The sequence below is a fragment of the Chiroxiphia lanceolata genome, chromosome 4 (genome assembly GCF_009829145.1).
Source record: "Chiroxiphia lanceolata isolate bChiLan1 chromosome 4, bChiLan1.pri, whole genome shotgun sequence".
Lineage (NCBI taxonomy): Eukaryota > Metazoa > Chordata > Aves > Passeriformes > Pipridae > Chiroxiphia > Chiroxiphia lanceolata.
In genome coordinates, this window is record NC_045640.1 from 37,108,208 (window position 1) to 37,236,501 (window position 128,294).

The 128,294-nt window shown below is 36.1% G+C and overlaps 3 protein-coding genes across 11 annotated transcripts; 1 reads left to right on the forward strand and 2 right to left on the reverse strand.

Annotated features, from left to right (window-relative positions):
- Window positions 1–14,840: 14,840 nt before the first annotated feature.
- Window positions 14,841–22,529, reverse strand: SPCS3 (signal peptidase complex subunit 3). Its single transcript, XM_032685315.1, has 5 exons — window positions 22,294–22,529; window positions 19,651–19,724; window positions 16,928–17,004; window positions 15,664–15,779; window positions 14,841–15,293 (listed from the first exon to the last, which is right to left on the reverse strand). Exons 1-5 carry the CDS (start codon window positions 22,434–22,436, stop codon window positions 15,161–15,163), a joined length of 543 nt encoding a protein of 180 aa, XP_032541206.1. The 5' UTR covers window positions 22,437–22,529; the 3' UTR covers window positions 14,841–15,160.
- ASB5 (ankyrin repeat and SOCS box containing 5) lies at window positions 22,138–62,936 on the forward strand. 7 transcript variants are annotated; one of them, XM_032685309.1, is made up of 9 exons: window positions 22,289–22,368; window positions 28,201–28,255; window positions 52,481–52,548; window positions 55,743–55,822; window positions 56,943–57,050; window positions 58,331–58,481; window positions 58,609–58,743; window positions 60,814–61,005; window positions 62,335–62,936. In XM_032685309.1, exons 2-9 carry the CDS (start codon window positions 28,242–28,244, stop codon window positions 62,460–62,462), a joined length of 876 nt encoding a protein of 291 aa, XP_032541200.1. In that variant the 5' UTR covers window positions 22,289–22,368; window positions 28,201–28,241; the 3' UTR covers window positions 62,463–62,936. The 7 variants fall into 7 exon arrangements, with proteins under 7 accessions (XP_032541202.1, XP_032541200.1, XP_032541204.1 ...); XM_032685311.1 differs by lacking the exon at window positions 28,201–28,255 and having other exon boundaries at window positions 22,138–22,368; XM_032685313.1 differs by lacking the exon at window positions 52,481–52,548 and having other exon boundaries at window positions 22,295–22,368.
- Window positions 62,937–65,991: 3,055 nt separating this feature from the next.
- WDR17 (WD repeat domain 17) lies at window positions 65,992–121,632 on the reverse strand. Of its 3 annotated transcripts, XM_032685877.1 has the most exons (31): window positions 121,557–121,632; window positions 120,127–120,219; window positions 105,440–105,568; window positions 104,253–104,436; window positions 102,285–102,515; window positions 99,216–99,467; window positions 98,344–98,466; window positions 97,816–98,003; window positions 96,398–96,566; window positions 94,282–94,373; window positions 91,198–91,280; window positions 90,208–90,294; window positions 89,447–89,611; window positions 87,750–87,952; window positions 87,466–87,615; window positions 87,218–87,348; window positions 85,265–85,390; window positions 82,909–83,064; window positions 82,563–82,627; window positions 82,051–82,183; window positions 80,683–80,774; window positions 79,470–79,569; window positions 78,233–78,372; window positions 75,968–75,988; window positions 74,889–75,000; window positions 74,025–74,166; window positions 73,840–73,942; window positions 72,851–72,952; window positions 70,491–70,586; window positions 70,129–70,312; window positions 65,992–68,456 (listed from the first exon to the last, which is right to left on the reverse strand). In XM_032685877.1, the coding sequence occupies exons 3-31, from the start codon at window positions 105,560–105,562 to the stop codon at window positions 68,337–68,339; spliced, it is 3,873 nt and encodes a 1,290-aa protein (XP_032541768.1). In that variant the 5' UTR covers window positions 105,563–105,568; window positions 120,127–120,219; window positions 121,557–121,632; the 3' UTR covers window positions 65,992–68,336. The 3 variants fall into 3 exon arrangements, with proteins under 3 accessions (XP_032541768.1, XP_032541769.1, XP_032541767.1); XM_032685878.1 differs by lacking the exon at window positions 120,127–120,219 and having other exon boundaries at window positions 121,557–121,601; XM_032685876.1 differs by lacking the exons at window positions 120,127–120,219; window positions 121,557–121,632 and adding an exon at window positions 107,487–111,185.
- Between the last annotated feature and the right edge of the window lie 6,662 nt (window positions 121,633–128,294).

Below are 128,294 nucleotides of genomic sequence, written 5' to 3' on the forward strand. Positions count from 1 at the left end.
GGCTGTTGTACAACCTTTACAAAACTTCACTAATCCATTGAATTTAGTTTAGGTGTTTGATTAGAGAGCTTGGCGTACAGGACTAACTGTCAGGGGCAAGCAGGGCAAGAAAGAGACATCTCAATGATTAAAGCAAAGGCTAAAAACCCCAAAAGAACACTGATATGCAGAAATGAAAAGTTCAGAGAAGTCAGCCATAGAACTACTTTCTGAAAAATTATCTTGTTTAAGCGATCCACTGCACCACCTAATAAATATCATGGTATGTTTATATATTTAGATAAGATTTCTCTGTGAATTTGCATATATTGCCTTTCATATTTCACTTCATCTGTGCACGGTTTGAGATTGTGTTTTTATTAAATTGCTCACTCTAATACATCTCAAGATCTTGAAAAGATTTTCAGAAGACAACCACTTAAATATCTGGTAACTTGGTAACATTAATATACTCATTAAAAAAAAAAAAGCTTGGTATGTTTACTATAAAAATAAGTTAGAACACATTTAGAAACAACTCTTCCAGATGACAGTTTAAAGAGTTGCCAGATGTAGTTAAAGAGCACTAATAAATTAACATGAAAATGACTGTATATGGCCCAGTATGTTTTCCGTTTAGTGGATTAACAGACAACTTTAGCCTATTAGTGTTCTCTGTACCATATACACATCAAATCAGGACTAAAAATACAATTTCTGTAATTTTTACTTCAGTTCCCAGATAACCAAGACTCCTTTAACATGAAAGCTACAAGTATTCATGAGAACATAAGTCTTCTAAGGGGTCATGTAACAGAAGCCATATGCAGAGACACATACCAGCAGCAGATAAAAGTCTTACTACACTGAACTCAATTTCCCCAACATTTGGTTCTGTTCAATTTTCCAACACAGCAGAACCACTATTCATGTTTCTCACACGGTAAAATCATGTATGTATGGTATGTGACTTAGTTTGATCCCAGGTATAGTCACAAAAAGGAGCATTGGGGGTACTCCTGTGGGGCTGTACACACTAGCTAGGAAAAAGACATTTATGGAAGGACTTGGAGGGAGAGGGAGTTGTTTGGAAACCATCACTCATGGCAAATGTGTAAAGGGCTTAAAAATTAAACCATAAAATATTCATCACCTTCTATGGCTTATCACATCGCTATCCATATTCTTCTTTTGGTCACTGTGTTCCTGTTTTAGTGCTAGTTTTCACAACATTGTTACACTGAATTTCATACTTTAAAGACCTATGCCTCTGTAGTATTAAAACTTATCAGTATTTTGTCTTATTAAAGTTTTTGAAGTATTACACATATTCTGCTAAGCCCTTCAATAAGACAGCCCCAAAAAATACCAGAGAAAGAAGTCAGCTTTTGGCAGAATTCAGCTCTTGTAAGTCTTGAAAGAAAGGGTAGTCTCTGAAGACAATGGATCGGGCAAGCAATTTTTAGCATGCCATTAAACCAAAAAAAAGTTAAGATCAAGAGTGCAAACAGATTGGGTTGTCTCTCTGAAAACAATGCTTTGCATGCCATAGCGTTATTTCAATATAATTTTGACCTGGCTAGAACACTACTTTGAGTTTTCTTTAGCAGACCTTCTTTGAAAGGTGGGAATTTCTAAAACACAGACTTCAGTTGTGAGTCATTACTATTGTTTCCTTTAAATTTCCTCACCAGCTCCTCCTGCATCACTTCCCTTTTTCTCATGAATGAACAGCAATGGAAACATATCCATTGGTAAGAAAGACGGAGAAAACTATTATGACAGATTTTCAAATGTCCTGACAACAAAAAGTTAACATTTAATTCTAGTTGCTGGCTTTCAGGGTTGTAGGTAGGAATTAAAAAATTTGTTTCCTCATTTAATATGAACTTATTTAAACTTTGTAGCCATGCAATCCCTTAAGAGCAAATAAAATGCATCTGTCTTGTGCAACTTTGTTTTATGGTCCATTACAGTAAAAAGCAAAGGGAATGTGATTTTAATCTTAAAATAATATGTCATTTCTGTAAAGGCAATGCATCATCAAAGCTTCATTTCCCCATACCGTCTCTGTATTTCAGCATAAGAGAAAAAAAAAAAGAAAAAGTCTTACATACCAAAAAATTTTACCTCCTTTCAAGATTAATGGGCACTAGTCTGTACGTACATTAAGAGGTCACTCGACCCCATCTGTTGTGCAATAACCAGGCACACTGGGATAAGCGAAGGAGACTGGAAAACTTAGTTTTCCCTTTATAATTCATTGCAGGCAATCTTTGTGTTGTGGGCCCTTTGCTTGCTATGCCTGTGGAACTCCCTTTGATACCAGCGGAATTTCTGAGAATGACATGTGTGCGGTACTGTCACATCAGGCTCTGCCAAGTGCTGCTTTCCTGCAACATGTTCCCTCAGTTATGGGGCCTTTCCTAATATTGGGACTGGAGATTAAAAAACAAACGTCCATCAAGCAAACAATAAAACCCCTCATGAAAATGAGGGGGATAGTCTACTTTCACTAAACATGTTCAAGCTTTAACAAGTTGTAGCCTAGACTAAGAGTTACCCAGCTACAGGAGGACAGCAGAAGGCGAGCACTTTCCAGCTGCCCTTTCATGAAGGAGCGCCATGATTCTGACTAAATAGTGTGATTTCTGTTTCACCCTTAGGTACCGATAGTCATCAAAAACAAATATTGTCAACACCTCTCTCCTTTCAAGATTATAAATATATGGTTTTTGGGGAATAGCCTTGTGACATGATTGACTAGCTTCTTGTTTGCTACACTTTCATCCATGAAAACTGCTTCAGAAAACTGCTTTCTCTCAACATTAAAAATTTTCTTGTACAATTACACAACAGTCTCCCTCCGCCCCATGCCATGTGTAACATTGCCATCTAGTGACACACTGCTAGCATGTTTTCTGCTGATAAACTATTCTCAATTACTTTTTCCCTAATGAAATCTAGCTCAGTGTATTAGCTTAGTGTTAATAAAAGATTATTCAAACCATTAATGTAGTTCAAATAATAAAATTTCATTATTTGATTGATTTCAGAATATTTCTCACTGTGTGTTTGCATTTCCATGACTAGCTCTTCAGAAGTCTGGTTGGTACCTTTAAATACTGCAAATAGAAGAGACCTTTATATTAGTAGGAAGTGGAAGTCAGTATTTTCTCTTTCGGAAAGAGATCATGCAGGATGATTTACATAATTGCAAAACTTGTTGGTAGTTCTCTGAATAGTCATATACATTTTTGCTAGTTTGACATTTAAAATTGAACCTTCGGCTGACATGTCTTACATGCCATTTCTTTATCAATACCAGGTACTTTCAAAACAATAAACATAAGAACTGAGAGTCTAAGTTAAGCCAGACTTAAGCCAAAAATGAACGGGCTTATGCTGAAGATCAGAAACCTACACCCACTGTTGGGTTACAGCCTTCTCTCAAGCAGAAGTTCATCCCAGCAGGTAAGGTGAACAAGGGTGCCACAGCCTCACCTCAAAGTGTCACTGTAAACCTCCTGAAACAGGACTGAGCAACAGAAGCTACTCCAGCACCATTTTGCTAAAGCAATAAAAGCTCTACAGAGACACAGTCAAACCCCAAACTGATGATAACCTTGGCATGATTCCTCTCGTCAGCTTTACAAGCCCTGTGGTGTGCCCCCCAGTGCTCCCAGCCGTGGGGAGATTGCCTCTGGCACTGCCTCTGACCACTCTCATGACGGGTTTATAGCTAAAAAGCCAAAAGAGGAGCCAAAAAGAGGAGATTTCCAAATGACCTGTGATAGTTTACACAAAGAATTGGTTGACAGGGTTAACATTAACTGCCTCTTAGTGTATTATACAATCCAAAAAATCTTTGAAATATTGCTACTCTCCAGAGGTTATTTTGCACATGTTGGCAGGGTGGGATGCCCTGAGTTGTTTTAGGCTTTGGACCTAATCACTGAAGGCAACCATTTAATTGGACTTCTTGCAGCTCAGAGATGAATGAATAAGGTCCAAATGAAAGAAATGGAAACCTAAGCACTGGCAAGAAAGTAGTGCTGACCAGCACAAGCTGATAAGTCCAGTGATAAGCAGATCCTAACTGATTCTCTATGCCTGACCAAAGGAGTAATTATATGCTATTCATTCACAGAAAAACTGTTGGATCAGTAAGCTCTTTAAACTTTCTTGGTGCAACAGAGGGACCAACTCTTGACCCAGGACATGAAAGGGAGAAGAAATGTGTGAGATTTTCCTCTAAGTCTCTTTCCTTTATACAAAGTCAGCCTCTTTCATATCTTATCTGGGCACTTTCAATTTGGGGCACTTTCAAAGTGGTTTATGAACACTATTGATTCCTATTTATATAGATCTAGTCTTTGTCTTTCCATTTTGTTTTTGATCAAAAATGCTTTTCCAGTGCTTGTGCATGAGAGAAAACCCCACGACATTCTGGAACACCACAAAAAAAGCTCAGTAGATGTAGTCTTCCTTTTTTTCTTTCACAAATATATATATATATATAATATTTTCTTATGGAAGTTATTTTGGTCCTTTTTATTTATTTATTGGCTAAAGTTGGGAAGGAAGAGGATAAAAACAGTTATTGTTTCTAATACAGTGGGAACTGCTAAGGAAGCAGTTCTCATTTCATGCTCAGTCTTTTCTGTTTTTTTTAACCAAGGCTGCTGACTTGTCTCTTGTCTCCTTGGGAAGCAGCTGTTCCCACTTAGCAGGAGTAGATGCTCAGAACACAGACGTTTACCTTAAAGAATGGGTCAACGCGGTTATCTGTATAAAAATACCACCCCACTTCAAAGGGCAGCTATTCCTGCTCCACTGTCCAAATATTTACAAAAAATATTTTTATTTTGTTTCCTACAGGAAACATTTAACAGGTAGTTAATAAATGCACTGAAAATTGCCTTAAATATATTCACTACAACAGTGGAGCTTCAGAAAGAAGATGATGTTGGCCAGTCTTGCCATTCCCTACAGCAACTCTACCCATACTATTAAAAGTTGAAAAATTTTATTTATATTCTCAATAAATTAGGTTTCAAAGTGTTTGTGAGACAACCAACTCCTATATATTTTAAAACTCCGTATGATACTTTTGTCATCTGCAGCTTCGTGTTTGGTCCACGAAAGATCTGTAGAGGAGCCAAGAATAATATCCCAGAGTCTCAAGTCTGTCACAGACTTTAACTGCAAGGATTCTCTCATTTGCAACAGAAGACTGGTCAAGTCCCAGGGATAAACTAAACAGCACTATCTTAAATGTCACCAGACATTTGCTGTATAGAGAAGACAAATGCAAGGATGTCATTTGTGCACACATATACATAACTAATTTTTTTACCATATTATATATGGCATTCACAAATATGTCAAATATGAAAAAAAAAAAAAGATTATGTCACAGTAGGATTAAGCCCATGATTGTCTAATTCAAAACATCCTGAAAAGTCACTTTTTAAATTAAAATCTAACAAGTCTAATAGTTAACAAGCGGCTATAACAATAGCATTATATATCTAAATTTAAAATCAAAGCTTCTTATAAATCCTCCTGTGAAAATGGACACTTTTCAAGCTCAGTTCTTTTGTGAAGTGAATGCCTGACATCTGCTGGTAAATATACAAACCACATATTGTTGAAATAAACTGTCTTTTATTTTTAGACTAAGGAAGATTCTTTAGAATATAAAATTTATTCAGATAAATTAAAAGTAGATTATATAGATAAAAGAATTAAAATTATTACAATCATGATGTAACGAGGTTTCAAAACCAAACTGCAACAATATTGCTTTTACTTGTTAGATTCAAGACACTGAGTGTCTTAAAATTTCCTACAAAGTTTTCCTGCAGGAGTAGTTAAAGCAGTACTCAAAAAACCAATTTTTCCCCAACATGATGTTTGTGCACATTTTTTTAAATAAACTAGCAGAAACAATTCTAGTGCTATCGCCCCATCATTTTGTTTAGATTGAACATTTTTCAGACAGCCATTTCTACACTATTCTGTAATATTTCAAGCATGCTACCAGAAAACATAACTCCTAGTTGAAACAACAGGAATGCCCTTTAAAATACTGACTTACGTAAGTCCCATCTGTGACAAAGGCTACACAACAGCGTTTTTATTTAAGAAAGACTTCTTCAGAGCCAGGAAAGACATAGGAGAAAACAAAGGATATTGCTGCAGAAAAAGCTGCAAAGGGAACTGCCCCAGAACTGATAAACTGAAGGCTTTCAGTTTGTCATCCTTCCATGTGTTGCACTGCTCTTTTTCAAAAATCTGAGGAACTTTGAGTATGAATTGAGTTTTACAATATCCAAGTAGCTGTGATTTTACAATACAACTGTGTAACACCATGTCTTGGTAAAACACAAGCCAGAAAATAACTCTGTGCACGAAAGGGTGAGCATATCAGTATTAAAATAATCTTGCTGGATCACAACTAGAAAACAGGAAGAAAGGAAAATACATAGGAAAATGGGAAACTCTAAAATATTTTATGAATTCTTTAATATGGAGGTAGCAAAAAAAATGTTTTCTTGGACAAAGTTTAGAGGGGAAAAATGCTCAAAACTTCAGAAGTTAGAGACCTTTACTGGAAGCCTATGTGGATATCAAATACCAGAACTCCTTCTTCAGCCACAGAAACTGATCCTTCATTCCAAACAAAAAAAAAAAAAAAAAATTATTTGACAAGACTTTCTCTTGCAAAAACCAGTAAAAGCTATTGCTTCCATCCATTCTTCTTTTCTCATTTTCCCTCTGTACCAACAAAAACAAATATAATTAAAATCTGATAGAATATCTCTTGAATGCCTATATCATAACATGTAATTCTGGTGTGCAATGTAAAAAGTATAGTTTGCTACAATACCACCAAAAAGAGAGCTAAAAGAATTACTGTGAATCTAATGGAAAATGCATATCCGCTTTCTTAATGTAAAATATCTGAAATTTTCTTTGTCAGAAGGAAAACAATAAACAAATGTTAAGAGAAAGGAAAAAAGACAAAAATAAATTAAAATCAGAGTAGGTAAAAAAATTCACTTGTTGGCTCCAGGAAAATAAGTAATTTACACCTCCCATAGCTCCTCAGGAGCAAGTGTGAACTGGTGTTGCACCCAGTAGAACTAGGCAGACAAGTCTCAGTGTTTAATGCTGGTTCCCTGACACATAGGCAGCACTGAAATAAAATTGCTGGCGTTTCCTGGTGCTGACCAGTTCTTGAAGGACTACACTGAACTGTAGATACACACATATACCACACATATTTACTGGGTCTTCCTGAAAGGAATGTATACGTCTGTTATGTATGCCTACATAACAGGCTGTTATGCAGAATGCAAATGGAAGTTCCCAATTTGTTTTCTTGAATATTAAAAATTAGGAATTTTATAGTAGTTGAAAAAATTCTCTTCCTGGAGTAGGGAGACCATTAAAAAAGAAACATGATTAATGAACTCATGACATTACTATTATGCCAAGTATCCAGGAAAAAAACAGACACCTTATCTGAAGACATCCACTGGCTTTGATGAATATTGATGGGTTCCTACATGAAATTATCTGACTTTGAAGAGTGGCCTACTGTCCATTCTGAGGAAATCAGCATCTGCTTTTCAAATTTCTGATGAAGAACTTACAGAAATGGGAGATAAGGAAAAATAACAGTCACCAAGTCAAAGACCATACTTATATGCTCTTATATCACAAAACGATATTATATTAATATCTTTTTGGAAGATTTAAATAATTGCAAAGACAAATCCCATCCATTTAAAGAAAATGAAAAATGTTAAATCTGAAAACCCTTTTACCCTAAAGACTGCAGGCACAGTATAGCTTAATATTATTCTGAAATAGCATGCTAGAGAGTTGCTTTGCCAGTGTCTCTACTTAATTGTTATGCTTTTGTAAACAATAAAAAAGCAAGAAAGCATTGCAAAACCTCTGGTTGAGATGGAAAAAAACATTAAACCCCACAATATATATCCTCTATCTGTGTCAAAGATGTTACTTTGAATTCAAAAGCTAAGTGCCAGCACACTCTTGAAGCAGCACAGAATTCTGCTTTTAGGCTTTCCAAACGATTATAAGACACACTTCACTTTCTTGCAACATTTTTACATCCCGTCATGGAGCTGTTCTCCAAATATAGAATTATTATAAACTTTATCACACAGTCAAAGGTTTAAGTTACTGTCCAAATATGAGAATATATTTTTCCTTTTCTTTTTTTCCCCCTTCTCTATTTGACAGAAATATGGCTACTCTAGATACCAAAGCATCAAAGAACCATTGACTACTCTCTGCTTTTTCTAAGATGCAGCACTACTTCACTTGGAGCTGTTCAGAATTTTTATTTCATCCATCTTCTTGAATTTCTAGGAATTATAAGCAATGCAGTTCTTAAACCCAAGAGTGAAAATCCACATCTACAAGAAGTATAAAATATTTATTGACCTTATTAATGTGAATTTTTCCCTGTACAGTACCACTGTTTTCAGAGACAAATTGTGTGTAACATATTCTCCAACCACTTCCAGCTTGAAAGGAAAAATTTCCCTTTTAATATAACTATTGGCAAAAAGCACTTGAACATCATTAAAAAGCAGTATCTGTAAGACTTCCTACTCAGCCCAGGACTATTACAGCATCAATTTGTTCAGTTGAAATACAGTTTCAGATCTATACTTAACCTTATGCAGATACAATTGCTCATGTTCTTATACTGCACGGATTTATGCAATAGGATACCTACAGGGAACAAGACTGAATTAAATACAAGAAGCTTGCATTAACTGTGAAGAATATAAATATTACATAATCTTACTGATTGTTAAATCAAAATTTTACCATGAAGAATCACAAAGACTATAAAAACAGCCACAGTCCTCTTTAAGTTCTTCATTTAATCAGTTGTTCAATACCTTACTACTTAGGTTTCTAATAAAGATTAACTAGATTGTGTGATGGGAAATTTGAAGTAAATATTCAATTACAAGGACTACATAAACAAATTTATTTTTGTTATCTGATATTACATTCTGCTTTTTGCATGTACACAATTAAAAGAAATCTAAATAGCAATAAATCCAAGAATATAAGTGATCATCCCTTCTCTCCTAGTTACCTCAAAACACAAAATAAAAATACTTTGGTTAGAGATTTAGTTTAACTTTTCTTACTGTCTAGAGCTATTGCTACCAGCTCAGTGCCCCTAAGACTGTATTTGGTAAATAACACCTTGTCCCTAAACCATACTATAGTGTAAGAGTAGTGTATAGCATGAGAGCCAGGAAACAGTAAAAGAAAAAAAAACCCAAACCACTCCATCTCTAAATCATGAAGTCCAACCCACCTTCTAGTCCGATATTGAAAATCTTAAGCTACTAGCTGTGTATAATCTTTTGGATTGTTTTACACCTGTCTTCAAGTATTTTCCCCTTTATGGATCTATCCTCCACAGCTCATTAATAGCACAGAAGACAGTGTCAAAGGCTTTACTTCAATCAAAATATCTTGATACAGTGTTCACTGTTTCTACAAATGCTCCTTTGACTAATTCTTCAAAGCTGTTTTACTCTTAAATGCCTTTGGAAAGGCAAGTGCTAAGGAGATATTCCTTTTAGGAGTAACACTTGACAATACAGACAGGTAACAGTGAGGTCAAGTTCACTGTTCATGTGGATCAAAGCTTGTGAAATGAGACAGTCCTTACAGTGAGCTCAGATAATATATCTGATGAGACAGACATAAAGTAAAATAAAAGTAGACAGACATAGATAAAAGAAAACAAAATTAAAACAAAAAACCCAAACAAACAAACACCCCTCCCCAAATCCTAGAAATACTTAGCAGCCACAGACAATTTCAACACTGTTGCTTGCCAATCACAGAATATTTTGAGTTGGAAGGGACCTACAAGGTTCATCAAGTTAAGCTAGTTTTACCTCAATCTTCAATTACTACTTTAGACAAAAAAGAATTCTTTTTCTGCCTCTCATAACTACACCTACAAACATTCTTACAGGCAAGTGTTTTCCACACTTAAACCAAAAAATCATTTCTGAACTGGTCCCCCATAGCCACTCCCAACCCTCTTTTTCTCATCATAGCTCCTACCACCACACTCTCAAACCTCACCTGTGTACCAAATCCAACCCATTTCCTTCAGCACGAGCACTCAGGACCATAAGAGCCTCTTGGAAAACAAAAACCGAACCTCCCTAAAGCAAGAAGAAACACCAAGAAAGGAGGTAGACTATACAAATAGCACTGTACCTGTTGTTCCTGTTGCAATACAGAAGCAAAACCTTGCATGTGGCATCCAAAGACAAGTTCTGCAAAAGGAGTCCCCAATTAGGAGTTTTCAATTATCCCTCTTTCCTACCGATCACCTGTGCAGTCAGCTGGTAGAACCTGTGGTTGGTTTATCACATGCCACACAGGCAACTCTAGTTCCCTGGGGGTAGTATTTTAAGAAGGTCACTTTGCAAAAGCATTTCCAGTATTCTTAAAAATGTCAGCATCTTTCTGGAAATAAATATGTATTTTTCCCATAAAGCACTTGGAAATCTTTGTATTACAGCTGCAAAACACATGACAACTGCTGTTAACAAAATTAGGGGTATAATATAAACATGCCTTCAAATTACAAAAATCCTTGCTCATTGTCATAGCCCTCTAGCACTAGAAATATGTACATTCTCTCTAATTAATTTCTGCCAGTTTTATCATTTTAAAGGAGTGCCAGCTATTTGTTCAGAATTTATGTGAGCACCACTAACGAGCAAAAGGGAATACAGCTGGGAAGTAGAGGAGAGTTCCAGGTGACTTTGGTGTCTGTGATTAGCCCCAAGTTGGTTTTTCACTTATTATATTTTCTCAGTAGTTTATGCATAGAGGATTTAGAATTATTAGACCATAAATGTCTGAAAAAAGCAGTTGTGTTGAAGTTTGGAGTAAAGAGGAAGGGGGGGGCTAGTGAGGGGGAGAAAAGAGAAGGAAATAGAGTGGGTGCGGAGAGGGAGAGAAAAATTCTGACCATGAGATGATGAGATGGCCATTCTGGACATGCATATGGTTAGGGGCATGGCTGACAGAATTGGGTAGTTCAGCCTGGAGAAGAGAAGGCTCCAGGGAGACCTAATTGAGGCATTTCAGCACTTGAAGGGGGCCTATAAGACAGAAGAGATGTTAGCAAGGCTTGTTGCAATAGGACAAGGGATAATGGTTTTAAACCGGAGAAGGGTTGATTTAGATTGAATACAAGGAAGATACTTTTTTACTATGAGGGTGGTGAAACAATGAAACAGGCTGCCCAGACAGGTGTTAGATGCTGGATGGGGCTCTGAGCAGCCTGATCTAGTCGAAGATGTCTCTACTTATTGCAGAGGGGCGGGACTAGATGACCTTTAAAGGCCCTTTCCCCCTCAAACTATGATTATTACTGTGATACAGTCTTAAGGAAAACAAAAACTTTAACAGAATACTTACTTCATCTTTACCCATGCCCCAACTTCAATAATGTTATCTTCAACCCCTTATCTTCAATAACATGCCAACTCAAAAAAATGGTCCCAGGGAACCGGTGGAGGGCACCAGAATTTGATACAGTAGCAATTTGGCTTGTTCAAGCTAACAATATAAAAGATAAAAATATGCCTGATGTGACTACTGTAATATGAACCTTTACCAATGTGGGTAGAATGGGACTCTTCAGGCTAAAGGCTATTGGCTTGTTTGTTGGAATGAAGTTTAAAATGTTTTAAAAACAGTTTTTAACTGTTTTAATGAAAAAAAACCTCCCTCCCAAAATAAAAGAAGCCAAATAAAGCAGAAGAACTTTTCTATGTATTTTCTGATACAAGTTTGGACTAAGACTGTTCTCCAGTACCTGAATTTTCCATTTAAATAGTTTTCATTTTACAGAACTGTTCCTGCAAAATCTATCATCTTGAAAAAGTTTTCAGAAGAGTAACATTTTCAACATTTGGAAGTCTATTTGAATCTGGATGGTAAGCAATATATTAGTTAGCTTTAATTTCATTGTTCAGAAGAAACATTAAAAGAATAAATAACTAATAGAACTAATGTATTTTCTCAATGTCTTTCTATTTTCAATATCTACTGTGCCAATCCATTAATAAGGCTGTCTGTGCAGGGGAACAGAGCTCTAAATACAGATTTTTAAAAGCCATTTTCCTTTCCTGCATAGGGCTTTCAGTGTTGTGCTGCATGATTTTGATGGCAAACTACTTTAAGAATTTTCATTTTTCAGTCCTTACACAAGAACTGTCTCCAGAATCTCAATAAAAAATTGCAATCTGAAATGCATTATAAGTGTTTTCAGTTCATACTTCCACAAAAGGATTTCAAGCCTGTTCCCATTATGTAAATTACTTGCCAGGGAATACCCCGTTTGTACACATCACTACATAAACCACCAATATTTAGTTAGCAACACATCAGAGAGAACAATCAGCTGCCAGCAATAACACTACTTCTTTTTATAAGACATATAAGAACAGACAAGAGTAAGTAAGTGCCATTTGTTTCCATAAAAGCCTGTTCTTTCTATAAACGGTTTGCTAATTGTCACAACAAAACACAGTAGCTTTTAGTTTTTGAAAACCTTTTCACTTTTTTATAGAGAACATCTGAGGAATTTGCCTCCTTACACCCTGAACCAAGGAGAGAGGAAATAAGCCTGTCCTGCTTGGTGGCTCAGAAGTGAAGAGCAAGCTATTACAGCATCATTAAGTGCTCACCTATGCTGGCCTTTCCCTCAGCATAAGCCCAAGTTCTTCTCTCTGAGAACCTGAACTTCGTGATGGTTTCTTCTTCATCCCTCTAAAACGCTCACCTCTAACGTAATTTCTTTTCACTGGAAAAGGCCAGTAAAGCTTCAAGCATCCCGTTTGAAAGCTACAGTTTTAGTGTTTTAAAATGTTGGTCTGCTGGGAGGAATATACCACTTTGGATGAAAGAAGATAAATTTCTCCCTGATGGTTTTCTGACAGCACATCTCCCTGATGTTTCCTTGTCTTTGCAGTTAAAGCTTCTCTTAAGAGACAACCATCATATTTATTGGAAGAGTATTGCCGAAGGAATGCAGAGAACAGGTTGAATGCCAAGCCACAAGAAATGTTTCAGTAAACATTTCAAAAATATAATTTATGAATAAACCAACAACGTGTTCGGCAATTAACAAAACAACTCCACAACTTTGCCCAATTATTTCTAAAAATATTTTGTTTTCCTTCTGTATGACAGTTTTAAGTTCTCTATAACAGTCTTTAGAGCAATATAGACATCTGATATCAAAACACAAAAAAAGTAGTATGTATTTCAATGTGCTGATTATGCTAATCTGTGGAAAACAGCACAAGTTCAGGGAACTGAAATTCATGTAAATATGCTGCATACAAATGAAAAATTGTCCTAAAATACTCCTGTGAAAATAATGTTTTAGTTTTCGCACTTAGACAAAATTTTGTTTGTAAAGACAAAGGACTTTTTGGAAATTTTTTCAACACCTCTTTGATACACCAACTTGATGAATGTACCAAACAGTCACTTAGGGATAATTCACAAATATTAAAGATGCCTTTTGAAAAGCAAGTTAGTTCCCTCAAAATCCATCTGCTCTTAGGTGAATTCAAAACAAAGGGGGAGGTTCTGTTCCAGTCTTTTGCATCTCTTCTTTTGCAAGGTTTGTCACATTGCAATTCTCATCATTTTTTCTATTTTTTTTTTTCTGATTTACAGTATTAAAAACCTCAGTTGCAATTTCAGACTTAGTTTCCTCTTTTTCAAAGTTCCCAGCACATTTAGAACATTCCATGTCTGTCAATAACTTCTGTCATACTTTGTTTGAAGATATATGTGTACATTAAGAACTATGCCAGGAAGGTGATTGCAGTGTGTGCTCCTTCTGGCTATACAATGATCTAAACCCACTAGTTGATCAGCATAGATCATCATTATTGCCAAGAGGTAACTCTGATACCCTGTTCCTTCTGTCCTCCCAACTGTGAGTATTCACAGCTGTAGCTGAGTGAAGGAGGACACAGAGTAGGATGTGAAGCCACAGAGATGCCACTTTTACAGCAGAGGTGCTGACTGAAACTGCTACACACTGCTTCCTACTTTTCCTGGCTGATGCAAATCAGGAAGACTTGTAGGTAGATTCATGTAATTCATGTAGATTACTCAAGCTGGTAAATCTGTCTCAATTACTGGGGAAACCTTCTATTTTGTAAATATTTTCCCACACTGTTTTGGACAACAACTGTCCCATTTCTTACTGTGGAAGGTCCCCTCTAATACTAGTTGTCTCAACTCCTTCTGAAACAAGCATGTTCATTCTTTCTGCTGAGCAGATCTCAACAAAAATCAAGAGATTTGTTGGTAGACAGCCTTTCTTTACCTAAAGCTTTTCTTACTGACTTATCCTTATGTCTTATGCTGAAAGTCTTAAGACTCATGCTGAATAGATTTCTTTTTATTCTTCCAGTTTGCTGCATTATAAGCAGTTATTAAAATGATCTATAATACAGAACTGTATGGGCTACATTGGTGACACTGAAAACAAGATCTACAGGCTGACTGACAGATAATGAATTGTCAGTTTTCCATGTAGCTGTTGGCAGTCCTAGAAAGGACCAAGCTTACCCTACTGTAACAGGCTAAGCATGCATTTAGCAAAATGCTGTAAAACAGGATAGCTGTTTCCTTCAGGCACTCCCAGAAACTAGCTCCAGAAGGTGTATTTGAGTTCTACAAATAATAAATAACTATCACAGTACTTAAAAAAAGCCCAAACACAGGAAGACTATCTTCTGGTTTAAAAATATTTATTTTAAAGAAAAAGAGCTCTATACCCAGATGGCCAGGAAAAAAAATAAAAAATCCTCAGTTCTGCCCCCCAAAACCATTACTCTGCAATTTACCTTTCCCGTAAGTTTCAGCTTCAATGTTTTATTTAAAAAAAAAAGAAACCTGAACTTTAATTTCCTTTTTCTATGATGTTAGACCTGAGGAAATTAAGTTCCTTTCACTGAAAAGTTGCATGGGATGTGAGAAGAAACCGCAATAAAATGTATTCACAATATACAAGTATAAAAATATCTTGCGTATGATTCAGTACTATAATTTAATAACTTTTTGTTGTTTCATAGGTATCTGGGAAAGGTACAGACACATGTCCTGATCCTGTTACAAGAGGTAGGATGCCAGCATTTGGTACAACATTCCAGGAAAGAGTCAAAGTGATGTTCCTGTTTCCCCTGCAAAAGCAACAAAGACTATCAGCACAAATACTCAACCAATTTAATGAACAGTTACTAATATTAAATACATTGGGATACAGACTGTTTTTCTGGTCCACTAACAGTAAGCTTTTTATTTTTATGTAGTTACTTCATGAAGTAATACCTACTTTTTTTTTTTTTTTTTTACTTAACTCCTTTGGAGTTCTGCATCACAGAAACAATTCCAATAATAGTGGAAGCAGAAACCCAGAAGATTCAACAGGCTGACAGTGTCAGACAGAATATAGGTACCTTATGACATCAATAAACATGCACATAAAACACAAGGTATGAGAGTAAATCAAGATACCATGAATAAGTGCAATAAAAAAAAGGATTTACTTACTTGAGACCATTTCCATCATCAAAGAAAAAGTACTTCGACTTCATGTCTTTTAGGGACAGCCTTGGGTTATCTCCTCTCAACATGATTTTGTCCCAGAGGACCACTTGATTTAGAGCCTAAAAATACAATTATAATTAAGTCAGTAAGGTACCTTACAGGATCGCATTCAGACACTGGAATTTCACAGCATTATTTATCTGAAAACCCTCAAGTACATGCTTGCAATTCATAACTAATTCAACAAAATAATGCCTTACAGAAGGGGAATCTAGTACTGCTACACAGTGAAGAGTGGAACAGAATAAATGAAAACAACAAGGAACACCTTAATAAAACACAAGAAAGCCATCTTAAAAAGTCATAAGCTTTGGAAGACTTACAAAGCATGACGGGTTTTCCTTTTGAATTGCAAAGGTAAATCACTTTTAAAGCAATATTTATAAATAAAGGACTTAAATTGAGCTATCATCACTGCCTAGGTATTGACATTTTTCCAACTTTAAAGGAAATCTCAACTTGAATTGCAAGCATAACCCCCCCTCAAAAAAAAAGGAAAAAAAGTGGTGAGATAGTTTTGTGCAGCAAGCTAAGAACCCCCTCAAGCTTTCGCTATATCCTTGCAACATGACCACAGTAGCTTTAAATCGAATTCAGTGGCACCATGGTGTTTCATTAAAGTAATTTTTCCATAGGCTGTTCCATACAGCTCCTATTAGATCAGTGAAGAGCGTCTTCAGCTACCCAAAGTAACAACATCAGTAGCAACTTAAAGGATGCAGCAAGGCCAATTATTTTAAGGAGTATGACAAGATATGACATGAATTACAGGGCTACAGTAACTGGTATTGGCAAACACTTCTGTGATCTATGAACAAAAGACCCACCACACCAGGCCAGACCAAAGGCACTATATTTTGTTTTTAACTGAAGTCATCTGCAGAGTGTTAGGAAAAAGTAAAATGGACAGAGAAAATAAGTGAAAAAACTCATTTACAGTACACTATTGCAAGTGTATTGCAACACGAAGCATGTGCTACTTTTCTCCCATTCTACTAGTAACATATCAAGTCAGGTTTCGTGAAGGTGAACCTCCTACCCTGCAGTTAAACTGTCAGGAAAATAACAGTCACGAAGGCCAGTAAAAACAGCCCAAGCTAGTAGGAAATGCTGGTGCCTTAATTCTCCCCAGCAGAACTACAGAAAGTTTAAAAATAGCTATAGTACTAAAATGGGTAATTGCCTCAACCTTCTTTTCGATACTTACATTGTTTTTCGTTGAATATTCTGCAGACAAATATAGAAACAATTGTTTAACATTCCAGTCAAATATACTCTGCAGATGTATGCAAGTTAAGAAAAATACCATACTGTACTTACATAACCTTGTTTTACTTTTATTAGATCTAAACAGACTATGATAACTACAGAGAGTTCTTACCTTTCAATATATCTCATCTTATTCATAAATCAGAGCACTGCCATATATTTTAATTTTATTAAAGTGACAGGTTTTTAGTTGGTTTTTTTTACTATTTATGAAATCTAACAACTATTTTTCCTCCAATGATTTAAGAGTTCTATATTTGACACTGTAGTTAGTAACCAGAATCCTCGGCTAGACAATTATAAAACCTTAAACATAAAAGGTACGACAGAATTCTTCAGTAAATATCCTCAAGGCAATTATTTATACTATCAGAGAACTCTAGTATCCAATTGTGGATCAAAATACAATAACATTAAACAATATAATAATAAACAATACAAAATTGGCAGAGTGTAGGGTATTCAAAGAGCCTCTAATACTCACACTGGAGAAGTTAGAAGCTGGAAAGTATTTACTATTGGAAAGGACACAAGAAATTATAAAACTTTATTACCTACTGACAACAAAGAAAGCTCATTAGACTGGAACAAAACTCTGCTCAGATTTTTGATCAACAGTAAAGAACTGATGACTGCCATTTGAGACTGTCAGTATAATAATGCTGGGATTCTAAATACTTGTCTGCTTATTTAACAATAAAATGCACCATGTGTGACTACTAAGGAAAATCCTTTTAACTCTCAATAAAGATTAGCTGTAAATTTTCTCAGTCCTCTTTAGTATTCTATTTGCCATTTTCTCAAGAATAGATTCCCTAACTAGCCTCAAAATCTGTTGTATCATCTTCCACTCATTCATCTCAAGACTAAATCACATTTTTAAGCTACTAATTCAAAAGGCAAGAAAGGAAAGAATCAATTATTTAACTGCTGTCACTGCAAGAACAGGTAGAGGTATTCTACTTGAACATTTTTTGTCATCTAGCTGAAAATAACAAACAAGATTCTGAAGATCTCCTTCACAGTAGGATTTCGTACCACTTGCAAAAGTCAGCAACAACTTAAGTAAGCTTAAAGGAGTTCGTGAAAACTGTATCCTTCCCTTTCCTTTGCCTAATTTATTTTTCTAACTGCCACTTTATTTAATTTTTCCCAGGACTAACAACTTGTTTCCAGTAGTTTAGAGAGCCCATGTACCTGTATTTCTTTAAAAATTTTGACTAAAAAAACCCTACCAGATAGTTGCATTTTATAGCTCTAAACATTGCAAGGTTTATTTATGCCAGGCATGAAAGATTAAGTCAGACTCTTTATCAAAAAAAAAATAAAATTACTGCTACTATTAGAAACCATTAAACCATGCAATCTTTATGCTCACATATTGCAGACTAATCCTTGTATGAGAATATTTCTTTTAGAGGTCCTGTCCTGCCTTGCTCTGCTTCCACCTATGTACACTGCACACAAATCCATGCATCTATTTTAGAATTTCAGACTCTGATTTTAATATGTATAAGCATTTCATAGGTAAAACTCAGACTCAGGAGCTTACCTCTCCTGCTTCCATCTGATAAAAGAAAAATAATCCTCTTATTGCTGTGCAAGACAGACCTGCAAAAATCTGATTTAGTCTGTCCAGCATTCATTATCAATGTTTTATTTTGTGTGGTTTGCTTACAAAACATAGCGTTCTTCAGAACAGGGAAAACGAAACACAAAGGTAATCAATGTCTTGCCTAACAGTGACAAAAAACAGTAGACAGGGAAAAATCCGAGCAATCTCAGCCCAGCTGCAAAGCAAGGCTTAGTGTAATCACCTGAGGTAAAGCATGCTGCCTCATATTTGGTACTGACTTCTGCAGGAAAACACAGATTTTTCTCAAGAGCCTAAATTCTAAGGATAATTCCCTTCTAGTGTCCTAAAAACTTACTCAACACAAATGAAAAAAAAACAGAAATACCCACAACACAATTCTCCTTCCCCAGTAAAACCCAGGCTAAAAGGGAAGCAAAGAAATACAAAAAAACCCTGCAAAACTGTAATAGCAATTGAGAAAGAGGACAAAAAATAATGTGATAAATTTTGTAGTACATCATATGCTTCCCAATGAATTTCATACTATTAAATGCTAAATATTAGAGCATATAACACCTAAGTAAGTAAAGGATTACAATGTTTTGTTTATTTTTAGAAGAAGATAGGTACTTCTATGCAGCTAGAACTTTGAAAGCCTCATGACAAAATGAGTTTGAAAGGTGCATCAGTTTCTAGATTTGGTATGACAATCACAATAATATGCTATATAAACTCTATCATTAATTAATTCACTCCTCAAACTACCAATATAAAGTTCACTCAACAGTAATACTGTCCAGATGTTAAAATGCACTTGCCATTATTAGATACAGTGCACTTCACTATTTTAAAAGCAGGCATTAAAAAGAGAAAACAACTTGTCATCTACTAGAGACCAAGCAGCTATTTTATTTCACTGCCATAGCTAGGCAGAATACTACTTTTTCCTGCTTTAAATTTTTATTTTAAGACAAATTGCTAGTTTCCCCAAGTCCCGAACATTTGAAGACTATAAGGTAACAAAAACAGACATCAAAGTGTTCTTATTTCAAAAGCTGGAAAAACATTTTTTCCATTAAGGATATCTGCAGTAATGTCAAATGTGACAAATCCCAGATCACTTCTTTCTCTAGGTCCAGTGAAATCTTCTACATTTTTTCTAAGACAAAACAAAACACAAGATTAATCTTTCTCATTATTTGTCTTTTACACATTACATAAATTATGACTGTTATCAGATATTTCCCTCATCCATTTTCTGTATTTTATTTTAAATACTTTTGGCTAAAACATAACCAACACAACAAACTATCACCTATCTTCCAGAAATTAAGGTGTCCCAGTTTTGAATGACAGGCCTTGCCAGCATACTGGTCTAAGACATACATGTAGCCTACAGACCTTTTCCTCTTAACAAAAATCTGTACCTCTCTGTATCTAAACCGGACTACATTTCATTTTAGTAAGTATGTGTTAGCCATGCCCAAATATATAAATCTGATTGGAACACTGTCAGAATAGCTGTCTCCTGGTAAGCATTTTCAATATTATTTCTCAACGTTCCACAAAAGAAAAAAAAGCCTCTAGTGCTCAGTCTTGTACAAGACACTCCAACCATTCCGATAAATGAGTTTAGGTGGGTAGTTCATACAAGTTTTGAGATTTACCCCTGTACAGTATAAGTAGCAACATAAAAAAATGCTTATTTTCCTCTACATTATGGAAAATCGTATCATTTTGGAAGGCTTCATTAAAAAGCCACATTTGGAACAATATCTGACATTGCCATACTAAACCGCAATAGACAAAGAAACTGGAAAAAAAAAGAAACAGACACACAGCAGATATTTCCATATGTCCTCATAAAGCTTATCAATTTACCCAACTTACCCTCTACAAAGAGGAATACCATAAGCAATCAGCTTGACAATCAGCTACAAATCTTAATTCCTAATGTAACAAATTTTTTACAAATTATGAACTTCATAGTTACATTTATTCCAGTTTGGAAATTAAGTCAATTAAAATATAATTTTCTTAAAAAACTAAGTTTGGTAATCTTAAAAAAAAAAACCAAAAAACTGTTTACCAGCGGACAAAATACTTTTGGGGACACTAGTTAAGAAAAACACCACCAAAAATTCCTGATTTAAGTCTTGCTATGAATTTTCATCCCTTTGCAAAAAGCAGTATCTTTTGAAGTAGTAAACCTTATCAAGCACTTGACTTCACTTCTTAAGCACTGCCAATCTTGTGCAGTAGCAGGCCCTAAGGCTGGGGTCTGCAGAATGCAGAAATTCAAGACAAGCAATTGAGGTGTAACATCTCTCAGTAATACCAGATCTGTGCCTCACAGATGGCACTAGCAATATAAATTTCATCCAAATTAGGCATTAGCATGCTAACTCATGTACATTGAGCTCACCATAAAACTCAAAAATATGCTTTTTATGCCAGTTTTATGTTGTTTGCAATCCTCAGTCTAGTATAAATATGAAGTTTCTTTTCCTGGGGTAAACCACTCTGAAGGGTGATGGCAGTCCCCACACTCTATCTGCATTCATCTGCCCTCTCAAATCCTGCTGCTAGCCATCCAGTGGTGCCACTTACCTTCGAGTGGCTCCAAAGCTCCACAGAATCATCACAGAATCATTGAATGGCCTGGGTTGGGAGGGACCTTTAAGATCACCTAGTTCCAACCTCCCTGTCGTGGACAGGAACACTTTTCACTGGACCAGGTTGCCCAGAGCTTCATCCAACCTGGCCTTAAACACTTTCAGGGATGGGTTGCTTTAGCTCGCTAATCTGGGCCCAAACCAATCAAACAAAAAAATATTAGCTGAGTTAAAGCAGCTCACTGAAGTGTCCTACGAGCCTGATTGCCCCCTGGAGCTCTGGTAAAGGGCCATGTGGCCAGAAGCAGGACCAAAGACCTCCACTCTTTGGTGGCAGTAGCAGCTGCTCAACTGCGTGTGAAAACCATTGCCTTCCATATCATACATCCTTAACTTGGCGGAAGTGTCCTAGGACAAAGCTTCCCTTCCGAAAAAAAAAAAACCACAACAAAAAACCACCAAAATTGAAAAATAAAGGTTCCCCAGCACAAGTTTGCATCAGAACATTTTGTCTGTGGGCAACACACTTTTGATGTGGTATTATGTGTCCTATATCTGGTGCCTCTCGCAGAAGAGAAGCCATCCCAGTCAGTCTACTTGTCACAGACAAGAAAGGACGACAGGCTATCAACAGGGAAATCTGAGGGAACTACAGATTAGAAGGAAAAGGCACTACTACCGGATGACCACAGGATAATTTGTATGCTCATCTGGGTCCCTGCCTCCCCAAAGCTGCCGGCAGCAGTTCTCGACTCGGCCGTGAGCCGCCGCTCCGTTCCGAGCAGGGGCCGGTTGCGGGCCCGCGAGCCCGGCAGCGGTCGGTACCGCGCGGGGCCGGTCCCTGAGCGCCGGTCCCTCAGGGCTGCCCGGAGCGAACCGCCCCGGCCCCGCCGTCGTGGGGCTCCCCCATTGGCCGGGCGGGAGCGCGCAGGAGGCCGAGCCCGGGGCGGCCGCGCCGGGGGCCAGGGACAGCTGCCCCCGCCGGGCATCAGGGTTCCCTCACCCGCCCCGGCCGTGCCCCGGCGGCCCCCGAATCCCTCCCCTCCCCGGCGGGCAGCAGGCGCCGCCACCGCCCTCCTCCGCCGCTCCCGCTCCTCTCCCGCCCGCGCTCACAGCGTGACCCGGGAGACGGCGATGCTGACGGGCACGCTGCGCTCCTTGAAAGCGGTGGTGATGAAGCAGCCGAAGGTGAGCGCCGCCATCACGCTCAGGGAGAAGGCGAAGAGCGAGTTGGCCCGGGACAGCACCGTGTTCATGTTCCCGCTCGGCCCGGCCGGGACTGCGACCGCGGATCGAGGGGGGCGGGCGCGCGGACGCGGCAGGAAACGGCGGCGGCGGTAGGGAACGGGCGCGCGACCGCCAGCGGGGGGGCGTGGCTTCGTGCCGGCTGGGTGGGCTCCGGGAGACGCTAGGGCCCCCCCCGCCAGTGCCCGCCCCTGCGCATGCGCCAGCCCCCGCCCGCTTCTGCCAGGCGTTGGGCGGTGCCCGGCGTCGGGCCCGGCACCGACATGGTGGCGGTGCGGGGGCTCAGGGCTAGCCTCCGTGTCCGCGCCTCAGGGCCGGGTCGGACCTTCTCTGCTACCGCTCGCACTGGGGAGTCCGCAGAGAGAAAGGTTCTGTGGCCTTTGGCTGTGGCGTGCCAAACCTGACTGACTTTCACAGCACTCCTCGTACGGCACTTCTGCTTACGTCTGGTGTACGGAAGAGAAAAACACATGGAGACTGGACGTGCCCGCTCGGTTGCGTCCCGTTTAGCTGTCGGTGGTTTATTTTCCCTGTGTGCCCTGCGTGGCCGTGGGAGGTGTCCGGTGTGGCGGGCCCGGGGCGAAGGCACAGCCGTGTGCCCTGGGAGCGGCCCTGGGGGAGCTGCCTGCAGCTCTCACCATTAACTGCGGCAGTATATACGTTCTTGTCCTAGTTTCTTGGTAACTTTGAGGAAATGAAGGGTTGTTGCGTACTGGAGCATTTTCTTTTCTGAACTGTTAGTCACCTGTTGTGTTTCCAAGGCATTGGTTTTTAGAGTCAGGTTGGTATTTGTTCCTCTGGTGGATTTTTTCGTTTGTGTAATAAAATGTAAATAACATTAGAGGTGAAGGCTTGTGTTTTCACTTGAAGTCTATATCTTACTTTCACTGGTACTGTGATTTGCCAGTCCCTACCTTGTTTCTTGTAGGATGTTCCTATTCATTTCCACATTGTTACACACATTCTCAGTATTGCCTAGAAACCTAATTTAGTAGCTGCGCAGGTTACTGGAATATTTTTCTTTACCAGATGGCTCGATGATCCCAGATCATTTTCAGGGTGAGGCAGTCTTTTACCTTACTCCGCTGATTTGGTTGAAATTCCACTTCAAATTGGTGCTATCAAAGCTTAATTTATGTAGTGAGGTGATTTCTAACTCCTCTCCAAGGCCCCTACTTGGTGCCCGTTCCTGCTTCCTGGGCCTGCAACATTATGAATGTGAGAACCAAGGGGAGTGAGAGCTTCTACAATGGTTTGAGTTGAGGGTTTTTTGGTGTTCCCACCCCATACTTTACTGTATTAAGTAACCAGGCCCGATTAAAGCAGATTTCTCAGGGCTGACAACAGGTGTCAGCAGTGGTTTAGTTATATTTAACTTCCTCTTCCCAGTCCTAAGGTTTCAGAGTTGCAAATGCGGGAGGAGGAACAGGAGTTCAGACGCAGGGGTCTGAAAGGGTGGAAGGCCTCATGGTGACTGAAGGGATAGGAAGAAGGTGGCGACTGTCAGGCCATTCTGAAATACCTATGTTCTGTCATGATGCTGCTATTTCTTTTCCTCCCAGTAGCCAAGAGTCAGGTTTGGGATTCAGGGAAGAAAAGTCAGGGAATAGAAAAGGAAAAAGATCATACTCATGCTTTTAGTTTCCACCCAGACCAAGTACCTGTAACATGTCTGTTTAGCATTATTATTAAGTGTAGGATGTTAAAGTACTTGTGGGGACATTCCTTGCTTTTGGGACCACGTGTTCCACTATGCAGTTGGTTTCTGTGTGTCCCTGCATTTGCCCCACTGAAATCAGTTTCAGGCCCGAAGAGGGGAGGCTCTTTAGGAGTGTCCTGCTGGTAAACTCCTTACCAGTTTGCATTTGGTAATTCTCAGCCTCCTCAGTGTTCCATAAAAATTCCAGCAGCACAGAGAGCTTCTTGTTTAAAGTTTTTTGTTGGCTTATTATTTTATGCTCTTCCAAACATTAATAATCGTGATGATTTATGTACTAGAACATATTGTTATTGAAACCTTAGGTAACTCTTTCTGAAAAGTGGGTGCTTTTCCCCAAAATATATGAAGATTTAGAAGCGTCAAGGAAGCTTTTACCGCTAACAGGGGAACCTAAAGTTTCAGAAGTTGTAAAATGTCTGCTGCAATCAAAAAGATAATTCAACTGTGAACATTATTTTTTTTCTTGTCTCTACAAACAAAAGGCTTAATTGCCTTTGTTCTTGCTTTTAGTTCTTATAGTTGCTGTTTAGAGTTTTTCATATTAAGCAACTGTTTGTTTAATAAAAGAAGTAGCTGTTGGGGAGAACTTAAGTAACTAAGGTAGAACTTAGAGGAGTTAATTTTTGAAATTTCCAAAGCAGTAGTCAAGTACCAAAATCAAAAGGTTTATCCGAAGTCATGTGTTCTTAAGGCAATGAATATGGCTGTTGCTTGTGTAGGTTTGGATTTATTTTAGTAGAACCTTTCAATAAATGTCACTTAAAAGCACATTATGCAGGGGAAGACAGATGGTGTAGTTTATTCAAGGATTGATCTGTTACTGTTTCAGAATAAAGAAACCTTCTATAGCTTTTTAATGACTGAAATTTTGAAAAATCAAAATAGGAGAAAAATTTTGAAACAGAGAAGGCAGTTGTGAAGGAAGAAGAGAAGATAATTATTCGCAATAGCTGTTTGCTTGTACATTCCCAACTGTTCTGTGAAAAAATATAAAACTGGTATTTTGTAAAGAATAGTGACATAATATTAATGTTGAAAGTCACTGTCAGCTAAATAAGTTATGCTACTCTGAATGGATCAAATACTATAATTATGAAAACAAATTTATAGAATCTTGGGGAGGCAGAAGGGTTTGGGAGACCATTTCCAAGATGCAGTGGTATACATTACACCCTAGCAGTGTACTCATGCCAGACCAGCAGTGAACCTCAGGCATGGCAGTGCTCAGGCTGGTTCTTATTTCAAGAAATTTCATATTTTTCATTACAAACTCATTGAACAAAATCCAGAGATAGGATTGGGAGCAGGTCTGAAATGCAGAATTCTTCCTTCTTCTATCCTTCCCCAGAATTATCCTACTTTGGAATTGTGTTTTTATGCACTGTTTGATCTGTTAAACATGTTCTTTTTTTATAATGTTGGCATTTCAACAGGATTGATCCCTGTCAGCAGCTGATGATTAGTAGTCTTCTGAGGGAGAGTAGCTTGCACTCTTTGGTTGATACATTTCTACTCAGATGTTCAAGTTACAGTGTGATTCCTTTAATCATCTATAAACAAAATGTCAAGTGTTGACACTGACCATCAACAGAGATTACTATGAGTCCTTTGTTTTCCCACTGAAGTCATATTGGTTCTAATATGGTACACACAGATGGGAGTGTGGGGGTGGCTGACAGTTTAGGGTGTCTGGTTTGTGAATTTCAAGTGAAGGGGAGATATTAACTTCAGCCCAGGTGGCAGCGCCTTTAGTCTTCTTGGGACTTAAGTCTCTGACTAATTTTGCAGGTCAAAGTTTAGGTGCCTGTAGCATCTTTGGCACCTAGATAGTTAGATGAAGACTGTATAGATAACTTTTCTGATCTAGAGATGTGTATCTGATTTTTTACCAAAAATGTCTAAATACTTTCTTGAATTTGTCTTCTATTAATTATTGAAATATTAATTCTTTAAGAGACAATAGCTACACACAGCCTCTTAGGCAACTCTGGGTAGGACGATAAAGATTAAAATAAACATGACCACAAGGAGCTTGGGGAACTTTTGTCTCTTGCAACAGGCTCCTTTCAGTTGGCACCTCTTCTGGGTGGGGCATTTTTACAGCTGGTGTGAGAAGGCTGTGGCTAAGAGAAGTAGGCTTTTTAAACCGCGTTGAAGGGTTTTTGTTTCTAACCTTCTTCTCATCTCCATTTTTTTGCTTTGGATCTACAGAGTATGGAGAATAAAAAGATAAGCAAGAAGAAATTTTCACTTGCCTTCATAGTATTATTGTGAGTCCTTCAGCAAGAAAATCTCAGGGTAAATTTCTGATTTCAGAATGAACTTTATACTTTAGAACACTCTTGACTTCAAAATCAATATGTTTTGGAGCCTGACAGTTAATTTTTGGCTCCTGGGAGGTTTGCCCATTCTATGGCATATGAAGCCATGTTAGGTAAATACATTACTGATTCAGCCTAACCTTTCACATTTCATTGTCCTTTGTATTCTGTGGCAAGAAACTGGGTGCTACTGATCCACCTCACCCTGGCTTTACCTCATTCACTCAGCCAGTTACGAGTTCTTCATCACGAAGTATTTTTATGTCTCTTGTAAAAGCACCAAGCAGAGACTGTCATGCCTCAGCTTGAGGAAAAGGGTGCTTTATGGGCTCTGTCACAATGATGTCATTTAGCTGATACCAGTTTTAGTGGATAGAAAAAACCTTTGTTATGAACACTAGTCATGGGAGTCAGTGTATAGTGACATATGCTTGCAGAATATACTCTTAACTCCATCCCTACCAAGTCATGATATTGACTGTGTAATTTCCTTTTATTAAGAATGTTCTTAGGCACAAAAATATACTTAACATAGAAAGGAGACAAATTAAACAACTCTTAGTCTAGATGAAAACCTAGAAAGTTTGAAAAAGGCAGTATAAAGTTAAACAGATTATTTCAATCTTTTTAAAAATAAAAATAATTTTTTTAAGAAAAAAATTAATTAAAGAAAAGTTTAAAGACAGCCTATAATCTGGAATAAAATTAACAATTTTGAAAGGAATTCAAATTGATGACAAAATGTTCACAACTCAGATTTTTTTTTTGAGCAAACTTTTCAGTTTAGAATAATTGACAATTGTTTGAACTTGATGATATAATTTACGGGTCTTACACATAAATAAATAAAACATTACTATGGATCCAAAATAGTTTCATAAGACCAGGTAGTATCAATTCAAACAGCTGAAGAGGTCTAAGTTTCAAAGTGACAGAGAGGTATTAGTTACAGGTGCAAATCTGGTGTTTTGAAAACTGTCAGTTAAAACAGAAAATTTCTGTCATGTTCATTTCTCATGTACAAACTGTCTATGTGATGAAACCCAAATTTGGACATCATGGCTCTTCTGGGATTTGAAAGCACATTTATTTATATACTTATTTGTTTAGAAACAGCTATTTAATAAGAACCTGTGACATTTTTGCAGTTCATTAAAGAAAAAGTACCTGTAAAAACTGCAAAAATACCAGGTTCAGTCACATGAATCCAGATTACAAGGTGGTTGCACTGCTTACTAGAGAATAATAAAGTTAGTTCTGTCAAGCTAGTTGAAATACCAAAAGCACAGCCTCTGTGGTACCACAATCCTAAGGAAGAGGTCGAGTTAATTTCTGAAGAGGGAATCTGTGTTCTATAGACATGTGGTTGGCAATGAAAGAAATTGTTTAGAGCCAAGAAAGGAACTATATAAAGGGAAAGAGAAGTAAAATGAGAAGACTCTTGCAAGTTTCACTGATACAGCTGTATCAGTACATAAGGTCATCAAAAGTTACTCCTAAGTATCCTTAGGAAGAGGCAGCATCTATGTGCATTTTGACATTACTCTCCCCTCACAGTTTGCTACAACTTTTTCCACGGGATTATTTTCTCTGTACCAGAATGATTTGTAGGGGGTGTGAAGGTTTTTTTCAGTGTAAAGTCCATCAGGTTAGTTTAAACTCATCAACAGTTTAAATTGCCAGGTTTTGAACTGAAGAGTGTACCAATAGACATTCCTTTCTGTTGATTTCCAGGAAGAAGAGTGAGGGGCAGGAACCTCTAGCTGAGGAATGGAATGGGCAGCTGGAGGTGGTAACTTTTTTAACTCCTGGGGGGCAAGTTTTGCTAGAGTTTGTCTGTCAGCAGGCTGTGTGCCTGCTGTCTGACACGTTTCTGGGGTTAGTAATGTCTCTAAGTGCACACATGACTTATTTTGGAATCATCTGTAATACCCTTAATAGTTGAGTTATGTTAGGTATCCAAAGAGGACTGCAACAAATACTGTAGGACAAACTTACTATGTTTCTAGCAGAACTTGGATTGAATTTACTTGTAAGCAGATTGGTTATACCTGCTTCTCTTCTGTGTAGAACTTTACTGTCAGTGATTAGATGGACTGGTGAAGCAGATCAAGACTGCTTATATGATAGTGTCTGATAGCAGGGACTGTTTGATACTGGAGTTGTTGAAGGGGCATCTATCACCATTACAAGAAGCAACTATCCAGTGGGTGTATAACAAAGTGATACAGATTTAAATCCTTATATATTTTTACCAAGAACTGAGGAAGGTAGAAAACTGGATTTTCATAATTGCTTAAATATCTGAGTTACTTCTCATACTTTTAAATCCATGTCATATAGAGAATGTGTAGAGATACTGATTGATTTTTAATCCTTGGCCAGTAATTCCATTCTCTGGACATACAGATATGCAAGTCTGTATAGTAGAACTACTTTCTAAGACAGGAGTACTATTTTCAACAAAAATACAAAACACCTCAAAAATGCAAAAAACCTCAGTTTAAATTCATTAAGAGTTAGCAGTAGAATAAGCAATCTTTTCATTATGTTAGAAATGAAAGGTTTCATCATTCATCACCAGAATAACTTGATTTGTATAGAACCTAAACTGTATCAGAGCACTGATTTTAATACATACACTGGAGGAAAAAAGTACAACCGTAACCATCCAAAGATATAAATTTGAACTTTCTAGAGCAGTTTGACAACTGATGGAAATAATATGCTACACCAAAATACAGAGAGAAACTATATGTAACTAAACTTTTATAAGGTAGATTTTTGTGCATTAAAGCTTTTTAAAGGAACTATATGTTTTATAGTCTTATGAGAGAAGACAAATGGTGTCTAAATACATAGCTGTTTAGTAGAATGGGTGTCAAAAGTCAGAGTGTGACTACTAAGAAGAGAAGGCTGACATGTTTTAAGATACTCTTCTTTTTTTCTGTTATACCACTAAAGATGTCATTGCATTTTGAAACAGACCTTCGGTTAAAGTCTTTGGTTGGGTGATCAGGAGACTAACGTGAATTATGAGAACTGCAGAAATCCGAATGAAAAATAACTTTGGATATCAGTTATAACTTCACGCTGCATGGTTTGTGTAGATCCTGGATAGACATGGCATTCGGGAAGAAAAGATGTAAAAAGGAGATGTAGGCCTTTCATTTGTTTGGTTACAGCGTTATGTTTGCTTCAATTGACAACACAACTCTCAGGTTTTTGTGCTGTTTGTCATGGTGCTCAAGCAAAGTGTCTGTAGAATTACTAAGGATAACAGTGGGATGTAGTAAAAAAGCAGTTCTTATGTGAGCCAAGTTTGGTCTTTTCTGGACCAAAGTTTGTGTTCTCTACCTTTTCATCTTTTCATTCCTCCAAAACAGTAGCACGAAGTCTGTACTTTGGTCACCTCTTCTCTTCATATTTTATGAAGAGTAGTGTTTGGGTTGTGCTAATGGGTTTGAGTTCCTGTTTGGAAAAGGACTCATCAGCTGTTTGATGTCTTCCTATCACTCCAGCTTCTGAATTTCTTGTAGCTATCAGGTAAATATGATTTGTTGGGGTTTTTTCCTGTGCCTAAGCATAAATGCATAATATACTTAATTTATGAATGAGCACATAATTCTTTTCAGTGAATTATTGAAATGAATGTTAAATATTTTTTATTATTGTTTGATGGTATGTCTGCCTGTTGTCTTAGCTTCAATGTTAAGGTAACATTTTGGATAAAGAGGAAATACATTTTAGAATACTTCCTCTGAGCCTAGATTTAGTCAGTTCAAATGCTTTCAATAGAAAATAGTGGAAAAAATTACTTAACATAGATGAAGACAGAATTGACATGAACAACATTCAGTAACTTCAGAGGAGTCAAGAAAAATTTTTAGGATTAGCATCCCATACACCTATTATAATACAAATCAGTGGGCCACTAAGCAGGTAATTTTTCATTCTGAAATAGGCATTTCCTTTTCAGTAACTCATGCTTCTCAGCATTTTTTAGTCCTTCATCTAAAAGTAAATATGTTTTCCAAAATTAAAGACACAGCATATACTGTAAGGAAATAATATTTCTAAGGGTTTTACAGTCTTTAGTATTAAAAAAATGCCTTCAAAGAATAGATAGTCTATCAGTTGTGTTATTTTTCTTGTGTATCTTGCCTTACTGAAAATTAAGCACACTGGTCTGCTAAAGCATAGAGAAAAAATTGCCAGACTAAAATAGAGAGTTTATGAATGTGGTTATGTAATTAATCATAGAAGGTAGTGCATCCTTTTTTTCTAAAAATTATTGGTTGAGGATAAATGGTGTGCTAGATTTTGTACAGTTTGAATTAGCATAAACAGGTACCACTGCTGAATACTTTCTTTCTGCACTTGGCCACTACACACCAAGGCGTTAAAGGGCAGGCTACTTGGTCTGAGCTCTGGAGTTTGAAATGAACCGCTTTTAAAGTCATTATAAATGGCAGTATTGCTACCTTGATTATATTCATTATGTTCTTTAGAAATGATAACTGACCAAGCTGCATTAAAAAGGAATTTTAAGACCACAAATTCCAGCATTTGAAGTTTATTAAGTGGTTTTAAAATTTAAATATTTAATTGCCAGAAATGGAGAAGCATAGCAGAGAAATTACTACGTTGTTCTTGTTTTATTTGCTGGGAATGTGCTAGTCTGTCAGGTTAGGGGTATCCTTTCTATCACAGTATTACTATGTTATCCTTTCTATCACAGTATTACTATGTTCTTAAACAAAAAAAATAATCCAAATATTGTTTATCTGTAGTGTAGGTTGTTGTTGCAGTCTGAAATTCCGATCCCAACAGAAAAGGCACTGCTAGGATTAAACAGGAAACCTTGGGCCACAGAGACTGGGGAAAAAACCACCATCTAAAAGACCAGACAAGATCCATTGTCCTGATCTCCCGCAGCAGGATGTAGAGAGACTTTGCATGATGCTATCAGTTATTCCATTGTTTTCTCCCTCCCTGTGTAAATCCTTCTTTTGGGTAAAGCTGATCCCCCTTCCCCAATGTAACCCTGCTTACTGGAAATATCAAACCTTATCCCTCAAAATGTAAATACTGTATCCAAGAAATGTAAATCCATTTTTCCCCTTATGTCACCCCTGTTACTGGAAATGCTAATAGATTGTGGAATCCCCTGTTTGGAATAACCCTGCCTCCTCATTAGCATGTAAGCCCCCAAGACCCTTAAATAGCACTCGTGTGTTCAATAAATGATTCCAGTTTTTGCCTCTATATCTGAGATTGTGATAGCTTTATTAGACCATTACAGGTTGTTGCTATGATAAAACACTAAATGCTAAAATATTTTACCTGCTATCCCTTTTGTAGACCTTAAGTGAATGAACATTCAATATTTCATTTTATTTAGATTTTTTATCTGATTTTTGTATTAAAATAAAAATTATTAGATACCTAGTTAGTTTAAGTATTCTTTTCATCAGGATATCTGAGTGTTTTGTTGACAGCAATGAAGTCATCTTCAGAATACTACCCATTTTATAAGTGAAAAACTGAGACAGAGAAATTTCATTCCCAAAAGTCAAAACTATATGGGAAATTTCAACATCCAGATTAAGCCATTGCTCTTTTCAAACTCTTTGATATTTTTATAATGTTGTATATTTGTTACATATTGGTGGTGCGTTTCCATTTGGAAGTTTTTATTGTTCTACAGTGCTTCAAGACCCAACTCCAGTCACTTCATGTTGCTGTGCAATAGAAAATTCTTCATGGCATCACACTGCCTGTCAGATCCTTTATTTATTTACCTATGCTTCTACTTTATGATTTCTATTGCAGCAGCTGTAGCTTTCTGTTCCTGGCTTTCCCAGTCTGCATGGGCTTGCTCTCAGCTATTTTGTATTCAGGTCTCAGTATTCACATTGCTGGTTCTTCCAAAATGCCGTGTGGGCGTTAACATCTGAACAGTTGCTCAGTTTTCATGACTGGGTGCCTCACAGCACAGTTTGCCAGCAAGCTGTAATGGTAATTTCTGTAGCACTTTAGTAGCCTGAAATTCAAATAGACTTGGTTCTCCTGTGCAGTTGAGAGAGTTTCCAGTTAAGCTGGCACATAAGAGTTATAGAGCTCTAAAAAAAAAGGAAATATTATGAGAGTAATTTTGCCAGGTTCTCATAACTATGCGTGAACTGAAATTCTCAAAACTCAGGACTTCTTTCATCTTCATGTAGTTTATCACTGAGGAAGGGAATTTTTGAAAGGACAGAAGACGAGCCTTGATACAGAATAATCCTCCTGGTCAATTTTCATGTTGTTCCTAAAAGCAGTTTTACAGATCTGTGAGATTATTTGAAGCATCACTTATGAAATATTAAATGCATACACAGCCTTATTTTTGAAGATTTTTTAAAACTTATTTTTGTTGAACCTTTACAGAAAAATTCAACCTGAAGGAAACTTCCTAAAACCTGAGAAGTTTATTTTCAGTGATTTATCTGCTGTTGTTATAAGAAGCAGGAAACAGTATTATAGGGGGAAGATGAACTCTGAACACTCCTGTTAACTCCAACTATTATTTATAGTAATTATTATTTGGATTTTTGCCCCTACAAAGAAAGACTATTTTGTTAGTTAACAAAACATGGGAGAATTCCAGATGGGAAAGCACAGGTACTAGATGGCACAATATGAAGTCAAGAAAAAAGTCACGTAAAACACCGTAAGGAAGAAAAAGGCTTACTATAACATAATGGGGTTTATGTTTTTTTCTTATTCTGCATGGTAAATTTTTAAAACAGGTACTTAAAATGGCTGGTGAATTCTGTGGACTGATCAAGTTAAGCATAATAATACCAGTAAAAATATGGAAGAAGTAAGAAATTCCAATACTGCGTGTGTTACTAGGGAAAATACCATTTCTATTAATGATTGAAACGGAAATTGGCAGTGGTAGCTCAGAACATAATGCCTTTTATCCTTGTGGAAAACATGACACCTCAATTCAGTGTCAGATAACAACGTGCCAAATATAAACAAGGATTTTCATTTGGCATTTTAAGTACTCATTCCCGCTTCTAATAATGGTATGAGAAAAACAGTTTCTTTTCTGGCTGGATGAGAAAATGCCTATAAATGAAATTTAGTAAAAAATTGCATATATAAACTGCTTTTTAATTGCCTTTTCTAGTTATGATTGACTTTTAAGTAGATTAATTTTTTTTCAAAGAAAAATATTGAATGCGTATTTCTCTCAAAGTAACCACAATTCAGTTCCTGTCTGTTATAAATCTTGATATTTATTTCTGAGCACATTTCCTTTTATCATTGTCTTTTCTTTATTCATATAGGGTTTTTTTAATGTATTTGCCAGAAAACATTATAGTTTCTTACTCTAATAAATTACTCCTAGAGTTATATGATGTAGTGTCTCATTTTTTCCACTTTTCTTTCAAGAATACGAATTTGTATTATATCCTTAATATCTGCTATGCTGTTCGTTGAAGTCAGGGGGATCTGTGGATGCAGTGACATTTGGATCATATTCTTTGTTCCTGATGGACAGTTGCCAACATTCTAAAATATTTTTTTCTGACCACCAAACAAGAGAATCCCGGATAGAATAGAAAGATTTAGGATTACTATGGGTAGAGTATTTTAAGCTATAATTCAAGACGCTGTTTCTTTTATTTAAAAGAAAATATAAAAATTTAGAACAGGACCCTTTCTTGTGCTGCCAGGATTCTTTACTTTAGGATTATAGTTCACTTAGGCATCTAGTTCTGATATTCAGCTCCTCGGTTTGTATCATGTTGCAGCTCAGCAATTAACTCAGCAACTACTCACACTAATGGAACAACTTGTGCATGAGTGCTGATGACTGTGAATAATAACTTTATAGTATATAAGCAAATGAATTCTTAAAAAATCTGAGGAATCTAGATTCCCCTCTCTAAAACTGGCCAAGAAATAAAATCTGTCATGTCATAGGTTTAAAATAATATGATGCAGCACAATGAAATGTGTATCATAAATATTAGACATTTTCCATGTTGTGTATTTACCACTGCATTTTAATTAATTTAATTTTAGATGCTCCAAGGTGTTATACATAAAAATATCTAGATGTTTGATTCATATCATCTGCTCTGAATACTGTTTTTTGTATAAACTAAAATCTATGTGTACTGGATGCTTTCATTCAGCCTGAGCAAAATAGTAAGAAACTGTCAAAGCCAGAAGATATTAATGTGTATTTCAAGTATTTACTGATGTGGTTCTAGTTTTATAAGAAAAAAATGTTAGTGTAACATAAAATGGAAGTATCACAAAAAAGCAATTGTACTTAAGCAGCAGGAGAACATATTTTAGCAAAAAACTGATTACCTGGTTTAGTACCTGAAGTCGCAGGTTTTAAAAATAATACTTTTGAAGATGTATTTTGAAATGTATTAATAGGGTAAATAAATGAATAAGAAATGCAGAATTTGGAATGCAATAGACCTTTTAAGTGGAATAAGTACATCCAGGATCTTGGTACCTGCTATCCCGCTTGAATATCACCAGGCTAGCAGTAGCGGTAGTGAACTCAATACTATGTACAGTATAAATAATCGTCATATTTTGAGCAGCAGGCATCATGACCAGCTGATATTTTCTTTCCTCGGGACCAGTTGTTCCCAGGAGTGCATGGCTGGAGCCATATGATCTTATCAACACATTTGAGAGCCTGACCCAAACACTGAGAGAGATTTTGCTGCAGCAATGACTGTCATAGAAGAAAGTCGCCCTTTTGCACAGCAGTTATCCAATGTCTACTTTACTATACTTTCACTTTTTTGTTTTAAACTTTTTGTGAAGATCAGCCTTGCTATACTTAGCCATTTCTACATTGTGAAAGGAAACCGTAAGGAAGCAGCAAGGATAGCTGCTGAATTTTATGGAGTTCCTCAAGGACAAGGTATATTTGTACTTACTATCTTATCACTACTGTTTGGGAATTCTGTTGTTACTTAGGGGTTTTTTTTCAGGTAATTACTTATCTGCTAGCCTCATTTTATATTCAGTTTGTCATATATATGTATGAGTGGGGTTTTTTCTGTAGTTCTTGCTATGTTTTGTAGAACAAAAATTATATTGTTAGATTATTTAAGCTTTTTTTTATATATATATTTTTAGAGTAATATTAAGTTCAGAGCAAAACTGAAGTATCACAGCCAATGTCCTGTTAGGAGAGAGGCCTATACTTAAGATGGCTGTATATAAATAAGATTGCCAAATACTTCCCAATCTAAGACTATTTTCCCAATTGCTCCTCAGGTTCCCCAGCTTACCATGCGTGGTTGAAATTTTCCATGATTAGCATATGATTATTTTGCACCCCTTTAGTGAAACTAGTCCAAATATTTCTGAGAATTATTTCTTGATTAAGATAAAATTTTCTTACAGTAATTTATTTGAGAAAATATGGTCCTTCTATACTTTGACTAAGTTAGTGTCTTGGCACATATCAGGAAGCCTAGTAACTCTTCAGTAGGGTCAGGTTTTGGGCATCTGTATGGGAACCCTTCAAATTTTTCTGGGTTGAAAGCTCTTGTGAAAATTCCTTCTTCTGTTTGCTCAAGCAGAACTTTAGCAGTGCTGGGCACTACTGTTGCCCCAAGCTCATCTGTAATGAGCCATTTTCATTCAGTTCTTTTAGTGGGTCACAGAACACTCTCTCTTCTGAATTGTGGAATCCTGGTGCATGACTGAGCACTGGTTTTGCTCAGCTTGGGATCCCTGCTACCTTGCTCATTTTTATTGCTGTTCCTTGTATTCTGGGATGACATCGAGTTTGAGTTAGGCAATGGAACAGGAAGACTTGTCTTGCCTCTTAACCACCTTTACCACTCATCTCTAGGTATCATGAACATGAAGAAACAGCCCGAGTTAAATGTAAAAGAGAAGCTATAGAAATGAGCCAGAAACAGTTTCAAACCTGGTGTTTTCAGTCTTTGATGTTGGGACTAAAGCTAGGCATTTTGTGGGTGTGTTAAGATTTGCAAACCAGACAGAGAGGCTTAAATCCTTAAGCAGGAATTAGCTTACTTTGCAGAAGATTTACTCAATAGGGATTTATATCATGTTTCTGCACAAGCTCTGAAACCCAGGGGTTTTATATCTGAGTATGTTAAAAACACCAGTTGAACTATTATGCACGTGTATTTGTGTGTGTATATGTGCAGATATATGTGTGTGGGAGGGGGTGTGTGTATATGTATAAATTCACTACAGTAAGATGGGAAGAACCCAGGCAGAAATACTTGCAGAGGATGGCCTCACTTGAAATCAAGATTTTTTGCCAGAAACTGCTGGGTAGCTCTAAGGCAGCTCATTATGGGAAGACTGACACAGAAGCTGGGTAAGGAAGGAAAAAGACTTGGGAAAAACTAGAGGGAAAAGAATAACATGCATCAGATTGGAGAGTAAAATGGTCTCTACAATGTTACCTGTTGCTGAACCCAGGAGTCTGTAATTTGTTTGTCAAATGTCCAATCTATTATCCCTAAATAAATGTATTAATAAGCATTATAGTAGCTGGTTCATGCAAAAGATGAAAATCTATCACTCAGGTTACTGTTTTGGTTAGGTAGCAGAGGTTTATATTCATTTAAAGGCTCAAAAATCCCAGAGTTTCTGGTTTTCTGTTTGGTTCATTAAAAGAAAATAATTAATGCAACTATTTTGTGCTTAAACTCTACTTTTTAAAGTTTGGCACCTATGTGTCTTCATTTTTCACTGCCCAGCTTGCAGTATTTGATTCTGGATTTGTCACAGTTTGAAGCACATGTTCAGCTAATGTTACATAGTCTGCTGTTCATCCATTTGTTGTCATTAGCAGGGCCAGTCCTTGCTCTTTGGGATGCAAATAAGTCTCCTCAAATTACTGTTATATCTTGTCTTTTCTATACTTTTGTTCTATGCTATTGTCTCAACTCACACCTTGTTGTGGGATTTGGTTTGTTGGTGTTTGTGAAATACAGAGATACCTCAGTAGAGTTTATACAATACCATGTAAAAAATATCCTGTTAAAAGTAATATCTGAAGGATGTACAGTAAGTAATGTTAAGATACAGCTTGAAATATTGCATGATAAAATTAAATACTGAATATCCTTCTAATTAGTGACCCCATTTTGTGTTTTTTCTTAAGCAGCAGAGAAGCCTTGGCAGAAAAAAAAACCCAAATCCCACCAAAATAGAAAATTAGCCCATAATCTATCATTAGCTAATTGAAGTTTATAGTGTTTCAATAAGTAACTCAAATTAGAGGAAATGTTACTTTTCATTTTCTATTTATAACCTGATTATATACTCTCAAAATTCTGTTAGTGCTGGTATTTTCAGTTTGCCTGTAATAGTAAAAAATTACTTTTTGCTACTATAATGCTTGTCTAGGACAGGGTCTATAATTTTAAAAACAAAAAGAGCCTCTGGAAATAATATATTACTAGGCACAGGTGTTATTTCATACTTGCTAGATCGAGCTCTTAAGTTAAAATAAACCTTTCTTTTATGAAGCCTGTATTATGAGGGCGTTTTAGCTACTGAGCAGTAGGTTTTGGTGGAACTCCTTTCACCAAACTGATGGTATATGGATTGTTTCAGGTTTTGAGGCCCAGAGATCACACATTTCCTGCCTGATTTGTTTTGTGGCTTGTTCTTTATTAAATACAAGGAGGCAGCTTTATGTGTGTCATCTGCCTACTGTGGTCTTGTTGCTACATATTAGTAGTGAAACAGGTCATACTTTGGTCTTTAATGTTTCAGGAATATTTTCTGTCTAGTTTTGATAGTCAACAAACTATTCTAATTGAATCTATTCTTTGGATCTCACGTGTATGTGAACAACTGGTTAGTGCCATATTAGTTAATTAAAAGTTATTATATTGTTTATGGGGCATTGAAATATAGGATGCTAGATCAGTGTTCAGTATCAGCTAAGGCCAAAAAGTGCATATAAAAGCTCTACTAATTGTAAGTAACATTAATTTGTTTATGGAAATGATGTCTGAGTAAAATTTTTCTCGTGTACAGCTGAAAGGTACCTTTAGAGGTAAATTGGATGCTCTAGGATCAAATATACATGAGTTATGTGGAAGATGTTTGACTTATTTGTTTTTAAAATGCTTACTAATAGTGATTTCTGCAGTGTCCTTATGGAACCAGTTGCAGTTTTTACTGTTCTCCTCACTGGACTACTTCCTACTTCCCCCAAGACCTACTTAAATCTTTATTCCTGCAAACTAAATGCTTAAAATGTATTTGTTTTTCTCCATGTATGAGAAGTAATCAATTTAGAGACTACTATCATGCATCTTCCTACTTTTACCTTTTTTGTCTTTTCTAGAATAAAGGATTTAACCTAGTCTGTCCTCCTAAGTCTTTTTTTCTAAGTCCTGGAGTTACTGCAGTTGCTCTCCTTTGGAGTTGTGCCAGTTCATATACAGTTCATGGACATCTTTACTGATGTCTAGTTCCTCGTGTTAAACAGAGTGCTCCAGCTGAGATTTTATTAGCATAACCAGGGGAACTATTAGTTGTATAGAAGTGGAACAGTTATGTCACGTGCCATGTATATGATACCCTATGTAATACCTCCTGGAATGATGCTGCCCCCTCGTCAATAAAGTATTATGGGTAGAATCTGTAGCCTATAAACCATATGTTGCAACAGAGTTGCTTTACTGTGCATTTGCTTTTTCCTCTCTAAGAATAATACTTTGTACTGGTCTTCAGCTAACTTCATGCTCTCTTGGTATCAGACAGTTTCTCCATTTTACTTGTCTGTTTTGAATTGTTTCCCTCTGAGCAGTTGCAGCATTTACAGTTTAGTGTCATCTACTGATTGGATAAAAATAAATACAGTATTCTGATATTCACAATATTAAAAGCCTGAATAGCACCAAATGCAGGACAGAACTGTGCAGTCTTTTATATTTGCTTAAAGTAAATTAAAGACTCATGTCCAATAAGCTATCAAAATTGAATGCTTTTTTTTTTTTTTCAGTGAAGTTAGTGGTATTACTACCATAAAAGAATTAAATGAAAAAGGGATCTATTCTATTATAAAGGTCCCTTTCGCAGGGTTATTTTTAACTGTGGCACTAATTTTGTAAACACTCATATACACTTGCCCCATTGATTTGAAAGGGACTGATTAGTTGTTTAGAGCAAAGTGCTTTGCAATCTAGGACTAGAGCTGTGTTGTAAATAGGTTATGGTGCCTAGTGTTTCTTTTTTTTATTGTGTTGAACTAAACATTTATATATTCGTTGCATTAAAAATTTTGCAAAAGTAAACATTTTATTAATTACTTTCTTAATGGAAAAAATCATAGCAGATGTATGTTTGTTCCATTTTAAAATTCTATGCCCTACAAACATATACAAAAATAAACTAACTTGCAAATTAACTTTGGGTATTTAGCTCCTCAGCAGGCTATCTGCCATGATACTGATCTGCACAGTAGCGTTTCTTCTCTCACAGTATTTCCAGACCTGTGAAGAGTTAATAACTCAGCCTTTTGTACAGTTGTTGCTGGATACAAACTGGAGGATCAAAAGTGACTTTTAGACTCTTCCTACTGTACCAACTAGCTGGTCGTATACTGAAAGTACTCTGTGTATATGAGCACTGGGTTGGAGCTTCAGATGAGTTTTATAGTTCAGTTGATTTAGGATGAGGTAGTAGTGCTATGGTGTGAAGTGATTTCGAAGTGTGTGTATCAAATCTAAAGAACTAATTCATTGTCAGGTGTTTTGAGTCTGTAAGATATAAACTCTGCTGACAAATACTGGTAAGATCTTGGTTTGTATGGAGGAGTCCATACTTTGTTACTACAGATAACTTTATAAAATGAGACATAGTTCCCATTCATAGACTTTTTTATAAGACAAAAAGTGTCTCTTTTATCAAAATTAAACCTGTAAGTCAGTAACTGTCAAAATGTGTTTAGCTAGAAGCAGAAGGTGATAAAGAGGAACTTTTTTATGAAAAAAATCATTTTACAGAGGTTAACATAGCTTAAACAACAAAACAACTTGTCATGTCCATGTACAGATACTTGGGGTCTGCACAAGCTAAGTAGTTCTGACAATGTATAATTTTTATTTAATATCCTATTTTTAATTATATCAGCTCTCCACAAAAAAGTCTACTCTTGAATGAACATAGCAAGTTCTAAACTACCCATCTTTGTTATATCTGCCTTGGCCAGGCATGGTAGGAAAGCTCAGTACGCTAGTTATTCCTAGTTATGCTAAATTAAGACATCCACAGGGTTGTGGTATTTCAGAACTGAGTCCCCATCTTCTTTCAGGATCATGAGACTCCTAAATACTATAGAGCTTTTTGTTTCCTTCTCTTGTACACTGAGCGCTTCTTGGATGGACACAAGAAACTGATCCATTAAATACAGCTCATTAATAGGAAATAATGCTGTGTTTCACTGTTAGAGATCCACTATTTGGAAAGCTTGATTATGTTTTGAACTGTAGTGAATGATTACAGCAATTTTTGTGTTTATTTTATTCTAACAAGTTGCAATTGATAATGTCACTCAGCAACAGTTGTTAGGTAGGGAAGATAGGCATGAGGCATTTTCTCAACTTGCATTCCACAGAGATCACAGTTCTATTAATAAAAGCCATATAAGACCTCTACTAGCTTCCTGGATACAATAGAGATTCATTTAGCAATGATTGGAATATTGTATGGCATACCTATTCACCATACCATTTGGTGTAAGGCACCACATTTAGCATTTGTTTTTCTTATACAGCACATAAGCTAATGGTGTAAAAACGCTTAAGGTAGCATGAATATTCTTTTTGAAAGTTTAGATGGAAGGGGTTTTTTTGATGGAGCTCATCACCTTCTCTTGTATGCTAAATAACTTTGCCCAGTATGACAAATGACTGCCAAAGACGAGTCATACTTCAAAATAAATCTAGTAAGACACTTGCTTAGAGTGAAGTAAATGACGCCACATATCAGCAAAATACCAGAACCATTCTTTTCTGAAGAACATAATCTACCTTAAAGAGGTTTTGCTGAGAGTTACATGATGCAGCTAGACTGGCACGGCCAGAACTGTGATATATTTGCAGCAACAAAAAGCAAGCACATCTGTTGGCAAGCATTTTACACTTACATTCAATTTTTACATTTTTTACATCTCTCACCTTAAAGAAGATTTCTGAGGCTACAGAAACTTTTAGTGAATATATATGCCTGTTTGCATGCATGCCTCCCTGAAAGAAATGGATAACTTGTCATGTGGGTTCTTTTGTGGGTTTTTTTACTCTTGTATATATGTCAGGACCTACTCAAGGTCCACAAGCTGTATTTTAGGGTCGATTTCATTCAGGTGTGACTCCTTAAAATGTAATTTTTCTGAAGATGGACCTTAACTTGTCACCAACCTAGGTTCTATTGGCTTGCTTGATGTGTACACTCAACTCATATGGAAATCCCCTTCATCAATTGATTTCTTTATTTTTCTGGATGAAATGAATAATAAGCTCATTAATTCAAATAAGTACAAAGTGAAACATTATGAACTCTGATGTAGCCTAAAACCTGGGGTTTTAAAGGTGAATAGCAATAAGACAAAGGTAATCCTGGAGCAATCTGTCTGCAAGGCTCTAGAAAATAACTGGTGTTAAAGAAAAGCTGTAGAAAACTGCAGTACAAGACATACCATCTGCAGTGGTCTTTTTTGCGGCGGCGGAGCATAAGGCGATAGGGGAAGACCAAAATAGCATAACTCCCTGAAGGTGATGTTCCTTCAACCAGAGCCTTCTTATGGCCAGGGTTCTGCTATTCACATTCCTCTCTTGTAGGGGATGTTCTCAAACATTTGCAATGCAGGCAAGAAGTGAGTGAACTTCTGCCAGGGTTAGATGATAATGGCTTGGAGGGGAATTGCATTGCATGCCTAAGTACTGAGCTCTGTTCATGACTGCAGCAATGCTGGCAGGGTGGTCATAAATCCATTGCGGCATGCTGCATCTGTTGCATTAGTGGATGATTCTCTTTGCCATGTCTAGAGTCTTTCTGGCAATAGATATGGTCTCTGTGGCTGTTGGTTCACCGTAATAACCTGAAAATTCACTCTGGAATGCCCTGTACCACTCCCATGGTCACTACTGGTTTCATGCCTGTGTCTTTCTTCTCTGTCAATATCTGAAACCCAGGCCCACTTGGTGACTGATTTGCCCGGGTTCAACCACGTGATTGCTGTGATTTGGTTTAGTTTACATATTAGCAAATATTCTATCTTACCCCTGCCTGTCTGCATGAAGAGTCTGGCAGGTACACATTGCGAATCCATAAGCCAATAAATGTATCATTGTTCTGTATTTGAATTCCAGGAGGCCTCAGACAAAGCCTTTATAATATCAAAAGTTTAAATCTTTTTTCAGTCTTCAGTTGTGATTTCCAGCATCCAAGGATATGAGGTGTAAAAACTGTAGAAATCTCAGGGGAAGAGGTAGGAAAATTACTAGCCATCCATGCTTATTGCTACCTTAATAATAATAATTTAGATTTCCAGCTAAGAGACAGTGATGATATTGTATTAAGAGCATGTAGTAGACTATTTTAGTGCTTATAGTGGCATAAAGAAATGTCATTTTATGCATAAGCAACTAATGACCATTAAAGTATTATCTATATATCTGTTATGACATAGCTATGCTGTATTTGTCAAGATGTGGAGAACACAGGACTGGTTGGTGACACCAGAATAATGCCTAAGCTTCTGGTTGACTGCTAATGACATACCAACACTGTACTTACCATGAAATATGGCTTGATGCAAGAATCTGTTTAAAAAAAAAAAAAAGTTGTTCCAGTCGTTTCCCCGTTCTGCTGTTAGAGCTTTATCACTGTACTTTTGTGGTGCATTTAAATTCTTTGGCATTGAGCCAGCACTGCAGAGTGTAACAGTGGCGAGTTGTGGCCTTGTAGGATGCTGTTTCCGTCAGTAACTACAGTTCTGTAATTCTTTCTAAAAAATGTTTCATCTTGGCTTCTCCTACAGGGAGGAATGTCCAAGCTCCCTTCTGGTTCATTTCTGGCAATGTCAAATGGCAGGCCTCTCTTGGGGTGCTGGCACTGCGCCGCAGGGAGCCAGTCTGTCATTTCCCCTTCATGGTCGTAGTCTGTGGATCACATCAGCAGGAAGAGTCAGTTTCTAGTCCTGTTCCAGAATTTAGTGTGGCACGTTCCATGCAGTCACTGTGACCCCATAATAATCCTGGTCATAAAAATAGAGTGAACCTGAAAGTACAGAACAATTGGGAAGCAAGGTGGCTCATCAGCTGGCTAGCTTGAGAGAGTCACATAAAACACTGATTTGTGACATTTGAAAATAGTGCATTTCTGTCCAATTTTTCCTAAAATAGATTGGACTATCTATCTATAGGATAGATATTATCTATAACTCTATAGGAGTTTGGACTATATTGCATTGGGCTATTGCATGTGTTGAAAGGTGTGGGAGGTTTTGGATATTGTTGGTTTTATTAACACATTTCTTATGTGTTACCACAATTGCATCTTTATAGTCTTGAAAATAGAATGAGCTCCCTGCTGAAAGGGAGGAACAAAAATTTCTTTTCCACTTTCATTCCCACCTGTTAAGAACTGCTGCCCCTTTAAACTCAAAGCTACTTGCTGACATGGAAATGTTGAAACTCTACTGATGTTTCTTTTCATAAAAATCTGGATTAAAAAGATTTTGAAGGTTTTCTTTAACAGTTCTTCCCTGTGTTGTAAAAGTCAAACAGAACTAACTGTTAGTGAAATGTAACATAGTGGCTTATTTAAAGCCTGTATGCTAAATTTGGTTATAATTCCAAACTCATCAGTAAAATCGTCCAGTTTCCTTACTCTTAGGCTGTAGTGTCTGCATCTTCCCCTGGCTACGTTTTTGCAGGTAGCTGCATTGTTTCCATGAGTAACTGTAATCTAAATACTGTCCCTAATTGGTTGTTTGCCAGCTCAGGTAAAATAATGGTCAACTGTATTTTTTACATGCTTGGACATCTACTTAGACTTCTGTTATTGGTTTTTTGGCAGATTTTGAAAGTGTTTGAATGTCTTCTGTAGAGAAAAATCTAAAGAACAGAATCTGAGGAGTAGGCCCAGGTGGTTTCAAATGTTGATAGTTTTATTACCTTATGAAGTTGAGGGATACTGATTTTTATTTTGTAGCTAATGTAGTCCAGTGCATGGATGGTTGACTTGAGGAAGATCACATAGTAATTCCATGTCAGAAGTGAAATTGCAAACTCTGCAGTCTTACTGCATAGGTTTAACTGTATGTTCATCCACTCTTTATATTAATATCTCAAGTATATTTTTAATACAATTCCAGTTGATTTCTGATGCTGTTATAGCTTCTAACTTGTATTTATGAACTGTTTTAATAGGACTTTTTAATGATTATTGCCTGGAGGATGAATGGTTGTTTCTAGCAGAATTTAGTGAAAAGTTCTAGCGTCCTGAACTGGATAACTGAGTAACTTTGCCTACTTCAAAGCATGAAAATACATTGCATTTTGATGTCCTCCAAAGTATTCAAAGTAACTTACTGAGTGGCAAAGTTCTATGGAATACAGATATTCTTCCTATAACCCATGCTTTGAAGGTAGAAGATTTTGGGGGTGGTCTAACTCTATTGGTTCCTATGCAGTTTTCTGGACAAGAGTGATCAGGTGATGCTGACCCCCTTTGGGGTTTTCCTCTTTGAAGCCATGGCAGCTGTCTGTGTACCTGCTGGTTTCCTTGCTCCTGCAAGCCACACCTCTGAGACTAGTAAGAGAGAACGGAGGCTGGGATATCTGTGGAAGCAAGTTGTATGAACGACTTCCAGGTTCGTGCCACTCCTGTAGAAGGACCCAGCTTCATTCTCAGCTGACAGCATTACCCAAAAACTCCTACCAAAAAAATGTAGGTTTTGTCTTCCCAGACCACTGTCAATCCCTGCTCTGCAGTTCCAGATGCTTTGCTTAATTCTGATCCTCACCACCTTCTTCTGAAAGCCCTGGGATTCCATTCCAAATGTAAAACTGTGATGAGCTTCAGAGCCTGTCAAGTACAGAAATTGTCAGTGCTTATTTCTCACCTGGAGAATAATGCTGATATCTTCCTGCTCAGACATATGTGCACATCTTTAGTAAGCTTTCCTGTTAATTCCTCTTCCAGTATTCATTTCCTTGAAGAAAGCATCACAAAGTAACAAGTAATTCTAGTATTTGAAGTGATATAATGTGCCATCTATAATGAGCGCTTTCTTGAAAACTCTGTCCAAGACTTAGTTGCAGGGTCTGATTGCTGGATACGCTGAAGTGTTTATTTAAGTCTGTGCGATAATCTGGTTCATTCAGGTAAATAAAACTTGAGGAAAACAGGTGTCTGAAAGCTGTATAACATTTGTGAGAGTGCAGTTGTGTTCTCTCTTGTGTGAATAGCAGTAGCCCACCTGCTTCTGTTCTGTAAAGAGTGCAGCACTATTCCAAGTAAGGCAGTTCTCATATGCTGTAATTTCAAGGTGAAATTTGCAGCTGAGCTGCTCCTTCTTCCCCTCGCCCTATCTAACTATAACCTTGCCTCTGATTTCCTCTTAAAGAAAACCAAGAGGGATATAGAAAATTTCATTAAATACCTGTGTATTATTTCAACATTTTAGGGATTGAGTTTTGTCAAGTACCTGAAAAGAGTAGTTTCACTAATTCAGTAATGCTGATTTGCTTTTAAAAAAATTTAAAAGTGGCTAGTTTTTATATCTGTAGAAGAGGGTAGTGATTAAATACTAGAAGGAACTGGCAGCAAGATAAAGGCAATGTTTTAACATGTTATTAGCAAAGAGAAATCACTGTCCTCTTTAATCATGCTGGAATTTTGTCATGGATTTGTTCTCTCTGCAGATTTCTGTTCTACAGTATCACTGTGATACATAGTCATGGACAAAAAAGTTCTAGTACTATTTGGGGTATTTTGTTATTATTAAAAAAATATTGACTTGTGGTTCTTGTGAGAGGACGACAGCCTTACTTTCATAATGGGATCAGAATTTCAAAATAACCATTTTTTTTGTAATCAAAGCATGCTTTTATTCAGGGTGTAGTTTCCAGTTGTTATTTGTAGAATAATTTGTTCCCAATTTAAAATAACAACAAACAAGCCACAAAAAACCAGCAGTGCTTCATAGTTTCATGGTTTCTCCTGAATTCCAAAATCCTCTCTTAACTGCACATTACATATAAGTAAAGCCTGATGCAGTAATAATTCTTGTTTCTATTCTTAAAAGAATTTCCATTCTGTTAAAATAGATTTGGTTTTATGTTTTAGGTTGCTTGGTATTCAAGCAGCAAAGCATTTGAATATTTAAGCTTTATGGATCTGTTTCTTTTTTGTGTTAAATGATAAAAAAATTAACACCTTCTTTCCATTTAAATCATGTAAATAGTTAAGACTCGTGCTGTAGCTAAGCTGATTCTTTCTCTGTTTTAAAAATAGAAAATGCTAGAGCAGTCCTTCCCTTCCCCCACTCTGTAGTCACTAGTCCAAGCTAGTAAATGTTACTGAATGGATTTCAGTGTTGTAGCCATTCTACAGTAAGTACAGCAAGATCCTCTGTGGAAAAGCGAAAGGAGGAAAAAAGGTAGTAGAAATTCATTTGTGGATGTTCGTCAGACCAGAGTACCTGCACCAATGACAGACAAGCTGTCCTCGAGAAACAAATCATGACAACAAACTCTGCTGTTCAGAGGATACAGAATCTCCCCAAAAGACGCCTAGAAAGTATAGGGGAGTGTCCTGCCAAACGGAAAGCTAGCTGGGGTATTCTGACCAGCCAAGGTTAGTATAGCAGCCATTTCAGAAACCGTGTACTGAAATATGCTAAGCTGACCCAATTTATGATGTTCTAGCTATAAACTGGGGGGTTTTTTTGTTTTTTTTCTTAGCTGTAATGTAAATGCATGCTTATGCTAGTGGCACTTTATTGTCTTGCATGGGTTAACAGAAGGGTGTTGAAGCTATTTTTGTTCTTTCTGCTCTCTTATCAGCTGATCAAAAATACCGTTTCTTGTTTATCTGCCCTATTTGTTTTATGCAAGAGTTTAAGGCTTGACTTACCCTGACTTTTGCTGTCCTGTCACAAGGTAACTGGATACTGAAGGTTAATTGTTTACAAGAGGGAACCGGGGAATGAAAGGAGGGGGAGGAGTAAACTTTACATATAACTTCACATGGAAAGAGTTTATAGGTAGCTGAAACAGGAGGCAATAGAGGAACTACATGTGACAGAATTATTGTCCTCTACTAAGATACTAAAGACAAAGATATAATTGTAAGGCTTTGAATAGAGAAGTACTGAGAAGGTATTTAAGTTGCTTATCACTGACAGTTTCAGGAATGAGGAACAAACTCCATTATGATAGAAGTGTTTAGGACTCCCATTACCTGTACCATGATTTCCTAATTTTTTCATAATACAAGTATGTAAAAGGGAGCATTGAGTAATTGTGAGAGTCTAAGAGGAATTTTTTTAAGAGAGTGGTCATGATACTGTTTAAGATTGATGACGTTATAAGGCGTAGAGTGAAACAAAAAAAGAAATTAAGGAAATCAAACTTGAAATTCGTGATAATATAAGATTAAAAACTGGAGATATTAAAATAGCCAAGAAAGAAGCAGACAGGAAAGAGTGATTTCATATGCATGAAGGAATTATGAATTTATTATGTAGAATACAGCTATATGTTAAAGGACTCAGAGTTATTCTTAAAATACCTTTGCTGATTTCCAGTACTTACGGTTTTAGAATTAAGCAATATTCAAGAATTTAAGCCCCAGTTTTCTTGTCTTCTAAGTAACCATTCGACTGCAATGATACTATAAGGTTGAATTTATTCATCAGTTTTAATATCCAGAGCATCTTTTGCCCTCATGTTGTTCACTGTTTGAATTAAGATTTCCTGACCTACAGAAATTTTTATTTATGGATATTTTAGCTAGTTAGGTCAGTAGTTCCCAAAAAGCTAGGACATTCACCCTCAGCTGAAAGGAAATTTCATAACAGTGTATTGTTAGTGTTAGCACTAGCTGCTCCTTGATATGGTTTATGTTTAGGCTCTCTTGCTATTCTTATAAAGAATTAGATACAATTAGTCTAGTTTTGAAATTCTGAGAATCACAGTAAAATATGGAAAGTAAAATTTTCTGAAGAATTCACCTTAACACGGTCCAGGTACTTACAGCCTCTTTGCAATTGCCAAACTGGATATATATATTTATCGTTGGACATCTTGAAGTACTGAGAGGCTTCTGTTGTGGTTGAGACTTCTGGTTGTTGCAGTTCACTTGAATAACAAGTATGTCTTTTATCAAATCTGAAGGATGCTTCTTTCCTCCCTTACTATTCTCATCCATGGAAGTATCCAAACCTGACTTTACTCTGCAGGCACCCTTGCAGAACAAAGGAGGAGAAAGTCATACTTCAGTGCAGTCTGTAAGTAAATATGCAGATTGGAAAATGGACCAAAAGTTTTGTGAGGAGTGGAATATATCATTATGAGATTTGATAGAAGGGTGAAAGGGTAGTCAGACTAGAAAAAGGTCTTCAGCCTACTGGTTTGAGGGACCACAACCAGGCTATTTTACCAAAATCTCCTGGATGTGACAAAAATCAACACACTAGGCTCAGCTTTGCTGCACAGTTGTGTACTGCTTTTAAGGCTTGGGATTGGGCCCTGTGCTGCATTCTCAGGCAGACTGGGAAGATACTGAGAAATCTCAGCACATCTTGGGGAAAATTGCCTGTAGTCTGGCTTAAGGCTGAGGCTGCAACTGACAAGAAAAATTATTCCAGACATAAATCCTCCAAAGTCTGCACTCAGCTCGGAATGTCTGTATGCCTTTCCTGTCACCTTTTAGCTGGGGAGGGAACTGAAAAGCCCTTACTTTGTTTCCTTTGTTTCCTTGACTTGTCCAAGGAAAAAATAACAGCTGAAAAATATTACCAGCTGCTCCACATATTCAGATCAAATCTGATGTGATTGAACAAGTTACTGAATTTGGAAGTTGATGTGATTTTACACCTTGGTACTCTAGCTAAGAAACACAGACTTTGCAAAGTCTAGAAAAATATTCAGACAGTCCTTCAAGAAGATGGAAAAAAGAAACTGTGCATGAGCAATGGAGAGGGTAGCTGTGCTTTCATGTGACAGAAGAAGGAGCCTGACAACTTCTTCCCATGTGTGCAAGACCCAGCACAGAACCAGCAGCAACTGCTGCTGCTGTTGCCATTGTCTTCATGTACCATAATGTTGCTTCTGTTGGGAACCAAGCGAGCTGTGTTTGGATATTGCTGTTGTGGTTTTTTAGGCTTTTTATAGAGTTCAGTGGCTCATATTTCTGCTGAAAAGCTAAACTGCAGTGCCAAGGCACTCAAAATGTTCCCTGTGCCACACTAATTTGACCCTCTAATGCATTATAACCCAGTATTTGACAGCACAGTCACATGCTGTGCTCTTCAACAAAGCCCCTGCCTCCTTTGATGTGCAAGATGAATGGTGTTCTGAGAATGCATTAGGTTTACAGTCAGAAAAAAATACACCCAATGTTTTCCTGTACGTTGCAAAGGTTAGAAAGCTTGTAGTGGATGGTAGGGGAAAAGGGTTAACATTTTAATGTCCCTAAAAGCAAATTCTATTCTTGTCTTAGCTGTGGCACCTATGTGTTTTAAGACCAGTCACCTAACCTAAAAGTTTCTTGGCTCATCATGTTTATTATCTAAGGCTGAAATTTCAGAAGCTCAAAGCTCTCACAACCATAATTAAACCGTGCTTTCAGTGTACCCTCAAATGCTTAACTACTCAGAATAAAAATAAGCTATTAGATTGGTTTTACAATTTAAGCATTAAAACTCTGTCTTTTGGTTCCTTAGTTATAAATTAATAGGAATGGATGATGTTCTGAAGATAGATTCAGCAGGGGGCTTGAAGTATTCATTTGTTATTGGGAGGATACCATGAAAACAGGAATATAAAATTAGCAATGTTATACTTAGTTTATAGTTTGGATAGCATGTCTTAAAGAGCGAGAGATCCTGCTAGATATGGAGATACAAAAAAATTGTGAATATTAACTCGTTCATTGAATCCAACACTGGAATGGCAAAACTATAGTGTGGTCATGTAGTGCAGGTGCATCATAGAGAGACTTGTGTGGGAAAATAAATTTGCTTTGTATAGTTTTCAAGAATAGGAAATTTTTGGCATTTGCATTTGAAATGAAATCCCCGAATTATGAAAGTCTACTTTATGATAAACACTGGAAAGTATACTGGTTTGAACCAATCAAGTTTTCATTGTGTATATGCATATTTAATTTCTTAACTTTTAAATGCTTGATTTAAGGTTCTTTTCAATAGTTTTCAAGATCAATATCAGTTAAGTAGTTGACACTCTTTATCCTATGAGGGCTTTAAAAAAATGGATAGTTTTATAGTGCCACAGTAAAAATCTGTTAGAACTTAATTACATATACAAAATATCAGGCACTTTTCACAACTGAAGTGACTCAGTTGATTTTGGGACTATAATGTTGCAGAGTTTTTCTCCTGTAGTTACTGATGTTGTCTGTTGCAACAGTTGCCACAAACTGAAGGACTCAGAACACATCTTAAGAAATAAAAGGTAACAGTGCTTATCTTAATAAATAGCATTTGTTGGTTTTGCAGAAATAAATATTAGCTACAACACTTTCCAAATACTCTGTTTCTCATCTCCCAGTAATGAGCTGTGTCAGGCTTCTGTTTTTGGTTCTTCTTTGATGATACTGCTTCTTCTGAGGACTGGGACACAATCTATGTAGCCTTAGAGCAGTAATTTTCTTAAGTGCTGAACTCTGGTGTAAATATTCTCCCAATGAAGTCACTGAGAAGACTTTCATTCATTACAGTTCTTCTTTTGAAAGTCCAACTTTTAATGTACCTTTTGTAGTGACTCAGGCTGTTTTGTATTGTTTTGTTTGTGAAGACGAAACAAATTTTTAGAAATAAACACAGCAGGATGGCATGACTGAAGGTAATGACTCTTGTGAAAATATTTTTAGTTAGTATTTTACTACTATGATTACAACTGCGGGAATGACTTATTAATAATTGTAGGCAGTATAAAGGAGTGAATTTTGTAGGAATATGTGAGAAAGAGAACATTAATGACTTAGAAATGGATCAAAGTCAGAATTGCAAATCCCCATTTTTGAGCATTTTCACTGAGAATTATGTATTCACTGCTGAGAATAGCTGTCAACACCCCAATTTAATAAGCAAAGAATATTTTAGAAGATATTTAAGGAAATAGTGAACTACTAAAAGAAAACCCTGGTTCAGTATACAGATCAAACAGCATTTGAAACATGTTCAGAATATTATTTCAGATCATTCTTTTATATTATGCATATTATTCAAATTATTTCTTTTCTAGATATGAGTAATGAGTAAAATAACACACATACATTTGGCAGTGCTTCCCTTAAAAATCTGTGTACTAACACTGATTTTTGAGGATATAAAACTGTCTCTTTACATGAGGTTTAGAAAGGGGGAGTTTTTTCTGCAGTTTATTCATATCAACTGAGTTTCTCTTTTGTTGAAATTCCAGTTATCTGTCTTTGAAGGCAAATGCACTGATACTGGCACTTTGAGAAGTTGTTATGATAAAAAAAGAAATGTAAAAAATTAACAAAAACAGCCACAGTCCTTTAACATAAGAAAAGAAATGGGCAACTTGTACACGCTCATATCTTTGAACTATGTTTACTGAAGGGTGAAAGTTCATATTACAGGCAGCTGCTGATCTCCTTCCAAACATAGCTGGAGTGTATTAAGAATGGCCCAACTAGCAAGAGCAGATATTTTTTATTATTATTTTACTTGTTTTTTTTTTTTATTTTCCAGATTGAAAGAAATGAGTAGGATTTATAATTGCAATTGGCTGGAAGTGCCATGGGGAGATGGAGATTTAGGTATTGTATAATGATTTGTAATTTTTTTTTAACTTCACTTGTTAATACAGTGAATATATTTAATCTTTCTTGTTAATGGTTACAAAGCAATAATGCTTTGTAATAATTTGGCCTCCTGGTAAACTATACATCAGAGAACTTGGAACTAATGTGGCTTAGAGATCCTTTGTATTCATCATCTGTCAGAGACAACATCAGTAGGGAACTAATGCATTAACAATTTTGGAATAGCCTGTGTTTGCTAATACTGTTGTTACAGACACCAATGAATGGAAAAGTGTCCTTGTTTATATTCTTGCTAAGCTTTCTAAGTGAGAGACATAGTAAGTTTGTAGATTAGCAGAAGGCAGCAATCTAGGCAAAGAATTTAAGACACCTTTGATGTTTATTTGTGATATTTATTCTTGCCCCTGTGGTATTTAATAATTAATTACTGTGTATACCAACCAATCAGTTGGAATGTAAATTTTTTTTCCAAACTTGGTTGGCACAAAATATTTCTGCTTATAGATTTTATTTGCAGAAGAGATGATACAAGCATTTTGTATTTAATGGACTTACCATTAAATACATCTGGCTGACAGATATCTCTACATGAAGATAGTTTTATAAGGTAGGTCTGTGTGCCAAACAGAGGTTACAACGGGATCTGGCATAATTTTATTCTCAAATGTCATTGGAGTAATTAACAGACTTCTTCTGATCAATCCAAGAATGAAGGAAGTGAAGGAAAGAAAGGTGAAAAATTATTGTTTTCAGATCCTACCTGCATCTTTGTTCTATTTATACGTGGCTATATAAATGTCTGAAGTGTGATTGTATTTAATGGACAGAAAAACTCCATGACGCAATTTTATAAGATGTTTTTCTATATAATTAGTTACGGGGTTTTTTCCCTCATTGAGTAGTATAAACTGTCAAGAGAGAGACATGTTCTCGTATATAGAGACAGGGAGACAAAATACCAAAAGCAACCTCTAAATATAGATTTAAATCTTATTTTTTTTTTGGAGTAATTCTTCACAGCTGCCAGCAGGAGAACTTAGTGGATCTAATTCATTTGAATTAGAACAAGTTGAGTGCTCATTCAAGTACTACTGCAGAAGAAGGAAAACATTGATCAAAATACTCATTGTGATTACACACATCAGTGTATTCTACTACAGTAGAATAAATCTATCTGAGCTTATTGGGATGACAGAGAAAATACTTCTATTTTGTCAAAATTGGTTCACTTTAATATTTCTGAACTCTGTTTTTTGTGGTATAATAACCCTTAAAATCCCAATCACTTTATGTGTGGGGTTCTTAGCTGTTATTCTAACAATAAGAATTTCAAAACATTACATTAAATAAACCTGAAGTAGAAAGTACAGGGAACAATGTGTGTGCATGTGTATGTATGTGCACACACATATAGTAAGAGCTTAGTGCAAATAATTCTGACAGAGTATTGGAAACTGGATCTTGCCAGTGGTCCATCTACTCTGGCAGATCAAAGAGCACAAGGAGCTTCACACATACAGGATACTCTGACATAACAGAAATCTCCCTGCATTTTTAAAATCAGGTTTATAAAGCCTTAGTCTCATATTTTTTAATTTCTGGGATCAGCTTTATGTACTTTTATGATAAATACTCAGCTGTGCTTTTGTTTTGCTAAGTTTTTGATCTCAATAGCGTTCAGTAGTGCTGAGTTACAAAGAGCAGTTCTCTAAGATGCAGCCTTATATCTCTGTAAGTTTTAGTTTTATTCCCTAACACCTCTAGGAAAATTGAGGTTTTATCTACATTTTCCTATTGTGCACTATTTCACCTGTTTTTAACTATCCCTTAATTTCTTTTCAGGTTGAGCAGCTCTAATCTTTTTAGTCATTCTTCATGTGATTTCAAGGGGTTGTTTATAGTAACCAAAAGTGTACTTTCTGAAAGAGGCTGGTGAACAGAAGGGGACCAATAGGAAACAGAAATAGGGTCTATTTCTGGTGTGTAGTTGTCTTTAGAGTTTGGACTGATAATTGCCAGTGACGGAGCAACAGCCTTCTCATTTAAGGTTAATTGCCTTGTCACTAAAATGCAGTAACTGGCTCTGTAGGCAGTTCCTGTCCATTGCAAGGGACAAAGTCAAAGACTTTTATGCATTGAAGATTCATCTGCCCGTGTTACCAGTTCATCATATTTAGTTAATTCTCTCTATGTTTCTTCAGGGATTTTGGAGGGCTTGATGTAACTCACACAAGTGATTGTATTACTATTTTACAGTTTTAGTGATTTTCTTCTTACGGGAAAAAATATCGGTAATTCATAATACATTTTAAAGATGGTTCTTCCTTGCACAGTCTCTCAAAACTCGATTTGCAAAATTCATTAAATGAATCGGTATCAGCTATACCTGCAAACCTGAATGGCTAGAAGGAACCTGTTCAGTATCCAATCTTCTAGAGGAAAGGGCAGGTCCTTCACCAAGAGCTGCCGGATGACTCTAGAACCTAGGCTGGGAGTTACGGGGGGTATGTGTGTGAAGACTGGGTTGTTGTTGTGTTCCTGTTTTGTTTGTCTCCTTTCTTTTTTGAGGGTGATAAATAAATTAAAATAAATGCCAAACTTTTACAGTAAGCATATCTAATTGTTTTTAGGCCTAATAGCTTATGGAATGAGAACTTAGACTTAATATCATATTTCTACTATAGTAATTTTTTTAGTGTGGTCCTCACTGTATTTCTCTACTTGCAATAGTGTAGTAGCTGCAAATTCATCTCATCATACACAGGGATTTCCACATTGATTTTCATATACATCAGCTTCTTCATGACTTCTTCAGGCAGGTTTATGTCTGGTTTAAGTTCAAATAAAGCTTATATACCAGCTACAAAAATAAGTTATATTACTTGTATTAAAAATAAACAATGCAAAAACAGAAGTGGAAAATATAGTAATTGATGAATTTCTTAAGTCAGATTAATGAAATCAATATCTCAATATTTTATTATCTGTACCTCATAATCATTTATTAGAAACGTTTACAGTAAATAATAGAGCAGGTTTTATTGTTTAGAAACTGATAATTTGAAATATAGTCACTAAAGAGGAAAAATTGATGTCATAGGACAATTGACAATTTTCTTCCTTGCTCTATGCATTCCAAACCCTTTGTAATTCACGTGGTTTATTCAATAAATGTTGTTCTTATATAGGTTCTTGGGCAGATCGCTCACCTCTGCATGAGGCAGCCAGTCAAGGACGTCTTCTTTCTCTAAAGACTTTATTGTCACAGGTAAAGGCTGTGTTCTTACAGTTATTTATTTTTAATGTTACTTAATTTCTCAGCATAGATTATTAATGCAAATTTAGTATGGTTTTTTTTTGCTTTTTTTCACTTGAATTTTTCAGAGCAATACACACGTAGGAATTTTTCATATTAAAATATATAAGTTAGTATTTAAAATATTTCCTCTGTATGTTTTAAACTCTCCCCCCCCAAAAAAAAAATATGAAAATTGTGTCTAAATGTTTGTCAGTCTTCCCCTCTTGCATGGTATAAATCATTGTAGTTCCACTGCTTTAAACTCCTTTGAATAAATAGAGCTAGTCAGGAAGATACTAGGTAATGAGAAGAATCACTGAAAGATTCTGGGTTTTGCATAGTTGTCATTTAAGAAAAATAATATTTTGTTAATAGTGACGGGAGAGACTCAAACTGCTAAATTTCAATATTACAGTACTGTCCTATCAGCTATTTTAATACTCCATAATTATACTATAGATCCCTATTAGTTCATAATTATACTATAGATCCCTATTAGTTGTAGTTCAAACAACATCAACTGCAGAAAACTTCAAGGGCTTGATGATTTTATCAATCCAGTGAATGTTTTCCTTGCTAAAATTCATGGCTTTGGATATTTCAACACTTAAGTCAGAGGATCATAGAGTCACTGTAGAGTTTAGACTCAGGTCCTTGCTGTGTTTCAAAGATCACCAAGAGTGGAGATGCACCAACCTCTGTGAACCCCTGTTCCGGGTTTCACTGTTAAATTTTTTCCATACAAATAATTGGAATTTAGCACGTTCCAAATTGGGTCTGCTGTCTTTTGTCCTATCACTGTACATCTCAACAGTCTGTTTCAATCTTCTTTATACCCTCTATATCCTATGCCTATTTCTGATTAAAAAAAAAAAAAAAGAAAAAAAAAGAAGAGTTGAGAACTTACTTTTATTCTGTTATACACTGATTGATGAAAGATTCTTTCTATGCTCATTGAGGATTTACTTATTGCAAGTTGAGTTTTAAGCCTATTTAGAATATTTTAAACTATTCATTTGAACAGTAGTGTGAGGGACTGACTCTTAATAGCTTTTGTATGATCTTTAAATGTCATTCACATCTATTTTAGGGGTACAATGTAGACACACTAACAATTGACCAAGTAACTCCACTTCATGAAGCCTGCCTGGGAGATCATGTAGGATGCGCAAGAATCCTCCTTGAAGCAGGAGCAAATGTAAGGCTTTGTTTTTTGGGTTTTTTTTTTAGCATGAAGTCCAATGCTAACCTTGGTTTAACTGAGAAGGATATATTCCTTGATTTTTATTTTTGATTGGTATTTCCCTCTACTCACCCTATTGGTTGTGTTCATCTCATTTATCTACAATAAGCTGCCATCTGAATGCTAGCAAAGGACAGTGATGGGCAGACACTGAGACAGGGTAATGAATTGGAGAGCATCTGATAGCAGTATTCATCAAGTGTTTCTAAAATATGGAATGCATTTCTCTCCTCCACTGGGTTCCTTTTTGCTTTGAGTGGCTTTCAGGAGACTGTTCTTTTAATCATCAGAATGTCTGTTGTCACACTACACCTTTGTGCACTTAAAATTCTTTGGTCTGAGTACAAAAAAGCACTGCCTCTTTTCTGTACTGACATAGACTGTCAGTATCTTTTATCCCAAAACAAAAATGGGACTTTATAGATCACTTTCACTAGAATTCCTGCTGACATCAGAGTTCAAATGCATACCTTCCCAAGTCTCTGATCTTTGTAATTCAAATATTTACTGTCCTTACAAATTCAGGTTTGAAAATCATGTAGAATATGTCTATGTTATAACAGGAAAAAAAAAAAAAAAGATACATAGATGTTTCCAAAAACAATGCCTCTCCACTTTACCTAGCACAAGGATTCTAAAGATAGAAAACTAGAGACACTATAGAAACAACTACAGGAAAAAATTTCATTTTCACACCTGATTTATTTTTAGTACTTTTAATTGGTTTGGTGGGTTTGGGGGTGTATGAAAGACGATAGGCCAGAGTCCTGGAAGGAGCCCTCTCCTAATACCTGTGCTCCTTCCTTTAGTATTATTAGCCCTCACAAAGTTGCCTAGTTTATCTCACATTTAATATGGACTTGCCAGAGCTGCGGAGAGAAGGTCCCTGTTAACCTGTTACTACTAAAGTGTAGATTTTCTGTATCAGTGAAACAAGCTCAGTGCAATGACTTTTGAAAATTATTTACTCCCCAGATATCAATGTGTGCTCTTTAGCATTCCAGATGTATTTTAGTTTACTCAACATAATTTAACAAGAATATTAGTAAACTAATTTCAAATGAAGAGTGTGGTATGAGGAAGACAGTAGGACAGGGACTGGTCAATTGAGCTATTATTCTAACTAGTATCTTTTCTTGTGTGTGTATGTGTTTTAATGCAATTTCTAACTATTTCCTGTTTCAAAATCTACCTTTCTTTCAATTCTGTTCTTAAATAGATTATATGTATTCTAGGTAAATGCTACAACAATTGATGGAGTGACACCTTTATTTAATGCCTGTTCGAGAGGCAGTGCAGCATGTGCTGAACTCCTGTTACAGTATGGTGCCAAAGCTCAGTGGGAGTCCTGTCTGCCTTCACCAACTCATGAAGCAGCCAGCAGAGGTAAGAAATTACCTGCTGAATAAACATGGGGCAGTTGACCAATATCTCAGGGTTAAGAAATGTGTGAGGTTTTGTCTGAGACAGCTTACTGAAGTTGAGCAAACTCTGTCGTGCTTTGTACTGACAGGTCACAGTGAATGTCTGGAGGTACTGATATCCTGGGGTATAGATGTTGACCAAGACCTTCCTCATTTAGGAACACCTCTGTATGTAGCTTGCGTTTCACAGCAGATCCATTGCATTCGAAAGCTTCTTTATGCAGGTATGTAATGATTTAAATAAAAATATTGCTAGTCTGTAAAATCAGCATACTCTACTCACCTTTAAAGTTAGCTCTGCTGAGTCACTGGAACTAGAACACTTGCTTGCAGGGCTCTACTTCAAATGTTATGCTGTGATGCGTGTTTTCTTACAATAAATTACTGTGTCTTTCTTTTTTTTGATATAGTGAGTGTATGACCAAAAAAGGAAGCAAGACAAGTAAGAATGGATGTTCAAAATTTTTAGCACCTACTACAGATTTGTAGCTATTCATTTTCTGTAGGAAAGACAAGGATAAAAATTCAGCTTTGAGAAAGGAATTCTATGTAGCTATCATTGAGATTTCAACAGAACTATTTTAGCAATGTAGTCCCACTTTCTTTCATTCTTCAGAATATTCTGTTTGATCTTTTCACAAGGCAGAGAGGCCGAGTAGCAGAGGGAAGAGGTAAAAGGTAACTGATCCTAAATTTCACAAATTTCAAAATAACAAATTTCCTAAATTTCATTATTTATTTAATCAACTGGAAAGAGATGTTGGAGGCTCGCTCTGTTTTAGTACAAGCCCAGAGACACAGTGGGCATAGCTACAGGATCATTTGGTGTGCTTCAGGTAATGACATACAGGGCTTTCATGTCCTGTAGCACAATGAAAGAAAATATATATATAAGAATAATTCAGCCTTGCTATCATTGCACCAGAATTGTTCTTCTAGCTGATTGCATGTTATATTTAGAACTTAAACAGCTAAATTGTTTCTCATTGATTCAGTCTCTTTAGATGATTAATTATCCTATGTCATGATTTCTCATATTTAAGAACAGCAAAAGTATAATTAGCATATTTGGGGATTCAAATACTACTATACATAAAAAAAAGCAATAGAACGGCTTATTCTACATATGTTGGCTCCCTGGAATAGAAAAGGATATGTAAACTGAGAATATAAGTAACTACTTGAGTAAGTCTGAATTTTTTCATATTTTATTGGTTTGTAAGAATGTATTAGAAGTTGGAAAGCAAATAGACAATGAAATAAGCAAGAAAATGGTACTGCAGAAGTATTCTCAAATTGTTACTATTGAGAACAGTGAGTTGTTCAGACTTCAAATCTAATTGCTAGGCCTGTGACATTAATAAATTATTTTACTCAAAAGGGAATTTAAAAGGCAAAAAGTGTTGGTTCAGGGAGTAAAGCTGGTACACAAGCTTCTTTTTGGTCTCACAAGATCAGCAAATCTCTCTTAAGAAGTCTGGGTTTTTATTCTACTAGAATAATCTAGAAAACTGTTGGGGCAAACTCATTTTTAGGGGGTCTATCAGCTTGCCTGTAAGGGAAATTCTTTCATACTGGCTGGTTTGGTTTAACTCTTATATGGATTTTTTTTCTTGAATATGAATGAATTACTGCAAATTAATTTAATCAATTTTAATTTAAAATAAGTTAACAAATCTTTCTGAATACAAAAGTGTAATAATTAGAATTCCACGATTGGGAGAATTAATAGTACAGGGTTTTTTTCCCTATTAGATTTCTTGACTGTGTATCCTACCTTAATTTAAATTAAGTCATTTATAGATAAATCCTAAGGTTGGATGGGATAGGGAGTCTATTACAAACCCTTTGCCAGCTTCAACACATGAAAAACTATAAAGCGTCCTTTTTGAGTTGGTGTACCTATAAAAATATACATACAAAACCTCAGTTTAGTGATTTTTTTGAAATATTCAAATAAGGAAAGTATATTTTTATGCAGTGTAAATTTTTGTAAATGTGTACAAAAAGTACTTTTTTATAATTAGGGCAACAGTGATGCTCATGTGACCTGATTTGATTTTTCTTTTTATCTGGTTGTACTTAGGTAATAAACCATAGGATAAAAAACCCTGTATTGATATGGTTAGCTGTAGTTCTATGCAATGGAATTAATAAAGTGGCTAAATGCACTGTGGCATTCTAGGACATTCTAGGACAGTGGGGTTTTTTGTTTATTTTGTAGCTCCATTTTTACTCAATGGCAATTTTAATTAATCACTTCTGACATCTCTTTATGTGAATCTACCCACCAGGTGCCAATGTGCAGAAAGGAAAGCATTTGCAGACTCCACTCCACGCTGCTGCCCAGCATTCTAGTACAGAGATCGTAAACTTACTCCTTGAATTTGGGGCAGACATAAATGCCAAAAATTCAGATTTTGAGAGGCCTGTTGATTTAGCTGCTCCTAGCAGTTTAGTGGAGAGACTGCTGCTCTTCCATGAAGGTAAGTTTTATGTGTGTGTTTTTGCAACTGTAACTTGTATTATTAAAAAAAAAAACCTAAACCCACCCAAAAAAACCCCAACTCAACAACCCAAACAACCCATGTTATAGATGTTACATTGTGCTTTATTAAATTAATATATTAGCATTCAGGTAATCTCCTTTGTAACTATAAAAATACTCAGGAATATTTAGTCTCAGGCTAGATAGAGCCCATTGACCAAGCAGCATCAAAATTTATACAAGCTGAATAAGTATCATCTTATATTTTTTGGGTGTTTACACATGTTGACATTTAAAGCTACATTTTTATTGGCCGTTACAGACCTTGTTAAAAAGAAACCGAGTATTTAAATTTCAGATTAAAAATATATTTCATTTTGGTCAGCTGTCACAATATCTTTAAAAATGTATTTTTAAGTGCATATAAAGGACTTTATTTTTATTGTGGGCAAAAAGTATAAAAAATTTCATTTTCTAAATTTTCTTTATGAAATTATAAGAACCTGAGAAATAGGAGTTGACACTCAAGAGTCCCTCAAAACTCTTAAAGGTCTGTTGCCTTGGAGAGAGAATATTCCTAAGGGAACTGGATTTGTTCAGACTGACCTATGTATAATGTAAAAATAAGTTACAAGAGAAAGAAACTATTTCAATAACTGTAAGCATCTCTTTAGAGGGGAACTTAAGGAAACAACTCTGTAGTCTGAATGCTGTTAACAAAACCCCTCTAAAACCTTTAGGTTTTCACAAATTTACCAAGACTAGTAGTATTTTTGAAAGTCACAGCAAAGATGTCAAAAAAAATTACTTGGCAAGAAACAAATATGGGTTTATTGTCCAGAGAAACAGCAATGTTCATTTTGAGGGAGTGGGGGGCAGAGGGATAGAGGCATTATGATGAGCTAGTAAGATCACTGAACATGAACCAGGGACTTGGGGTATTTTGGCTGCTTATTCTTGATGCAGTGATGCATCAGGAGTGCAGCTTGTAGTACCGTAGCAGGTATGTCATCTGTTCTGTGAATTTAAAAAACCAGCAACCTTGCAGTTTTTAAAATTATTTTCTGGGAGCAGGCTTTTAATTTAAAACCACTGACCTTACCTTGCTTTTTTCAGTATTACCCTAGCTCTGAACAAGGTTTTAGCAGCCCCAGCCTTTATCTTTGAGGGCAGAAAGGCAATGAAGGAAAAGAAATGAAGAAAAAGGTCAAATTTGCAAAATGCGAACATTTTTTTAAAGAAATCCCATTATTGTGCAAGACTGCTGTAAAACAAAGTGCTGGCTTTTATTGTTGTGCAGTTAAACTCCTGCCTTTATCGTTTGCAGCCACACCATCCTCTCTGTGTCAGCTCTGCCGACTACGTATCCGAAATTACATAGGAAGAGCTAGACTGCATCTTGTTCCACAGCTCCAGTTGCCAACAATACTGAAGAATTTCTTACAGTACAGATAACATAGTAATTAAGTGTTAGAAACTTAAATAGCAAGTACTTTTTCTTCTCTCTGTTTATTGTACATTTTATCTAAAGAACTGCTGGGCGGAAAAAGAGCCTTTTGCATATTGCTTAAAAAAATTGTATCTTTGACATCTGGTGTTGGTAATGTAATAGTAACTGGGAGCTATTCAGCAACTAGTACCATGGTGCTAATAAAGCTGAATTGAATAAGTGTGCTGATACTCTGGGATGTGATTATATAGCTTTACCTTAATACTCAATAGCTTTAGTGCTGTTAATTTTGTGTTTATATTTTTAAAATCTCTTTGACACACCTGAACCACAAAGAGTTTCCTCATTATTATCTGTTAAGTTTGTCCATTTGGAGTCAGTATTGTATGTGTTTTTAAATTTCTGTTGTTCATGTATCTAAAAATACTTGGTGATAGGTGCGCTATATACATTGATAAAAATAAAACGATTGGATGTCATTTTTTCTTTTTCTTTATATAGACGATTAATTAATCAAAAACTTCCTTTATTCTTCCTCACTGCCTGTGCTGTGAAATGGAATTAAGCTGCTGTGAACATGATCTCTGTTTTTTATAGAATCTCTGTTTATTGATACAATTCATAGCTTTAAGAATTCCAGAGGAATATTTCTCAAAAGCCTTAATGCTGAGGTACTTTTGATCTCCTCTTGTAAAACAAAATCATATGGGCTCTTTCCTTATCTTTTCATAACAATGCTGTATCATTGGCATATAAAATAATTATTTGCCTCAGGGAAAGGCATACTTTAACGTGCAGTATTTCTATGAGGTTTCTGAAGGCATATTGTGGAAATGTGGATAATGAATCTAAAGTTCAGGAGGTGGATTCGAGGTTCCAGAAATACATCAGTTCTCCGTATCAGGAGGGTTATCACTCTTGAAAGGACATTATTTCTCTTGCTGTCTGGTTTCTAAACAATTACCCAGCTCCAAAAATCATACTGCAAAATCCCAGAATGCTCTAGCAGGCATTTCTGTGAGCAGGTTGAAATTTTATTGTTCAACTCCAGCCAGAGAAGGAATGCTGACACCCGCAAGAGACATTAGAAAACCCCAAAGATTTCTGCCTTGCTCATGCCCTTGCATTTTGGTGATTGCCTGTCTTGTCAAAAAATGTGATCTGACTACACTGAAATGCAGTGCTCCTCCTCTCAGTCTTCTCATGTGGTGTTCCTTTGAGAACAAATTACGCTCTCAGTGACTTATACTCAATTCCTGTAAACCAAAGCATAAGACACCTGGTAATTTGCCACTTGCCCTTGGTGATTCACCCTATTCCATTCCTTTTCAGTGACTCCTTTCAGTATTTATGTTCCTACTGGAAAGATACTAAATGAGGAACTAACTATAGAGGAATCTTTCACAAAGAGGAATACTTAGTCAGTTGCTAAATTATATCCACTCTAATGAAAAATGCAGCTGTCCAGCACTTGCCCTTGTTAAATAATCCTAATTTTCTTCTGTTCCCTGCAAAAACTCTAGTTAGGGGTCTCTTCTGAAGTCCCTGTAAAGGAAAGTCAAATGCAAGTAACAGGAGCTGCTTAGGAGTCTATAACATCCAGACTTATGGAGTGAATTGGGTGGTTTTGGTTTCCATCAAAACCTAGCAATTTGTGTTTTTATGTACAATACCAGTACTGTGTGTTACTTCAACAAACAAGCCAACTTCAAACTGCCCAGCCAACCATGGCACTGCTGAACTTCTCTATGTAGAATGAGATAATTTAGATCCTCCCCTTCAGGCGGCCACAGTGCTTTTCAAGTTTGACTCAGATAAAGTGTCAAAAAAAGCTCTCATGTTCTATAAGATCAGTTTTGAGCAAGTGTGGCTACTCTGCAAAACACCTGTTCACAGGATAATGTGAGAAGTTTTGCTGAGAGTTACGTAAGAGTTGAAGCTATCTCATTGCAAATAGTTGTGTTTGTGCTCTTGAGGCATTTGCAATATCTATTCCCACCAATCCTTGCCACTATCCAAAGAGCAAATAAAGACCGTTTCTGGAGTTTACAGGTATTTGGTACTGCTTTTCCTGTAATTCTACAGAAGGGTAGACTAGTCAGAAGAAACTGGCTTATGATAATATTATGACTTGGATCTTGGACAAGATGCATTTCTCAACATAAACTTTTATCTTTTGCTACCAAATAATTATGTGAAAATGCGAGTCATTTTGGCAAGATAAACCAAGTGGGATGGGACAGTGCTTCTGTTACTATGTAACAGAGACAAACAAAAATAGGAAATGGATGTTGTTGCCCTGGCAGGACTATGCACTCGAACAGGTCTCAGGCAGATCAGAGCCTGCTAATGCCACATACCAAAAATACACAGCAATGAAATACCTGACGTTAGTATTTGGTAAAATCTCTTCCAAAAATGATCCTTTGTTTAGTCAGAAATGAAAGGAAGCAGGTTTCTTACTGTTTTCATGCTGTGAGGGACCTATTCTTAGTATGAAATAAATGCTAAGTAATGTAATAAAATATTAGGAATCAGGAGCTGAAGCAAAAAAAAAAAAAGAAAAAAATTACCCATATCAGAGCACTGTTTAAGACCACTACAGCACATCCAAGTTTGGAAGAAGCATTCTTTACAGGTTGGAAGAGCTCTTATTATATGAATTTTTAGACCACTAAAACAGTATCACCGGACATTTTAATTAAAAAAAAAAAAAAATAGCATAATATGCCAATTCTGGAAAGCAATCCAACAGTGAAATCCTACAGGCATACTCAAAAAGCACTCCTGAGACAAAAGAGGCTGTGAAAGCACAGGGAAGGGGGGGCTGCAGGGGCTGCTCAGCACGGTCCGGCCCAGCCCAGGCCTCGCTGCGGCCGTGCCTGGGCCGGCACGGCAGCCCCACACAGGGTATAACAACCTGTAAGTAAAAGCCACAAAACACAACGGCTGTATGCAAAATTTTCAAAAAATCAGAAAGTGTACTTCATCTCATCATATGCTGACTTATGTGCAAATGCATACTGGTCCTCAGCACTGCTGTTGTGAATCTGCTCCCTGCTCCATGTCTTTTGTAATTTTTATCTGGAGCAAAGATGATCCTAGATTTCATTTCCTTCCTACATAAACATGTAACTTCAAGTTTTTAAGAAAACCTAATGCCTATTCTGAAAAAGGTTTCTAGACTCTCTGTTTTCTGTGTTAAGAATGGAGTTTCTTTCATTAGTGTAATCTTAATTTGTAATTTGTAATTGTAATTATTTTACCCAATAAAGAAGTCCAACAACATGGATTTAAAGCGTCACATCTCATATGTCAGACTGCAGCTGCCAGTGAAGCTGTCTGTGAAGCTTATAAACATGTCAGTAATGTTGGACAGATTCTTTCAATATAACAATGGATTTGGTTTGGGGGAATAAAGTGATGTTAAATTTAACTGAGATTTAATACTCATTGGAAAGCACTAGCTGTATAGCTTGATACATTTCTTCATTCAAATGGAAATAAGACTTTCACAGAAGAGTCAAACAATAATTTGAAGACAAAGTATTCTTTAATATTAAGGGAGAAATATCTGTATTTGACTTGCTGTGCCAGACAATGAAGTCACATATTAGCAAACAATCTGAAATTAATTATGAAAATGATGAATTCATAGTTTCACAGTTGCAACCACAGCTGTAGCAGTAGACACAATTACAACCTTTTCTGCATATTCCCCTCACTCAACACATGGGGTACAAACAACTACAAGGAAAATGCAACCTCATGTTATTCACAATGACTGTTTCCTGATTTACCCCAAATATAAAAAACGCCCTCTGACTTAATTCTTATATTTTAGCAATGAAAGAATTCCTAACCCTCACATTCTAAAGAGGGAGTAGATTTGCCCAAGATTCCATGTTAAGGCACAATTTATGTGCAACACATTGATGTAGTTATACTACACATTGTAAGTTATTTAAACTGTGAAATATTGGTAAAAGTCCTTATGATACAGCAAAAGATTTTAAATACAGTAGAACGGCAGTTGAGTCAATCCTTCAGATTCCAGTCACCAGTCATGGGGCTGCATGTTCTTACCATTGCTCTACACCTCTGCTTTAACGACTTTTATATATCAGGTTATACAATTTATGTGCTAAAAGACAGCTAGTCTTTCATTTGACAGAAGCAGATATCAGATACTGACTGATGGAAAATTATTTCAAAAACTACAAATTTCGACTTCTGAAACCCAATTCTTCTTTGCCAAGCTCCACGGAGTTAAAAAAAGGAAAATCATTTTCCAAAGAATACCTGCAGATAGTAAAACATTCTATTCCAGCATCCAAGTACATACAAAAATGGGGGGTTTTAGGCTACAAAACAGCTAAGCCTTGCCTCCCCCTTCCAATTTATTCTTACACCAGAAACCCTGTAATAATACTCTAGAACACTGCCAGAATGAAATTTTACCTTTTCAAAGAGGGGGAAAAACAACCTTGTATTTTTTTATTTCTAGTCTCCCTCCCACGTTTCCAGCATGGTGGCATTGTTATTTCTAGTTAAATGAGGGCATGGCTTACCTCTGTATTGAGAATTGTCTACAGGGTCTGATAAATAGAGACCTGCTATTATTACCAGTTTTACAACAGTTTCTATTGAAATAATTCTGCCAATTTTTAATTGCAATTTCTTTACATTTCATGTAATTATCAGGATTTTAAATAAATTTTAAAATTTATTTTAAAGCAGCAGCAAAAAATGTAACATCAGATAAAGCAGATTTCTGCTTAAGTGCCAGCAATTAAACTAATAAAGAATATTGTAACCAAGGTATCTTTTCTACAGGTAATTCTAAGAGTTATTAATAATAAATAAGTATAATATTTTCCTTATAATTAAATTCCATACTATACACAGCTTTAAAGTTTAAATATTCTTAAGTGTTCTATTGCCATAACTAGTTTTTTCCATTTGAGCACAGATTTAGTAAATAAAAATATATATGCACAGGTATTTACTTCTGGTTTGTCATACTATATGCATGTTTATAACTAATACAAAATGTAAAAAGAAAACAAATATTTTAAATATATATATCACAGTTAAATAATGGCAATAAATTTGCTGTTTGTTCCTTACAAACCCTTTGTTAAAAAAAACCAAACAGTTTTATAAATACATTTTAGCTTCCAGTGAAAATATAAGGGGGACAGTTGCCAAAAATGATCCTATTAGAAAATAGAATTTTGTAATGTAAATATTCAAAACTCTCTAAACAAAACATAAGTAAACTGCTATTTGTACTGCTAATAAGCACAATAACAAATGGATGAAAAAAATAATCTACTTTTTAAATTTTACTTTTACTATAGAACCCTGTGTGTAAAAATTAGTTAAAATTAAAAAGGGGGACACAATGTGTGAAAGAGCCACAGTCCTTCTAAAAACAGGTTGCAGTAGGTATCAATAAAGTGATTCTATTATTATGTATTTGGAAGTGTGTTTATGGATTTCACAGTTTTTATCAATATTTTGATAATGTGCAGATAGTTGGTTACTCCCTTTACAAGGCATCTATTCATACAGAGTTGACTAAAATATGTCTGTATTGTCTGACAACACTGTTCTTACTGAAAAAAAAAAAAGACATGGCTATATATGAAGTTAGGACCTTTTCTTTGGATTATCAAATAACTTTTTTCTTTGGATTTTCAACAAACATTTGTATAGAAATTCTTTTCTTGCTCTCACTTTACAATTTTCAAAGTTCAAGTACTTGCCCTTCAGGAGGAATCAACTACCACTTTCTGTCCTTTGATCAAGGTTAAATCAGTATTAACCCCCAGAATGTTATTTTAAGCACTGTAAAGTACAGAGGAAACACCTCATCAAAATGGGTTAAGTCGTATTCCTGTTCCTAGTGGTGAAAAAGGATTGACTTTGGCCCACATCAAAGCATCATTCAGTGAAATAGCAGATTTTCCATCTTCAAGGAAGAACACTGGACCCTGTACAGCAAAAATATTTGGAGAGGGAAAGAAAAAGAAAGCACACAGGTACTGTGTAAAAGCCACCACAGCAGAAAGCACATTTTATCTGAGAAGAACACAAAATTCTTCTTTACAACTAACCTTCATGCAAAAAATTGTACCCCCCTAACTTACAACTTTGATAAGAGTTACACATTATAAATTGAGTGAACTTGTTATGTTCCCAACCTGGCTACCCAACACTTAATAATGTTTAAATTTTTAGTTTGATTTTTAATAATATATTTTACTATTATTACATATATGCTTGTCAATTATTCCAGAGCTTAATTTAGCCTGATTTAGAAATGGAGGTAACAAGCTTTCTTCCTTCAGAATACTGAAGGAAGTAATCTGTGCTGATCTGTGCTTTTTCCTATCTACAAAAAACCCCAATATAATGCATTCATGAATTGTTTGAAAACATGGAGTCTACAGAATAATTTTAAATGCTCACTACAAAAAGGAAAAAATACTCATTTATCTGATGGAAGAAGAGCTATTTGGCAATTTATTCATTTGACAAAATCTGGTCTCAAAGCTGCAATTCAGTTTAAGCGCTTTCTGAAAGGGTTGAGCTCTCAAAACTTGCTACTTTGAACTTGTAAACCCAATGCAATTAGGCTGCTATACACCTTAGTATTAACTAAGTGATCTGTGAGCTGATCTGCATGCCTAAAGCAATGACTCCTAATGTACACTAATCTGGAAATAAGGATATTGTAGATGACAAGATGGTGACACCATATTTGCTATGCTTGTTGGATGGATTATAACAATGGTAGCTTTACATGGCTGTTAGCAAATGTTGAGAGCACAGCCATAGCCAGAGACCACTGATCTAATGTGAAAGTGTCGAAAGCAAGTTTTTTTTTGATTGATGGGGTGCAACTGTAAATTTTGTTTACCTCAAAAATCCCACTAGCATTTTGCAATGTCCAATTTCTGACACAAAACTATCCTTCTTAGTCCTGGAACCACCCTGTTACTCTTTGGGCTGGCATCTTGCACTGGACAGAGGAGACAGTATCATCTAAGAGAGTAAATTCACACTGCGGCACTACCTGGAGACAGGAGTAGCATTTTCAGGATCTGCCAATTTTCTCCTTATTGAAATAACAACATATACCAAAGAGGCGTTATAAGGACTAATGTGTTTCAATCATAAAGCTCCATATGAGTGATGAATAAATATCTTTGAATATTTAGTCTGCTAATATCTGGCTTTAATTAGTCACGAATTGCAAGTTTTATGGTATGTATTTCCATAGTAATAAATACCAACACCAGAAAAATGTTAGTATGTGTTTGAAGATAAATAATATCCTGGCTTTTATTCAAGCTGTGGTGAAGTAGTAGGCAATAATTTACATGCACTTCAGGCAGACCATCTGGCAAAGGAAATCTGTCTTTCACATGGAAATTAAAATGTTTTGGATTTGGGAAATGACAATTATTTGATTGGACAATTCTTTATGCAGCCTTTCTTATATAGCAGATGTCCGCATTTGTCATCTTTAACTCTGCTACTGTGAGAACAGGGTAAACATTTTTCCTCCTAAATGATGGATGGGACCTTAGATTTATGGCCGCCTCACAACTAGTCAATGCTGTCACCAAGAAAGAACACTTCAGCTCTCTGAAGCCGTACCTGTATCTTTAGCCCTGTCAAACAAGAGATATGAACATCTGAATGACTAGGAAGATTTGATCCAGTGACACAATCTGGCCCAACCATTCCTTTCAGAGGCTCCTCCTGAATTCGTGATATGAGCACTGAATACACCGCTCTCTGTGATTCAGATGGTGGGGTGCATGGCAGTTCATCGCTAGACGTAAGAACAAAAGATATTTGGTTTTCAACTATACTTCTTAATTTGTTTTAGAAATTAAGAGCCATAAAGCACTTTTTTCCCCCCAGTCATATTCATATTTTACCAGGGAAATAAATTTACAATTAAACAGTTAATACTACCAGTCTCACTCATGGTAATTTTGTATTTTTCCACCTACTTGTTTAATTGTGTGCAAGCTCTCCATGCATCTAATTCCTCAGAAAGCTGTTCAATTTTCAAAGGTACGGATACTTCTCGTCTTTTTAAAAGCTGACTGAAAAGAAATAAAAGTAATCAAAGTCCAAATTAATTCTAACAATGAGTATTTTCTTAGAAGTAAAACAAGATAGACATTAGTAATAAAAAATTATTTCTGATTGGATATGGAAATAACTTGATGGAAATAAATTGATCCTTCACAATAATCGGTATATTAAACCTTATAAATATTAATAATAGATATAAAAGTATACTTTTTCATTTAAATCTTATTTTAATTATTCCTATTTACACCTTACTTAATTAGCTCTATTTTTTTTTAATTTGAGGCCGTTCTGTATCTTAAAGCTATATGTGTTCTTATTTCTTAATATGTCAACTTCACTAAAATTAAGGACCTATTTTGCCAATATATAGTAGATATGGTAAAAATACAGTTAGAGAAACATGGTTCAACACATGTTCTGGGACAGCCTGGTTTTACTTGTGGAAAACAGTTGCAAAACCCTTGCAGTGGATGCATTTTTTATTTATCAAAATATAAAATAAGGGACAGTTACTACCTCACCTAATTCAGCCACCTTTCATTTGTGTTGGGGTGTCCTAAAAAGTCCAGCTTGTATGTAAGCATGTAAGTGTCCGATTTAAAATGTGCTGGAATCTAAAAATCCATGAATCCTGAAGATATTGGGCAATCCAAGAATAAAACTTAGAGCTGTATTGTTCTGTGGTTCTTTATATCCCAGGAAAATTGAAAGTTTGACAGCCAAAAGTATCAAAAACTGAGTCTCAAAGACTGCGTATTACTAGTCTGTTAATATACATATCAGAATAGCCCTTCTGTAAAAGCTTGTATTTCATCTTGTTATTTCTGGAGGTTCAGGAAAAAAACAAAACAAAACAAAACCAACGACAACAAAAAAATGCTCTTTTTCCCTTTTCCCAATCCTCTCACCAAGTTTCAGACATGAGGATGGCTAAGAGGAAAGACATATTAAATTGTTTAATTATCCTCGGTAGGCAATTCTGATAAAATATCAGGAAGCACAGGAAAGGTCACAATTCCAGTGAGGTGTGAAAGGACTGAACAACATATACACAACATTTATTCTTGATGAAGAGATAAAGGAGCTGAAATTATTAACAAAGATGCAGGGGTCCGTTAGAGCAGCTAATGCAGGAGTAACCACTGGAATAATGTCAACACAGCTTTCACTATGAAATCAGTGACGCCTTGGAGCTGGCCTTGCTACTCAGTAAGTTAGGTGACAAAACCAAGAGGAATTGACAGCCCCAACAGTGAAGGAGAAATGGAAATATGTCAGCTGGATATCATTACTGAACCAGACAGGAAGACTAAACAATTGTGGTTATACTCTGAGAAAGGAATACTAAAGTATTCCATGTAAGTCTAGTTTATTTACCATATAAGATAAAGATGATTCATCTTAATCTTTCTGTTTTCTAGTCCAAGTTAGTTGGTTCAAGTTCAAGTGGGGTCAGATGAAGTCAGGTGTACCAAGTGAAATCAAGCAGATCAGGTTGAGTAGGGTCAAGTGAGTTGGGCCAAGACAGATTGGGCTGGGTCAGGCCAAGTCTGGTCAAGTCAAGTGGACAAAGTTGGGTCACATGTAGTGGTTGAGGTCAGGTCAGGTCAGGACAACTGGGTCAGGCTGAGCTGATTCAAGTCAGTCAAGTCTAGTCAGGTGGGCCTAGTCCAGTCAGATATAGTCAGGTGACCAGTCGGGGTTGAGCTGCACCAAGCAGGTAGGACCAGGCCAGGTCAGATCAAGTGGGCAAGGTCAAGTGTATTAATGTCTGGAGATATTAGCTCACTGAGTAACAGAAGGCCAAATTGGGTTTCTTCTGAAAATCAAGTGAGTGCCCAGCCATGAACTCCAAATTCAAAGCTTGTCCTTGTTGCTACAGAGCAAGTCTTGGCAAATGGTCTACAGGTAGATACCACTTAGAAGTGTTACTGTCCATGCATAGTCAGTCATGCATGGAGGTGATGCTGAATACTCATCTACTTCTAAAAATTGTTTTTTTACAGAAATTAGAGTTTGACTCATATCCTGGTTTCACAACTCACTGTGTTACCTCAGAAACTTTTATGTGTATAATGCATAAAGAAAGTAAAGAAGGTTCTATATGCAAGCATGGCTATACCCTTACAACTTTCTAATAGAACTGGGAACTCAGTTGTTTTTGGTTTTCTTTTTTTTTTGGAGGGGAGGTTAAGGGGAAGTGGGAGCAATGTATGGTATATGTCATAATAAGGTCTGAAATTTCTCAGTGTTAGTGAAAACATAGTATTACCTTGTATACTCATACAGTGCAGGTACAATGCTATTGTACTGTCTTCTGATAGCAAGTAAAGCACCAATGTAACCACACAAAATCAGCAACTCATTCCGAAATCTATAAATGGACAAGTATTAATCATGAAAAACAACAAGCATTTGCAAAACATTAAACAAACTCATATTCATATTATAATATTAAAACCTAATTTAGCCATCCACCTTTTGTGGAGAATATATGTTTGATGATTATGCTTATTTTCTGTGCCATGCAGTTGTTAAAACAGACTCTGTGTGTTTTATACTCATCTCCATTGTTAAATTTTAAATGGCACGTACAACACAGTTTTTAAGCACAATCATGTAAAGTTACAAAAACAACACTCAGAGCTTTTAATGTGCTAGAACTCTAAATGGAAACAAAATTGCCCCAAATATTAGTGCGGATTTCAGTTTCACCAAATTTCCCCAGCTTTTTTCTCCTTTTAGTTCTTCACATGTACACTTGTGTAGGCATCTAGGCCTAGTTTCAACCATGTGTCATAAAGATGAACCACAGCTTCCAACTATTATAGAGTTAATACTGAGAGTGGCAGCTCAAATTTTCTTAACACTTTGACATAAAAGCCCACATTGTGTGTGGTACCACTGCTCTTTTTCCTCAGGAAACTGAAACCAGAACAGATCAAAGTGAAGGTCTGCACATAAGACCATTGATTCACCCCTTGTAAATACGCTACAGAGAAAGAAGCAGTAAAATATCCTTTTTTTTCTTACTAAACCTTCAAAATTTAGGAAAATTCCACATTCTATTCTCCAGATTGAGAACCAGCCAGTTTGTTGAAAATTTCTTCTGTATCCCTCTTTTGGTAAGCAAACAATGATAGTAACAGTGTTCACCTACATATAATATATATATATATATATGTGTATATATTTGTTTATAAGTTCCTAAAGTTTCCTTTAATGAAAGTTCCACTTTCTAAGTAATGAAAATATACTCACTCACTACATTGATGCAACATTAATTGTTCAGTGCGTATGTAACTTAGAAGATCAAGATATGGAAAGACTGAATCCAAAGTCCAATCTGAACCACAAAGTTGTTCTGTTGAAAAATAAAAATATCTCAAGAGGCAAGTTATACAAATTGTTTACACTTTAAAAGGTTTCTTCATCCAAGTACCTACCTTTCACATACTGAATGCCAACAGGGAGAGCCCTGTCAGGTTCTGTGCTTAACAGATAGTACTTTATCGTTTCAAATATATCTCCGTCTGCCTGAATTGTCTCTGCCAACCGCATACATTCTTCTACATCAGGAAGATTGCACTGGAAAAAAACGTTTTGCCAGAAAGTGACAGAAATGTTCAAACAATTCTTTAAGATGCAGAGAAACACTGATGTTTGAACATAACAATAAGAAAAAAATTCTCTCTGAAGTACACACTGTTTGAAAGATGTACCTGTATATGATGCACATTAAGAAAGCCATCTACACCAGAGAACAACACAGGGGGAGAAGGTTCTGTAACTTTATTTTAAGCAGTACCAGTTTCCATTGCTAATGTTTTTGTGAACTTTTTACTACTGCTTAATAAATGTGCAGTCTGAGCTGAACCTTAAGGAGTCAGCAGAGAAGACCCTTCTGCTGCTAAAGAGGAAAGGAGGGATTTAAGGACATTAGAGGGATAAGATGTAAAACAACTCAGACTAGTAAAGAAAGCTGATCTGCCACAACATGATTAGGCTGCATATCTAGTAGGTTCCAAATCATACTGACAGGTAATTCTGAAGATCATAAGCTACTTCAGAAAGTAACCTGTGTAACAGAAAGTGTACACAAAGAGCAGAATTAAAGAACTAAATTTCTTGCACAATACTGAAAATAAAGTCAATGAAGACTAAAAGAGCAAAGAAGGGCATGCAATGTGTAAGACTGCTGGGGACAAATTCATCCTACAGATTTATTTGGCCTAAAGTTTTTTGAAAATAGTAAACAAATCAATACATAACGTCTTATTAGCATTCAGGTAAATTTTTTTATGTTGTACCTTTTCATGCAGGTCATTTATTTCTGCTATGCATCCAGGATAAAAAGCACATAGTTTTACTAACTGCAGTTTGTTATCAGGAATCATCATAAGAAGATCAGCTGCTAAATCCCTGCACAAACAAAAGATGACATGTAGTTACTCTTGATGGTTTGTAATATGAAGATACTGTTTCTCTTTAACATTCTTTTTATAAAGAAGAGTTTACTGAAAACAATACTATTTCCAGAGAAGTGCAGAAGCAATCTCAGTCTCTATTTTGGTGCAATAAATGAGGCTTAATCTATTTATCTTTTTGGGGAAGTCATCAGTGAATTTTCTGTTGGTTTATTGGTTGAATTAAACAGCTATGCAATCCTAAAGCATCAGAACCACCTCAAAGTGAGGTGGAAGAATGCATGACCAGGGATGGGAAGGGAGAGTAGGAACTACGCAATCTGAGAGAAGGAAAGATGATAATGTGGTTCTCTGTCATGAAACCATCCTCACACTTCCAGGCTTCTAAAGCTCCATGACATCAGCATAAAGCATCTCTCAGTCATCCAGAATGGTATGCTTCTATGACATTAAAATAGAGAGATTATACAAGAAAAGAATGTGATACCTATTTTCATTCTTCTCAAAGGAAAACTGTGTTTTAGCAAACTGACATTTCTGAAATTTTCCTAACTTTTTACCATTTGTTACCCTATCCTAAACACAATAAGCAGTTAGAGGGAACACATGTAATATTAGGAAATTATTCTTAAACAATTATTCTATTCAAATATTAATAACTGGCTATTCTGGTTGTTCTCTGACTCTTCTATTCAGGTAGACATCATTTCTCCTGTGACCCACAAGACTGACTTGCCCCTGTGTAAGGCAAAAAATCCTACAAAGTTCCTCTGGATTTTCAGAATGGGGTCCTTGGCTTAAAATGTTCAAGTAAGCTATTGTCCAATATTTGTAACTGCTTTCTATCCCACTTTCAAGTACACATCACAATTAAAAATTAGAACACTTAGTTTAATCTTATTTTTACCCTTAATAAAGCCTCATGCTTTTCAAATCTTTCTTTCTATAAACAAGCAAAATACCTGTATCCAAGTGATGGAAAGCTAAAAGGAAGACATTGAAACAGTAATGAACAAACCTTTGTATTACTTTACAGAAGAAATATCTAAGAGAAAATAATTAAAAGACAACAGAAAATCTAAGAGTCAGGGCAACTGAATAACAACAACAAAAAAATGCCTTTTGACTACCTAAAGAAATTAATGCCAAAAGGTCTTTGGAATATCTGTTATACTATTACTGTGCAATAGCCACTTTTCCAAGTTACAGAAGCGCTCTTTCAGAATACAGGATATTTCACAGCTTCTTAAACTATTTTTAAGATCAGTTACTCACATGTGCTAATCTTCAAAAGCAATTTAAACATTTTTTTAACGTGATCAGAAGTTATTTTGCAAAATCTGAATCCAACGTTTATTTAAAAAAAAAATAATTCAAAGCAGTCCTCATGGAATGTTACCTGGAATGATTTTTAAGAATTATGCTGAAAACACTGTCAAGTATAAAGATAAAAATTAGGTGGCTGAGTTTGCATATGCAGAATTCATTATCTCAAGTAAAATATGATTAGCCTTTTGAATAGTAGAAAGTTTTTTTTAACACTATTTAGGTGTTAATTTCCCAAGGCTGTAGGTTTGAGGAAGGACATGAATGCTTAGTTTTGACTTTATTTGTTTAAATTTTATATTTTAGAGCACTTCTAAAAAGAACCAACCAAATCCCAAGAAACATTCCACCAATAAATTGTGTCTCTACAATAAAATGTTTCCAACTGATGGAAATCCCTAAGCATAACAACCAATAAAAACAAAAAGGGAACCCTTCAAATGTCAGAGACCTGGAACTCCAGTTTTCCCACACATGATCTTATAAATGCAGTGAACCAAGACGTATTACGCTGTGTCGGTATCTCTTTATTACAAAATATGAAGAGATTCATGAATCCCTGATCTTTTCCTACACAATAGAAAAAATATGCTGTAATAGCTGAAAATCAGACTCCAGGATTGCAGAGTGTAGCTGCAGTAGTGTTCAGTATAGCCCACTGTGAAATCCAGATGTATACTTGTGCAGTATGCAGTATACCATTTCAAAATTTTATCACATGTGCCAATGTAGACTTCAGTATACATATGCCATAAGTTTGCAGAAGCTTTATGTACCTAAACATAAATGCCATACTACTGTAAGTACTTGTTACAGCTCTGAGACCAGAACAAGCTTTTGAAATGGAACTGGGAAAAATATACACTGTTTTGCTTAACTCCATATCCAGTGCTTCCTATTGGAGGCTACATAAAAATCACCCTTCACAACGAAGGCAAGGAGACCAAAGAAGGAGCTTCAGAGACTTTAACAGCTGGATTTGAAGTTGCCAAAACAACCCTGTTAAAACTGGTGCATTGCAGACCTAAATCATTGCTAAATCATTGCAAAGTGAAAGTAGCAAGCCATCAATTTCTTATTTTATCTTTTTCTACAATGCTTCATTGTATAAGGCAGGTTAAATGCTCTATAGAGAGGAGTTCCACTGTTTCTCTCAGGCTGCCTCTAGATATTTTAGCACTAACTGTAGCAGAAAAACTGATCCTTAATTGCAGCTTCTGTTTAAGTACATATTTTCTATGACATATTAATTATGAAACACCTTGATAGCTGCCAAATATATCTTGGGACAGTTTTCTGCTTTTCACTGGTAGGTAAAAAACAAGAAGCTGTACTCTTCAAAGTAAAACCAGAGAAGGTTTCCCCTATATGCAACAGAAAAATTACTCCTGCAGAATTAAATAGTAATCCTGTTTCATCCTTAAATCTTTTCAGCTGTCTTGTATTCCTAATACCAATATAAAATAATTCCTCAGACTATTACCTTCTTTATTTTTCAAACAAGTACTTAAAAATCACTTCACAGATCCTACTTGAGCTTCTGTCCCTTTTGACTTTTTAATTCAATTCCAGCCTTACTTTGTCTGAAGCAGTTATTTTTACTCAGGACAGACCAGCACCTGATGTGCTACCTATTGCCCAAGTAGCTAGTGGTTTTTCAATGGTTTTCACACTCTATTTGACAATGACTCTTCTCTCATTTACAATGCATACATAACGTGTTTTGAGATTAATGCAGAACATTTGCATGCCCTGTACTTCAAAGGTCTAATAGCAGCAATTCTTATTCTACCTACCCATGGTGGTTTGGTCTCCATAAAAGTTCCAGAATGATATACCTTGATTGTTTTGTCAGGGAAAAAAAATTAATAAAAAATTTCTTTGGATTAAGAAGTTCTTACCATGTTGCTACTGCCATACACTTTCTTGCTAGTAATTCTAGGGCATAATGTGTTGCTTGTGCTGCACTTTCTCCTAAGACAGCACCCACACTGACTGCCAGTTCCAGTTCATTTCCACGAATCAGGTCTGCCATCGCAAGCTTGCTCAATGAAAAAATTAAATCATAAGCATTTTTGGTATTCACCATCTTGAGCATATGACAATAATTTATGAGAATGCTTTTTACAGAAGGAAAAAATATGCAATACTTAAAGTAAATTATATATAATTTGGGTCTCTTGCATGAGTAAATAACTGTGCACCACACGTAAATCAGTTTTTAAATAAACAAATAGATTTCCTTTAGCAGAATCTTTCTTTATTTAACCAAAGAGATTACATAGATATGATAACTAAAAAGCATGATAGGAATTTCATCTAATCTTAAGTAATGACACTAACTTTCAAAGTATATACTTCCCCTTTCCTTCAGTGAAGGGAGACTCAAAAAAACAAGAAACCAGGAAGGATTCTCCTGATCTTACACTCTCTGGCCAACCAGAGTTGCTGGTAGGCATAGCAGAATGTCAAACAGTAAGAGACTACACAACAACTTGGAATATGCTTATTTTGAAATACAAGTATTAATTGATTCTCGATTTCTCTCTGAATAGATGATTGAGATGGAATTATATTTATTTGGGGGGGATAGAGGAGGAAAACATGTTAAGTCCAGAAAGAACGGGAAAAAGAAACTATTTGTATAAAAACACAAACAAAATGAAAAATATTTCCTACATGTCAGTTTTATATTTGTACTGAGAGGTGGGGTTTTGTCCTATTTACTTTTTCATTTAGACTGTAAATTCTTGAAGGCAGAGATTGCATCTTCTGTAGAACAATAACTTCCATTTCTGAATAGCTATTTTGAATCACCATAAACAGTAAACAGTAACACTTAAGTGTATATATGTAAGGTACTTAAGTATCTTATATTTTCTAATATAACAAGATAGTGTATATACAATTCAATGACAATTTATTACTTTCTGTGCATGAGAGAAACCTTGAATTTAATAGAATCAAGGAAGTTTTGCTAGTAACTTCAATACTGTAAGGATCTAACTCTGTATAAATATATACAAATCAAATATCAAGTATAAGTAGAATTCTAGAATGTGATACATAAATTTTAAAACACATGTGGAGAAAGGAAGACAATGTCGGATTTTTCATAATTAAAGACAAAAAAAATACCTCTATATTTTCAACAGCCAGATGACAACATGCTGCAAGCACTGCATGGCCATCCTGAAAATACCAATCTGCTAGTTCTTTACTGACCTTGTGCAGGAGCCTGCAAGAACAAAACATGAATTCTGAAAGGTCACTTTCAGGCTGGGGTCCTTTGGCTCTTAATTTATGTAAAATTTACCGCATTTCTTTCTGTACCCTAAAAATTGCTATATTTGACTTACAACTAGCTTGAAAAATGCAATCTGTTTGAGCTTTATCCACTGCTTAGGTTGGTGTGTACTCATGGGCGTCATTTCCCAAAATCTACGTAAGTACAGAAATGTCTCTTCAGACTGGTACAAAAAAAATCAAATATTTGGATATCCAATCTATACCAAGTATTTGCTCAAAAATTGCACATGTAAATGAAGCAGCTACACAGCCTCTAAATTGCTTGTTACTACACCCATAACTGGATAATATAATTCAGGTTTTTGACCACTGTTCTAAACAAGGAGAGGTGCATGCTTTGGGTGTTTTTAAGGGCATGGACAATGAAAATCACAGAATCATAGGATGGTTTGGGTTGGAAGGGACCTTAAAGATCACTTAGTTCCATGTCCATGCCATGGGCAGGGACACCTTCCCTCAGACCAGGTTACTCAGAGCTCTACCTAACCTGGCATTAAACATTTTCAGGAGTAGGGCTTCCACAGCTTCTCTAGGCAACCTGTTCCAGAACCTCACCACTCTCACAGTAAAGAATTTTTCCCTAATATCTAATCTAAAACTACTGTCTCAGATTGATTTTTAGTGTACGTTGTCAGAATCTTTACTGATGACAAACAGCAAAGCTTCAGGAGCAGATGACGCATAATAATAGGAGATAATAGATACTTGTTAATGCTAAATCTTACCCTGCTTACCAGAAGTTCTAAGTTAATATGCCATATATTTAAGGGCATAGGAATGCATCTTAAATATCAAGCAAGTGAAAAGGACATTTATAATACATACAAATGAAAAATCCATTTTGTGCCAGGAGGAGTCACAAGAGGGAAATTAGCGTAGCATCAGATAAGTTAGTAACTCTATTAACTATGTACTAGAAGACGCAACATTTTGTTTAATTCTAAATTGCTGATGCCAAATTAAACCACTAAGCTTTATCTCCCTTAATGACTTTACGTTCTGTACTAAAATGAGGTTTTAGATATAAACCAGAACAACTTACTCATTATAATCATCTGTATTGTTTCCACCAGAATTTGAAGATCCACTTGCTGTGGAGAGTGGTAACATCTGTATATTTCCTTCACAAGCTGCCTGGTAGTGAATAAAAAATTAATTAATGCACAATTGAAACTGAAGATGAAATACGATTTTTTAACAACAACAAAAATAACCTATGATCTATAAAAATAATTCTGAAGCCTAGTTATAACAAATAAAATATTTAAATGTTTAAACTAATGAACTTATTCATAGCTACATCTTAGCCTAATTTTATCCAGCCATACAAGAAATTTTACAGAAGCAATAGACTTCTTCCTTCCTATGCATTTGGGCAAGATTTTTCCACCATTTGAATATGCTTAAAATGGACAGTGAAGACTACAACCTTGATTTTTACACCACAAGGAGCAAGTGGCTGTGAATGAAAGATGAAGTCTACAGATACTTCTCAGCAGGTATAACAGCAAATTGGAAATGTTTGGCATACAGTGGCAGAAAGTGGCATAAGCTTAACTTTTTTCTGTCTAGCAATAATTTATTTCTAACATTAAATACAAAGAGATCAGTGTGGGTTAAATGAAATCAGTGGACAAAGTGGTGTTTGGTCAAGGGTTGGACTCAATGATCTCAAAGGTCTTTTCCACACTAATTGGTTCTGTGATTCTGTGGATTCTTTCATATGCTTTAAGGTGTAGCTGAGAAAACACGATTAAACCTCAGGGTTGAGTTACAAGGGAAAATAAGTCCCGGTATTTTGTTGCTTAATATTATCTGATTAAATCTTTGAGACAAAGATCATTCTACGAATTGTAATATTTTTCTGTAATCTCTCTCTTACAAGAAAAATTAAGATCTTTCTAAAGCTTTAATTTGCTTTAGGGTTCCAACATTTTAACTTGTTAAATCTAAGCACGTATCGAAGTTCCATTCTGTACATTATTCAGCTATTGAGCTAAAACATTCAGACAGACAATTTCTCAGTAGAGATGCAAGAGAAATCAAATTCTACACGTCTTTGATGTTAAGGCCAATACTAACTGTTGAAAATCAGGTTCTATTTCAATCAAAATTGAACACATCAGTTTTCACTATGGTTATGTGATTGCAATTTAGAACAATCGGGCTTTCAATACATAAACATGACGTACCTTCTTTTGATTTTTGCATAAAAACTGGTCAGTACAATATGAAAGTAAAGACTGAGGTATCATTATTTACTATTTTGCAAAAGTGAACAGAGCAAATCTTTTAAATATGCTTGTCATATTCAAAGTGAACAGAGCAAGTCTTTTCAATATGCTTGTCATATTCAGAGTTATAAGCTAATAGCTAAATACATCTCCCCCACCGGTATATGTAGTAATACCTGTGCAACAAGAAGCGCCTCTTTCAGCTGACCTCTCGAAGTAAAGAAAGAAACTAGTTTCTTCACATCTCCAGTAGCTATACAGTATGGGATGACATCATCATTTTCTTCCTGAATTAACTGATCAGCTCTCCTAATTAAACAAATGAATAAATAAACAAGAAAGATCTACACATATGATTAATCACCAAATTTATCTCTATGGTATAAGTGTTAGATGAAGCCATGTAAAGATCACTGAAACCCATCTGCCTTTCCAGACTTACAAACTGTGGATACTGCACTAAAGAGTTCACAGCTGAAGTTCCAATTTATGTTCAATCCTTTGATTCAAGTACACAAAATTGTTGAAATCCTACACAGTTCTATCCCTAAAAATACTGAACAAAACATAACTAGAAGGCTGTAACAAAAGACAACTACAATTGATATTAGTATCCATCCTTCCTAACTTGCCTGTGTCCTTTCATGGGCTGAAGCTACAACTCACCATAATATTTTTATGAACTTACCTTTGCATTAACTTCCTCCAATATTTCATTGATACACCAGGCGCAACTGAGAGAGCTTTGTCCCACTAGAAGAAAGCAGCAATACATTTACCCTGATAATTTTATTTTGAGAAACAGCCATATTTTAAACTAGCTTAATTTTTCTTCCATTAAAAATAAATTTGACAACTGGCTAAATAAGGAATGAGTTATGCTTTAGACTGCATATGTTAAAAATAACCTAATTGGAACATGATTACTTTTTTTGGGACTTGTGACCCATTTATTGACTCTCCATCTTTGCCAGGATAGCTGGTTTTCAGAAAACCATATTTTGTTATTCTTCAATAATGTTCTGATGTTTTACCTCTCCAAGTTCTACCATTAGTTCACAATATCGCTGAATTTGTCCTAATCTTAAATGTATTTCTGCAGCTTCTTTGAGCCTTTCCTCTTTGCTTGGTGCACCAATACCGCCTCCAAACTTAGACATCTTTACTGTTGTCAGCTCTTGTGCCCTGGACTGAGAGGAAAAAAAAAAAAAAGGATAAAGTTTTCTGTGAAGAAAACAAGTTTTCTTAAGAATATACTACTGTCAAATATTACAGTGGAATACAAAGGTTATCATTTCAGAAAAAAAATCTTTTGAGAAAAGGCTAATTGGAACTGATGAATTTCAGTGAGACTACAGTGAACTTTATGTTGTTAAAGCAACTATGTTAGTGTTTTGTGCTTATATACATATATTTTCTATTATCTTCCTTTAATATCTTTATATAATTTTTTATTCTCAACCATTTTCTCATATGTTATAGTAATTCATCCAGATGTCCCCCATAAAAATCTTGATATTTTGAAACTTAAAAAAAAATATTTGTGAACATAAATCATAGAGAGCTGGAAATTGAACATATTATCATTATAATGATGTCACATAAAGAAATAATACAGATAGCAGGCTCAACTGGTTGACAATAGGCTTTGTGGTCTGATCTGTCATGTCCCATGAATCTTATAACCAAGAAATGATTTATATTCCCAACTAGCGCAATTTTTATATTAGTTGGAGAAATAAGACTAACTTGCTTCATCTGGCAGAGCTTGAGAAACAAGCTGCAAAAGAATTATAGTTAACACAGAAAAAAAAAAAAGGCAAAACCAGCTTCACGTTTCAACAATTCTCAGTTTATTTCTACCATCAATGCACATTTATGGCATTTGGCCATTCATGGCTTTAGCGTACCATATATGGAAGATGGAGAATGAATTTTAAACATTCTTCACTAAAGTAAACTGCCATGTAGACCAATGCCAGCTCCCAAGGATCTGGTTTTTTTTTAAAACAAACTATGTTACTTTTTTTCCTCAGCATCTCTATATCTTTTATTATTTTTATGTTGAAGTCTCCACCTAAAACCAGAAAAAACACAGTTGCTCTGCATCCCTACTTCATCCTGAAATGTCTAGGTGCTGCAATGCCATTATCCGGTTTCCTAAGAAAAAGACAGTATCAGCAGCCCTTAACAAGCAGTCAGCATTACCCTACCCCTGCTTTCTCTTAAAGCTGTCAAACAAGATTCTGAGTCAGCAAAAAAGGGGACAAAATGATCAGCAATGACTGTAGTGATTCTAGGTCACCGGAGTTATAAATGCACAAAATCATGTTGCAGAGATAAACAGACGGCTTGCACTACACAAGCCAAGAATTAATGTCTTCTCAGGCTAACTGGCTGAGAAATCTGGTTTTTGGACACATGGACACGTTTACAGGGCTTCACAGGATAAGCAGAACAGCTGCTATTATTACAGTTAACAACACCAATAAACTTGAGTCATTTAAGAGTCAAGGTATGTAGGACACTCTCAAAGAGCCTGTGATTTTGCAAAAGAGAGAGTCTGCAACAGCAAACAACAGGTGATAGGTATTACGAAAGTGCAGGTATTACCTCACACAACAAGCACAGGTATTACCCCTGGGGGTGGCAAGTGCATTGCCTGATCCAATACCAGTAGATAATCTTTCCTCTATTTACAACCCAGTTATTAGAGTGTGGGATTCTTTAGTACCGCTAAGAACTCCCTGACAGAACCACAAATTTGCATATTCTGCACAAACTGTATGTCTGGTTGCATATTCATATATGCAGCTACTAATAAATTTATGGTCTAGTACTTGAATTTCACATTCACATCTGAGTTGCTCTTAAGCTGCATATCTGTATTAATGACAGGTTCTTGTTTCTCCACTCCTTCTTCCACAGACCTACAGAATATATTTCTGCTAACTCTCCTCCATTTTCTGATGTGAATTCCTCTGTTCCTGCATCTGAACACAGATACATACTTCATGTTTATACAATCAAATAATCAAGTAATTTGACTTTACTGAATATAAAAGCACAGTGTATATAACAGGGAAGACAAACTCGCTTCATAGCTGAAGTTTTGCAATTTCTTTTAGTTATTTTGAAAAAGGCTTCTCTAGTTAAAAACTGTAAACTATCATTTTAACACTGAGTATGCAGTATAAGTATGAAGTCATGCAGACTTAGCTAGATCCTATTGTAACAGACTGGTATTGCAGATGGAACTGGTGTTGCACAAATATCTTCGGACATGAAATAAATTGTAACCCTTTTGTAAAGCATTAAATGTTATTTTTAAAGAGTGAAATACTATATGGAGTAACAATCATTTTCACATATTGTTCATGTTTCACTTACCATTCTAAATCTAATGAGATGTTTCATATGCATAATTCCTTTGCAGTAGTTTTGTGGAAGCAAACTGTCATCCTGTCCTTTTATTACAGCAACCAAATCCCATAAATTTTTGCTGCCTCCAGGAGGCTGAAATTGTTAGGGAAGAAAAGTTGTATTACAGTCATGCTCAAGAGAGAAACTTGAACTTATGAAGACATTCAAAACATTTGTCTGTCAACTCCAAGAAAACAATGTCAGACCATTTCAATATTAGAACCTTCATTATGAAGGCATGAATTAGTTCAAGATACTCTAAGTCCTTCAGTCTTCTTGAAGGCTGTAAAGATACAGCAAGATCCATGAATGTAAGTATTCGGTTATGTGTGGACATAGTTGAGGGCTTGCCATTAGAATTTTCCCTTTTCCTCACAAAGGCATACAAGCTATCTTGTGGCTACTGCTGGCATAAAACAACATCCAGCTGCTGGGATGCAGGAGCTGCCCCAGTACTTGTTTATCATTTTCTGTAAAGTGAAGGCATGGGCAAAAAAAAGGCAAGGAAAAAAAACAGCTCCAAGGCTTGACTGCCAGAACCTGGTTTACTTTCTTAATATTAAATCTTAAAATAGACACATATGGCATACGTATATGCACAAAAGCTTGCAGCACAAAGTGATCAAGGTGATTATTTTTTAAAAATAGATTTTAAGCACTTCCATTGGTCTGGCCTTTGAATCAATCCTTCTGTAGATCTAGGACAACAGTTTAACACTGAATGAGGTCTAGAAGAAAGTGAGAATTTAAAAGCTTAAAAAAAAATAATCATTAAACTTTTGACCTGAAGGAGCTTTCCTAAGAATAACAGGATTACAAGTTTAGAAGTCCAGTTATTTCTGAGCAGGTAAAAAGCATGAAATCCTACTAGAAAAAAAAAAATCAAAAAAAGGCAACTCCCCCCCCTCCTAAAAAATATTCTCTCTTTTTTCTGTCCCTTAAAGCTCTTATTTGTCTCCTCATTGTGTAGCACAATATCTCATTTTCTGGACTCAAAAAGCACTGAGTATAGCTGATAAAAAAAGCTTTTGTTCTTGGAAAATTTTAGTACTCTTATAACAGTTTTACTCTCAAATCAACATGGGGTATCAAAATGTATAGCTTCTGTGAAACAAGGAATTCCATAAAATATATTTTTAAAAAAATATAAAATGTCCAGGTTCAAAATTGAGGAAGATTAGTTCAGCATTTCAAAATCATACACTTCAATCTAGCTAGAAATCATAACAAATATTTTGGATGAACTAGATCTTTATAGATCAGAATACTGACTTAAATTACAACAGTGTGCGACACAATCTGTAGTTCCAGGTAATTTTTGTCCTTGTTCTACCCCAAGTTCAGCCCCTATGCAGCTAAACAGTCACAGGGATCCAGTAGTTTATATTTTTAACTCAACTGCACTGAGAGGCTGCAGTGATTTATAGGAAATATTACTATGCTGTGGAGCAAAGGAAACAGATGGATACCGGGGCATGGGTCATTCAGATCTACAGCTGCCAGAATGTAATCCTGCAGTTTGGGCAAAAACACTTGGGCAGTTCAAACCTTACAAGTAATGAGGGTGTCCCTTTGATAAATCAAAATTAAAAACTCTAATGTAGTTTGATAAAACACATATTTTCATTTTCTTCAATAGCAAATTATTGTCAGATTACACCTTTCCTATAGAAAATTAAATTATCCCACTAATTTCACTTTGCAAAAAACTGGTGTTCGCAACTGACAAACAATTAAGTCATGGACATTTTTATATGCAGAACTGCTAAGAAACAGAACTGATTTCTACATATTTTCTAAGGTCCCTTAAAAAAGAGAGAAAAAAATTGTAAAGAAGGAAGACATTTCAGTTTTGGAGATTGACCTCAGAAGAGCAAGTCATGCAGACTGACAACATACTTAGGTTTACAGAATACTTACTGAAAAACATTCTGAAAACCACCTTAGTTTTTTTCCTCGAGGATTTCCTGACAATTTTTCCAATTCCTGTTTAATATCCCTGGAAACTTTACCACACAGCAAAGGAGGAGCACCAGATTCCACAGCACGATCTAACACACACAAAGATTTATACAAGAAAATTAAAAAAAAAAAAAAAAACAGCGAAAGAAAAAAGAAGAATAGTGATATAAAGAAAAGTAGAACAATGGTATACACAATTTACTTACCTGTATTGCCGATAATATCATCCCAACATCTATCTGCTAAGATATTTAGTGGTAGAGGGTTTATAAGAGGTGTCAATGACCAGAGTCTCACAGTGGAATCACGAGAGCAGGATGCCATAGTAAATGGACGACTAGGATGACATGTTAATCCTAGCAGAGAGGGCATTTAAAAATGCAGTCAAAAAAGTTTACCTAATAACCCATTTGATTAAATTATTTTATAAAATTTAAAATATATTAGAATGCATTTAAATACAGAAATAAAACCAAATTAAAAATATTACCATATACATCTGCACCATGATCATAAACTGTGTCCAAGCATGTTCCATCTCTTGTGTCCCAGACTCGAATTGTGTAGTCCCAACTGCCAGATATTAGAAGGTAAGGAATTTCAGGATTCCACATCAGTCCCCGTACTGGAGCTGTGTGTCCACTAAGAACATTTATACAAGCGTCCTGTGTATAATCCCATATTCGAACAGTACTGAAACAGGATAAAAAAGACCAATGTCCATCAAATCACCTATAAAAATATCATTATCTCTCTACTTCAGCAACATTCTAAGCCTCAAATTTATCAGAATATTTATTTGCAATATGTTTATAGAAGCTTCTGTAACAAATGTGGATAAAGCCTTCCCAAATCTTCGTTCGCGAAGCCCAGCCATGATGAGTGAGATAGAAGCTGAAATAGGAGAGGGTGGAGCCAATGCCCTTCAAGTTTACAATGGCATACAAAGTACACCAGGTTAAGAAACTATTCCATTGACCACATAATCTTTCAAAAGCTGACAGCCACCCGTCACTCACATGTCAGTGAGAGAAAAGAAGTTGGTCATATGCCTGCATATGCAGTAAATTTTTCTGTTAGGACTCTCAAGAGGAAAAAGAACTAAAGAAAAGCAAAACTGTAAAATTTATCTTTCCTATGGCTTCAACAGCCCTCTAACAGACCCAAGAAACTAGCGATCTGCTAGTCTAAGCTCAGTTCCTGGAAAAAATTGTGAAGATTATACTAGGTACTATGGAAAGGCATTTAAAGAATAACTCAATCATCAGGCACAGGCACAGTTAACATGGGTTCAAAAAGGGAAAGTCCTGGTTAACTAATCAGATATCCTTCTATGACAAGGTCACCTGCCCAGTGGATGAAGTGAAAGTGCTGGATGTAGTTTCTCTCAATTTTAGTAAGAGTGCAGATACTGTACCCGACAGCATCCTTCTGGACAAGTTCTCCAATGGTGGGATAAGCAGGTTCATGGTGCACTGGGTGAAGGACTGGTTGAACATCAGGGTTCAAAGAATTGTCATGAATGGGGCTATATCTGGCTAGCAACTGGTCATCAGCAGTGCTCCTCAAGGGTCAATTCTAGGGCCACTCCTGTTCAATGTATTTTGCTGTCAAGAAGTTTGCTGTGAAGTTGTTTTCTGTCATGAATCACTACACTATGAATTAACAGACTTTGCTTCAAGCATAAACCTCTAATGGGGAAAGCAATAGAAGCCAATACTCCAAACTTGAGATCTATTACAAAAATATCTTGTATAGTCTGCAGGGAAGTGGCTTAGAATCAGAAAATCCTTCCTCTTGCTTACTGAGGACTGCTGCGCTTTTCCTCAAAAAAGATGCAGATTATACTTAGGTATATTTTTGAAAAAACATCAATCACTGTGGTGTTCTCCTTGTATTATTCCTTGGAGTAAAAGTATCAGTCACTGATCCTACTCTTGGGAAAACATTTGAAAAGGTTGCACTGCTACAGCAGCTGTGACAATCTTAGATAATGATCCTGCTGCCCAAATACTACATTAAGCTAACAGCAAAGCTACAGCCTGAATTTGAACAAGGCAGAGATTTAGATTATTAGGTATTCATGAAGTTTTTGAAGGTGCAAACACTAGTACAAGTAAATATTTTGAGTTTCTTGAATAGTTCTGCTTGAGGTTTTAAGTTTTCCAATAGTTCAGAAATACACACCCATCATCAGAGCCACTGCAGAGGATTCCTTCTCTCAGAGGAGACCACCGTACATGAAACACCTTTGCAGTATGCCCTGTAAAAACTTTCAGTGGCTGATCAGAGCTGGTTGCCAAGTAGTAAACACGAACATTTTTATCCTCACAACCAGTAGCTATCATATCTCTGCAAAATATAGACAGTAAAATCTTTAGTCAGAGAGATGATCAATGCTTTTTTAATTTAAAAATAAATATGATGTGTAAGTTGCAATTTACTTCAAAAAACAGCATATTTTTGCTTCTTCTTTGTCTCTTCAAGAGACAAAGTAACTACTGATAATCCAATTAAATATACTAAATCAGACATAAAGTTCTTATGTCATTATTAGGAATTATCTGAAAAATTAATATATATCATAGTGCATTTAGTTGCCTACTACATTTTCAGCTTAGCAGTCATTACAAGGAAGCCAATATAAACCCCTTTTTCCTGGTATTGAATGTCTGGTTTTTCCCCCCCCACTATATATTCAGCTAGAGAATTTTTTTCTCTCATCAGTATGAAAAGATCTTCCTTTGAAAATTAAGGAAGTTCATGGTGGGCAATGAGATACACTACTGGGAATATAGAGCTGCTACAGGTATATCCTACTGTGGAACAGATAATTTTAGTGGTTTACTACCACAGTGAAAATCACATTCTAATAATCTTGTGTTTCTTTACTGGTAATCAATTTAAATAGTAAATATTGTCAATTCTTTGGGTTATTTTTTACTTACTTGTTGTTTTGACTCCAATCACAGCCGAACACTGCAGCTGGATGTTTATACTTGTGAAGAACATTGCCATCAATGGTTCGAATAATACTGAAACCAATTATAATGCAATATAATAAGGAAAAAAACATTCTGAGAAGGCTATCCAAAATTAAGGTTTATTCTGTGCGAATAAGCCGGATAGCAAAAAGATATACAGAAAGAATATGAGAAATAGCCATAAACAATATCAGCCCCTCAACTACAAGGCTAACTATGTATTTCCCAAGAAAAACATAGTGTCCATGTTCCTTCAGAAGGCCTATAAAAATATCCACTGTAGTACCTCCTTCTTGAAAAGATCCTCATAGCCCAAAATCAAAGTTGTAGTTATGGCTTTAAGGTACAAAGAGATCTTTAGGAACTAAGAAAAAAAAAAAAAAAAAAATGGAAGAAGTTGATTGTTTTCTAAAATTTATGCCCATTATGTTTGAGCTGGAATGACACAGGTAGCAGAGGAAACTAATGAAGAAGGATTTTTAAAATGTACTAAAACATAATATATGCAAAATTGGTCTCAATGGACATTCACACATTTTTAGAAATAAGGTATTATACTCCCATAATAGTACAATTGTAATTACTTTGTTCTAAAATAGTGCTTTCTAGTTCTTCAAAGAACAAACTTTAAAATTTTAAAAATTAAAACAAATACAGTTGGATAGCTTTTGAAAAGTGCCCCCTACAGACAAGAATGATAGGATATTCTTGGCTAAATAAAATAAAACTTCAGTTTCACTATCAGAGTGCCTTAAACACTATTCCTTTTGAAAAAGTTTCCTTTATCTTCTTCTTCAAATCATGAAAAACATACCCTAAGAAGTACAGAAGACTAATATAATTCTAGTTTTGTCCAGAAAGAAAAGTTTTAACATTAATCACTGACAGTACTGTCAAAATGTACAGACTTGAGAAGTGCATTTAGCAATTTTTTTTTCTTCCAATAACACTCACCAAAATCCATCACTGCTGCAGGTTGCTATTCTTTTGGAATCTTTATGACTCCAGGCAATGCAGAAGATTCCATTCTTTCCATGCTTCAAAAAATGCAAAATACCTATCAATAAGAAATAATTCACCCCTTTTTCTCTCATCTATTGACTCTTATTTTATTTTATTCTACTATGGGCTTCAGCCCTTTTCTCCCTTTGTATACTGTACAAAACCACACTATAGTGAGTACCCAATACATCTGGGATATTTGAAAACTCAAGTCCAAAAAAGTAGGACTACAGAGATGGACAGTAAAACTGCTATACTTGCCAGGATCCAAGAGGCAAAACTGGGTCAAGCTGAAGAATAAGCAATCTATAACTCTATAAACCTGAAGCTTAAATAAAGAACGCTATGAGCAATCAAGAGGGACCTCTGGGCCTTTGGACAACTGCACAAGGGATTTAAAGCACAAGCTGTGTTCTCTTCTGTCCTGCCAGTTGCAGGGAGTGATGGGAAAAGAAAGAGGAAAATCATGCCAGATGAACATCCAGCTTTGAGACCTGTGTTACCAGCAGAATTTTGGGGGTTTTGATCATGGGTCAGTTTATACAAAACCAAGCCTGCTGGCAACAGATAGGGTCAACCTGTCTCAAAGAGGAAAAAAGATCTTAGCTCAGGAGTTAGCGGGGCTCACTGAGAGAGCTTTAAACTAGATTGGAAAGAGGACAGGGACAGGTTTGCCAAAGAGAAAGTGTAGGGAAGGGGAGAACAACAGCAACCACCTAGTATAAGGAGGCCCAAGAGAGAATACCTGGAGCAAGCACAAGCAGCCAAAGACATAACCACTAGACAGGACTACGGGAAAAGTTGTGGCTATCAGGAGAGGTGCTGGTAGAGGACTGGAAGAAAGTAAATGTCACCCTGGTCTTCAAAAAAGGAAAAGAAGGAGGATCCAGGGAACTATCACCACCTCTATCCACATGGCTGACAAGAAAGTGATCAGAAGTCAGCATGGATTCATTAAAGGGAAATCATGCTTGAACAACCTGATTGCCTTCTGCAATGAAACAACTGCCTGGATGGATGCGGGGACAGCAGTGCATATTGTCTATCTCAACTTCAGTAAGGCTTTCGACACTGTCTCTCACAACATTCTCAGAGGCAAACTCAGTAAGTGTGGCCTGGATGAGTGGACAGTGAGGTGGGTTAAGAACTGGCTAAACTGCAGATCTCAGAGGGTTGTAATTAGTGGCACAGGGTCTACTTGTAGGCCTGCCACTAGTGGTGTCCCCCAGGTTTCAATACTGGGCCCAATATTGTTTAACTTATTCATCAATGACTTGGATGAAGGGGCAGATACCTCTTCAGCAAGTTCACTGATGCTGCAAAGCTGGGAGGAGTGGCCAATACCCCAAGGTGTGGTATAGCCCTTCAGAGGGACCTCAATAGGCTGGAGAGATGGGCAGAGAAGAACCTACTAAAGTTCAACATGGGCAGAGCAGGGTCCTGCACCTGGGGAGGAATAACTCCATGCACCAGTATTGGCTGGGGGCTGACCTGCTGGAAAGCAGCTGTGCAGAGAAAGACCTGGGGATCCTGGTGGATAACAAGTTGTCCATGAGCCAGGAATGTGCCCTTGTGGTCATGAAGGCCAGTGGTATCCTGAGGTGCATCAGGAAGAGCATTGCCAGCAGGTTGAAGAAGGTGATCCTGCCCCTTTAGTCAGTCCTAGTGAGGCCATATCTGGAGTGCTGTGTTTTGAGCTTGTCAGTACAAGAGAGTCATGGAGCACCTGGAGCAGGTCCAGGGCAGGGCAACAAAGATGATTAAGGGACCAGAGCATCTCTCTTATGAGGAAAGACTGAGAGATCTGGGCCTGTTCAGCCTTGAGAAGACATGACTGAGAGAGAACCGCATCAATGTATATAAATATCTGAAGTGAGGGTGTCAAGAGGATGAAGCCAGGCTCTTCTAAGTGGTACTAAGCAATAGGACAAAAGGCAACAGGCGGAAACTGATGAACAGGAAGTTTCACTTGAATATGAGGAAAAACTTTCTCGTGTGGGTGACCAAGCACTGGAACAGATTGCCCAGAGAGGTTGTGGAGTCTCCCTCACTGGACATATCCAAGAACCACCTGGACACAACCTGTGCAATGTGTTCCAGGACAACCCTACTTGAATAGAGAGGTTGGACCATATGACACACACTGTGGTCCTTTTCCAACCTTACTCATTCTAGGATTCTGAATAAGGTTAGTTACTTATTGGAATAATGAAGTGAGTGGGTATGAAAAATCATGGTATGCGAAAAATTAAATGGGATGTGTATCAGGATCAGCGCTACATAAAAGATGCTTAGTAGCACAAATGCAAAGATCAGTGTTAGAATCCCAGAACTCCTGAATGTATTTGTTTTCTGCTCATGCCTCTCCCCACACCTCTACCTCTCTTCTTAAAGAGCATCCCTTGTACACTGATGTAGACACATCAGTGTACCACAGTATCACATTAACCACAGTTAATTACGTCTGCATAATCTGAAGATTACACCTATATACTAAGAATACTAAGTACTACAACATAGTATTACAACAGCTCCTTTATGCCAATAAAAATTATGCTACTGTTTCAGGACTTAAAAATGCCTGGATAGATTTCAGGTTATACAAGGCAAGATTCTAAAGGAGGTATACTGTTTAGTGTGCTGCAGAATAGAGTTTTATTGATCTAGACTTCAGGGATTGAAAGCCTTATGTTTAAAAATACAGAACACAATTTGCATTTTGATGCCGAGTCTATATGTCCATATACATTGACACATTTAAGAAGGAATCAGCATTGCTTTTGTTGTGTATTCCTACAGGACCAATTTTAATATAATGGAGACCATCTGGTGCTTCATCATTCTCATGTCACAAATCCAGTCTGAGGAAATAAAATACTTCTGCCACACAGGTAAACTGGCACCCACACAATCCTATAGATTTTTATATTCTAGCACCTTTTAAAAATATATGAACTTTGACCCATCTATTTATAGACACTAGAGGAAATTACTAATTTACATTTTATATAGACAAAAAGAATAATCTCATCTTACCTCACTGAATCTGGTTATCATTTTGCCTTTTCGAACATCCCAGATGAAGGCACCATTTCTGGATGTTGCCCCTGCTATGCAGTTCAGATCTCCTTTAAAGAGAGATATTTGTAAAGTGTCATGATAATTATAAGATCGCAATATTGTTTGTGTTTATACTTTAAATTGAAGAAATGAAATATCAACAGAAGACAACAATGGCACATAAACATGAATTCTCCATAGTTTAAGGTCAGCATTTGCTACTAAGTCACAAACATCAATTTCAGAAAAAGCCTGACCTGTTGTTTACATTCCTGTTTTGAGGAAAGGCAAAAGAGAAGTTGTATTGCTGTAAAAAGTATTCTCAATGCCTGCTGAAAGTCTTGCCCTTAAAAACATAGTGACCATGATGTATATGACTCAAACTAGAAAAGAGATACAATCTCAATGTTTCAACCTTAAAGTTGTAGCAACACTTTAAGCAACACTTTAGTAAGCAACACTTACTAAAGGAAAGTAGTACACTTTCCTTTAAAGGAAGATGTACTTCCCTATGTACTAAGACAAATCATAAAAATGTGACAGAACATCTAACAATAGTTTGTTTTCTTAATCTTGCACCACTGCAGCTTGCAACCCCTTAAGAAAGTGCCTGAATCTGTAACTAAACTCTACAGGGTGGAAAATCTGAATACGTAACTCCACAGCGAGAACCCGAAAACTGAATTCAGGCCTAATCTAAAAGCCACCAAATTCTCCTCACCACAGTGACTCTCTATCCCAATATAGCTATACTTTTCATAAATGGCACACTTATAGGAAAGTTTTGACTGTTATTTTATTCCAAGTTTCAGAGGCAGAAAAGACAATCTATGCAGGAGTATAGCACGGTAAATATACAAAATGGGAAGAGATTCAGGTAGGAGGATGAGAAAAGGGAAAAAAAAAAAGAAAAAAGAGTAATCACTTTTTCCAAAGACCTTCTGAGACCAAATACAAATGGTAATATGTACTGGATTATATATTAGGGATAAAGTAAAAGGCAGAGACGAAATGTCTAAGAATAAGGGATGTGAAAGAAGCAGCAAAAGCTCTGGTCAGGAGGGACGTGAGCTTTTGGACAGGATGGTAAGGAATGGAGTCAAAGCACATGCTTCCAATTAGCTTTGTGGGTTTTTTTAATTTTGTTTTGGGTTTTTTTGGTTTTGTTTTTTGGGTTTTAAGAAAACCAGCCCCCTTCAGTGAACAAACTATTCCCTCAGTTTGAGATACTACTACAAATTGAATTTAAACTTCAAAACAAAATAACTAAATATAAACACCATATTTCATACTGCCATAATTTACATACAGCAAGACAAATTATCTGTAAGACACTCTCTGAAATGAAAAAAGTGCAAATTCATTTCACATATGCAGACTACATTAAGCTTCCCATCACAATATTTCTTTTCCTGTCAGGTATTATTTCTTAGAGTTTAAAAGCCCAGGAGAGAACAGCAGCGAGATGAATTACTTAGATATTTTAAAAAGCACATATCCTGTCCAGTGAAATAGAACACAAGAAAGTCAACCTATCATTAACTACTGACATTAGTAACTATTTGTAGTATATTCCCAGGTACACTGAAGAGTGTTGCAGCATAGTTTTGAAAAGAAACTTTCCCACTGACTTCTGTGATTTCTCTAAGAAAAAGTAGATGCCTTGCAGAAAAGGCACTTCCTATTCTAATTAGGTAAAAGCAGAGCTCTTCGATGATTAGAATCCTACACAAAGAAGGAAGAGAAAGAACTAAATACGTATGTTCCACTTTTTAGCACAAAATATAATATGAACTTTAAGTAGCTGCTTCCCATGCAAAGACAGTCTTTTCGACGTTTGTGTAATGCAATGTTAGAAAGGCTCTAGAGATTTTCCTTCCTCCTTTCTGACTGAGAAATACTGGGATCATTACTCATAAGGTAAAGCCTCAGAAAGGTCTGAAGCATTGAATTCTACTGGTTTCATATATAATTTAGTTTTGTTTAAACCTTATAAGATACCCTTCTATCTAAAATGAATACTTTTATATGACAAATTCTACAGTCAATGCTAACTGAAAGAACATTCAGACATAAAGCAAAATATTCTTACCTGGAGCCCAAGAAATGGAATAAATAACCCCCTCATTACCAGGAGATGTATAAACCGCTGATAAAGTATTAATGTCCCAAACTTTTATTGTGCCATCAAATGAAGCTGTAGCAAGAAGATCAGGGTTATCAGGTTTGAATTTGCAATCAAAGATGGTCTCAACATGTCCCTTAAATGAAACAAATATTTAATCCATTTTTATTACATTTGATTTTTTAATAAGACCAACTCTAGATCAAACTCTAAAATACACTGTATTTAATTGACCTGTCAGGTCAATTAAGAGTTAAAAACCTGCATATTATGGCTTATCAGTCAAAATTAAAAGTCATAAAATAGCTTAGACTATAACAGTACTCTCTTTCAGAGATCATTATTAAAGACAGAAAAATTATTTCCTGAAACAACAGGGCACACAATGCCAGAAACTTTCTAACAATTTCTGTTGGAACTGAGTTGCTAAAATACAGAGTAAAAAAAAAAAAAAAAAGCAAAAAAAGAAAAAATAGTTAATTTTTTAAAACAGAATTAATGTTGCCCTTTTGTTATAAACTATGTGACTGCAAAATAAAGCTCTGTATGTTAAACATGTTCTACAATTTTTCTAGTATCCCACTGAATTTTCTGTGTTTCTAGATACAGTCTATGGTCTATTGTAGTTTAAATTTCAATCCATTAGAAACTCCACATGTCAGCTGCTTGTTTTCTAAGACATGCACTTGTAGAATTTAAGTTGGCAAATATATGAAACATGGTTAATATGCAAGAATTTTTTTTAAGCCTCAGTTGCTTTACAGGACCAAACCCATTAAAAATGGAAAAAGAACAGCAACCAATAGCCTCTATTCAAACACATACAGGATTACAGCTGAAAATTGTTGGGGTTTTTTCCAAATGAAAAGGGAACTTGTAAAGAGGAAAAGAGACAAATACTTAAGAATAACCAAGTGCCCTGTGAAGAAGAGGCTCATCTAATATGGGATAAACTCAATTCTGAATTTCAGTTTCAACAAAAATTTCATAATTCAGTCTTTGTAATTTTAAACTGAGTGAACTCACCATATATCCCTCTGATTTGACTAGAATCCTTTTTCTGAATTATAGAAAACCCTCCAGCCCTTCTGAGAAGGCCATCAAATTAAAATTTTAGTTAAAAAAAAAAAACTAAACCACAAAAAACCCCACAAGTCCTTAAATCTTCATTTCTGGATGAAAACAAACTGCCAGAATACTGCCAACAGGATTCAGTCCTTTGCAATAAAGAACTATTTTCAACTTCAGAACTGTCATTTGTTTCCTAGAAATTTAGAGTCTTTTTGATAGAAACTGCTGTGAAGACTTCATTCCCCATTTTTTTCCTGTTAGAAGAAAGTGTGTAAGCCAAATAAACTCTCATTTCAAAGACAGATGAACCATACCAAATCTCTAAGGAAATCCCACTTTTTGGCTCCCATGTCGTAAAGCCCCACTCCACCATCCATAAAACAACAGACGGTGTGACCAGGAGGAAGAGAAAATGCTTGGTTTTGGGTTAAAGTTGGAGGAGGAACAGCCTCACTTGTTGAAGATGTATGATGATTTTTAGTAGGATACTGTGATGAACGTGCTTAACAAAATAAAGCAAAAGACAGAAATAGAGAAGATTATTTCTTATTTCAATAATAAGTAACAATTATAAAGAGTAAAATGCTTTGTATTCCAATGAGATTTAAAAATAAAGAAATGGAGAATTCCTGTATGAAGCCTGGCCTGCTAAAGAAGGATCTTATAAAGTGTTTGATCCTTTATGCATTTGTCTAGTCCACCAGCAGCAGAGGGTACTTGGTTTAATTAAGAACTACAGAGCTGTCCAAACTTAAGGATTGACTTGGACATAACAGGACTCGTAAACAAGATTTTCTTAACTGGCAGCCATTACAATGAATAACAATCAAAATTACACTTACACTTTTTCTTTGGAGGAGAACTTAGCACATGCAAACCATGGAAACCCGTTTGCTTCAATTTAAAATTATCTATAGGTGTTGTACGTGAAACATTCCAAACACGTAACACACCAACCTGAGAATCTGAAGTTTAAGAAAAAACAAAAACAAAAAACCAAAACAGAACACAGAGATATGTGGTTTAAGGATTGATTTATGCAAAAATACAACAATGAATTAAACTTCAAATCCTAAGAAGAATTTTATAAGCAGGCACTGTCATCTCCATAGAATCACAGAATAATTAGGGTTGAAAGGGACCTGTGGAGATCATCTAGTGGAACCTCCATGGTAATATTCTATTTATCTTCCATTTACCTCTGTGGTAATATCACATTAACAACAATAATTATTAATATTAGCTATTTAAACATAGATAAATTCTATGGAACCTTTTTCATAAAATATTCTGTCTCAGTTTCCTTATTCATTCCAAGTTCAACTTGAGCAGTAAGGTCTATGGTGTGGAAAACAAATAGATTCTTTTCTTTTTTCTTAATTTATAAATCTTCAAAGTGACATCCATTAGTATAACACAATTTTATTCCTATTCCCAAAGTAACTCATATATTTGTTGCAAAAGCGTGCATAAGAAAAGTATTATTTAGTATCAAAAAAAGCAGAAAGTCACTTGCTTATGTACCCAACAAATTTAAAACAAGTAAAAACTGCTCAGTGTAGTTTTCTATTATTTTCTAGTTTTATATTGGTGTCTTGCATGTTTTTATTTGTAGAAATGTTAAGAAAAAGAAAGATCACACTTGAAGTACCAATTTTGAAGATGCAGTCCTGTATTTATTACCTTTGTATAAGTCAGGAAATAAAAGTCTTACCTCCAGTTATAAACATTCCAGGTGCACTGGAAACCCAGGCTAAACACTGAACAGATGCTGCTGCACTGGGAAAACTAAAAGTTGTGATACAGGACAGAGATTCAGAATCAACTAGTCGAATACCATTATGTAAATTAGCAACAAGAAGGTAGTCAGTTGACAAAGGGTCCCACTCCAGTGCTGTAACTGGATCCTCTTCATCTGTTCCTTCAAGGGACTCTGGTCTTAAGACATGTTTCTGATTTTTAGAACCTTTAAGTGCACAAGAAAACAGATTATTTAAAAATGAAATTAAGTATATCCTTTCAATAGTTACAAGGTTCACAAACATAATTCTTTATCTCTCCCTGAAATTTTCACTATCTTGCTCTACCGGCTGTACCAGCAAAATTAATGAAGCTGGCTTTGCAGTATTTGACTCAAAGCAGTTCTGGTTCCATTAGATCCAACTTTATTTTTAAGACAGTAGAAAAGAGAAACAGCTGTCAGGTTTATTAATATAATTTTATAAGAAAGTATGTTAAATCATATACATAATTCTAACAATTTCCAGGAGTAAAGGCCTACAGCACAGCTGTAGGAAATACAATCATTGAGTATAAGCAAATCTGCACACCACAGCAAATACAGGTAAAATAAAGGTAGTATGAACTAGAACAAAACTGTGGCAGTCAAAAAAGTTTTTATAAACAAATGCTTTTAGACTTTTTTCTTCCACAAATCTATGTGTGCAACTATGAATAATTTATAGATTCTGTAGCCAAAACAGGCCATTAAGTATCTAATTTGACACCTGCAAAAAAGAAGACACTTTTTGATCCATACTATCAAGAACCATACTTTTTAAACATATTTATTTCCCACTCTTTATTTTTACAAAGAGATGGATCTTAGTCCTGTGTCCAGTCCAATGAAATAAGAGCTGCATTTTTGAAGCTGTGATCTTGTACTAAAAAGAAACCAAACTAATTTTGTACCCCTTTTCTAGAAATAAGGGATTGACATCTTCTACTATTCAGCTTCTATCTAATTTTCAATTTCGGTACTGGAGACTACAATTAATTTTTCATATTATGATAACTGTCAGGACCTACCGATATTCCTTAATAATTGATGTAGAACAAAGCCTATTCTGATATAGGTTAAATAAAAGCTGAAAAGCTTTTGTTCACTAGGGAACATTCTGAATACTAAAACAGCTCTCACCATGATTTTCTAGGGATAATGATGTTGGTGCACATTCTGTATCAGGTAACTTTATAAAATCAGTTACTAGAAATGGGGAAAATAATTTAAAATTGCACAACAACTAACACCACAAAACAATTTCTCCATTCCACTTTTTTTCTTTGGTCTTCTGAAGCCTTGGGAATAACATCAGAAATATGATCGGATAACTGCTTTAATTTGCCAAAAATTTTAGGATTCTCATTTTTTTAAACAATATTCTCTTTTTACACTTCAGTTCACCTTTTTGGTTGACTGAAAACAACACTGAAATGAAAAACAAGAACTGACAACAAAGCAGAACTGTCATTTTTCAGTTAGCTAAAAGCAAAAAGTCTTTGAATGATCAAAGCCAGCCATGTTCAAACACTTCAGTCTCAAGAAAGTACAATCAACTACTGGGAGAGAGTATGAATATCTAGGAGTTATTCAGTTTTACCTGTGCTTCACAAAAGAATCCAAAAGGAAACCTCCTGAAAACCCTAACTGTTAAATTTTAATTTTCATTAAGAGAAGATATCAGCACTATAGATCATGCAACTGAGACACGGGTCATTTAAACAAGCTGAGCTTATTTTGAGACCAAATGAAAGGTAAAATAGTACAGAATATTTGGTTCTATATGACTGAACTGTACTCTAAAAATTAGGTACTAATTGTTGCATATTTTTTCTTCGCACTAAATGTTCTGCTACATTAATGGATAGTCTAGAGTTCATAAAAAAGAAAATACAGCCATGAGAGATAAACCTAAGTAGGTAACAATAATTAAAAAAATGTGTAGTCTGCTAATTATGCAGCAACGAGTCACACTAAAATAGAAATACTAGACCCTTCAGTGAGTCAATCACGCTGAACTTTGAAGTAATTAACCAGAACTTGTGGATGTTCAGGTTCTCTCACAATAGCATTTTGTAGGATATCTACAAAAAGACTGAAACCTTTAATAGTAAGGAATAGGAATTGTGTTAAATTTATTTCACTTGGTGACAAACTAAGTTCTGATCCAACGACAACACATTTTACATGAGGTAGATGAGGGCTAAACTTCAATCTCAAAGCAAAAAAGTTAGTGCTCTATTCTTTACTGTTAAAGTACCAATTCTTTGTGTCACCCATGTCTGCCCCTCCACTTTCTTTTTTTTAAATAGAGGGCCTATATTCACCCTACTGATTTCACTTTTTTCAGTGTATTGTTACTTTTTAGAAGCCACTAGTTAAAAAAGTCAGACAAATGTTGACTATAAACTGTAAACTAGAAACCCACAGTTAATAAAATAGCTAACTTGGATAAGTCCATGTTTTCAATTTTATCTGAATGCTAAGACACATATTAAAGGAATTTACATTTAAAGTGTAATCACAGTAATGGTACTTCTATTTTATTATTCTGTTACAATCTATTTTTCAGTATTACCTAGTTTTGAAACATATTTTAATGAATTTATCTGTTCACCAAAATTTTCATGATCTATTCTCAAACACATCTATGTTTTCGCCTAAACAAATTCTTTGTCTTTTTCTAGTAGTATAAAGAAAGCAACTTAAAAGAAAACTAATACTGGTCTGCATCCTTTCAAAATCATTATGGTGGCTCCAATTGCATTGGCTTAATTACAAGAATGTAAAGGAGGAGATGTAAAGAAAATGCTCTGCATTGTATAACTAAGAAAACATATTTTTGTGATATGGGAGGAGCAGGAATACTATGAATTAAGAACAAGTTTTATGTATGTACCCACATTATAAAATATTTATTAAAGAGGTGTAGAATTACACACATATACAGAAACAAGCGATATATATATATATAAAAAAATATTTTATCATATCAGTTTTTACCTGGCTGAAAAATAGATAGGCTTCCATCAGTATGTCCAAACACCACTTTTCCTTTTTTCTTTGGATGCCATCTAAACAGACTGATATCCGACAAGAAACTATGTGCTTCTCTATGTACAGTTACCCCGCTGTCAGGTCCTGAGATAGTCCAAATGTACAACGGCCCTCTATGGGACACAAATGCAACTGCATCACCTGCATTCCAACACCAGCTAAGTGATGAAGGAATTCCTGAAACATACAGGTAAACCTGATAAGAACCAGGACATGAAATTCAGTGTAGTATTCCTTACCGCAGAATCAGCAATTTTCTTGAAAAATTGTAGAAATAATTGTTCTACATAAAAATTACTAGACTGAAATTTAGACAACGGTATGAACATCTCATGCTATAAAAGTAAATTACACATTTCCATAGGCACGAAGTAAAATTATTTCCCAAATTACTTTAATACTACTTTGACAAACTGTATTTTATGGTATCTGTACTTCATTAGTGCTAAAGAGAATCACACTTATGAAAGAGGATAAGCCTGATTCTGTAAACAATACTTTCATTCATTCAGAATCCCATTCACCACTATGTTTTACTGTAAGCTATTTGCTACTAAGCTAGTTAAATATTGAGAACCTCAAAATGCCTATTTTTGCAATGAAATTCAGAGATAAATATAACAGAGACAGATATTTGTGAAAAAATTGGAAAGCCAGCTCTGTAATCTAAAGGAACTCTTGATAGCTTCCTTCTGGATATGTGACAGTTCTAATTCAGTTGCCTTACACCTAACTGTAGGCATTCCAGTTTAGAAATTTTGACCTTAACATCTCCAACCTTCATTATCTCCATAGTTTAAAAATGTGTGCCTGAAGGAATAAATGATGGTAAGAAAAACTCCTCAAGCTGAAAATTTAAAATTGTATTTCATATGGCAACGTCAAAGAGTGTAAAAGAGGCATTAATAGGAAGTTTAAACATATTATCCTAAAAGTAAATTCGTTTTTAAAAAGATTAAAATAATAATAATAACACTTCTTTCATGTGTAATCATTGGCTGAAGTAGATTTTTAAACAAGCAATGTATTGAAAAATAAGTATCAGCTTTTATATTAATGCATAAACTGATACAATATTTCTTTTAGAATAGATGAAATCAGTCTGGGTTTTCCTTTTGCAGGATATGCAAGATGTACAAGGTTTTCAGAGGTATCCTAAAATGCTCAGGAGAGAACAGAGCATGGAGTCTCAAAATGGCTTACTAGATCCTGAGATTCTGACTGTTCTTAGGTTGCACTCATTTTCCAAGAATGTGAATGTAAGAGTCAAGAACACTTGCTGTAATTGACTGTAAGAACAGAAATACAGGTCCTGGTTTTGACTAAAGGGAATAAATCAGAACTGGGCAGAGAGAGGTAACTGCAAACACAGATGTTTAACCCCTTAGACCTGTAACACAGTCTCCAAATCAGCAGTTTCAAGTCTTGAGAGAAGATTCAGGTAGACAAGCTTTAGGGTATTTAAACAAAAGCTGTTTTTCAAATTCACTAATAATTTATACTTGAATCTGTTAAGATTACATTTTATTTGCTTTCACTTAGGTGAAGTTATCATGAAAAAACACAAGTTTAAAAATGTAATTATTTATCCTTTTATACAGATGAAAATACTGTGCTGGGGTTTTTTTCCTGCTCAATAAGAAATCACTAACAAAGTTAATTCTTGAATTGTTCAAGTACTTTAGAAAAAAAGAATAACCTCTTTCTTTACCACTTACAAGATGGTTCACAGCAATTCATTCACACTATCATTACTTTCTAAAATTGATTGCGACAAATCTGTCAAGAATATTGTTTTGGGCAATTGTTAAACCTCTGGCCTAACAACTGCTTAGAGTTTTCATTGTATCAAGTATTTCTCATACCCATGGATTAAAAAGCTGTATGGATCAAATATCTCCTTGTCTGAAATACCTTTTGTATTGTCCAGCTTGGCCACAACTTTCTGTTCATTCACATTCCAAATAATCACTAAACTATCTGCACTGGCACTTGCAAACACATCAGGGTTGTGGGGACACCAGGATATGGCTGTGATTGTCTTCTTATGCTCAGACATAATTGCATGGAGCTTGAACTCATTGTATCGGTGATCCAGCTAAACAAATAATAAAAGACATTTTAGAAATACATTTTTTGTAAACTCACTTTACGTACTATTGGGTTGGAGATTAGTTCATATAACAGTATTAGACTTACTGATGAACTTATAGTGGATTTAACAATTGTCAGTGCCTCGCATCTGAATAAATTAAATTCTCATACATTTGATAGAAAAGTTGTCAAATATCTAATTAGCTCAATCAGTATTAACAGTCTATCCTCTTGTCTCTTATAAACTATTAAATTTCATTAATAACTTTATTCAAACAATCCTAAAATGCTTTATTTATTGGCATGGTAACAACCATTTAGTAACCTCCAAAGAGTTAAACAGGATAGAATACGAAAATGAGTTTGAAATCCTTCTCATTTTTTTAATCATACTCATTTTTTCACACACTTAAAAAATAAAAAGAGAAAAAAAAATCACATGCCCAAACATGACAAAGGAAATTTTGTTTATTTTAATCCTACAAGCGGTATAACCCTTGAAGTTAAAGTAAGTGTATCCTTTATTTCCTTACATATTTCTCATTCTGAAAATTCCACATCACAGTATTTCTATTTTTTAGTAACCACAAACTTCAGAAGACCACAGTCCTGAGCAGTTTAAGTTCCAAATCAAACAGAGGCGGGCCACAACTCTGGAACCCACAACTTTGAAGCAGTTTGATCCACTGTGCACAGGACTATTTTTATACTACAGCTTCAAATGAAACCGCAGAATTGCTTCATTTCTCTCTCAGAAAACATTTTTCTGTTGCTGCACTTCATTCATCTCAAGTGTTTGCTGGATTGTGAGCCTGGCCTTTAAAAATAACTCTTGACATATACAACTTCAGGGTTATCCTGAATGGAAGACTGAGCTTTACATAGACATCTTCTAAGCACCTACCATACTTCCAAAAGAATTGCAGAAACATTTATTAAAAGGGTTCACAGTGAGATCAACAACAATGTAAAAACATAACTATTCTGATAAACAAGGATAATCTTACCTGATAAATATAAATAGCAAGGGTAGCACAGTAGGCAAATCTGTCCCCACTAGCAGCACATATATCCTTGTTCCATGGCTGACATCCAGCAGCTAAAAGTCCCACTTGTTTAACCTGTGACATTTTTGCCTTTAAAACAGAAATTCATTAGACTACAAGAAGACAGAATTTTAAAGAAGATAATAATACTTCTTTGTTCCCATAATATCTACCTTAAAAATATAAGTAGCTTGAGATACAAAAGAATGTATTCAAAATAAAGTCAAGCAGATGTTTAGAGGCTTCGGTGCTACAGAAGAAAGGGTATTGAATACCATTCACAACAATCCACTTGGAAGGAAAAAGAAGCGGCGGGGGAGGGGAAGCAGCAAACGAAAACTTGAATAGTTCTTGATGTGTACTAGCTGAAACTCTTCATCATTCCCATTTTCTTCTGCATTCTGGTTCAATACTTTCTATATTACAGTTTAATGCCCTCTCTGCTCTCCCATTCATCTCCCACTGACAGTCAGACAAAATAAACCGTATGCTAATAGTTTTAAGTTAAAGTAACATGTGTACAAAGGTCTTCAAGCCACTTGCATAGAACAACTATGCAGTACATATTATCATCATCCTTTATAGAAAGCTTTCTAAATTTTCTTAATAATTACTGTTTAACAAAAAAGTTGAAGTAAGCTGTGAAAAAACAAGGGCAAAGCTTAGTGTAACATTACTGTACAGCAAACTATGCCTTCAACATCCAAAACAAATTTCATACTACCATCTTGCTCTGAGACAACTGATTTTAACATAAAAACGTAAGAAACACCTTGCTGGGCCAGACCAATTATCTACCTAGCCCACATTTGATTCATGGTAATATCAACACGTTACTTAGTAACAGAATGTCTCATTTGGGGCCACATTTATGCTGTGAATAGATTAATGGACTGGGGGACATTATGTAGAAAAACATTACATGAAGGATGACTTCTTTAGGTTAAAGAACTAAGACTACCATGTTGAAAGACAAGAATCTTACAGATGGTAAAACAGAATTCAACAAGTGTTTATTTCAGAGTAACAATACATCTGTCTTGTAGGATTCTGTAGTAATCTGTATTTAAAAAATCCTGTTAATAGATGAAATTTTTGAATTTTAGATGAAAAATGCTGCTCTGTACAATACCATTCTTTCACTGATTCAAGAATTCATGCTTAATAAGTATTCTTAAAATTTGATTTTTCAACTAGATTTTTCCTATTCAGGTATATATAAAGAAGTTACATGCATAAAATATTCTGAGCTGTATTACAGAAAGGAATGTACACTTTATTTACTAATATTTGTTCTTTTTAAATTTGTTATTATTTCCTGCTCCTTGTAATGAGCTATATACCATTTTACAAAGGGAAGAATTTGCTTTGAAATTCAGTACAATAGTATCTAGAAGAAATGACAGTTGTATGGCATACTAACTTACTCTCCTGTAAGTATCATGCATTAAAGCAGTTTCCTGCAGATCTTTTCAGACATTATAGATTTCTGTTAAACATACTTATAGTATAAGGGAGAAAGCAGCATTCATCAGAACAGCCTGAGTAAAAAGACAAAAAGGGCAGCATAACTGAATATATATAGGTATGATTTCACACATGGTGCATTTTTATACATTTTTCATACTTTCTAAAAAAGCACTTTATTTTGAAATAAGGGATGTACAAGTAATTATACTGAACTCTAAATATACACTGAAAAAAACCCTGTGCATGTAAAAAATGTATACCACACTGGGAAAGCTATCAGATGATGCCCACAGTTTCCAAGGAGACGAAATAAAGAGGGAGGACAACAAAAACCTTTCTTTTCAATTGGCAGAAGCAGGAACACTCTAAGCCCTCTCCTGTTGCTAAATATAGAAAAAAAAAGAAAAAACCAACCAACCACAATAAACTTAAATTTTGTATATCATAAATATTATTGAAAAATAACAACTGAATGGACTATATATAGAGCCACGGCTTTATATTAACAGCTTGAAGATAAATGCCTAATAATCCCTACCTTAGCATGGGTGTCATTTTTTGTAAACCACTTTAGCATTTCCATGTTCATTCCAATACCTTGCTGCTCCCAAAAATGGAAAATATTATTCTGGTTGTAGAACAAAATCACTTTACTTGACAGATGAAGGAACTAAACCTTGATGTTCACAGAATAATGCAGTTACTACAGGATACAGGAGAAAAGATTGAGCATTGTGTCGCACCACACACAAAACGGCAGTGTCAGTAGCCTGGCAACTGTAGTTCTTTAAAAGGCACCATTTTAATTTTAACCTAACTCCTGCTTCTCTGCTTCAGCTACTCAGCGTATTTCATTGCTTTTTGTATTTCCCAATTGTACTACAATGGCACTTGTAGAATAATAACAGTTCTTTAAACCCATCACTTAACACTCTTCCATTATCAATACATGTGCTTGCATGTTTTAAGCATCCATAACTTTATAACCAATAACAGATGCTTACAACCAATAACAGATGCTTACATGTGCTTTGATTATGGTCCATGTGGTGTATGACCTGTCCAAATGAGTCCCCATGCAGTAAGGCATGTGGATATACAAATGTGGATATACAATAGCCTTATATTAATCAATATGCTTCTGTGTATACAAACCCCTAGTTTCTTAACAACTACATACAGTGAAGTGCCAGTGTCCTCGGCTTCTGTTCATTCTATTGTTGCTATCTTCCCATTAAGTTTGTATCTTTTCTTATGTGGAAAGCATGCTGATGCTCCTGTAACTACTGTCCTCATGTAACAATATTTTTGTCAGCATGTCAACAATAATGTAATAATCAAAAAGATCTTTAGTGATACCAAAGTGATGTCTCCCTAAGATATTGGGTATATTTACCCATCTTTGAGGGAAAATCCATTGAGGATGAAAACGTGACCTAGGAACCACAGAGTTTCAAATTCATTACCATATCAAATGGGACCAGTTTAAAGCAAAATCATTTAAGTTTGCTAAAAGCATGAAGTTCTTCAAGGCTACCAAGAAATCTTGGCATGTCTACAAGACACAGCAGTAAACAACTTCTGCCTGACAATGCCTGCCTCAATAGTAGCATTGAGTCTCATGTAATAACATAATTCATTAATAACATATTCATAATTAAACATAAATAATTACACACATAAATAAATAAGCACATTACAGCCATGTTAAGAAATTAAATTCTCATAATTTGTCCAGACCCATGAAATAATGGAGAACTGGAAATATTCTGGTATATATGAAGCTTAAAAGCCAATAGAAAACTTAGACCGTGAAAATTTTGACAAAATAAAAAAAATTCTTCCTACTTTGGAATGCTGCAATATGCTAACAAATTTTTAGTTCTTGATGTGATCTACCCAACTGCAGTTACTAGTGTAGGTCTCTACATAGTCTGATTGAGATGATACACACTACTTCAAGAAACTGCTTCTGGGCAAAAGATGAGCTAAGTCTGACTATATTAATAATGACAGTCACAATGTAAAACCATGTAGAATAATTATATAGGTTTACACATGTACTGTTAGACACAGAAATGCAGTCTGACATACTCTCCAGCAGAATTTAACCAAGGTAGTCTACTACTTGCTAAAGCACCGGATTGGTTGCTAGTTTGCCCTTAAGCAGTACAGACAATATGTACACTTCTCTGCAAAAACTGGGAAAGTTTTTTCCACTTTTGTATACAATTCATGGCACACAGGCCATCTACAGCTCCCAGAGAATCAGAAGATTAACCAGAGGCAGGCAGAGCATGCCTTGGACAAAGCTTTGAACTTCAACAAGATTCTTCAAAAACATCAGAAGCCTTGGCTAGACTCTTGCAACCAGAATTGCAGATGACATTTCCTAGCCTATGGTAACCTAGCAAGTGTTCAAAATGCATGCATTGCTATCCAGACAATGACTAGGAAAAGAATACTTTGATTTAAAAGCTCATTTTAAATGAACAAGTGTTCTACTAGTGTTTACAGCCATTTTAAACCTCCACAATAAACTTGGACCCAAATCACTACCAGAATTTCTTTAACTACAGGATCTCTTGGCTTCACAAGGGAAGTAGTTGTGGACCTTTCTCTGAAGTTTGAAACTTGAAATCGCAGTCCAAGATTATATTTCACAGAAACAAACATTTGAAATAAAACCCAAATACATTAATCCAAGATTGATACCCTGCTTAGAAAATCTAAGGTAAACAACATTAAAAAACCATAACTTAGAACAAGCCTTACAGAGGAGTGGTTTTGACTGTCTTGACTACACTACTTGTACATTTAACTAGAATATCCTTTATTGTGCAACTTTAACAAAATAATCTAAAGACCAACACTTGGGTTCGAAACAAAGCATGCAGAAATGCTAACAGTTCTAACAATACATCATCAGCAATGCTAAGCTACACACCTAATCAATACGAAACACATCTAGTATCGTCTATAGAATATTGGTTTATCATATGGTATCAGAAATCGAGTTTGCAGATACTGTGCGTAATACAAAGAGATATATACAACCACGTCTGATCTCAGTATGAAGCATCTAAGAGTTTCCATAAGATTTTGTTCTCATCTTCCAATCCGGAACTACTCCAATCACCAGAAGATTGCTTTTCTGTATACAAATTGCCAAGGTAGTTCTGATGTCAGATAAAGTTACCTCTTGGCACATCTCACACCTGAATCCCTGATGACAGCTATTAAAAGGTAACTCCACATCTGAAACATTCACATCACGAGTGACATATAAAAAGAGAACAGTGAAACAGTATTAAAATCTGCCGGTTTTTTATACTTACGAGCATATAACTGGCATTATCAAGTAATACACAATAATACAATGAAAGCAGCTGCTTATGTTTCAGTAGCATCTCCTGCATTCCAATCTGTTAGCTCACGATATTGTATGGAAACAAGAAAAAGAAATCACAGAAATAATGGTTCCATAAAGGAGCTTAACACAGTGAAATATATGAGACTTATATTCACTTCCTACCATAAATCTATGAAAGCAGCTGCAGACTAAGCTTGCCTAAGGCATGCAGTTAATAAACATTAAAATAAAAAAAAAAAAATCAAAGATATCCTGCAAATGTTGCTATAGTAACAACTCCCCCTCCTCAGAAACATGTTAATAAAAACATACAGCTATCCAAGGTACAACTAGACACATTTAATATCTCCCAAATATTTTTGTTTTACTCAATTACTGCTTATAACTACTTTAGTTTACTCCATGCATGCTATATTAATTCCTCTAATACAATAAAATTAAATATTTGATTTCCATCTCATTGCATATTAAAGAATTACTCATTAAATTATGCAACCTAAAAATGCAAGTAGGTGGCCATCAAACTTCCAGTACCTTTTATCCAGCTACCAATATTAATTTTCAAAAATCTCATTTTGGATGTGCTTTACCCAGGATTCAAGACCTCATTAAAACTACTAAAAATCCCTTGCAAGTACCACAATGGAAATATTATTTTTTGATACTATCGATACAATAAACAGCAGCTTAAAGAAGAAAAATATAAAAGTAGTAAAAGAGAAAATTTAAATTTAAACAATTCTTACTCGTCGTTGTCCTTCATACCAATCATCTTCATCAAACCAGTGAGAAATATATGTCATCCAAGCCATGACAGAAGGCACAGTTGAAATAAAAAATACAGAACCTGAACACATATAAGTCCAATGTGTTCTGTGCTAAAATTTACTCAACACTACAACAACCTCCTCAAAGAACAGATCTGAACTCTGATATGAATTTACATTAATAAGCTTTAAAATCATAAATCTGAAATACTTTTAGCAGCAATTTAAATGCTCTATGTCTTGGATTTTCTACTGGAAAACAGAAATCAATAATAAAACAATAAATAGATTATATATTCACGTATTTTATATTAAAGCAGACGAGTGCTTCAAGCTCTAGATTTTCCTGTGTTTCTGAGCTCTGAAAACAAGGTGCTGTTAGAGTAATTCTTATCTGTCTCCCAAAAATTACTTTCTTTTTTCAAATGAAATGCCTGTATGAAATGTTCAGTGCATAAAAGCTTGTATTGAAATGTAAATTATCTTCAGAGTCATGGGGAACGATTTATTTTGGTTATGTAGGGAGTGGTCTCAATTGGCACGGTAGGAGGGGCCAAAACTATCACAAATGCCAAACATCGGTTTAACATTTTTTTAAAAAGGGGGAAAAAAAGAAAGAAAAAAAGATCTGCAACTCCATTGTCTGCAGCCAGTAGAGCCTGAAAGGCTCAGCTACAGCCACCACCACTGGCTGGGAAATATAAAAAGCCCAATTTACCTAATTCATCGAAATGGATCTGTTTCTTTTTTCTCTCTCAGAAGAGTTTCACATATCTGATGGCATTTATTCCTTCCACAGGCAGTATCCTTTGCTGGTATGTTCCCAAGTTTCATATTAAATTTCACAGTACATTATAGCAATGAAAAAAAAAAGGTAAAAAGGAATAAAAGCTGTATTGCTCACACCACATTTCGGTACTGCAGCAGCACATTTCATCAGCTGTGCTGTTTAGGAGATATTTTCATACAAATCTTTCTGACTGCATGATTACAGCAACTATCAGATCCTCAACAGAGATTATGAAGATCTAAAAAACCCAGTTTCTTAAGCAACCCAGAATCCAGACAACCTCTGCCTTTCTGTACTGGATTAACAAGCTGATTTCCAAAATCGGTAATAAAATAAATGCAAAAAACTGCAAAGTCGATTGTTTAATCAAGAAATAAACAAAGCAAAGTAGAAAAAGAATAGCCGAAAGTACCAACTATTAACCTGATGTTAGTGGTGAACATTACTTACCATTTCCACAGAGCAACTCAGTGTCATTACCTGTCCTACTCCAGCACACGTAGTTTCCATTAAGGGTATTGTATAAGCAAGCTACATTTCCACATACACAGCAGAGGAATAAAGAAAAGCAGCAATACTATTGGTTTCCAACCTCTTTCTCAGAAATTATGACATCCCAGGGAAAAAAACCAAACCAAAAAATACAAACCACACACACAAAACAATAAATATTTAAATCCAGACTCTCATTATATTTAGCATTTCAAGATTATCAGATTTTTTTTGTGTTTATACAGTCTTCCAGATAAATGGACACAGACACAACAACACAGAGAGGGAACTTCTCACCGTACTGCTGAAATTTTTCAAATAACTTGCCCTTTGAGATTTTGGCTCAAACAATGCGAAGTGCACATTATTACATGGTCTGATAAACTGTACGAGAAACATAGGATTAATTCAGTCAATTCTAAACACACTGCTGAAAAAATCCCCAACTATATCCAAGTTCTATGACTAAATGATAAAAACATGACTGATGTACCACTCCTATGTATAAAAATTTTACAAATTGCTAGACAAAACATATCCAGATTATTTTTGCTACACACCAAAATCATGGTTTCAAATAAATTAACACTAGCATGTTTAGGAAAGTCTTTGCTTTCAGGCTAATCTGTTTTCTCATAAGGACACATGGCATCATTAACAATCTTGATCAAAGAATTACAAGTAGTTCAACAGTAACAAACTTGTTTCTCTGTTATGCCTATAGCTGTTCCATCATCTATATGAACTGAGCTTCCTAGTGTCTATAACAACCTGTCAAAACAATGAGTCTCTCAAGACAGGCAAACACTGTGATTCACATTTAGTTTCAGGATCATCAGGGAAGAATGGGCTAAATGAATATGGATACTGTATTATCCTTTCAGTAAACTGGTAATATCTTCAGCTCAAAGGTACAGATGCAATTCAAATCTTCTCAAGACAGCATGTGGAAAATTAAACTGCTTAAAAACATCTGTTACAATTACCTGCAAATAAATTAAAAAGTTTTGTGTTAAATTATACATGAAAAATAAATGCAAATAAATGCATCATGGGTTCGTCATATTTTTTTGCCTATTCCACTATTCATCTCCAAGTGCTGGAAAAACTATTATACTATGTGTGCTGGTTTTGGCTGGGATAGATTTAATTTTCTTCACAGTGGCTGGTACGGGGCTGTGTCTCAGATTTGTGCTGAACATAGGGTTGACAATACAGAGATTATAATCAATACAGATTACACAGAGGTGAGGCCTTTTCTGCTTTTTATACTGCCACACTGGCAGAGGGACTGGAAGTACATGGGAAGCTGTGAGGAGATGCAGCAGGGACAGCTGACCACAAATGACCAAGGGGATGTTCCAGACAATATGACATCGTGCTCAGTACATAACGTGGGGCGGAAGAAGGAGAAAGAGACATCCGGAGTGATGACTGTCTTCCCAAGTCACCAATGTGCATGATGGGGTCCTGCTCTCCTGGAGATGTCTGAACACCTGCTTGCCCACAGGAAGTAGTGAATGAATTCCTTGGTTTGCTTACTTGTGTGCATGGCTTTTGCTTTCCCTATTAAACTGTCTTTACCCATGAGTCTTGCACCCTCTTACCATCCCGATTCTCTCCCAAATCCTGCTGTTGGGGGAGTAAGCAAGAGGCTGCATGGCACTTTGTTGCTGGCTGGGGTTAAACCATGACATACATCTAAAATAAAACCTACGTGTAGGATGAATAAAGCTTTGTGTACTATTTATTACAATAAAAATATGAAAAATCTCAAAGTATTCTATTCCTTAAATTGTCATAATTAGGGTTAATATTATTAAATGTTTTATAAGTAACTGAGTATGCATTTAACCTAAAGTCCAGTTGGTATCTCTAGTGTTCTTTGCTCTCAATGTAAAGACAACAAAATGTACTATGACAGATCAGACCAGAAGAGACATCTTCAAGGTGTATTCAGCCTTATAATAGATTGCCCAATAAATTTATTTACAATATTCCAGAAAGAATGAAAGAAGATAAAAAAAAATCATATTCATTTGATGCAGAGTCAATTGCTTCATTTTTGAGCTGACAAAAGAAAATGGTATGATGCTACATCAGAGGACATTCAGATTAGACATTAGCAACAGGTTCTTCACTGAGAGGATGGTCAGTCACCGGGTTCCATCTGGAAGCTGTCATGTCATTAACCTTTCAGAGTTCACTGAGCATCTGAATGATGCTCCTAGTCATATGGTTTAGCAAGGAACAGGAAGTTGGACTCGATGATCCTTAAGGACCCCTTCAAATTTGAGATATTCTATAATCAAGCCTGTGCTGCAGACATTTCACAATTCTCTCTTTGGAACTAGGTACTCTCCTTTTAGCTCATTTCAGATTGACTAGGCATAAATACAGAAATCCCAAAATAGCCAGAAGGAAAAAATGGAAGTGATGATGTAAACTGTGGTGCTTTAGGATACAAACATCACAATGTGTGGTTAAAGCTCAGTGCTACAATGGTCAAGAACTAATAAAAAACAAACACCACCAATCACCCTACCCCCCAAAAAATCATAAAAAAAAAAAAAAAAATCAATGGTTATCTTCTATTTATATTTCATATGAAAGTTGATCTTCTGGACACTCCAGCACAGATATCTGTTCATTATGACAGTAAGCTACTACCTTGCTTTCCACAAAGACATGACCTTAAGAATCTGAAAGGATATGCTGGAGACTATAGTGGCCTCAGTCTCTACACACTAAAAAAGCTGTACCTAAATAAAACATACGTATATAGTTTACCTAGAAAACAAAGGATAAAAGATGTCCTAATGAAACTAATGTCCTATATGGCACTGCAATGAACAAACTAATGCTATTCTCCCATGTTATCTGGCAATATCTGAAGCCAGCAATGCATTTCAGTTGTGAAAAAAGATCTTCATGAATGGCAGAGAGATAATAAACCCCTATTTTGATATTCCACTTTTACCACCAAATTTGCTATTAATTAATAATATGTTGTTGTTATACTATGACAAATCAAGCATGCACTTCTTTTTTTCCAAATACATCTCTAACTCACTGCTTCTGTTTCTGCTTAAATATTATAAAGAGAAATATTCAGACATTTGTCTAATGTCTTTAAAAAATCAGGGTTGTTTTTAATATATTTTTGCCACAAATCAGCAGCATTATGTATATTTCAAAATTAAGAATTATTTTCAATTAATAACTATATTTACACCTCAGAAATTTTTATTTTTGTTGTACCCAATTCTATGACAAAATTCTCTGCCAATCCATGTAGACATAATTTCACAATATGTCCCATCGTAGTTCTAAAAATTATCTACCTTAACTACTGATTTACTAAAGATTAACATGCTATGATTTTGCATTTTGAAGACACAAAATTCATTATAGGAATGTCTTCATGACAAAAACACATAACAAATAACCCAAGAACAAAATACTTAAAAACTTTCCTTAATTATAAAAGTATAAAAATTCATTACTTTAATAATTTGTATGCCATTATGTAAATTCATTATATCAATATCTGTAGTAAAGAAGTCCACTAAAGCCTCCAGTTTTATTTATTAACTAGTGCTTTAAGAACCTGTACACTGAGAATATGAAGCATGTAATGATGCTAAATATCCTAAAATCAATCCTAAAATACAATGTTTAGAATAAAGCTGTGCAATAACCAATCATACGACAGTGACACTGCAAACCTATGCCTCAGTGATCCTATGTCACACAAGGTCAGTCAAGAATTAGAATTCCCCAGACTTCCCCTACTCCTACTAAGCTACTAATGGCACAGACATAAGCAGGGCTCTAAATGGTTGTCCTTTTTTATTTTTTCCCTCACTTGCTCATTCCCAACAAGCTGTATGGATTTATCAGGGCATGACATACAGGACAGTCGGGCCACCTCACAGTGACTAAAATAAGCCGTTTGTAACAGACATGCAACACAACCATCATCACCAGATTTACACTGGGCTGAGACTTTAGAACAACCTTCTCACAAGCTACTTTTAAGATTGAGCTTTATCAGTTTATGGAGGAGATTAAGCTCTAGCTGCCAACAATAGCAGTGGATTGGACTTGATCATGTATCTTCTTAAGGATGTTCCATAACTGGATCTTAAAAATAAATTCAGTGAAGCTTTATAGTCTTTTTATAAGAAAATAAATTACCATCTCTTCAGAAAAAAATATGAGTATATTTATATATATAGTATCACTTTTACTATAGCTTAGCAGATGCCTCCATTCAAATTCTGTGAAGAATACCTGCAACATTTAAGAAATGGGAAGTTAGATGCCTCCAATTGTCTCCTTGACCAAAAAAAGACAAAAAGAGTATATTTACAAAGAAAAATTATAATCTTATTCGTAAAACTACATCTATACCAAAATACTTGTCTCTGTTTCATAGTCATTACTTGTATAAAATTTGAACATACTCAAAGCTAAAGTGCCTCAGTGTTTAACCTGGCAGTTAGCTAAACCCCACAGTCACTTGCTGATTGTTTGGTCTGTCAGCAAACAGTTAACATGCCAAGAAACACACTGCATGTATTTTTTGTATCACATTCATAGGATTTATCTATTTCTAGCTAAGTCATTCCATTCTAAGATTTTCTTCAGATACCTGTTAGATTACAGTAAATTTAGATTACAAGAGTGTAAATCCCTGTCTGAAATTATAATTAACACATTTTAAAGTAAATATTTTTATAATAATATCAACTTTGTATACCATAGTTTGCTGATGTAGATGTTAAATATAAATTAAGTAATAAATACTATTAAGTACATTTCTACGGTAGATATATGAAATACCATAAACACTTCCTCATATGCCAAGAACTTTCCTAACCAGAAAAAAAATGTTAGCATCTGAAGCACAAACAAGACAACAGACAAAATAAACTGAAAGTAGAAAAAAAATGTAATGAAAAAAAGGAAAGAAATAATTCTTTCTAGCTGTGAAACTCGAGGAAATATTTAAAATCATCTGTATTTATTAATGGATTTTGTGAGGTAAGAAAGGTTGAACAGTCAAAGTGGGGATGACATCCACCTGTATATCATCTTATATTAATTTTCCTGATTTGGATAAATGGCTAAAGCTGGATGTGGGCAAGAAAGAGTTGATTTCATTAGAAAAACAGATCAACTATTGAAAAGTTGTATCCAAGATAATGTTCTAAACCACAAGATTTTCTGCCTAGGAATTTTTACAGAGCAGTCAATTTAACAGTTTTGTTCAGACACTTCAGGGCCACTTGTGCTCCAATAACCATAAAGACAGAAAGAACCCTGAAAAAGCAAACACCACAACCATCTCCAAAATAAGAAACTCTCTAACTGCCACAAGATTGCACTCCATTCTCTGGAAAGGTGAATGGGATACAACTACCTGCATGTTCTGAGCCAGCAGTTCAGTACAAAAAGCATGCTGTAGGTTAGCAACAAATGGCTATAGAGCTTTCACAATGCTAACCTCACACTTGACAGTGGAAGTTTTAATCTTTCTTTCCTGGAACCTCAACCTATGTATGAAATTGATATCTGGGATATGACATATCCTCATTAATTCCACCATTATCAGTCCTCCATCACAGGTATTTTCAGACAACAGGTACCAACTTGAAAAGGAATTTAGGAGAATGAAAATAGTGGCATTAAATAGTTCTCTTAGACCTCGAATTGCCTATGGTAAAAAATGTAAATATAATCAAGCCTAGCAAAAAACTCCCAAATTATTCTTTAGCCAGATTGAAAAAGAGAATACAAAAGGCCAAACCAAAGAGATTAGGGTTCAGACTATCAAATTAGGCCATTTATGTCTCATTAAGAAAGAGGCTACAGAGCACTTTATCTAATGGCACAAGTAAATGTCAACAATTATATCTAAGACAGAAACAAAACAGATCTTAAAACATATAAACCAAAGGGATGAAATAAATTCTACACCTTCTGCCCCCAAAAGATGCAAACAGAGATGGTTGGTTTCAAGAAACCATGAAATTGAGTACAAACTACAAAACTGTAGCACATCAAGCAGAATGGAATCAGTCAAAAGGAGAGAAAGAGGAAAAAACCCATATAAAACCAAACACAGGATGTAATAAACCAGGGGAAAAGTATGAACCACCAATGGGATGTGGACAGAAGAAGAGATATACAATGTGTTAGGAAAGCTATTTTCAACACAGAAGAAAGCTTAACGCTGTTGTACCAGGCATTCATGCACTACATGGCATGAATGTAGTTTGGCAATAGTTTGGTTGGCATATTCAAGACAGATGAATTTAAACATTTATATACAGGGTTTTAAAAAAGCTTGGTATGATGAGGTAATTACCAGAGATACAGAAGTGTTATTTAAATCAATTTATATCATACACGCTAAGCAGTGGGGTTCAAATTGGTCACATAGGCTGAAAGGTAGGTAAAGGTTCCTGAACTTGCAGCAAACTTACAGTCACTAGAAGCATTAAGAAAAAAACTTCATTAAGTAGGGGAAAAGCAGTATGAATGTAATCAATATGAAACCTATAATATACAGCCCAAGAAAAAAAAAGATGACATCAATCCTTTTTCACTGCAACAACAGCTTCTGAGAGCCTCTCCCATCATTAAATAGGAAATTAGGCACTGGACAACAAATAAAGATTCATCACTGATGAAGATCTTAGAAATCACTACTTATCAACTTGTCTGCTTACATACAGCTTCCCACAGAAAACTGAACTAAATAGCCCAAGTGAAAAAATGTAACGAGGAGACTTATCAGAGACAAAGTGCAGTCAAGGTTATCACCATAAATTAAAATACCAACCAAGAAAGAATTGGATGAGGTATGTTCCTATACTTTAGACTATCTTGAGAGCTAGTATAGATATTGTTAACAAATAAAAAAAAGTCAGCAAAATTGTACAGGCCTATACTGATAGCCAAATAAATCCCTCACACAGCAGCAAAATCAAATTCTCCAGTCTGTGCTATAACAGGATAAGGACTAAACAGCCCCAATGGATTCAGCCAAGGTGTGCTTATAGGACGCAAATGGGGAAGAGAATACTATACAAAGCCTCTGTCTTTCTCCAGTGCTCAGCTACTACCATAAATAATGGCTAGCCTAAGTAACACAATGTCACTGAATATCCTACAGGTGAATTCACAGTTCTTGTACTCAGTTGCTGTAATTCAAATGTTATACTGATGGTTACTTCTCTTCTTGTGCTGCATATCTTTTGCTTTATAGAACAAATTATGTGAGTTACCCAATATCATCACCAGGACTTGCTGAAGTAACTCTGTCTACATCAACTCTGACTCAAAGACTGCAGGAAGAGGAAGTATTGTTTTCCCTAGTTATCATCTCCTATTACCACTGTTAGAAATAAAATACTGGCGCACTGAATTCAATGGACCATTAGTCAAACTTACCAAGGACTTCCCTATTTTGTTCTTGCTATATGGAAATTTTCCTCATAGCAGATGACCAAATGACAAATTTATCACTGTGTTATGGGCCCTTTAAATAGCCAGAGCTACTAAATGAGTCCAAGATTTCGTGTAACAGAATGCACAAAACATTGAGAGCTGGAAGAAGACTGTAGATACCTTGTCAGGGGGAATAATTAATAAGCAACCAAAAAATCAGTAAGTAAAACAATGGTCCTATGATATTTAAAAATTTTTGCATTATTGGTATTATTTCATGCATACTCCATATTACCTTTGCGAGTTCTTTAGATCAGCATGTTTCCATATGGGTTGCAACTATTTGCTAAAGATGACTACAGTCTTAAACTGAAGCTTTTGAGCAGTTCTGATATGCAAAACAAAAATAATGGTAACACAAAGCTAATTAGACTAATTTGCGTAAGGCACTTATTCTTCTCTTACAGAAACCTATACAGTTGTGCCTATAATTAGGAAAGAAATGCCACAACCGAAGTGCATTTTCCCTGGTTTAGGACTACAAAGAGGTAGGAAGTGCAAAGGTTAGCACCTTGAACTTCGTTTTAAACAATGGAAAATGTCTTCCCATGAATACCTTATGCAAAATAACTCTGTGTTAAAGTCTGAAAAACATTTGATTGTTTACCATACGTGTTTATTATCAGAATTCTTCCCCTGAAATGCTCTTATGAATAGCAAGTAGCTGCAAATTCTCATGGCAAAATTTTTAAATGAGGAATAAAACCAGAGGCTGTACACTCCTCAAAAAACTTCTAGAATTAGTTAGAAAGAGACATAATGGATTTCCTAGCCCATAATGTTTTTGAAATACTAAGTGCATGGCCATCAGAAGGATACTATTGCAACAAGTTTTGGGGCTCAAAAAGGACATTTCCAAGTATTTATGTTTTATATCATGCCGTGGATTCTAAAATCCAGGATTATGATCTTTACTACAGCATTGCAATTAATTAAAGATCTCAGACTTTGATTTCATACCTGCCTTCTTTAAGCCTTCCAAAACAGTTTCTCAAATTATTGTATGACCACCTCTTTGTACAGCAACGTCTCTTAAGGTATCAGAGGAATTTACTGAACAGAAATAAAAATTATTTCTTCATTTGCAGAGTCCGCTCTCTCAAATTCGCTTTCATAAGCTTTGCGTCTTTAGCCTGCAGTTTGCTTTTGTATTTGAATGCTTTTTTTAATTCTCTAAGCTTGATTTTGCTTCCCCTTCCCACACTTGTCCCAGCTACAAAAAGATTTAGAGTACAAACAAGCCCAAAGCTCTCCCTCCCTACGGAGGGCGTTTGCCACACTGCCTGCTTCTTCTAAAGATTGCTGCCTCCGCCTCTACTCGATTTTAAGTTCGTATTTCCGCACAAGCACGTCTGTACAGATACACATACAGCAGGAAAGTCCCCCAACCAGTGCAAAACCCCGACAATACCGACAGCCCGCTCCTGGATGCTTCAGACACCGCCCGAAGCCCCGGGAGCTCCGCGGGGCCGTTCCGTCTCCGGAGCGCAGGTGTGCGCAGGGCAGGGCGGCGCGGCCCGGCAGCCCCCCGGCGGGATGACGCTCCCGGCCGTGCCGCACCCCTCGGGGCGAGAAGCGCCGCCGCATCCCTCCCTCCCTCCCTCCCGCCCGGCACGGCCCGGCTGCCGAGCCCCTGCCACTCCCAAGGCGACCGCCAGCCCTCACCTGCCCGCCCGCAGAGCCCACAGCGCATCCACCGCCGCGCCGGCGACTCCAGCCCCGTCTCCCGGGCAACCCGCGGGTCCGCCCCCGACGCGCCATTGGAGCCACACGCCGGGAGCGCGTTACCGGGCAACGCGGCGGCAGCGCTGAGCCCCGAGCGCCGGCGGAGAGAAGGGGGACACCGCGGGGGCGAACCCCGGCCCCGGCTCGCTCTTGTTAGGGTGGTCATGCATGGGGACGGGCTGCCCAGGGAGGCGGTGCAGTCACCATCCCTGGAGGTGTTCAGGAGTCGGTTGAGATCTGGCGCTGGGTGATAGGGGTTAGTGGATTAGGGGTTACAGGGTAGTGCTGGCTTCACATCTGGACTGGATGATCTGGAAGGTCTCTTCCAACCTTGATGATTATGATTCTTTCAGGCGGGTTCCGAGAGGGGAGGCGGCTGGGGAGGGGACGTGTCAGAGCCAGCGAGCCGCCCTCCCGTTACCGTGGGGGCACCAGGAACCAGCGTCAGGCGGAAAGAGCGGATTTTGCGCGCCCCGAGGACCTGCGGGGGATGCTGCCCCTGTTGTTAAGCTCAGCACTGTAAGGTGACATGAATTTTGAGCCGTTTACCTGTAGCTGCGCCTAGTTTGCAGAGGGCGTGACTCCAATGTTGTTGGGCTGAAAGGAGTTGCAGTCTGTGGTGTTACACACTGACCGGTCCTCTCAAATAGGAATCACAAAATGCATTCCACTGAGTCCCACCTCTACCTAGAGTCATTAGGGACACATGTGGGTTTTTAATCCATGGACATTTATTGGACCACATCTGCTTGGTTTTTGTTTCGACTTTTTCCCTCTTCCAGTTGTTTGTGCAGCTGGATGGTGGATTGCAGTGTGGATCTTACTTGTTTACTGAACAAGTATTTTTCTTTGAATTATTCTTCAGATAGAAGAATTTCCTGGTTCAACTTCCTATATCATTATCACTGTGTTTGTATCAATGCAATGCAAACAGTGGGGAGGTAGGCCATGGACTGTGAAACTACATCTCCAAAGATAGTTCTTGATTTCTTCCATTAAAGCTAACACAGTCCACTGTAGCTGATATCTAGGCATGCTCAAATAAGAGAAAATGTTTTCTTACCCTGTTCTCTGGACAAAAAGAATCTATTGCTTGAGGAAATCCATTGTACAATGTAATTCTTGACCTTACTGATAGATTTTTCTTTAGCAGGAGGAACTGAGAAGAGGTGGATAAGGTATCACTTGTATATGATTTACTGGGCAGAAAATTTACAGCTTTAACACACATCACCTGCCAGCAAAAACTTTTCCTGGATTTGCTTCTTTCCTCAGAAGCCTGGGCAATGTTTTAACCTATGTGATGTTAAAGACTATAATAATCACACTTGGCCATAGTCCCAAGTACTATATTCCATATCCAACAATAGCCAGTACAAGAAGTAGGTGCAGCCAGAGTATAGAACAAAGGGCCCAGAAGGAACAAAGGATATAATATCCCTCTTGATATAGTATCTTTTGGCAATTACAAACTATGAGATTCTTGTAACAATTGCATATTCAGCTCATGTACGTACCCCCTACATTTATCTATCATCCTAGATCTCATCTTTGATCTCCAAAACATGCCACCACACTGAGTGGTGTTTTAAAGTCAGCATTTGCATTTGTTACTTTTAAAACATCCATCTGGAAATTCATTTGTTCCCTTTTTAATGATAGATAGCAGATAATAGTTTTCTATTCAATTTCTCTGTCATTCATGCTTTCCTCGCTCTTTTCAGTCAACTCTTTTACCAGTTAAAGAGATCTAGCCTATTTTGACTCTTAGAGAAGTTCTAACCTATAAATGCAAATGACCATCCTTGTTGCCTTTATATTTTCTTGTTTTATTTCATTCTTTTGAGATGAGATGACTGGAATTGCCAAATGTTATTCCTAGAAAAGTGTTGGTCTGTGGGTCATAGGAGCAGTTCATAGGATCATAAGACAGTAGAAGAGGGTAATTCAGGTTAGAAAGACCTCCTGAGGCAATCTAGTCAAACCTCCTTTTTAAAGCAGGGTGAGCTATGAGGTCAGGCCAGAAATCCCATGGTTTTATCTTGGCAGTCCTCCACTGAACTTACTCCATTTTGTTGATACCTTTCTTGTGTTGGGGGCCCAAAACTGGAAGCAGTATTACAGATATGGTCTAAGAAGTGCTTAGTAGAGAGGAAAAAAAGTTAAATATGTATAACAGAAAACTGTTTTAATGCTTTCACATCCTAAAAAGAGAAACCTTTTCCTTTAATAGAATTAATCACATTCAAGAGCATAAAGTAATTTTCTCTGGATTATGAGATTATATTTAGCACTGAAATCTCTGTTATGTTGTATTTTATTTTAGTTAGTCTAAAAAGTAAGAGAGTTTTTACTATTAGGAGTCTTCATTAATCTAGGCATACTAATAAGTCCTTTATGCAAGCTGTCTAGCTCTACCACACTACTAAAAACAAATCCTACTTCTTCTAGCTTCTCTGTGACTTTCAGCTCAAGAAATAGGGGTATCTAGGTGAAATGTAGTAGTTTGTTGTCATCCATGTCCACCATACACAGTCTTATCTACAGCATTAGTTATAGTTACTAGAGCCTTAGGTTCTTACAGAATTTTTCGTGTTCTTTTTCAGTCACTGAAAGCTAAGCTGAAGTTTATTCAGCTATTGTTTCCTACTCTTACCAGAGCTCTGTATTTTTTCCCTCACTCATATTATTAAAGGAGGATACATTTATCCCAACTATGAATAATACAATAAAACAAATAGAAATAGAATTTTAAATGGATTGACAATGCAGTTTCAATTTCCATCATACTTATAATTTTGGTAACTTTCATTTTATTCCTATGATATGACTGACCTCTGGTGGGAGTCAGCAAATATTATTTTAATTTCTCACTAAGAATGTTGTGGGTTTTTCCACTAGTGATCCTATTAGCTTGCTGCCTGGTAGGGATCATATGCCTTTCTACCTCATGTTAGCTGTCAAATTATATCTAGCAAATGATTTCATGGGGGACTCAGGCTGGTGTTTATTTTTCTTCATTCTTTCTAAGAAGTGCTTACTGAAAGGCGTCAAAAGAAGAAAATACTTGAAAGAAGCTTCATTCATTCTAGTTAGTTCATGCTGTTGTTTTATTTGGTGCATACAGTCTCTGCTGTGGCTAAAATCAGTAACATTTAATAAACTATTTGAAGTGGAGGAACTGCTACTTTGGCAGTGCCGTTGATGTTTGTTGGTAGCTACAGCATTAGGATTGCCTAGAATTTATTTTGGGAAATGGAATATCTATCACATCCAACGTTTGCAAATGAGATCAGACCAAATTAGAAAGTCCCACATGCCCTTAGTGACTTGTACAATATAGATTTTGAACAGAGGTTCTGCAGGACCTGAGGAAGAAGAAGGTCACAGACTCTCCCTGGCTGATGATTATCAGTAGTTTTCAAAAAACAGTGACCAGGGATGCTCACTACTCTGAACAGTCTGGCTAACAGGCTCTGGTTACAAAATCTAGGACTCAGGTGAAATTCACATTATGACTGGGGCACTTACATTGAAGTGCTGGACCAGTAGGTCTGTAAACTGCCATTAGTATTTTTTTCTCACAGGAGTCCCGCAAGATCTTTCACAGCCTGGTGCAGAGTAACTCAGTTTACTAGACACTAGGTGTTAAGGGTAAAATGAGTTGTTTGCTCTAATCTATTTACTGTATTGATTAGATTATTACTGACTATAATGGGAATTTTAAACAAATAAATTTAAACCATCTCCAGAGTTTTGACTGGCAGCAAAATTTTAGGCTAGGTAACAGCATGTTCCTGCAGTGATGCTGACCATTAGACCATTGCATATTGCTGTGCTACTGACCCAGATAACATTGAACCTGAGAAGGTGAAGGCCTGTGCTGTGCTGTGCCATGCTACACATCCCACCAGGCTCTCAGGCTGTGGGACAAAAACAGCCAGCTAATTGTGACAGAGGAAATGGCAAGACTGCTCCCACTTGGTACCTGGTGGCTTTGCCATTTTCTAAAAGTGCAGCAGGAAGTTCTTCTGCGAATATCCTTCCTTTTTAGGAGTGGAAATTATGAATATAGATGTATACTTGTAAAAAAATCCTATAGTAGCTCAAATGACCAGTATGGGGTAACTCTACAGGCAGGGACTGCATGGTGTGTTGCATCCTGACAGAGGCCTGTTCAATGCTGCACAGCTTTGGGCTCCCAGCATCTTAAGCAACATAAGATTACTATTCTCTCTTTATATTTTTAACTATAATAAAGAACATTTAAAATAATTTACAGAGTTCAAGTCCCTATCTAACTGGGATCATAATGTAAAACACGTCCTTTTTTGATGGTAGTGAAAACAAACATTTTAGAATCAAAAAAGTGTTGAGGCTTATTTGGTTCCCTTCTTCAGGTATTGTACAGCTCCAGTTATCTTGTCACAATCCCTTTAAGGTAGGAAAAGCAAAGAGCTGGCAAATATAATTACGCATTAGTCCTCTTATTATAGACCAGAATAGATAAATTTGATGTACTGGAATAGAGATTTCCTGAGAACTTTATGCTCTCACACATCTGTATAGGAACAAGCTCTTACACACAGTACATACCAAAGTCATGACATGTGCTCAGGTCATATAGCAGTAACTCATGTCCAAGTCTGGGTCTGTACAACCAAGATCTATGATTAAACTATTGAGATTCTACTTGAAGTCATTATCTTTCTGTTACAATGTCTTCTGCAGTGGCCCGCTACATTTTCGTAGAATCATCAAGATTGGAAGAGACCTTTAAGATCATCAAGTCCAGCCGTGAATTTTGCATAATTAAATATCAAATGCATAAACTTAAGATGATAAACCCAAGAATTTACTTTTCTAACTCTTCTGGATGTTATGAAACGTCCTTAATGGACCCATTTATGTAAAAGTCTGATGTATTCTCTCTCTTGCTTGCTTCCTTCTTGTCCTCCATGGTATAAACTGTCCTATCATTCCATTCCACTAAAAACACCTCTTACTTCACAGGTAGCAATCATATTTTCTCACAAATGCTTTATTTCATGTACTTCTAATTAAACTAGAAGCAATTTTTCTCATCTTACATTTAGCATTCAATTAAATCCTGTGAATTAGGTATCTTTTTTTTTTTTTTCTGAGTATCTTGGCTCTATTTTGAACTAATGGATAAGGATATCAGAAGCTATGTGTTATGAATTGTTTATAACAACTGGATACTAATTTTTTTTAGTTTCAGATAACTGCAAAAGCCAGGGGTAATTTCAGGTCTTTAATGATGGACAACTCATTATTAGTAATTCTAATTAGTGGTAATTCTTTGCTGGTAGAAAGGAAGACGATTATTTGCCAGCTCCAGAACTATTTTGTGTTGGTTTAAATTTGTTACTCATGCTACAAGCTCTTAACACTTCCAGTGAACTTTGATATTTCAGCAGTGCTAAGGCCCAAATCTGCCAGCAGATTGACCAGATCTACCATCAGACACAAAGACCAAAATCATCCCTTTGGCTAGGAAATCCTTTCTTAAACAGCAGTGGCTGGATCCAGATGAGGCAGGATTCAGTGATTTCAAATACAGAGCTGTGTCCAGTGCCAGTGAGTGTGTGGGCCATGAAGCATCCTCGGGTGTGGTGTGAGACAGGGATGTGTGGTGGAGTTGTGTGCTGTGGGCAGGGGCCAAGCAATGGTGCTGCATGATGACACTACAGAGCATTTGGTATGTGTGGATCAGACATCACCACTTTTGGAGATGGAGACTGGAAATTGCCTGAAGCCAGGGTTTTCCATTTTTGCTGAAACTTCATTTTCGTGGTAGCCCTGTTCACTGTTGATACATTAATATGGACAGTTCCATTCTGATCTCTTCCCTCGTGGATCTGTGAAATTGTCTCTTTACTGCTCTTACCATGTCCTCCCCTCCTGTTCTGACTCCTTACTTATTTCAGTCCCTCATCTGTACCTTTTATCCTTGAGAACCCTTTCAGTGACCAGGTGCATAGATAATTATTTTCTTCCAGCTCTCTTCATTTACTGTGCTTTCCTCAGTGTTTAAATCTACCATAGTGTAGCATCTCCTTAGCAGCAGTTCTCTCTGCTTTTCTTTCCCCTTCTCCTGTCATTATCTCTTGATTACAAGTTAAAAGCTGACAACTTTTAAGTAAGGAGTGCAGTAAATGCGCAGTAAAATGATGTCAGGCTGTGACAGTTCTGCTGAAGAATTAAAAAATCAGAGTTCACACTCTCTTTTTGTCTCTAGAAAGACATTATAAGTATTAAGCTTTCATATGTAGAAAAAGGAAAATTAAAGAACAATTCTATTTAATTCAGTTTTCTTTCCATCTTCTTCTTTGCCCTTCCCCTCTGCCCCTTCCCCAATGCCATTCAAATCCTTCAGTTTTCATTGAATAAAATAGGATATCATGTTTCCTGTTGAGTGCTTTAATGCAGGTATAATTTCTTAATGCTCGCTTATTCATATCTGGAGGCTAAATCAGTAATTTTCAGGAAAGCAACATAGTGTATGTAACTGGAATAGGACCAAGTTCCAGAATTGAGATCTTGTTGCTTTCAAATTTGGAACATTATGGCATCTACACAAAATAAGGAGTACTATAACTGTTTTTATAGCAGCAATGCATTTTAAAAACTGCCTTTTAGAGAACTTTTTGGTAG

Bases quoted from the DNA above. Each gene is read 5' to 3' on its own strand.
- SPCS3 (XM_032685315.1), bottom strand. From the start codon at position 22,436: ATGAACACGGTGCTGTCCCGGGCCAACTCGCTCTTCGCCTTCTCCCTG. The intron at 17,005-19,650 runs ATATCCTTAATG...TAACTTGCATAC, and splicing joins CACATTTGACATTACTGCAG to ATCTGCAGAGTATATTTGAC. The intron at 15,294-15,663 runs GTAAGTAAATCC...TTGCTTTTGCAG, and splicing joins GATGATGGAAATGGTCTCAA to GGGAAACAGGAACATCACTT.
- ASB5 (XM_032685307.1), top strand. From the start codon at position 35,224: ATGACTGTCATAGAAGAAAGTCGCCCTTTTGCACAGCAGTTATCCAAT. The intron at 35,420-55,742 runs GTATATTTGTAC...GTTCTTATATAG, and splicing joins TGGAGTTCCTCAAGGACAAG to GTTCTTGGGCAGATCGCTCA. The intron at 58,744-60,813 runs GTATGTAATGAT...TCTACCCACCAG, and splicing joins TCGAAAGCTTCTTTATGCAG to GTGCCAATGTGCAGAAAGGA.
- WDR17 (XM_032685876.1), bottom strand. From the start codon at position 107,537: ATGAACATGGAAATGCTAAAGTGGTTTACAAAAAATGACACCCATGCT. The intron at 104,437-105,439 runs GTAAGATTATCC...TTATTTGTTTAG, and splicing joins TTGCTATTTATATTTATCAG to CTGGATCACCGATACAATGA. The intron at 83,065-85,264 runs GTAAGTGAAACA...TTTTCCTCTCAG, and splicing joins ATCTCATTAGATTTAGAATG to TCCAGGGCACAAGAGCTGAC.